A 124169-nucleotide genomic window follows, 5' to 3' on the forward strand; every position below is an offset into this window, starting at 1 on the left:
TGGAAATCTCTAAGTCCTGCAATTCACCAATGCAATACAAAAAGCTGTATGTTACTTTTAAGATAATTCTCCAGAGGAATTAATAAATTGAGAACTGATGTTCCTTTGTCATGACAAGGTGGAGTCAATATTCTGGCCAAAATGCAAGCATATGACAAAGTGCTTCCCCTTTGCAACTGCACTGCCAGCAGCACACTTTCTCCTGTACACAAAAGTGCAAGGGATTTATACCTGATTGAAAACATTTAATCACCTGGCTACAACTCAGCTAGCAACTGTTCTGCCAGCGAGCAAATACAGCACTAGCATAACCAGCTAACTGCATTTTCTGCAGACCTAGAGTCTGCTGCTGTGCTCCTGAGTGTGAGTCAGATTGCTGTATTTCTGTGTGATAGTCAGATTGCACTAAAACACGTCTCAAGCTGTGCTCATGCACATGCCCCAGCTGACACTTGTCCCCACGGCAGCCAACCTGCACTTCTGTTGGGCTCCAACCAGCCCAGGGGCAGGGCTCAGTGCTTGCCCAGGCTGGAGGAGGTTCTCCAGCCCCTGAGCTTGTGATGAAGATCAGCCCTGACCTCTGCACCCCTGGCCTAGTGCCATCTCCAGCTGCGCTCTGTCCCAGTGAGGGAGGCTGTGGCAGTATACCACTCACTGGTGGCTGCACTAGCTGAAACCACAGGCCAGGACTGGGGCCCAGCAGAGCCTGGGGTGAGATCCCCAGTGGCAAGGTTGTGCTGTGGTGGCATCTAAAGGTCACTGGAGAGCCACAGAGGGGAAGGACATGGGGAGGATGCTGAGCAAGAGCCATAAGGTTTTGCATGTTAGCCCTCCATGTGACAAGTGACAATCCATGTGCAGCTGAAGGAGAGGGCCAGACTTTGGGAGACAGAAAAAGACCCTGGCCCAGGGGGGGAGAGAGACATGGCTCTGATCCTCAGCAGGCTCCATGGCTACAGGCAGGAAAGCTTATTCTTGTATACAAGCAGGTGGCATAAGAATATTACGTGGTAAATCAGATAAGCTGCAATCTCGTTATGCCAACAGATGAGTGGGTCAGAAAGGTTTGAGTATAGCTGTCAATACAGCATCCTGTAAGGATAATGTCTAATCAAATTGGATTAAACACTTGCAGCTCCTGTCCCCACAGCTTCTTGGTTAGGGAGAAAAACAGTGTTCCCATGAAGGAGGAGCACAAAGCATCTTAGCAGCCGGAACACCCCCAGCATGTCCCATCCCTCTTTCTGCTTTCCAGGCAGTGTCTGCATCCAATGCTTTGGATACAGGCCCTAAAATTACTGCTTTTCCTGGGCAGCATGTTTTGCACCACATCAGCCAGATGATTTTATTCCACAAATTTTCAGTCGTTTTCATGCTAGGACCAGGGAAAGACTGTCACATGAATTGTTGGGAGAAGAGGAATTTCAGTCCCAGAAATTCCACATTGTTTTCCCAGTTACCAGACAAGCTGGAGGGACAGTTTAAATATTTGAGGTTTCTAATTGGAACACTGTTTCAATGACATCTACCAACATGCAACAAAGCAGGGTTCTTATGCCAATTCTGCAATTTGGGTTTAAAGCTATTGGAAACAACTTTGTGCTCCCACACGTGTTTTTATGCTGTGTGACAGTCTAGTGCAGGTTTCCTAAAATAGCAGCCTTATCCTCCTCCAAAATCCTCCATTGTCTGCCTAAGGCCATTCAAAGAACATTATCCTATTGCAAGCTTAGACTGTATCCACCTCAGTTACCATTGTTATGCCAGCAATTGCTGTCATGGTGCCACTTGAAAATCCCCAAAGGCCTAGGAAAATTCATGCCTTTTTGCATCATGCTTCTAATTCTGAGTACACCAGCCCACCAAAGGGGTTGCTCTGGCCCTGGTGGCTCCATTTACAAAGATAATTTAGATTTCCATCTGCCATTCCTACATGGTTTCAATTGCACTAATTTCACAGCCATGGCTTGCCTCAAGAAATACTGCCTCAGTTTCTCCACTTCTGCAGAGATAAATATCAGTACATTAGGGCCTTCTTTTGTCCTCCTTATTAAGAGGAAATTTTCTTGCTCAATTTCAAACCCTGAGTGCAGAATCAGGAACTGAGCTCGGATCTTTCATATTTGGAGCCTGGAGTATCACTGCTGGCCATTTATTTTGAACTGAACATAACCTTTCATACCAAATGAAGTATGAATATTTGGAAGGTTTGGATCCAAAAGAGTGCCAATTTTGATTCAGTATGAATAGTACATGCTTTTGCTATTTTTCAGCAAATCACAGCTGAAAAGCACATACAACAATTTTCATAACCCTTTGTGCATCCACAAAGCCTTTTTTTTTGTCGGGAAAACACCACATGGCAGCAAGCCCAAAGGACCTTCTGTTCCGATGTAGGGCATCCTGAATGCATCCTTTAACCGCATAGCTCTGTCCTGTGACATCCACTTCATATCAGTCCTGGACATTTGATCATTCATATGATTCCTGGACTTCTAAACATTTCTGGTAAGTGGCTATGAGCTCCTAGGAGACTTTCTCTCCTTCCACAAATTTGACCTGGCACACAGAGGATCCAATGGATCATAAAAACTGCCAAGTATGCTGGACTGTAAGAGGAGCTAAACTTCACTTCAGACTTTCTTCAAAGACCTGGTGTGAGGAAACTTCATTCCTTTGGGATAACAGAATCCAAAACGTGTTAGTCCTCTTGAAAGACATTTAATTGGTTTTTTGTTACTCTTCTTCCCTGTCACTGTCGCATGAAATAAGGCTTGTATTTTACCATGCACTGGAATGGCTCAGATTGCTACTGGAGTAGAATTGAAAGGCAGAAGGCATCCTCCAGCTTTCCTTGTGTCAATCATAAATAAAATTACTCCCATCTGGGAGGTTTACACAGCTGCAAAGGAAGTTTTTACTGGTGTACAGGCCATGGTTTCCTTACACATAACTGGCCTGACAGGCTGTGGGCCGGAAGGCTGGACCCACAGAAAAATATGTTTCCCTCCAGCTCTAAGAAGCTGTTTGTCTGTGTCAGTTCCAGCTGGCTGGTGTCATCACATGTGCATCTCTTCTGACTAGAAACGCTCCCCAGGAAAAAGGATGACACCCCTGTTTCTAGTGGTATCTAAGATAAGGGGGGAACAATATCTTCCCACTGTTTTGGAAGACTTTGATCTGCAGGTCTAAAATCTACTGTCCTATACAATTATGGAGAGTAGACTGTTCCTTTTTTCTTAACCATAGCCTTTTATATAATTGGGGACTGTTTTGTTAGAAAAGAGATGACTCAAAAAGAGACATGAGAAACCTCAATCTTTCCTCAAAGGTCACATTTTCCCACTGTTTCCCAGGTGAGACATCTGTTTAGAACAATGTGGCATAATTTATTATGCAAGAGAAGGTTCACCTTAATGGATGTACACCTCTTTCTGCTTGGAAGTCTTGACACTTTGTGCAGCCTTTGTTAAGCTGAGGTAGTGGCTCATCCCCAGAAATTCCCCATGTGACTCTTCTCCACATAAGTAGGACTTTCCATGCCCCCTTGGTAAATTCCAGTCCTCTGATCCTGAACACACCTGCCTGCAATTCAGTTTTAAGATGGTGCTCAAACACATTTACAGACACCTGATCATGGCTTACTCACTGGCTTAATATTTTTCCACCTATCAGTGGAAATACTGAGGTGTGCTACATCTGCTATAACCTCCACAGAGAATCCTACTCAAGAAATTCTACATTTCATTAGTGAGCTACTAAAACAAACCCTTCATCTTTGAAATACATTTGCCCCCACCTTCTAACTAGCTTGTCTAAGCCCGCACTGTAAGACAAAAGTATCTATTGTGTTATTTCCCCATCTATGGGGAAAGAGTTGTGACAGCCATTGCTTTCCTTCTGTCCAGAGACTTCTAGAGGAAATTATGCTGTATGGCACAGTTTGCTCCTGACAAAATCACGAGGGCTGTTACTTGTCTCCTCTAGTTATGTACATAAACAGGTTTGTATCTATATTTTATTAGAAGCCAAAATTAAAAGATGATCTGTTGTAGAATTCTCCAGTTCTTTCTTTTTCCTATTTTGCTGAAAGGATCATTACATCTACTTTTTTCCCTAGACTGTCAAAACCTCAGAAATCTTCCATTAGTTGTCAGAAAAAGTCATTAAGAGTTTAAAGGATACTTTACACAACTCTCTAAAAACTTCATTTTTTCAGTACTTTTCTTGATATTCTTGCTCTTACCTATATGATTACCAGAAAATGTTCATTGCTTTTCATGTTCCTAATTTAACCTCATGTTTAATCTTGAGTTCTCTGAACTTCCATTTTTACTTGCTCACGGTATTTTTAGACACATCTTCAAGAACTTCACCACAGTTACACATTTTCTGCCTGTTTTTCTCTTTTTTAAGATTATCAGGAACACATAATTTACAAAATGGCCTGGTTTTTCCAGTATGAAAATTTTATTTTATGGTCTCACTCACCTGAACTGTGTTCCACCCTCATTTCTCAGCTAGTTCTTGCTGTTGTCTCCAGTCAAAATCATGTCAAAACAAAAATGCTTCTTGGTCTTTCTGACACCATTTGTACCCAGAAAACTGTTGCAACATGTGAAACCGTGCGGAACAGCCTGCAACCTGAAGTGCTGCCGTTCCTACTAAAACTCCCTGTTGCCAGCAAGCCCTGTGCTTGGGACAGTCCTGCTTGTTGCTCACAAAAAGGCTTCATGCACCCCATTCTGGAGGCCTGGAGCAGCCCCTCACCATGCCAGATCTGAGTAGGCCCTTGTTCCTCTGCTAGAACATCATTGTGGAAGGCAGTGTGGCACACATCACCTCCTACAAGTCTTCTTGAGCAATAATTCTATTTTAATATCTTGATTGAGAATTACCACAAGAAGCCACCTTCCTCCCAGGCATCCACATTTGGATCAAACCACTCCTGGCAGAAGTGACAATACTCATAGACACAGGCAGCCTGGACCCTTAGACCCTTACTCCTTGAGGAGGTGAGCTTTGCTTATTTTCCAGCAATGTAGTAGGCGGGATTCATCCTTGTTCTCCAGTAATGGAATCTCCTGTGCATTTGTTCAATTCTTCTGAATTATATGGCCTCTGTAGCACTTTGTCTCCCAGCATCACAGTGACCCAAGCCTGCTGTTTGCAGTGTTGTGGCTTCATTGAGGTGAAACTACTCCTGTTCCTCACAGCCATAATTCTCCCCCTTTCTCCACTGGTAGTGAGGAGGGAAATATTTCTATTTTCCCAGTTTGCTTGGTGTGCGTTATTGATTTCGTCTGCAGGGCTTATCCCACGTTTCCTCAGAGCGCTTCCATTCAGCAATCCCAAACAGAAGCTCTCCAGATTCCTTCCTATATGGATGCCACAAAGAGTCATGTTTTCCTGTCATGGCTTTTACTAGCAAGAAACAAAGACCATAGACCTTGCCAATTCAGTTCAAACCCTGGACTAAAATATTCAGGATTGGTGCTTCCCTTAGAGAACAGCCCTTACAGGAGCTGCTATAGAGCCATGCAATAGTAAAGAGAGTCCTGAAAGAGCAGCATTACCTCAACATTTTTGTTTTGGCCACTGAGTTCTTTCGTGAAGAATGCATTTCCTGCTACTGCTGGGAGCTGGGAGAGCAGAAATAATAAGATGGTCACCTTGTTAGCCAAGGATTAGGCCCAAGCAGTATATATTTAATTAGACTTTAAAGAGCTTATTTCAATGTTAGGAGATGCACTCCTTCCCTGTTGCTGCTCCCTCAACAGAATTGTTTCAGTTAGTGTTCTGTTTATCCAGAGAAAGGGGAGTGTTTTCAGACATTGTGAGTACTCAGTTTTTGTTTGCAGTTAGATTAAGAAGAGTAAAGTTGACCCAAAGCTCTTGTAGAGGTCATCTAATCTCTTTGGTTGAGAAGATCCGTCCTCCCACAGACTCACCTTCAGCATTATAAAGGAATACATCTTCCTGATGACAAGCTCTCTTGGCAGGGATACCTCAAACTTGGTTAATCCAGAAGCAGCATCTTCTATTACAAAAATTTAAGAGACACATGAGAAGTTAGAGTGCTGCTTGCATATCTTTGGACTACTACTTACTCACAAGATCCAGGGCATTCACAATGAGCATTAGTGAAGATGACGTGGAGAAGTTTCTTGATGGCAACCCTGCTTTTGCCAAGCAGTATTTTGAGAAGAAACTAAAAACAGAGTCCTGGGATAACAATGAGAGTGAAATACTGTTTGAGTTGATCCAAGACATGCAAGAAAGCATCAACATGGAGAAAGTTGTTTTCAAGACCCTGAGAAGAATCAGGTCTCTTATTCATGCTGACCGCTGTAGTCTCTTCATGTATAGGCAGAGAAATGGCACTCCTGAACTGGCAACAAGGCTTTTCAACATCCAAGAGGGAAGTACTCTGGAGGAATGCCTGGTCTCTCCAGACTGCGAGATTGTCTATCCATTGGACATAGGCATTGTGGGCCATGTTGCTCAGACCAAGAAAACCATGAATATCAAGGATGTCCGTGAGGTATGTTTGCCATTTATTTATTATCTGGGTGGAGGAGAGGCTCACAGGGGTCAAGAGGCAGCAGCACACCACAGTTCTTGGTCAAAGCTCTTGTGATGTACTGGCTGTGTACTGGGAACAAGTAGCAAGTCTGAAAGTTCCTTCAGATTTCATTTATTGGGTGATGTGAAACTGAGCACATTGATTACACGAGGTCTCAGTGCCTGAAAACAGTGCACTGCTACACCTTGCCTGTCAAACTAAAAAAGAAAAATCACATCTAGTCCAGCAGAGTGAAGTAGGAGATTTGCACTGAATGCACATGGAATTTCCCGCACCATTTTGTATTGTCTGAGTAAGTGGCAAAGACATAGAAATTCTTTATAGTGAGTACAAAGAGGGTTTTCCACCACAAAAGACCTTTGAAAAAAATGTTTGCTGTGATGAAGATTTAGCTAAGGGCATTTAGAGGCATTATTATCAAATGGAGCAGGTACGTTAACTGCAACCTGTGTATGGGTGATCTTCATCAGAAGCAGCAAGAGACAATCTTAGACTAAAAAACTCTTTCAGCAAAAATTGCAACTGCAGTATCCAGAGGGATCTGAGGCATTTTAATGTTTTATGTTTATGCCTTCATGACAGTATTCACTCCCCATACTTCTGGTTCAGTCATGTAAACCTGGATGGCAGGAATAACCATCTGCTTTGTTTTAATCACAGGTATAAAACTAAAATCCATGTGACCCAAATATGGCATTTGGGATTACTCCATCTATTGTTTGCTAGTTACAAAGAGACCATCTGTTTATTCATTCATTTGTTGCTCAGTGCAGGCATATCCCTTCAGCAAAACCTTTCTTGTCTTCCACAGAACAGACTGAGACGTTGTTTTGGTTCTGCAACATGGTTTGTTTGTTTGGTTGGTTGGTTGTGTTTGTTAGTTTGTTTTTCTGGGGGTGTTGTTGGTGTTGGGGGAAACATCAGAATGTGACCTAAATTTTAAAGTTTTTTGGTTTCTGGTATTTCTCCAAATTAAGAGGAGGATTTCATTACTGTGAGCAAAGTGCTGCGCTGCAACTCTAGTGTTTTTAGACATTGCCATGATACAATTCCTTTGAAAAAGACCTAGATACCAAATGCTTGGTCTACCCCATTTGGCAGAAAAGGCCAACAATGGGGAAGGTATGGGGGGAAGATTCATTAGGGAGTGATCATTCCTTCTTGTGCAACCTGGATATGATCAGAGTTGTGTGGCTTTTTCTAACCTGGATAGAATGGCTTAGAGATGACAATTTATTCACCTGAGCAGGGAGAATATCTTTGGTCAGCAAGACCATCCCTGCACTCCCCCGTAGCAGGTGATGATGGTAACAATATGGCCCTGTGCAGGTGAGGTGATTGGCCATCTGCTTTCCCTGGACTATCCTTTCTCCGCTTTTCAAGAGGAACTAAGGGTAGATGCTGCAAGCTGACAACAAGATTCCTGGTAAAAGCAGAAGGAAAATGAGGGTGAGTGAACTTGCCATTGACTGCACTGGTTTATACCCTGTGGCTATGCAGTGCTACCTGGCTCTGCTCGCTCTGCAGTGCTAACAAGAAGTCAGAGGAAAAGATGGAGGAGGTACCATGAAGAATGTCATTGATCTGAGAATAACCAGTGGAGAGCCCCCTTGTTCTGAAAGAGTCTGACCTGTTAAAGCTTATGATTGGCAAGATCTTCACAGAAAGTTAAAAGTGCACGTGTTGCAGTCAAAAGTCACACCTTCTGCTCTTGATATTAACTTTATCATCCATACATGGTCCAATTTTCTGCTAACTCATTTCTTTTCCTCGGTAATTTTTTAACCAAAACTTTCTTTAGGCAGCTTACTTTAAGGGTCTGTGCTTTGACTTGGTTTCAAGCCATGTTGTGAAACATGTTTATTTGTAAATTCTCTATTAAACAGTGTGCCCAGTTCAGCCCATTTGTGGATGAGCTCACCGACTACACCACAAAAAACATCCTTGCGACGCCCATCTTGAATGGCAAAGATCTGGTTGCTGTCATTGTGGCGATAAATAAGCTGAACGGCCCACACTTCACCAGCTCCGATGAAACAGTAAGTGGTCAGTAGCTGAATTCCCACCAAAGAGCTGTTACTTTTGCCATGTAACAGAGATCCTTTTATGCTGGTGATGCCTGCTTCGGTGAAGATCCACTGGTGTGAGTTTCCCTAAAGAGCATTCACACTCGCATAGAAGAGGCTTATAATGAGCATGCTTATCTCAGATCTTTCAGGAAAGATACAGTGGGATAAGCCTCATGTCATGGCAGTGCAAAGCAAAGCGTTTATCCTGGGAAATTACCTTGACGTTTTTCAAGCAGTGTTATGAACTACAGTAATGAAATTGCTAATGTATTCAATTGAATCTCACAATTTGCCTTTTCAGCTTTTTCTGAAGTATCTGAATTTTGCATCCTTGAACTTGAAAATTTATCACTTGAGTTATCTTCACAACTGTGAGACTCGAAGAGGCCAGGTAAGAGTGAAAATGCAGATTGGCTGTCTCAAAATCAAATTAATACATTCTTCTGATTTAAAGGGTGAATCTGATCTTCTTCAGAGATTTGTACCTGAAGAGCAGAAAGAAAGATGCCTGCAACTGCTTTCAGATACTCCTTCTTTCCCAGAGTCCTTCATTACTCTCTCTTTCTTCTGCTGTTGGCAAAACTGCAGGACCTGATGCAGTGGCACCAGTTTCTACAGGACTGACCTCTTGATGTTTTGTTGTCTTTAGGCTGTGAAGCACTCTTGGATCATTTCATCTTTTCAGACAGCAGCATCAATAGATTTTCTGAAACATCTAAAAATGCTCATTAAAAAGTGCTAGTGAATTTCCTCTTAGAGCCAGTAAAATTGTTGTCATATGCACATTGTGTTGGCCTCCACTAGTAGAAAGGAACATATATTAGGAGTTTAGGATATTCTGGATTGAAATTCAGGCACCTTTTTTTTCCCTTAGTTGGGTTATAGTAGGACTCTCAGATTTATTGGGATGGATGTGAATCCCTGCAATCACTTTGTGCAGCAGGCAATAGCTGTCACTCAAGAGGACATGGAATTGCATCTGTGCTTCATGGCAGCCACTCTCTATTGTCCAATGGGATTGCCATGGAGAACAAATGCCTATCTTAGTGACAGATGCAGAATGAATGTTTATTTTGAAGCTCTGGGACAGCACTTATACCTTCTAATTAATTTATTATGCTTTGCCTAATTGTTTTCATTTCTCAAAAACATGAGTGATGGTCCAGTGATACAGACACCAGCAATGATGAATAGTTAACTAAAGTAGAACCAGCAAAGGTTTATTCCTATTGAGAGCTTAATGGTAGGACTAGTCAGGGTAAAAAAGGGGGCTAGAAGACAAAGTGGAGACCCATAAGGTAGAGGGCCTAATGCTTCTGCTCTGGGGCTAAACCCAGGAGTTCTGTGTTCATACATTACTGCTGTCTGAGCAGGCCCCACACAAAAGAAGGAAAGCAAGAACAAGATGCAGGACACACTCCTCTAGTTCTGCCAATAGCTCAGCTGTCAAACCTCTGACTGATATACGTCTTAAGGGCTGTGTGAAAGGTACCACTGTTCATTGTGTTAGAATTTAAAGTACTGAAGTACAGAGTGAGCAAACAACATTCTCAAAAGTGGTCTAGGATTTTAACATTGCAAATCCCAACAACAAAGACTGGGTGATACTGTGGGTAAATTGGCTTGTGCAAAGACAAGTCAGTCTGCTTGTGCTCAGGTATTGTGTAAAAGTCCTATTAGAAGATCATATAATACATTTTTACCAACTTCTTTGCATAATTCCTTGACTTAAATATTTTTCAGCTATTTTTCTCAGTCCTTCTCACCGGGCTTGTGGCTTTCAGTACTTATTGCATGCTGTAAAGTGTCAAAAAGCTAAACTGCTGCTCATTTTCATCTAATGGTTTGTATGACAACACCACATTGCTGTTGGAGGGATGCTGACACTGAATGACTCAGACTTAATATAGGTGGCAGAGTTGTCCCAGTTTATGGATTAGAAACAGACCAGTACAGCTCAGAATTCCTCAAAAACATCTACTAGTGCCCAGTGAAGAGGTGAGACACGCTTTTTCTGGTTGTGGCCATGTAACAGTATTTCTTGTTCAAAGCAGAGGTCCACTCTGCTTCAGGTTGCAGCTCTCAGTGCTTCAGAAGCACAGCTCCTCATATCTCCCGGGTTTAGAAAGCCAGACACATACCTTGGATACAGGCACACATGCACTAACTAAGCTAAGCAAGAGTGTAGATGCAGAGCAGTATTTGTGAGACCATTTCAGAGCAGTATCTGTGTAACCTCTGCTTTTACAAATGAAAGAGCCTAATAGCTTTCTTAAAGGTGCATCTGTAGAATGTACCAGAAGATTGGGAAAGGGATCATAGGCTGATGCACACACAAAACAGCTGCTCAACCACTTTGGGGAAGGTTTCAAACACCAACCTTTGGAATTTGCAATGCTTTTGGTGTTAACTGGTTTGGGTGCAATATTTTATTATTATTATATACCCATTTTATTAATGGGTATAAAATTTAGGTGGGGACAGCTCATTGCCCGACATTACTGCTTTCTTTTTGTGCTGAATTGGTAACATTTGACTCCCACACAATGCTATGATGACCTGACTCTTTCTCCCTAGTAATTCCCAGTGTGAAGAAGCGGTGTAGGTCTCCTGCACTTTTCAGGAGCTGTAACCCAACATTTGGGAAGCCCAAATCTCTCCAAGAAAGGCTGTGCTTACATTTTGATTTTATCCTGCAGGTGCTGCTGTGGTCGGCTAACAAGGTTTTCGAGGAACTGACGGACATTGAGAGGCAGTTCCACAAGGCTTTTTATACGGTGAGGGCATACCTGAACTGTGACCGGTACTCGGTCGGTCTCCTGGACATGACAAAGCAGAAGGTGAGTGCTCACACATGTGCTGTGCATCTTTTTGGTTGCTGTCATCCACTGAGAGGTGATGCACGCAGTAAGATTTACTGAGGGAGTAATAGTGCGTGGTAACTGAGGCACTGTTCCTACTGTGGTTGGCATCTTTTTAAGGTTAAGATAATATGTTAATGAAATCAGGGGAAAGGGGAAGAGCTTATCACTGGAGTGGGATTGTTGGAGGCTGGGAAGACAGAGGAGGGGAAGATGAGTCTGACTTTGGCAGTCCTGGTCAAAGTCTGCAGCACAAACAAAACCTCATAAATTCTGTGAGTATCTGAAGTACACTGAGACATCTGTGGAACCATCAGCAAGCCAGCCACCTTCCTCAAGGACTCATTCAAGCTCATGATATCCACGTTTTTAGATGACATCTGGCTTCATGAAAACAAGCTGACAGAACTGAAGTTACCTCTGATTTGGTCTGATGGTTTGCACCTTTGGCAAACTTTATGTGGTGGTTTGTGGTGGTTACACAGCATCCTTACCAGTGGAGCCCTTTATGTCCCATAGTCCCAAGGCTGACTGCCTTGTTGACAGACCTCTTGTGGCATATTGTCTTGTGAAAAGGTGTCTTAAAAGATCATTAGTGTAAGCTAAATGCACTTTGATTAACATTATAATATAACATAAGAAAAAAAACAAAAGAAGTATTTCGCTTCTTCAATCTGGCAAGTAGTAGATCAGGCAATAGTCACACTTTGGAAAATGAAGAACACAAAACATCGTCATAGTTGTTTGCTCTCAGTACAGCCAATGCTCACTGTTCACTGAATGAATCAGCACTCTGTGTATAGTCACTATATGGTAATATGCAGCCATATAAATGCACCTGACACTTACAGATTTGGATATTCGGCTGTCTAGTATTGAATTAGTTTTATTATTTCATCCCTTGTTTACACAACACCAAACCAAGCATGGTAGAGCAATGGTTGCTTTGAGGCTTGAGATAGAATGCTCTTTTCTACTTTAAAAATACTTTTTAAAATTTTAAATCCAGGAATTTTTTGACCTGTGGCCAGTCCTGTTGGGAGAAGTACCTCCCTACTCAGGACCTCGAACCCCAGATGGCAGGGTATGTGAAAAGATTTCTTTAACTCTCTCCTCTCTGGGTGGATTGCCTTGCCGCCCATTTTAACACCACTCTTTTTTTTTACTTGTAGGAAATAGTCTTTTACAAGGTCATTGATTATATATTACATGGAAAAGAAGACATTAAAGTCATCCCGTAAGTGCCCAGTCCCTTTATGCTAGGGACTGACACAGGGTGTAGCTAAAAACAAGGTTCCTCACATTTTAAAGACACCCATGGGGGGAAATGTAAAGGACTGATAGAGAATCAAGAGTCAGAATGTTAGTGGATGCTTCAACTCCCATTTTCATGGGATAAAGATTTCCTCAAGGGCATTGGGATCCTGACTTGGAAGTCAGGCTCCAAAATCCACTGCAACAAGTGGTTCCTTTTAGATGCAGAAATGAGCTGTCTTGATTGCCTGCAATTTTCCACTCTCCTTGCCAGGCAGAGGCATCACTCTCTGCCTTGCCTTCCCTGTGTCAGTGTCTGAGCTTCATCCAGGATGCCCTTGTGCTGAGGTTTCCTTGCTTCTCTCCAATCCTTCTATCACTGTCCCCATCTTAAGACTACCTCTGGCCTGCTCTCCCATCCTGACACATTGGGACTCCCTCTTTCTAAGAACTGTCCTCTCTTCTTGCCACTGCATTTTCCAGAGGTGCCTTGGGCAGCTTAGACAAATCTGACACAAGAGAGGTTTCCCTCAGTTCTGGTAACACTGCTTTAAATTAGTGTATGTGCTGAAAAAGAGGCCCCCATTTCTTGGGAACAGCAGTGTTCACAGTTTAGGCTGGCAGACATCCTTAGCCAGGAACCTCCTTTTACCTTTCTCTGTGTTGAAGGTCTGAAACATGGCCTTCACTCCCAGGAAATACTTTCTATAAAGTCTCTGAAAACTGTTATTTTATTGTTTCTTTAGTTTTGAATCCTTGAAGGGAAAATATGTACTTATTACTTATGGATAATTTTTGCTTGTGCATATGGATCCTTTAAAAGTAACAGAATCATTTAGGGACAGGGTGTTCCAGGTCTAAACCTGGATGATACAATCAGCTGAACACATTTCAGCACCATGATCTTTTTTCAGTAAACACATACCTTTCATTTCCCTTATACATTTTTCTTTCATTAGAAATCCTACCCCGGATCACTGGGCACTAGTTACTGGACTACCAGCCTATGTGGCTGAAAGTGGATTTGTAAGTACTTCACCTAGGATTCCTCAAGTCTTTCGGAGATGGATCATACCCATTACAGTTGCTTTCTCAGCAATTCAGTCCTTTGTTTTGGCAGTTAAACTTCTCATTGCCCATATTGTAATACTTTTTCTTCTGTGTGATCCCCTAGATTTGCAATATTATGAATGCTGCTGCAGATGAGATGTTTAACTTTCAGGTATTGTGCAAACTTCCAATTCTATCAAGGATTCAACTTTTGTTTTTGCAGAAAAGTAATGTAGAGTCAGTATCAGCCATATAAATACTCCTTTTGCCTGTAGTCTGAATGTAAAACTGGAGTGCTCATGTATTTAGTAAACATATTACGTACATGATGTCTTTCTGCTTGCTGTTGCTTCAAGGAAGGTCCTCTAGATGAATCAGGATGGACTATCAAAAACGTTCTCTCCATGCCAATAGTGAATAAAAGGGAAGAAATTGTTGGTGTTGTCACATTTTATAACAGAAAAGATGGGAAACCATTTGATGAACAGGATGAAACCCTCATGGAGGTATAGTTTCTTGCTGGAAGAAATTCATATTGTTGAAGAGGTCACTATTGTTCCTTGTACACCTGCAAAGCATCCCAAGTGTTTTGCAGCTAAGTGGGTATCTTTGTTGCTTAGAAAGGCGATATACAACAGCTTGAAAATTTTGAAAGCAACTGTCTGAAATACTGGGGGAGTTTGGTATGTGAAACCCAACCATGTTCTTGTGCTTTTTTTCAGCATTCTTGGATTGCACATCTAGTCATGAGCAGCTACTGTGTCCCAAAACAACCATTCTGACCTGTGTTCACACACCTGACAGCTAGCTGTCACTGGCTGGGCAAGTCCCTCGAAAAATTACACAGAAATTATTTATGTAGCTATGATAAAAAGGGAGACCAGCTATTAAATCTACCAACAGTGGCTGTGATTAAAGACCTTGCTCCTTAGAAATGCTCCTATGCTAGTTTCAATGAAATACAAGTATTTAGCTCTTGGCACCTGTTATCAATCAGGACATTTCCTGAAATAGACTTTTCTTATCAAACAAAAAGATCATGGGAAAAAATCAGTTTGAATTGGCCACTGGACAGCAAACAACTTGAAAGTAAACACAGGATGTGAGTAAATACATGTGAAAAGTGATGAGACCACCTTGCCATCCTTTGAGTGAGAGCTCCTGACCTGCTGCCACCATTGTGACAGAAATGTTTCCACAGGTGTGGAGACATCTGCAGCAACACAGAAATAGTTTTCTATACCCTGAACTGGACAGAAAGTCCTTCAACCTCCACAGCATGGATGCTCTCAAGTCCTGGGCAGATTCAACAGCAGGAGAGCTGCTTTGCTGAGGAGCAAATCACAGCTGGGAGCAAAGATGTGGTTGCTCATTGCTAGAATTTTGGCCAAAGTTGAGCTTGTGTTTCTTTAAAAATGTATCATACATATTTTAAAAAAAATTAAATTTCTGTGTCTTTGAGGAACAGATGTTATGGCTACTTCACTGTTTCCTTCTCTTCCCCTTACCAAGTCCTTGACACAGTTCCTGGGCTGGTCTGTACTCAACACAGACACATATGACAAGATGAACAAGTTGGAGAACCGTAAGGACATTGCTCAGGACATGGTGCTCTACCACGTGAAATGTGACAAGGATGAAATCCAGGAAATTCTGGTAATGCCTCGTGACGTGAAACTCACACACAAGTGTACTGGCCTGGCCCACGACTTGTGGCACAGACACAGGTCTCCCACTTCACAGAGATGCTTCCAGCCACCATGACGTGGCGGCAGCACCTGGGCCCTACTAACTGCACAGAGGCAGAGTGAGTCTTTCTTTTGGTTCTGTGGTCTGCCCTCCACCTTGGCACACTGTGCCCCTGTGTTCTTTCTAACTTCCTCAGCAAAGTGAGCTGACTTAGAGGTTCTACTCTGGGCTGGGCTGTAGGAGTGGAACAGGAACTGATTTATTCCTCAAAACCTCCTTAGTGCTGAGGATGTGAAGTTAGAGGACCCAGTTGCAACATTGGCTCTAGGGGGACATTTGCAAGTGAGGGAAACACAAAACAAAATCAAAGAGAGCGAGAATGCTATCAGGAAATGTGTGTTGAAAGATAAGAAATTGAAGTAAGGTCCAAAAAAGAAGCACAATATGCATACGAGAGCTGCCCTAGATTGCCCCAAAGCTGCCCAGTGCAAAGTCCAGTGGAGTTCAGTTGTCTCCTTAACACACCCATGCCTTTTGCAGCCAACACGAGAAAAGCTGGGGAAGGAGCCAAGTGAGTGTGACGAAGAGGAGCTGGCGAGCATTCTGGTAAGAACAATGCACTGCTGGAAAGAACAGCCCTGGCAAGGAAATATTCCCTGCACAGATGTAGGGAAGAGTTCCCGGTGCTGGCATGCTGTTACCTGGTGAAGGGTGAAGGCAAAGCATACCCTGCCCTCCTTTGCTGCCTGAGTTTGAGATTATCATTAGTATGTGTCAGCAAGTGCCTTCTGCAGCTCCTGGGGAGTCTCTGCTCTCTGCCTCTTTATCTCAAGGGGTTCAAAGTCCATCTGGAAACACATCAGCTACCTTGGCTTGTCAAGCATTTTGTTTTTCAGAGTAATTAAGGAGGGCTGTAAGTCTTCCCCCATTTTGAGTCTTCAAACTATATCAAATCAAATGCTTAACAGGAAACAAATTGTATTTCCTGCACAAAACTGCCCTCCCTCTTCCTCGACTAATGAGGTTATCATAAAAAACTTCATTTCAGTCTATTTGTGTTCTATATTCTAAAAGAAAAGCAGCATTAAACAGATACATTTTTATTTAGCAAAGCTTAGGAATGACATAAGCAGCACAGCAATAAACCGGCCCACCTCTCTTACAGAAAGAAGAACTCCCGGGACCCAGTAAGTTCGAAATCTATGAGTTCAGGTTCTCTGATTTCGACTGCACTGAGCTAGAGCTGGTGAAGTGTGGCATTCAGATGTACTACGAGCTTGGCGTGGTGAAGAAGTTCCAGATCCCACAGGAGGTATGAGCTGGCAAAAGCTAGGATCTCCTGCCTTGGACGTACAGCAGACTTGCCCTTGCTGTGGCATGCACTGGGGTCCCTGTGCATGCCCAGCACAGCTCACAGAGCAGCCACAGGACTGGGTTCACGGGGGCTTGCAGGGAGGGGGTCGTGTGTCCTGAGCCCCCTTACCCTGCTGAGGGCAGGGAACAGTCTCTCCTGTGGGACTGGAGCGTAAAGTTGGCCTCCTCTGCTCTCTTCTGCTCCTCACCGCCTGCCACAGATGTGGGTCTGCTGTGAGGTCTATATGGGTGTGTGGGTGGTAGGCTCAGGAAAACGCTGCTTGCACATTCTGTATCCACTGCCACTCCCAGCCACAGTGTGGAAACACGGTTCCCAGGAGCGAAGTGGGGAGTGCCTACCTGTGTGCCTGCTTCCTTTACTGGAGTATGTACCCTGCAGCTTTCAGCCAAAGTTTGCTGAAACCCAAAACCCACTCTGGCAAGTTTTAGTGGGGTTTTTTTTTGTGTGGGTGTGGTGTTTTGTTTTTTTTTTTTCTCGTTTTTTTTTTTTTTTCTCGTTTTTTTTTCTTTTTTTTTTTTTTTTTTTGTTTTGTTTTGTTTTGTTTTGTTTTTTTGGTTTTGTTTTGGTTTGGTTTTTTTATTTTTTTGTTTTTCATCCCCATGCAAACATGGATGTGCCTTCATTTGGCGCAGTTGGCACCAACCTGTCGACAGGAATGGTGTGACCCTGTAGGAACAAGGAGTCCATGAGCCCTGACTTGCGAACTCACGACTTGAGCAATTCAAACCCGTTCAGGACTCGTGAAACTGGCATTTCAGCAGCTCTGCCGCTCCCAGAGGGATTTCTCCGCATATCGTGTGAAGTCGATTCCCATCTAGTGGGATCTGGGGGTAATTGCAGGAAAAGTTTTCACCCTGGAAAGTCAAGATGGCGATGGGGAGGGAAGGGGATTTACCTCTGCGCTTCTTGCACGCAGAATGTCAGTGTCAAAACTATTCAAAATATCTATTCTGGAACAACTAACCCCTGGAAGAGGTGCGAAAAGCAGTGATTCTTAATAGCTGAGATTTAAGGAAATGAATACTCATTCATAAATAATTTTCTCTTTAATGAGAAAACCTGCATAGCTACAGGAGGGAGTACACACGGAGAAGTAGACTGCAGAGGGAAAAAAGCAGTTTTCTATCTAATGCCCTATATTGTAATTGTTTAGGTGATATAAATATCATTCATCTCTACATGTATGGATCCGTATCTCTTGAAGAGTGAGATAGATCAGTATAAATCACAAGACAAGGGGACAAATCTTTCAAGTGACAACCTAGAGAAACACAAAAATTCAATTAATTCACAAACAGTAAGATGAAATCGCCTTTCCTCTAGGCAGTGCTCTGCAGGGATGCAGAGGCATCCCTGTGATTTTATTTTTCCTACAAAAAAGAATTTTAAAAGAGAGAGTGATATTAGAAAACAGCTATATTTTAGTGTCCAGTCTTGCTCCCTACTAAGCTTGACTCTTATCACCATTGTCAGGGTAGCCTGATGATATTGCAGTTTCTGATCCCTTTCTGGGCCCACCTCTGTAGAGCTGCTTTGAACCGCATCCATGATTTCTGGACATGACCCTTACTGCAAGATGAACAGGCAGCATCTTCATCCCCCACACTAACATCCTCTTCCCCACTGGCAGGTTCTGGTGAGGTTTGTGTACTCTGTCAGCAAAGGCTACCGGAAGATAACTTACCACAACTGGCGCCATGGCTTCAATGTTGCACAGACCATGTTCACGCTCCTGATGGTAAGGAAACGCCACCCCGGGCAATTCTGTGGTACAGCTTTAGGTACAGCAGGTCTTCTGTCCCTCCTGAGAAATGCACAGGGGCTCCCCGTGAACCCTGGTGTTGGAAAAAGGTTTGTCACTCCTAGCACAGGTCCTGCTAAACGAGGTCTCCCTTTGCCTGAAGCGACAGTCATGTGAAGAAAGCTTTGGTCAGTGTTGGCCAATGAGTGGGGAGCTTTAATTCTCATAGATACAGATGTGTATGGTATTGAATAGATTCCAGATTAAATCCTTCTGCAGAGTAGAGGAGAGAGACTACAGGACTTCCACCCTTCCAGTAGATTCTGACAGTAAGAGCCAGACTGAAGTCAAGCTGGGTTCGACACAAACTCATACTTTCCATTTCCATCTAGAACAGACACAGGTTTAAGCCTATTGCTACTGTGAACCTGGCACATGTAATTTCTCACAGGTCCTCAGGGCAACAGGAACCTCAACAAGAAAAGCAGGTGTCAGACTGCTGCTCCACAGCAGGAATTGACCAGCCAGGAACCAATGAAGATGGTTCCACACATCTGTCACACATCTGCCCACACACCTGGCAGCAGACTTATGTCTACCACCCCTGGATAATCCTTTGGGTGATTCAGCTGGACACCACATTGCTCAGAAAGATGTAGAGCCTTTTCACAGAGTACTTTCTGTGCAGTGACTGGGAGGGTTGCTTATGACAGCCTGGGTGAATCCTAGGGCCAAGGCTTCTGTAGCAGTGGGTAGCCAACCCTGCACATGTGCATCAAACACATAACCACTACAGATGTGCCTGCCTGGGTCTGAAATGTTTTGTTTAAAGCTGATTTCCCATTTTAGCCTAAGTCAACCATGTACTATGTTTCAGTTCACAAATATTTTCTGTTCTTCTGGACTGTCCCAGGGCATCCCCAGCACAGAGCAGTCACTGCTCAGTACCTTTTCCTGTCAGAGATGTTAACACGTGGCATATAAATTCTCATCCCTCCAGACTGGCAAACTGAAGCGTTACTACACTGACCTCGAAGCCCTTGCAATGGTAACTGCTGCTCTGTGCCATGATATTGACCACAGGGGAACCAACAACCTCTACCAAATGAAGTAAGCATCTCCTTACCAATTCAAACCATTTTCTGTTGCTCTTGCTTGGAGTGGAATCAGGCTATGATAACACAAAACTCCAGTACAGCTCTGTTCAACACACAAGGGTAACAACCTTCTTTTACAAGTTACCTTGCTTTTCAGCTTGCTGCAGTGTTTGGGCTTATGCTTTGGCCAGTGGGAAAAATTTGTGCTCCCTGGAACTTTCTTTACCTTCCAGCAAACCTCTCTAGGTTAAAGCATAACTCTACATAACCATTACAGTGTGGAAGGGGTGCAGAGCAGGCACTCAGTATCCTGAGCATTACAGGAGACTTAGGATGCCAACAGAACCATACTGGACATAAGATGACCAATTTTTGCTGTATCTGTGGAGAAAGCACCATTCTTGGCATTGCGCTCACTACCTTCAGAAACAAAGCACCTATGAGAATGTTGCTCTCAGTAGGTACTCATTAGCTACAGCTAAACAATTGCATAGTTTCATTACCTAATCAAGGCTCTGCTGCTCACTTAAACTGGTCAGATCACGGCTCTTCTGCAATGCTTGCTGGCTACATTGTCTTATATTTCCCGGAGCTTTGGAAAAATTAAGTGTTAAAATTAAGTTAAGTGAAGTTGGTTTGTGTTTTTGTTACAAAAGGGCCTTGCTTTTCAGAAGGTGTCCAAGGATTGCAGGTTTTTCTGTTCCTATTGCCACATATCAACATGTAGTTATTCAGGAATTGAACAAACTTACTAAGCTGAGTAATTACACTGCAGTCATGAACAATATTTGGAGTGAAATTTGTAGTTGGAAGACTGTTTTACATAGTGTCCAAAGAGTTATAAGCAATGTCACAAGAGTCTTTTATTAGGCTGAAGTCATTACCTGTTAAAAAGTTCTACTCATAAACCTTTTAAAAAGAATTGAACTTACGTGAGACAGAAATGAAATACAAAATTAGACACTTCTTTTCATTTTTAAGTGCTGCACTAACTTGCACTAATAATGTCTTCAATTTTTCCTTTATACAAACAGATCTCAAAATCCTTTAGCTAAACTTCATGGATCCTCTATTTTAGAGAGACATCACTTGGAGTTTGGAAAATTCTTGCTCTCTGAGGAGGTCAGTAATGAACTATAGTATAAGGACATGAATAATTTCCTTTTAGGGAAGTTTCTCATTAACAACAGAGTTGTCAGCACAAGACCTTTCTCTGGTTTGGATGCCAAGAAACTGAAGCTGCCTCATTTCCAAAGGACTCTATTAACATCCAGGACCAAAGACATGGGCTGCCTAAATGCATGTCTTGGTTCCTTCAGAAGCCACATAATTTTCCTCATAGGAATATGTTAAATACAGGGTTGTTCTCCTGTAGCCCCTCTGACAGTGTCAAGGCTGACACGTTTCCACAACTTTTAATTTCAGGCAAATTTACACTGTAGTCAGGGGATGGAGTTTGTGTAGACACTGTGTAACAACCTTCCCCCATTTAATTCAGTGAATCAAAGAGGAAATGGCACCACATGCAGTGGACAGGCTCCCACCCCTTGCACCTGAGAGGAGCAAGCTGAACTATTGAAAGAAAAAAAAGTGAACATATTTGGGAAAGTAAGGTGGCCAGGAACTCATGATAACATAGAGCTTGGATTTTTCAATGCCCTTTGCTTTGCTTTTCAGTCACTGAATATATGTCAGAACCTCAACCGCAGACAGCATGAGCATGTGATTCACCTGATGGAAATTGCCATTATAGCAACAGACCTGGCACTCTACTTCAAGTAAGTCGGTCACATACACTGTGTGTGTAAGGCAGAAAGCAGCTGGCACTTCAGAAAGACCAAATGTGATGCTTTGCTCTGAAAGCCATGCAGCAGTTCTCTTCACAGATACTCACTCTGGGAGCCTGCCTTTAAGACTGACCTCAGACCTGGTGGGAGAACTCAAATAAGTCAAAAGAATTTTGAACTTCTACTCAATTAAATCATATACATGACTTTTTAACCACCTATTGCCAACAAGGCACGGCTATGTTGTCCTCTGTGGGAAGAAATGCCAGGATTTGTTTTGTTTTGTTTTGTTTTTTACCTAGCAGTTCAGCTCTGAAAATATGCATAAATGGCAAATGGGCTGGCCAGGACTATACTAACTTCTCTGTGAGAGTGGCCTGACACAAGTAACAAGTAGTTCATTATAGGTAAATGTCCAGCTCATAGTCTGTTTCACACCCAAGGGCCATAAAAGCCAAAATCTCAGAGCAGCAGCTGTTAACTTTTTGGGACATGAGGCTGAAACTCAGTGACATAAAACTTCCTAATTAGCAAGGAACTTTCAAAATGTGCTTTCAAAATACTGTGTCAAGACCAGATACTGCTTCTGTAGTTTTTACACTACAGTAAAATTACACAAAATTTAAACAGTCCAAAAAAGAGGAATTTGTGGGAGGCTGGAATATGCAGAACACTTACTCTGGAGATACAGTATCTGTATGGCAAAATCTATCTATATACCCCCACTTCCTCACCAGTTGGGAACAAACTGGTCCTTGCCTTCCTTGGTCCATGAACTCCAAGCAAAGACTTGGCTGAGCTAAGACACAGGATTATTGATGACAGAACACATACACAAATCACTTTCTGATATGGCCGAGCTCTTTTCTCTGCTAATATTGAAACCTCAGATTTCTCCAGATGTTGTGCCACTCCAAACAAAGGTGTGTAGTGTAAAACCATTCATCAGAATTCCCTATATATATTTAGATTATATAAACAAGGTTAACAATGCCTGACTAAGTATATAAAGCCCAGTAGCTTTAAAAAACCCTCCTGCTAGCTCTAGGTTTCTGCAGTTTGACCTTGACGTTTTGTTTGGATTAACATTTAAGGACAAAGACTTCTTGTACTGCCAACAAAGGTGGGAGCATTTCCCAGCTGACATAACTTGCAGTACTTTGAAGGACCTGCTCATATCTCAGCACTGTATTTATTTTTAAGGCATTTACAATAGTTGAGGGAGCAGATGATGGTGCTTGCTTTTGTTGGGGCATAAGTGTCAGGACAGCAACTACTGGAAACCATTCTGGCAGAGTTACCAATACCAGGATCAGCCACCTGTTTTTGACATATTTGTTTCCTTGTTTCATAGATTTTTCCTTTTTTTCACTTTTTTTTTTTTTTTTTAAACCTTCCTCCCCACCCCCCCAAAGAAAGAGAACAATGTTTCAAAAGATCGTTGATGAGTCTAAGACATATGACAGCGCAACAGCCTGGACTGAGTATCTGTCTCTGGAGACCACAAAGAAAGAGGTTGTCATGTGAGTAATTGGCTCTGGGGAAAGGTCAGTGATGTGACACTCGGTGAGAGCTCCAGGATAAGCTCTGTGCTGCACTTAGTGCAAAGTCAGCAAGCGATCCATTACTGGACACTCAGATTTGGTGGGCTGGCAAAGCAGGGAAGACAACCCAGGGGAAAAAAAACTTAAAGGGGTTCTTCACCCACATAAGTGTGTCCTGTTGGTCATATATTCCTAAGGAGATGCAGGATCCCTTCTGGTTATGAACTCTTACCGGATCACCCTGTAGGCCACAAACAGGGACATCCTATCCATTAGCTGTTCCTCCCAGTGGCAGCTAATCCCAGTTGCTCAAAGCTGCTGTTGTGACCAGACAGATTCTTCTGGTGATGAAGTGCTCTCACCACCTCACTGCACTGCTATACACCCGTGGGGGAGCCAGAGGTGTTAATCCAAGGTCAAGGAGTTCAGCCCAGCAATGACTGAAGCAGCAAACATCTTGGTGCTAGAAGCAAGTAGTTCCCCATCATAATTCCATTCCAATCAAGAGAGCAGCCTTTGACGAGTGTCCTAGTCAGAACCAAGGCTGTTACAGCAACACATCTATCAATTCAGAAGGTGCCAGGGGATACCTGATATGGTACTGGGGTATGAGGGTTCTGAGCCTGAAAAGATAGGGAATAAATTAATTTCTTTCCTGTTTTTAGGGCCATGATGATGACTGCTTGTGACTTGTCAGCTATCACAAAGCCTTGGGAAGTCCAGAGTAAGGTCAGGTATCCTGATGGATGATCCTTGATATCCTGATGGATTTCTGTAGCTTATACTTCAAGTAATGCAGTCTCAAAGCTGCCTAGAAGCTAAATCAAAGTCTCCTGCCAAAATTACCAAAATGAATAGCTGTGGTTTTGATGTATTAACCAATTTTTTGGATTGTAGTTGTGAGTTCTGTACAAAATTCATGTTTACAAAAAACCCCCCAAAAACCCAAACAAACCAACAAAATATAACACAAGACAAACCTCCCAGTTACATAGATTTTTGAGTCACAGTGAGATTTTTTACATGTAACATATTCATTGGCTTTATTACAGCAATATCTATTTGCTCAGTTGTTTGATTTCCTTTAGGAGTTCATTCTTGAACAGTTCCTTGAGCAATTGCTAAACAATAAACCTTAAAATTTAAAGGAGGGTAAAAGAAATAAAACCTACCTTCCTGTTCAGCATGAAGAACGGTCAACAGAACAAAAAAAATAAATTAGACACCCACAAGGTGACCAGTAGGCAAATCCTTGAGGGGAATAAATTGGAAATGTTTCTCAGTAGATGAGCAGTGGCCTAATGAGATCCAGTGCAATACAACTGTTGAGCTGTCACTAGGCAGGTGCAATCCTATTGCCACAGCTGCCCTTCCCTGGAGAAAGAGTGAGGCTATGGCTGGCCAAGGAGAAACAGAAGGATAAGTGAGATTTGCTTCAGAATGGAGGTGTGAAGTGCATCAAGTTATGGGGGTGACGTTGGTGCTAACTTTTCCCCTCTGTGACAATGTAGGTAGCTCTGCTGGTAGCTGCTGAGTTCTGGGAGCAAGGAGATCTGGAAATAAGCGTTCTTCAGCAACAGCCCATTGTAAGTACTGTGCAAGAACTAGGCAGTTCAGTTCAGACAGCAAGTCTCAGCAGAGACTTACTGTAAGCAGTGCTGCTCTGAGTGCTCTGTATCTGCCTGAAATCACAGGAGCTTGCCAAAATCCTTTAGAAAAGTGTGTTCTGAGATAGTGAAGAGCATCCCTGAGAGTGACCAATGCCTCTTGTCCAGCTGTCCATATAGTTAGGTGGGTTCAGTGGCTGTGAACCACCAAGGGCTGATTCCCCCTGGAGATTTTGTGCAGGTCCCTTACAGAAAAAATGAAAAACTAAATAGACAAGTCACAGAAGAAAGAAGAGTTTCTAATAAAAAGAAAAACTGCAAGCACAGACTTCACTGAGTCAAGGAATTATTGGTAAATGGAAGGACATTTCTAACTTTTTAAAATAGTTAAATTTGACATTGAAAGAGGCAGGAGTCATTCCTTAAGTGGCCTTCATCTGTGTAGTTTGGGGATTTTTAAAGTAGACTTTTGTGCATCCCCACTACCCACAGTGGTGTCACAAGTAATATAGTAATCAACAAGACCTTGCAAGAATATGATTTCTTGTTCAGTCATGTTTTAGACAATTTAAAACCTCTTCAACACTTTACAACATGAACCTTTCCTGGTATCTGTTTGAGGGGCAAAACTTTTTCTCCTCCCCATCCATAGACACTTGAAATACTGCCTAAAATTTCTGCTAAAATGGCAATGGAAATGAACCCACTTCACTCCTCTGCAGCTGAGGAAGAGGACTGAAATGGACAGTCTTTAGGACAGCATGACAGAACTGCCAGGCTGACACAACAAGGCAGTTTTGGGGAGAAAATAGAGGTGTATGTTTCAATTAAGTGTTCTCATAAATCATGGTGAATTTGTGTCCTCCCACAGCCCATGATGGACCGAAGGAAAGCTGCTGAGCTTCCAAAGCTTCAAGTGGGTTTCATTGACTTTGTGTGCACATTTGTCTATAAGGTAAGCAAAGTGCACCCTTACATACCCCACCCTTCTCAACATGAATTCAAATCCCAGCTGACTGAATCCTGGTGCAGCAGTACCACTCCTGAGGAGAGGGATGGGTAGACAAGTGAAAATCTGCCCTTTTCTGGGGCATTGCAACCTGGTGCCTCTTTCTGCCATTGATCAGAAGCATCAGCTTTGGATGTGAGGTGTCAGAATCTATCCTGGGGTATGATGGACAAGCATTCCCTCTGCACTGCATTGTACTGAGAGGTCTGTTTTGATTAGGAATTTTCCCGTTTCCATGAGGAAATTCAGCCTATGCTTGATGGGCTGCTGAACAACAGAAATGAGTGGAAGACCCGTGCTGATGAGTATGATGCAAAAATTAAAGCTCTGGAGGAAGAGAAGAAAAAAGAGGAAGAGAGAATGGCTGCAAAGAGAGGTCAGCAAAAGTAATTAGCTTTCTTTCCTAACTCAAAAACATATTTATGAATACTCTCACAGATTACAGCAATCTTTGCTGACACAGATACTCTGGTAAGATGTCCAGAAAAAGTTGCACAAATTTGGCTCCACTGGTGAGGCTGATCACCTTGCCTTCAAACCTGACACCAAGACAGGCTGTCAAAAAGGCCACCAGCTTAAAACTCCAACCACTATTAACTGAGAAACTAGTGAGAATACATTGAGCATGAATTCCCATGCAGGTGGAGAGAGCAGAATGTCATGTGCTGTCCCTGGAAAACAGCAGGTAAACATCCCTTTGGCTGATCTGCTGTCCCACAGTCATGAAGCAGAAGCTAAGAAAAGTTACAACAAAGTCCTAAAGGGAAAGCCCTAGGAGAAAGTTTAAGAAATAATGGTTCATCCCATTTCTAGCCCAGATTAGGTACTACCTAGAAGCAAGCAGTAATGGCAGTACCCAGTAGCAATTTATTTTGGTTGAACATAGTTTTTTTTTTCTTCTATGAACCCAGAAGAAGTGTATAGTAGTGAAAATCATCAGTGGTAGTGAGCACTGGTTGAAAGCTTTTTTGGTAGCCTGAGGATTTGTTTGACTCTCAAAAAGGCAGAAACAGAAGTTTCTCCTGGCCTCTCCCAAATGTCTGATCAAACATCTGCGACCAATGCATGCCTTCATTCCACAGAGACTTTTGTTACAAATTGGACCAAAATTCTGACATTCTAATGGTGTGGACATTGCTCAAATGATACAGTTTAGAAATTATTAGAGCTGTCTAGATGTTTTATCTCAGTTTAATTCACAGTAGTTAACTTAAAATATCAAAAGTAAGTGTTTTAACTATGATCTAGAAAATCTCTGAAGAATTATTTCCTGAATAAGTAATTAATATTCAAGCAAAGAAAATTTCCACTGTCTACAATACTCTTTCCAAGGCTTACATGCACAATTACTTTGCACAGCAGACAGCCCTAGATATAGTGCTACAGGTGTGACCTATGACGATCATTGGATAACATAAAAGTTCTTAAAAACTCCTGCAGTGACTGAGAAGATTTATGACTGTGCCTCTAATTCTGTGTTTCTTTTTTATATGGCAGGTGAAATAACCTGTAATGGAGGAACAGCTCCAGCTTCCAAAACATGTAGCATACTTTAGACCTATTCTCACTGCAATGTATGTGACCCAAAATTAGAATGTCCATAATTAAAAAAAAAAAAAAAATAAAAATCATGGCATACACATACATTCCTGGTTGGACTATTCTGATAATCTTTTAGGCTTGTGACCAACCAGGGAAGGGCTAGATCTTGTTTGCCTTAACTGCATCTCTTCCAGATAGTAGGGAGCCAGTTCTGTCCTGTCTCCTGTCCTCCATTTAATGCACCTGATGTCAGATGGCATGTGAAAAGTCAGAACAACATTTGGCCCCATAAATCAGGTTACAAGATTATGGAAGAGCATTGTTCCTGCACTGAAACTCTTCTTACACTAAAGCTGATGGGGATAGTCCTGCTCCATACAACCTCATGAGACTGACAGTGAATGCAACCATAGCCTGCAGAGTGGGAAAAATGAAGAAGAGACAAAGTTATCGTATCTAAGTCTGTATTTGTCAGGATATCAGAAAGAAACCTGAGGGTAAGGATAAAGCACAAAAAATGATGATAGTAAACCTTTGAACTGCTTTAGAATGTTATGATTCCTTGTAAATCCAAGAAACACTCTGACAGATCTGCATTCACTTCAAGAATCTGGGTAGGTTGCTAAAGCATGGGATCATTCATGCAATACAGAGTAGCTGCCTTCTCCGGGAGTAAGATCCACACAGTGTGCTAATTGAAGCTTCATTCTTTCATGTGTCATTTTAAGAAGACAGTGTTTTCATTAGCCATTACAGTTCCTCTTACAATTAACCAAGCAACCTGAGTTGTGACATCTCATAAATTTGTTCTGTTTTGCCTCATAATGCCAGTTATTTAACACAATTAATCAGAACCAATGTCCTTTCTTTCCTCCTCCTGTTCTGAGATGTCTGGTTTTTAGATTATACTCTAGACTTGTGACCCTTATTTCAGGTGAAAGTTTCTTTTCGTGTTTATTCATGCAAAGATAGAACATTCAATTACACTCTTGTAGTAGTAGAGACACTCTCATGTCCTGCTTACTCCCTCCCCCCCTTCTTTTTAAAAATTCTTTGGAGATCTGTTTTGCTGGGGATTTTCTTCTTCTATTACTCCTGCTACCTTCAAGGTCTTTACGCTTCATTGTATTGTTTTGCATTATAAAAATACTGCAAGTAAAAGGAAAGTTAGAGCTGTGGTGGTACCTGGTGATCATTTACCTGTCTCGGTGTAGTAAGCAAGATGTAATCCTCAATGACTATGTAGCAGTTCTGTGAGAGGCAATTTGTCTTTCAGGAAAATACAGAAACTTGTCCACTTGCATGAAAGTTAATACACAATAGGTAGTGACTCCATGTTGTACGTCTCAGTTTCATTGAATCTTAGCATGTTAAGGGTTGGAAGGGACCTTCCCAGACCATCTAGTCCCAACATCCCCCTGCCCTGGGTAGAGACACCTCTCACTAGATCAGCTTGCTCAAGACCTTGTCCAGCCTGGCTTTGAACAGTGCCAGGGTTGGGGCATCCACAGCCTCCCTGGGCAACCTGTGCCAGTGTCTCACCAGCTGCACTGTAAAGAATTTCTTCCCAATATTAAAGGTTAATTTCCCTTCTTTCAGTGTGTACCCATTACTTCCTGTCCTGTCACTACAGTTGCTGATGCAGAATCCCTCTCAGATACTGCAGGGTTGCTAGGAGGTCTCCACACAGCCTTCTCTTCTCCAGCCTGGACAGCCCAGCTCTCTCAGCCCATCTGGGAGAGGTGCTCTAGTCCTCCTATCAATGTGTGGCCTCCTCTGCACTTGCTTCTGCAGTTCCATGTCCTTCTTTGCTGGAGGCACTGGAACTGTTCTCACTACTCAAAGTGGGGTCTCACAAGAGGAGAGGATCACGTGGGAAGCTTTTATCATACAGCAGAAGAAGTCAAATAAGTTTTGTTGTTCTCTTTTAAGTGGAAAAAGTACCACAAGGTTATTGTATGGTACAGTGGTGAGCAGTGGGCTTTTAATGATCACCACAAGACACCAAACACTTAAATGCTGAGAAAAGCTCCTTATGTTCTCAAATGATTTCTGGGAAATAAAACCTGGAGACTAATCTTCCTGCTCTGCGTAACCAGTGTGAAGCACTCAGAGCACTGCAGAGTGCTCCAGCAGGACTGCTCACACAAGGAGCATGAGGTGCCTGCCCATCACAGCCTGTGAGTTGTGAGTGGATGTGCCCTGTCTGCCCACATGCACTTGGGAGCACAGCTCGTCCTCACAGCACCAGGGTGGGCATCCTGCCAGGTATTTCCAAAGGGGACTATGCATGCAGGGGGTGTCCATGGACACTCGGAGTGGGGTGCTAGTGGAGGAGGCCCTTTCTCAGATGTGGACCCTTTCCATGGGAGCAGGGATTGTTTCTCACTGGAGGTATTGGCCAGTCAGATGCAGGTGGAATTTGGCATAGTTCCTCCTGCAGTGGTCTCTCTTTGCAGCTGGGAGCTGGCTGCCTGGATATATTAAACATGGAGAAAGATAAAGGCTAAGAACCAGATTTGTCCACTGTTTTCCCAAGTGTGATGGATTGAACTTTTCTTGGGTGGGCTGGTTGAGTCAGTTTCCATGATAACCTGGGATTGATGTCTTAAACAAGGTGTTTTCACATCAGATAGGGGAAAAGGCTCTTAAGAAACAGATCCTGCAAAGCTAGGGTAATGCTTTTTATCATGCCAGTCTCCTTCCTCCTGATAAGGAACAACTGCATCTAACAATGCAAAACTATCCCTCCAGGAAGGTGTTCACACATAGGTCTGAGAGTATTCCTCCTTTCTGGTAAGACACAACTGGCAAAACTATGCAGCTGCCAGAAGCAGGGCCAAACAGCAGTTGTGCCATTAGAAGGCAATATAAACTGTCAAAGGTCCCTGAAGAACAACTCCACTCATTTGCACAGTGTTGCATCAGACAGTATAAAAGCCCCCTCCAGGGGTGGTGTCAGGTGTCTTTGTTGCATGGACCTCCACCCCAAACAGATCAAGACTGAGACTATCAGAGTGATGACCATGGAATCAAAATTGAAATGATCAAGTCTTGTCACTGGATCTTTCCTCTCCACTATCCACTCTTGTCTTTTCCCTCTGTTTCTTTCTTTTCCTTATGTATTTTCCTTGTGATTTGTTTACATTTTTAATAGAAAAGAACCAAAACAGCTACATACTTCCTTACCACTGCAATCAAATTATTTAAAATAAACCTGCCTCATGTATACATACTAGTCATTCGGTATTGTTTCACTCTCATCCACCCAAGGAATCTATTAACAAGAACTCAGTTACCCTGCTTCAAGGGCAGGTCAGAACACCAGGCCTGAAAAAATATGTATGTTATTGCAACACAGTTTCAGGAGAGGTCTGTAGAGAATTAAAATCTGCTCATGGCATATTTGTCTACAATCCAGTTAAGTGTTTTCACCTTTGGCTTGATGCCACTATCAAGTGTGGTGGGAGACCAGGGGGACCTGTTTTTTAAGTGCCTCACTGAAGCAGGTAATGCACACAGACTTCCATTCTTGATTACAAATGTGGTGGTTGAGGGGATAGGACAATGAATATCCCTGTGAGACTGGCAGAAGAGGTTTTTGAGAGAGATGCTCTGGGCTGGAATGTAAGTCTTCTGTCCATGCAGGAGAAGAGACTTGCCTGAGTGAGAAGCTCTCAAGGGAATTTTAATCCTGCATCTTGGCCATTTTCTGCTGTCCCTGATGGAAGGGGTAGGGCAAGCTGACACAAGACAGGCCCTCTGCTTCTGAAAAGAGCATGTGTATGCCCTTCTGTTGGAATGCTGGGAACTTGGATTTTAGGATTTTAGTATGTAGTGATGTGTGTGAGTTAAGATGGAGGATTTGGGTTGTTGCCTTTGTCCTTCTTCTTCTTCTTCTTCTTCTTCTTCTTCTTCTTGTTCTTGTTCTTGTTCTTGTTCTTGTTCTTGTTCTTCTTCTTCTTCTTCTTCTTCTTCTTCTTCTTCTTCTTCTTCTTCTTCTCCTTCTCCTTCTTCTCCTTCTTCTCCTTCTCCTTCTCCTTCTCCTTCTCCTTCTCCTTCTCCTTCTCCTTCTCCTTCTCCTTCTCCTTCTCCTTCTCCTTCTCCTTCTCCTTCTCCTTCTCCTTCTCCTTCTCCTTCTCCTTCTCCTTCTCCTTCTCCTTCTCCTTCTCCTTCTTCCTCCTCCTCCTCTTCCTCCTCCTCCTCCTCCTCCTCTTCCTCTTCCTCTTCCTCTTCCTCTTCCTCTTCCTCTTCCTTCTTTGTGGCCTTAGTTATTTTCTGTTATTGGGTGAAAAATATCCACACTGCAGGCCTTGGATGGTCTTTATTGGGTCAAAAACATAACTAATATAGGTGTCATCTTGGTATTGGGTATTTATCGCTTAAGTAACCCTGGAATGAGTTAGAAGCACGCCATTTTACCTCGTTTCTCTAACTTGGTAGTTGGACCTCATGCCTTGTGAGCCTGTAAATACTGTAAATAGATAATAAACAACCAAAACTGAACTCGAATTCGGGTTTCCCATGTCTTTCATCCTGACTTTGTGTCTTAGTTTGGAAAGACAGGTATCTGTCAGGGAAAACTGGAGTTTCCCTTGGAATGGAGAATGTAAAACCCCCTCCCTCTAAATTATTACAATTTTGCAATTAGGAGTTTCCAGGCAAAAATATGAGAATAGGAGTAACAGTTCTTTAGTAGGAATATTAAAAATGCAAATGCAGTAATACAAAAAACAAAACAAACCAAATAAAAAAAACACCACCACCAAAAACAAAACCAAAAACAACCCAAGTAAGCAAACAAAAGTGCTAGAAAACCCTGACAGAGTCATGAATATGACCTGACACCCTGTTGGCCAGGGTGTTGGAAGCACTCCAAATAAGTCCTCCTGGAGTGACAGATGGGGTTCTGTTGGAGTAGAGATGATCCTGTAGTGGCAGTGAGATGAGTCTAGTCTTCCTCTGAGAATCCAGTGGAAGATTCTTGGTGTTCTTACATCTCAGTTTTTATCTTGGTAAAAATGGTTGGCTCCCCCCCCCCCCACTGGGTAGAGCATCTCACAGTGGGATGGTGTCATGTGTCATGTCACTGGTGAGCCTTAATGGCCCATTAACAGAAGATATCCCCACTGGGGATGGACAGTGGTGGAAGAGATAAGAAACACTGCCCCACCTGGTTTTAACAGCTGGCCTATTATCAGAGGGCACCTACCCCCTCTGACCTTGAGTTACAAGAGATAAAGGGAAAAAAAACCCAAACATCTCCCCAGCTGGTTTCAACAGATGAAACAGAATACACATTTTTTTTGGTTACATAACCCAAGACACTTTGGCAGAGGAAAAAAGAAACCAGAACTGTAACACCCTTTAGCCATTTGTTCTGCTGGTGCCTAGACTGCTGCTGGGTTGTGAGTGGAGAGGCCTGACCTGGCACAATCAGAGATGTGGGAGCATGTACGAGGCCTCTGCTGCTGGCAGAGCTGTGAGAGTGGCAGTTCTGGCGGTAGGGGAGGGAAAAAAATGTCAGGGAGATGTGGAGAATGTAGACTTCAGCCATCTCTTGTAGATTTGAGGGAAATGCTTACTGTCCTTTCTCAGCTTGACCTAAAGAAGCCTGGGAAGTGCTCCTCTCCTTCCTGGCATGTGGGACAGGAACAACTCAGCTTTCAATCAGTTCTTCAAAGATATGGTATTGAACATTACAGGGAGCATATGGATTCCAGCTCCACCTTTCAGGCAGATGGGTTGCATGTCTTGGTGCCCAGTAAAGGGGCTTTGTCCTACCAGTGTCTCCAGATCTTATATAAGTAAATCTCTATGACAGTACAGATCTAGATCCAAGATTTTAGATCCACTCAGTCTAGGCTGAGTGTGGTTTGCATCATAAAGCTTGCAAGAGGAAGATATTTTTTCTCTGTACCTCTTCCTCTACTCCTTCCACAAAACTGTAGGATTAGAAAAAAAATTCAGTAGGTTTAGTAGAAAACCATTCAACTCCCTCTCAAGAAGTAGCAGAGCACTCAGGAGTCACACAAATGTAGTTCCAGCAGAAGAACGGGGATGTAGTGTTTTGCAGAATACAGAACAAACATGAGCGGTTTTCCCTCTCATACCTTTTGAGAAGAAAGACTTTTTTCATTGCTTCCTTCTTTTTTTTTTTTTTTTTTTAACCTGATAATCATCTATTGTCTGGCCAGAATGGGGTGGAAGAGAACTAATTTGGTCCCTGTGGGATGGCTGTAAAGAGATACATGGTACCTTTCCCACCTCACATAGGAATTCTTCCCAATCTAAGAGGTACTGCAAGGACAGCTTTCTTGCCTGAAGCCAGTTTTTGAAGACTGTATGGAAAGAAAGCATGGCAGACCTCTGCTGCATAATCAGAATGCATAGCAGGTCACTCCTTATGAAAGAGACACCTACAATTTGGCTGTAACTTAGTTTTGAGGAAAAACTATCCATCTGTAGTGTTTAGAACATCTCACTATATGAGTCAACAGCAATATCTCAGATCACAGCTTAACTTGACAAGCCAGAATCAAATCTTACTGCTGTGCCACATGCAAGAATTGAGCAATAATCCACTGTGATAACAAAGCTGTAAAAAGAGATGACACAAATGCAGGATTGTGATGAACATGTCCATGCAGACCAGTGACAGGTGGTATCCCTCCAGGATGAGTACTGGAGGTGACACTGCTCAACAGTTTTATGAGTGACAAGTACAGTGGGATCACAGGCACTCTCAGCAAGTTTGCCACCAACACCAAGCTCTGTGGAGCAGTTAGCTTGCTGGGGGGAAGGGATGCCATCCAGAGGGGCCTGGACAGGCTGGAGAGGTGGGGCTGTGCAAACCCCATGAAGGTCAATAAGGCCAAGTGCAAGATCCTGCACCTGGGTTGTGACAACCCCAGACACAGCTACAGGTTCAGAGGAGAACTGAGAGCAGCCCTCAGGAGGACTTGAGGGTGATGGTTGATGGAAAGTTTAACATGACCTGGCAATGTGTCCCCACAGCCCTGAAAGGCAATGGGATCCTGGGCTGCATCCAAAGCAGCATGGCCAGCAGGGAGAGAGGGGATTCCGCCCCTCTGCTCTTGTAAGATCCCACTTTGAGTAGTGAGAACAGTTCCAGTGCCTCCAGCAAAGAAGGACATGGAACTGCAGAAGCAAGTGCAGAGGAGGCCACACATTGATAGGAGGACTAGAGCACCTCTCCCAGATGGGCTGAGAGAGCTGGGCTGTCCAGGCTGGAGAAGAGAAGGCTGTGTGGAGACCTCCTAGCAACCCTGCAGTATCTGAGAGGGATTCTGCATCAGCAACTGTAGTGACAGGACAGGAAGTAATGGGTACACACTGAAAGAAGGGAAATTAACCTTTAATATTGGGAAGAAATTCTTTACAGTGCAGCTGGTGAGACACTGGCACAGGTTGCCCAGGGAGGCTGTGGATGCCCCAACCCTGGCACTGTTCAAAGCCAGGCTGGACAAGGTCTTGAGCAAGCTGATCTAGTGAGAGGTGTCTCTACCCAGGGCAGGGGGATGTTGGGACTAGACGGTCTGGGAAGGTCCCTTCCAACCCTTAACATGCTAAGATTCAATGAAACTCCCCAGTCAAGCCATTTAAGTAACAGATTCAGGCAGTCAGTGTCTTGCCAGTCTCCCCCACTTGCCCATATACATAAAATTGTATGTTTTTTCTGATCATTACCTGTGGATAATGGGGATAGCGACTGGCTTTTGCTGGGGGAATACAATGGGGCGTTTCAACTGCAACAACAGCTAGATTGTGATGTTGATTCCTGTCACATTCTGTCCCTATTTCTGCTGCTGCTCTGTGCAATTCACTCAAAAAATACCAACTGAAGCGCAGTAAGTACTTTATTGATAGAATATCACACAGAGTTCAAACACCACTGGATAGCTGAAAGCCTAGCCATGTATTTCCATGTGCGAAATTCAGATGAAATCTGTTATTTATTTCAGTATGGAATCTTCACTTGCTAAAAGGGAAGAAAACACAAACATGGTTACGAATATTAGCCACTCCCATGCAGAACTAAAACATGCAAAGCATTAGTGGAATCAAAGACTATCTTTATGTAATTTCTTTCTCGCTAGTATTTATGATTCCCACTTCTGTTTACTCAACAGAATTGTAATTCACAACTCTGGGGTAAAAGCAAACTTTTAAGTTTGCTCAGTAGGAAAAGACAGTTTTCTGAACTGACAAGTCAAATAAGCCCAGAAAAAGCTACCACTACGGGTATGTCCATCTTTAAGGAACAACCTTCAGCAACTGTACTGCACATTATGAGAGTTTAACAATTGCTTTTCTGAAAAACAACAGACCAAACGCATTGTTGGGAACATCAGACCTGTCACCTTTTGCCACTTTTAAACAGATTGATCATTTTAAAGCAATAATCAAGAACATTTCCTTACTAGGTGGCCTGGCAACATTATTAGCACAGCTTTTACCTCCAAAAATACAGAGTTTCATGTAACTAGAGAACATCTAAAAGACCCATTTATTTCTTCCATGACCAAAGGAGACAATGTATTCAAGAAGGTAAAAAGAGCTCTATCTCTACTAAGTGATATACAAATAATATTTGAATTTCTGTCTGCGTAATTAATTTAGTTTTAGTGCTTTGTTCAACACTAGTTTTGTTTACAACAATACAAATGTCACTCTTTTGCATGAAAGAATTACTGAGTGTGTATCTGCACCAAAACCAGCCTGAGCCATTAATGAATTTTTAAAAAATTCTTCTTACTTTTAAGTCTACCTAAAAACCTTAGGTGCAACAAGGCTAGAGTGCACATTCCTCTGTATGGCAGCAGGGAAGGAATCCCCTGTTAGAACCATACAGGGAACACAAAAAATAATCCTAAGGACAAGGGAAACAATGCTGCAGCAGCAATACTACAGGTGGAAGGGAGTGAGAACAAATGCAGCAGTATTAGTTGCAAGTGATACCCTACAGCACACCCTCTTCATGTGAGAGATACACCAAATGAAGCTGACCTCTAACACTGCAAGATTCAAAAAAAATCAAACTGACCTCTAACAATATACGTGTGATGCATGTGATGCCACTTAAAAGTCTCAAGTTGCAAATACATACCGTTGCCTATGCCCTATACTCAGTCATATTTGTGAGGTTTCTATATCGCATGGAGAAAAGGGCTTGCACCAGATGAATAAGGGACTTGCTGCCAAAGTTGATACATGGATTCAGTTATTCCTCACAGAACAACCAGCAGCTTTTAGCGGTTTGTTTTCTCAGCGGAAATTCAGCCATTTAACAAGTCTTGACTGTTGCAAAAGTGTTAACTCTTGCTCTGACGAGCTTTTCAAAATGCAGGCATAATTAAACAGCAGCACTATTTACTTCTCACACGGCCCTAACCACTGCCTCCAGGGATTAGCTGCAGGCCTCAATTTCTCCTAAGAGCACTGCGGTGCAACACCAGTCCTGCAGCCTAGTGCCTGCAAGACAGCGTGGGATTAATGCACTAAACAGAGGAACTACCTTCTGCAATCTCTTTTGCAATCCGCTCCAGTTCTTCACGTTTCTTTTTCTCCTCTGCCTCTATTCTTCTCTCTTCTTCAGCGATGGGCTTCAGATAGTCTGCCATCAACACAATACCTTTAAAACACAACCTCCCGAACCGCCAGCAGAAAGCTCCGCTCCTGAGGGCACGCTCAAAGAGGACGCAAAGCCAGTTTTACTGGCAGAAAGGCACATTTCATAGGGATCTGTGGTTTCACACCAGCCTTCATAGGGCCGTGGCCAGGCCGGGGGAGGGAAATGGCGGCCGCGGCATTTCAAGGTGCCCTTGCGGGGCGGGCGCGGGGGAGCGGGGAGCGGCCGCCCGGGACGCCGCACTCACCGTATCGCTTCTTGCCGTAGATCATCCCCACGAGCAGCGCCGAGTACCGGGTGAACTGCGGGAGGCAGAGACAAGGACGCGCCCTTCGCTCAGCTCACAGGCACAGCCGGCCCCCGCCGCCCGCCGCCCCGGCCCGCCGGCCCGGGCGGGCCTCCCGCGCCCCCGGGACAGCCCGGGTGATCCCCACACCGCCCTCACCTTGATGAGCGGGGACACCTGCACCGGCGGGATCATCCTGGCGGCGGCGGCGGCGGCCGGAACTGAGCGCGGCGGACGGAAGGGGCGGGGAGCAGCCGTGACCGGGAAGCCAAACTCGGGGCTGTGCTCTGCTTCCCGGCCAGTCCGTCACTCAAAGAGCTCCGGCGGCCGGGCGTCTCCGCCTCAGGGAGGGGCTGAGGGAGCTGCGAGTGTGCAGCCTGGGACCAGGATCGAGGGGGATCTCATCGATGTTTTTTAATGATAAATGGACATCAGAGTGAAATGCGGAAGAAAATTCCTGTTGTATGGAACAAAAATTATCACTTTTTTTTTTTTTTTTTTTTTTTTTTTTTTAACTGGTAAGGGTAATTGGACATTAAAACAGATACTGGCAATATTTTTTCCCTGTCAGGGTGGTCAGGTATCGGCATAGGTTGGTGGTGCAGTCACCATCCCTGGTGATGTGGTTTAGTGGCCTGGGGGTTACGGGGGCACTGCTGGGTGGATGGCTGCAGTGGATGATCTCAAAGGTCTCTTCCGACCTTAATGATTCCATCATGCGATAAGCTGCTGAGTGGTTACGGTGTCTCTGTGCAGATGCTCAGTCTGACTGGACACACGCCTCTGCAGCCAACCAGTCTAGCCAACCCTTCTTTAAACTGGAGGGCTGGACTGGATGGCCTTGAGAGGCCCCTTCCAATGGCATCCATTCCGTGATAGTAACAATTACTGTATTTAATTTTCATAGATACAAAACCCTGTGGTCATTAGTAATTCTATAAAGAACAACTAGTTACAGTTATATTTGGGAATGATCCTTCTGCTTGAGAATGACACAATTCAAATTAATACGGTTTCTCAAAAACTTAAAATGATGCTAAATGAGCTCAGTTTATACAAAGTCTCATATCATGTTTGTCTTCAGGTTTAGATTCTGAGATACTACCAAATTTGGGCTGAATAATGCTATCTTGACCACAAGCAAAAATAAAATTGATCTTTCTGCAGAACAAATTACTTATTTGTAAGTGGGATAAGCAAAAAACCCCAAACCAACCAACCCAAAAAACCAAACTAACCAACCAACCAAAACCACACACACACAAACAGACAAAAAAACCCCAAACAAAAACCACAAACAAACAACAAAAAAAACCACCACAAAAACCCCCACATTATTGAGCCAATACAGTGCCTTATAATATTTATACATTGCTTTATACAAAGCATCCTTATAAACACTGAAATGAAAAATGGAACTCCTTGGTCAGATTCAGTTTTTGGATTTCATTTTCTTCAGGTACTATGAGAAGTAGAATCAACATTTCTTTACATCACATTAAAAACATTTTGGTGTTTTATAAAAAAAATTACAGAACTGCTGAGGTTGGAAAGAACCTTTTGATCTTGTAGGAAAAAGCCAATTTAACATAATTTTAATTATAGACATTGGCCTTGAAGTTCACCTACAGAGAAGAAATAAATGGCTTGAAGTTTTGTTTTTTCACTGCAATTTAGCAATTTATTACAAATAAACATTCACTACTTCCTATATGTCTGCTGTACATTAAAAACAAAACAATACAGAACCAAAAGTGCTTTTATTAAGTATCAGAAAAACTTATACACAACACAATGCAAATCATTTAACCACAACTAGGTATAAATCCCCTTGAATAGCTGAACATACTCTTCACAAGAAGTATGTAATATTCACAATTATGAATTCGGTATCAAGGTGCTTCAAAACAAAAGCACAAGTGCTTTCAGGGCTAATCTCAACTGAAACGAGATATTTGAATTTGTTTTCACCCATAATTTCTTCAGGCATATTTTGCCAATTTTTTTTAATGATGAACAACAAAATTCCCCAAATGCCTTTAATTATGGCATTAAAGTTGTCAGGCATTAAGACAATTCGAGATACAAATTATTCACTCTGCCAAAGGGAGTGTAATGGCTTCTAGGGCAGCCAGAAGTCAGATGATTTGAAAAGCACAAAACTTATCCAGCTGCATGTAAGTGTAAAAAAAAAATTAAAAAAAAAAAAAATCAGCGTATCATGGACAGGAACTTCTAGGAGTTGGTTTCTTCTGCTGTCTTCCTGAGACTCAGAAATCTATGGGATTGCTTAGTTGTCCACAACTTAGGAGAAAGTTCAACTCCCTTACCTGAGGTGGAACTTGCACACATTGCAGTCTCCTACTCTCCTTGAGTATGACACCATGCCTTCCGAATAACAGAAAGATGTGCCATTGACAGACAAAAAAAGAGACACAAAAAGCCTGAGAAATTCAAACATTTCAGATGAGCAGCTTCTGCAGAACAGAAAAAAATGTACGTCTAATCACAGAGCTCTTTTCCCTCAGAAAGTATCAAAGCTAGTAGAAACTTGGATGCAAAACCACATGAATCCTCATTTGTTACATCCTTTTTTAAAAAAAGAATAGATATGCCCAAAGAAGTTGTGTTCAGATGGCTTGGAAGACTGCTATCACAACTGTAGCTCCCATCTAAACTCACACACAGAGCCACTCAAACACCGTTAGATTTCCAACTGCTATGCCCTGTTTGTGACTATGCAGAACAGACAATGTAACCATTGGAAAAAAATCAAACAAAATAAAAAAAAAAAAAAAGAAAAACAGTAATTTGTATGCACATGTGTTCTACTACGATGTGCCATCCAGAAATCCAGAGGTCTCTGTGTTTTCCATGCCTCACATTCTCTTACATAGAAGCTCAACCAACATCTATGCCTGTGTTTGGCTGCCATTTTGCTGAGTATCTGCACACTTCTTAATCTATGATTGCTGCAGTTACATGTCAAGCAGCATTTTTTCCTGTAGGGAAACCCTAGAAGAAGGGGAACATGCTTTTCTTTGCATCCCCTGTTTACCCAATATTTTCAATAGCAGATTTTGGAGAAAGGATCTCGAGCATGACCAGCTTAAACATAAATACGCCTCAGTTATGGTCAATACAGGCTTTGGTTTACATCAATATAATCCATACATGAATATAATGCGAGTCAGAGGAACTGAAGTTGATCTCGTAAGTTCACATGCACTGTGCAGAAGTTTAGGACAGTGTTTCATTTGGAGACAAACATGCCTCCTCCTCTTCTAACAATACAACCTTCCGTCTGGAGAGAGACATCACAGACTTTATGGCAGTTAAAGAAATTCTAACAAGAATGCGCAAGGCAAGAAAAGCAAACGGGATTACAATCTGCATCAGATGGAAAATTGCTGTGCTAAATTCACTTAACAAGCAAGTTAAAAAGAAGGCCCCAAGGCTTACACAAGGGTAGAGAGCCAGCTTGGCAAACATGAAGGCATGCTCCTTACCACCATATCTAGCAAAGGCATGCAAGGTTTCCTCTTCATTAAGAAGGGCTGTAGTCCATATTGCAAACTGAAATATGCTGGCAAAGAAAGTGATAACGCAGCTGACCTGAATGGCTTCTATTTCGTTATGAGACTTTTCTGCAAATTCACTGGTCAGCTGGTAAGCTAGTGGAAGCCCACCAATGAAAGCCAATGAAAGTATGTTGAGCAGTCCCATTAATCGGGTAGCTTTTGTTACATAAAGGAAAAGAGAGTGATGGACAAACCACAGGAGACCGATTGTAACAAATGAGCCAAAGTAAGCAAGATAGTTTGGCCCATATTCACTTAAAGCTTCAAGAAGACTGCCATGGAAGTTCTCCTCAACTTCTCTGGGATCAGGAACATTGTCTTCACTGTGGAGAGAAAAATTACTTTACTTTGCATATTATTGTTATGAAAACACAGCTTGAGCAAGACTAAGCTATGCTGCTTTACTCTGAGCAAGTAGTGAATAAAACTAATCCACTCTGTACTTCCCTAATTTATAATTTAGAAACAGTGTTTCAAATAACAGCTCTGCAAAGAAATTATATAAAAAGGAAATCTGAATGCAGGTTGGCATTCCTTTGGGTTAATAAAGTTGCTACAGTGACTAAACAGCTTTTACTGATAAAAGGCTTTCATCTGAAAACATAACTAAGCAAAAAAGGAATTTTTGTTCTTCAAGACTCCAACACGTATTACACACACTGATGATCATTACTGCTGGAATGTGGATGTTAAGAAGTATCTTTGGTTTGTGCTGTGTCCTTCCAGAATATCATACTTTTAAAGTAACTACTGCAGATTTTGGAAGTCAACTACAATGTTTGATTAATTTTATTTCCTCAAATATTACATACAGACAAAAGCTAACATATTTAACAAGAAAAAGTGTAAGAACCAGCACAAAGCCTTACCATATATCCAAAATGAGCAGGGTTGCTACAATGGCATAGACTCCATCACTGAATGCTTCTACTCGTTCCTTACTCAGAGGCTCACTGAGGTAAAAAGTGAAGGTTTCTAAGCTGTGATGTTCTTCCTCTTCACCTCTCTGACCTGGAAACAAATCCAGAGGCTTAGTAATGAAAAGAAGTATAAAATAAAGTAGTTCAACAACCTACTGTGATCTCCCTTTTACCCCATCTGCCAAAATTTTTGTTTAGACAAAAGGATGTCAGTCATCCACACATGCCAATCACTCCACTTTTTTTGGGCATGTGCCTCCTCTTCTCTGAAATTTATGTTTCTTTCAAGACAAGTGCTTCAGGAACAACAACAAAAAAAAGCTCTGTCTTTTAAACTGTATAGCAAATCTTTTCCACCAAGTGAATAATGACTCAAAGCTGTAATTGGACAAAACAAATCAGATGCTATGCCTCAGGAAGCCCCAGTAGCTGTAGGGCTTCTAAGACTGCTGTGAGAACTTATGCACATGGCAGAAAAAATCTGTCTTGAGCATGGAGGCTGAACTGGGATACCGAATGACCTCTTTTAAAATAATCAAGCCTTTCGTCAAAAGGTGTAGCTTTTATAGGAAATGTCGAACACATCTCTGAACTCAGACTGAACTCAGAACTGCCTAGCTAGCTAAAATACACTGCTTCAGGTGTATAGACTGAACAAAAAAAAGGGTTAGGGTTCCACAGGAATGCAAAGCAGGGGTAATCACAAGAAATTCAATAAAGCAGTATTTCAGCCGTCTGACAGGGTGAGAGGTAGAGATGTGACCTGACCACAAACCACAGTGGCCCCATCACAATAAGCACAGACAATATTTGTATGTGTTTATTCTCAGGCTTTCAGAGAGTCTGAGACTCTCAGAGTCTGGCTTTGTTCTTTCAGAGCATTTCTGCCTCCCTGTTATTGCTGCCACATGGGGGAGTGAAGAGTATCCTCCCATTTGGACTCTAAACAGACAGACTGGTACTAGTCTGAACAGCAGACGTAAAAGTACAAAGGTGTTATTCTTCTGACCCAGCTTGGGAGTGACAGTTCCAAAGACATTATCTGTTCAGCGGTTTTGTGGTCCCTCTCAGAGGGACACTGCACCTTTTGGCCAAGTAGGTTGCATGATATCCCCTTCTCCTTTTATTTTGGCAACGGTAACCTCTTTCTTGGCAGCATTTAAGAGCAGCTCAGATTGTTGCTATGGTTGTGTAATTGTCAGTCCTGAGACTAGGAGGGCAGAAAGCACATGAGGGAAGGAAGCATGGATTTAGGCTAAGATAACTTAAGATATGTGTAAAGGCACCTCTTTAGATCACAGCAGTTAATGAGATGTAATACCCTGAATAGTTAACTATTGTGAGAAAATTTGATTTACAGGTGCAGTGCTTGTCTGCTTGAAAATGTGTGACTATTCAGCATTGCAGGGAAGAAAGTGATAAAGGCATAGAGCTTACTTCCTTATGTTCTTCCATCTCCATGCTCCCTCCTGAGGAGGGAAAAGGGATAGATGGCCTGTAGTCATCATTCATATACCTACATGTGTCTGAGTGCACTTGCATTATCAGGACAAACCAGAAAGGTTTTGCACTGGGAAATGATCTTTAAAGGTGTTGCGCCTTACACAAATCTCGATGCAATTATGGGAAACCAGGGAGCAAGAGAGACACTGTTTAGAAGCACATCAATAAACCCTAAAATCACTATGTTCTGAGACCAAAAATGAAAGCAGGACTGAAATTACTTTGTTCTGGGCTGTCTGCATAAACATGTTGACAACCTAATCTGAATATATGCCTAGGAATTTTTTTACTCACCAAGAATTTTGGTTTTACACCATGTAATTAATCGACTGAGATGTGGAAAAACAATTACGAGTCCAAGAAGTACATAAGACTGTGGGAGAAGAAGATTAACAGTTTAAATATAGTTATCAAAATATAAATTACCTTCGAGACTTAATATGAAACTGTAACTCTCAATCTTAGAACCAATCACATTGAGAAAAAGAAATCTTCACTTTCAAAAAGAAAAAGGCCCAGATGAAATGCTTATGCACCTTGTGAATATTGCATGGAGAACCAAATACTGCTTTTTCCTAGCTAATTTAGTAATGAAGCCAACTAAAAAAAAAAGGGAAATAATTCTGCTAAATTTAAAAGTGCAGGAATAACTGCTTTTTAACTGGAAGAATTATCCCAATAATCCTTATAGGTCCTTCCAATTCATGGTATCCTAAGATTCTACTATTTGTGTCTCAAAAACACATTGGTGGGTCCAAAGTGATTCACAGGCTTTGCACAGGAGCAACTTGGAGACAATTTCACCATTGTTAATATTAAAAACAAACAAACAAGCTACAGTGAATGGAGTGAGGAAGAAGAGGAAAACATTTTCAGATAAAACTAGGCCTTCTCATGTTTGGACTCATAACAGCTCCTTTCATCAAGAGCAACCTGATTTCTCACAGACTTGGGGGGTTATTTAAATACTGCTAATTCCTGTGGAATCTTTCTCAAAATTCAGTTAAAGCTATCTTTTCCTAAAGAACAAGAGGAATGGAAGCTCTGGATACATTAAAAAATTAGATTTCGGTTCTGAGTAGGGGTTCCAGAAAAGAGTTAAGGCTATTAATAACTAGTGGCAACTCACTGACATCAAATAAAGATGGAAGAGAAAAAGGCTATGTAAAAGCAGTCCTTAGACAGAACTATTTGTTTTGAGGTGTGGGTGGGCTAATTGGTCTGCCTACTCTGTTTGCTCTTACACCCTAAATTAGTGCAGCAATTGCTTTCACTCTTCTTCAGTTTGTGGTGTTCATTTCATGTAAGCTTCCATATTACCTCAACTACTTCTGATCCAGAAGATACTAAGGTAGAGTTTAGAAGACTTGCTTAAAAAACAAGCAGGCATAGCAAATAATATTGTAGCAGAATATTTTTTAAACTCTACAAACTCATGTATCAAGTTACAGTTTTGATACATATGATTGAATACATTCAATACAAAACAGCAGTCATGATTACAACACCCTAAAACTGGCAATTGAGAAAGTCTGCATAATTAACATGGACATCATTATTTTCATACACAGTCCTAAAGACAGCTAATAGAAACTGCTGCATCAAAGTTTTCCATTAACTGGGAGAACTTACCAAAGGAATGAAGAAAAAAGAAAATATGGCTGCTAGAAAGCATAAAACTGGTCCTCTTAAGATAATCTTTAAGATATGACGTTTATAGAAATTCTGATTTTCAGACTCCTGTATCTGTTGATTCAGTAAGTGTGGGTGATAGAATCCATATGCTACTATCACAGCCTGCAAGGAAAAGAGCATTAGTGAACTTATTACATATAAGTATATGCAGAATCTCAAATATAAGACATAGAACTATGAATCAACACATTCCAAAACACTTTCACTTTTATTCTTCACTCCCACATGGAAGGTTGGTCCTAGAAACTCTGAGATTTGACAACACACTGCATGTGAAGATTATAGTCTCCTCTGCAGAGCCTGCCATGACCTTTGATCCTTGATGAAGGGGAATGAAGATCTCTGTAATAAAGAACTGAAAGCAGCAAAGCACTGCACCAGGAGGAAGAGTGCTGCCGGACTTGAGGCTGAAAGCCTGTGTTCCCTCACCCACTGCTGCACGGCTCAGAAAGTCTAATCAGCATGAAAAGTCAATTATTCTTTCCCCAAAGCATTTTTGCAAAGAGTGGGAAAGGAATTCTGTGAACATTGAGATCAGCTGATTTAGTTGCATAAAACAGCTTCATGGGACAATGAACTTTTGTCTTTCGTACAAGTACTGTATTATCATGATGGGCACAACTTTGAAAAAGAATAAATACAAATAACATATTTAGCAATTTATGCCCCTCACTAAGAACCTTCATTTCAGTTCTACACAAGGAAGTCTATTTAAAAGTGAAAATGGATAGGTCCAATACCTGTATAAGACCAATGACAACAGCACAGACACTGAACAGGAAGATGCCGAAAGGTACCCCAGGAAAGGAGGCCATTAAGGAAAACTGGGAAAAAAATCAACCAGATTATATATTTAATTAAGAAGCAATGTAGGAATAACAGTAGAGAAATAAAAGCACTCTTCATTCAATATTGAAACTCATAAATCTAAATAATAATTTGCACTTCAGCATAATTCCATTACATGGAATTACTAGCCACAAATACATGCAGGCATCCCAACCAAATGCATCTGGAGAGATGGTTTTGCTCTGATGTTGACAGTGCTAAACCTCAGCCACTCTGGCACTGTGCCTCCATAATAATTACAGAGTGGCTTGTACCTGAGCACAAAGTTTAACTGGTTTTGGTTGACATAATGTCATAGCTGTTAAAATTCTTCATATTAGGATACCTTTTTGAATCTTTTATTTTGTCTACCTCTGTGGCTCCCTGTTGTGTTAATTTCTTTAGGGGAGATGAAGCTTTAGGGGAGGATGAAAAATAAAAAGAAAAGAAAAGAAAAGCAGGGTGTAGTATTAAGGTAACATTGACAGCTTACCAAAAATAATTTCAGCTTCAAGGCAAAATGAAAAGTATGCTTTCTTGCTGATAAAGATCATCTTAGTGACCACAGCCTTATTTTTTGCAGACAAAATGTAAGACATATATATATCCAAAGAGAAACAGGTGCGTGTCTTACACATACAACAGTCAAGATGCATTTGAACAACTTTTTTGTTCTGTTAATACGATATTCATTTGCAAATATTCCTTTGAGATCATATGACCAAAATTGTGCAGATTTTAAACATGAACCATCAGCTGCCAGAATCAACCTTGCAGAGCACATCAGAAGTGATACCACAAACTCGGTCTAAATTACAAAAGAAAGATGTCTTGGAGGAATTTGAAACACAGTTTTATCCATCTTACCAAAATTCTTATCAGATAACCTGGACCGTTTTCAATAGAGGTGCTTTTTTGAAAGAAATCATGGGAGATTTTTTACCATGAGGGTAGTGAAACATTGGCACAATTGCCCAGTCCTTGCAGACATACAAGGTGAAGGGATTTGAGCAACTTCATCAGTTGTAGATGTTCCTGATCTTTGCAGGGGTTGGACTATAGGGCATTTAATGGCCTCTTCCAACCCAAATTATTCTATGATACTATGACTTTCCATAACTGTAATTTTTGTTTCTAGAATACTCATTTTCTGCCAGGTCTAAAACAGGCAACATTTGAAGGTTATAAAATAGTTTCATGAATTTTCAAGAAACAACACTTAACTACAATAATGGATTCAGGGTTTATACTACAACAACACTTTCCTGGGTTTCTCAATACTTTGGTAAAGTCTTTCCAAATGAAGAAAACAGTGCAATTTAAACATACGTCAAATTTCAGAAAATTACTTACGGTATATGGCAAGAAGGTTATGATCATCATACAAGCCTAAAACAGAAAAAAGCATATTGAAACACTGTGTATCTTCTGGACACATCTTCAATGAGGGCATTGATTGCTTTATATTTCACAAGGAGATCAAATGCTTGAGATGCATAATGAAAAATACCCACATTTCTGAAGTTGCTGAGTTTTGACTACAACAAATGGCTGGTTTTGTACACATCTTCCATGTTCTCTATCCAAATTGTACAATCTTATTTTAGAAAACACTACTGTTTTGTTACCAATACCCAGTAAAAGTTTTGCTATAGTTTTTAAGAGATTTCTTTCTAAAATAGCAATGCTAAATATACCACATCTTCTAAAGAGGTGTTTCTGATTTGTCAAGAACATTAATATCAGATTGTAAATATTTAGTATCTAAAAAAGCAAAATTAAAAAAACCCAACTGAACAAACAAAAACAAAGAAATGCATTGCTTTGATAGCTACATTAGGTAAGAATTAGATGTCTTAGGCTATTTTTATAAAATAATTTCCTCTAGTTATATCTCATGGAGCTCCGACAGTGCTTTTATTAACAAAATTAGAATAACTGTGTGGTTGCATATTTTTAGAGAACAGAGTTTAAATCAACATTGCAAAATACTCAGTTCCCTCAGATGAACTTCAGACTAACCTGCTGTAGAGCTTCTTTTGGTTTATAGTAAAACATTTGCAAGTTAAAAGCAAGTTATTTATCAATCAGTCACATTGAAATTAAAGATCTTTGTATTTTCCTGACTTGGAAATATGTCAGAGTTATGTTATTTAACATATAAACGTTTGGATATTCACAGACAGACTTAAGTGACCTGCATACCCTAGTTAACCATCCAGCTTGTCTGACAAGACTCACCAGATTTAGAAGAGCCAGGACATCATCTATATGCTCTATCACCTGAAACAACCTGTCAAGGCAAGGCAAAGTAAGGTTATCATGAACAAGCCAACTCACAAAATACATTTATGATAGTATGGGGGAAACAAATTTCCTTTGTCCCAGAATTAGTACAAGTATTCTAGGTGCTACCAAAACTCACGTGGCTCAAATATGAAAGTAATTTGTTAGAAAAATCTTAAAAGTGAAATACAATCAAGTTCATCATGGAGCAGTTGTTAAGAACATGGTTTCTATTTGAATGGCCGAATATTTTCAAAATTTTACGCCTTAGAATCATTTTACCTGATGAAACAGCACACAAAGAAAAAGCTTTCCTTGCAAACATCCCCAGATTTTGTTAATGACACTCCTTATTCACAAAACTGTCACTTAGAATCAACAGCACCCATCACCCCCTACAAGACCCTGAGACTGTACCTCAGCATTTGCTTATACAAGCGAAGACAAGCACTGTGATAAAGGAATGGATGTGAGGTATCAGCTGCAAATATTGGATTACAGTTTGCATGCCTTTATTGGAATGCAGTCCACTTGCATAGTGACATTTTTGAATTTCAAAATTCAAACAAAAACTGCCCTGGTCCCACTATGACACCTGCATGCCAGTTTCTTTTTAACCACCAAGACATGGTGGTTAAAAGGATTCAATTCATGGTAGGGGTGTCCACAGCTCTATAAAGTGCAGATTTGCAACACTTCAGTTGATTTTGTAACAACTACTGATGAGGAGAGAGAGATGAGTTTTAGGCCAGCTGTACTATATCACTTCCTTTGCTGTGGAGCATGCAAGTTAGAAATTCATGTTTTTTCAGCATAATTAGAAGTCTAATTCCATCTAGTCTTCAAGATAAAATGTAAAGTAACTCTAAAAGATACATAATGCTTGTTTTTCTCTGTATCACTATGGCAGTGGTGTAAGAGTAGCTATTCACTTCTGAGGGTAGCATTTCTTTACAACGATTTTCTAATATTATTCAACAACACACAATTCAGAAATCTGGCAGTAAGACACAAATACATCAGAGACATGGTTATCTCCTGCGCTTTCAAGCTTTTAACTTTAGATTGAAACACCATGTTCCTACCTTACATGAGCTGCCCATGCCACTGTGACTATTAAAAAGGTCATCAAGTAGACTGCAATTTTTGCTAGGAGAAGCTGCTGAATACTTTCACCTAATTTCTGAAAAGGAAAGTGACAGCCAAGGAAACAAAATTTAAATCTTATGTTACAAAATTATTACCAACATCTGAAAAAGGAGATGTACAGTAACATAATGTATTTTTGGAAAATGCCTCCCAAGCCTGCAGTTCCCATTCAACAATCTCTTTAGTACATTGCAGAGAAACCAGTTTATTAGGAACTTGTTAAGTAGGCTGAAATTTACCATTTTATGTACCAAAACACCTCATCAATCTGTAAAAGGGCTTCCCAATGTTTTATTCACCCTGTTATTCATTTATGTAGTCTCTTATCACTGTTACTATAACAATGCATTTCAGAGGACTGGACACAGTGTGCCTCTTTTTCCACAGCACTGACTTCTGTAGTAGGAGTTGCACAGAGATTTCATGTGGTGATTGTTTACCAAGGAGAAAGGAGAGGGCTTAATCTCACCAAATTTTGCAAACACCACTACAATAGCTTAAACAGACTCATATAGTGTATTTGCTGTGTTGCAGAGCTCATCTGAGCTTCTTAAACTACAATTTAGGTCTGTTTAAGAGTAGAAAAATAAATAAATAATGATAAAAGAAAAAACCTTTAAACTTTCTCTAATTTCTCTAACTTTCCCTAATTTATTCCTCTAAAATTCCTGGGTATTCTCAGAATTAACTTATTTTCTGTAGTCTTCTTTTCCACCTTTGTTTATTCAAATTATATTTATTATTAACCTGACTTCAAAACTAGCATTCAGGCTGTGCTATACAAGTGGCTTCTCTCAGTAATGGTTTATTACCAAGAAGACCAGATACTTTCCGAAAGATGTTTTGGTCATATGGCAATTCATTTTTCATTGGTAAGTAACTAGTAACTAAAAGTAATCTATGGCCTACAACATATAGCTCATTCAGGCTTTATGTCTCAACATCTTTATCTAGAAGTTTTACACCCGCAGTTCACCAGCTTCTCGCCCTATGTGAAATTTCTGTTAGGTTTAATGTCGTTTAATGGCTTCTGCTTTGGAAAGCCTCTAACTCGAAATGAAGCAGGCGTACTAAACGAGGATGTTACATCTACTTGTCAGGACACACGAAACAACAAACGGCACGTGATACCTGGTCAGGATGTATTTTCGTGTGAGCAACCGGCAAAATCTGAAATGACAAAATGTTTATTAGCACATGACGTTCTTTTCCTTGTTGAGCACTCCACTAAAACCACACAACCTTCAGGTGCCCGCGGATGGCGTAGCCAGGAGCAGCTCTGGAAGTCACAGCCGCTCTCGGGCCGTGGCCCGGCCCGCCACAGCCGGCACTGCCGACACCGCTCCGGGACGGCCGCCGACATGTCGCGACCGCGGGGCGGGCGCACGACCGGGTGGCAGCCGCGGTGGCGGCCCCGCGGGGCGCCGGGCGGCCGGACAGGCACGGGCGCGACCCGGAACCCGGGACCGGCCGCGGCTGCCTCAGGCTTCTCCCTCCCTCCCTGCCGACGCCGGGCGCTCACCATCACGGTGGCGATGATGGACAGCAGCGCGTCGCTGTAGGCCAGCAGCCGGTGCGATGTCTGCGTGCTGCTGCCCGGCTCCGGCCCCAGCCCCGGGGCCCGCGGAGCCGCCATGGCCCCGCTGCGCTCGGCGGCGGCGGAGGCGGCGCTTCCCCGGGCCCTCAGAGCGGCGGGAGCCGCACGCTGCCCCTGGGGGCGGGGGAACGCTGCTCTCGGAGACAATGGGAGATGTGTCAGTGAGTGGTCGTGACGCTGGGCGTCCACGGCTGAAGCAGTAATCCCGCCTTTGAAAGGCCTTCCAGTTCACCTCTCCGTTTTCCGTAATAGCATCCTGAATCGAGTGACACTGACCGTGCTTTCTACACTGGCCAGGTAACATCAACAGAGGAGGCAAAGGAAAGCATGACTCTTAGGGAAGCAATTAATTTTCCTCAGGCAAATTCCCTTTTTAAAAGGGAAGAGCATATCAGCAGCTGAGGGAGGTGACCCTGTCCCTCTGCTCCGCCCTGGTGAGTGCTGTATCCAAATCTGAGCTCATTACAAGGCAGACACGGAGCTCCCGGAGCAGGCACAGTAGAGTGCGACAAAGATGATCAAGGGACTATAGCATCTCTGTTACCAGGAAAAACTGAATGAGGTGGGCCTGTTCAGCCTTGAGAAGAGGCGACTGAGACGGGAACCTCAGGAGCATCTCAAAAGATCTCATGGGTTGGTGCCAAGAAGATGGACATAGGCTCCTCTTTGTGTTGCCAAGCAATAAGATGAGAGCTGCACCTGAGTATGAGGAAGAACTTCTGTACTGTGTGGGTGATCACAGACAGGAACAGTTTGCCCAGAAAGGTTGTTGGGTCTCCCTCAGTAAAGATACTCAAAAGCCGTCTGTATGCAGTCCTGTGCCATGGGGTCTAGAATAATGCTGCTTGAGCAGGGAGGTTGGATCAAATGACTTGCTATGATTCCTTCGAACCTTAGCCACTTTGTGACTCTGATCTTGTGAAATAAAGACCTGTGGAACTACAGGCCAGTCACACAGTCTCACCTCTGTGCCTGGTGAAATCCCCAGGGAAACTATGGTGAAGCATATGGAAAATAAGAAGTTGCTTAGGTTGTCACACTGTTGACAGCCAATGTGGCTTCACTAAGGGCAAACCACGCCTGATGAATGTGGAGGCATTCTGCAATGAGGTTATAGAAGTGATGGGTCAAGGGGGAGGTGACATCATTTACTTGGACTTGTGCAAAACATTAGCACCCAATGGTTTGGGTTGGAAGGGATATTAAAGATTTACTGTTCCAACCCCCCTGCAGTGGGCAGGAACACATTTCACTAGACCAGTTGCTCAAAGCCCCATCCAATCTGGCCTTGAACACTTAAGGGATCAGGCACCCACAGCTTCTCTGGGCAATCTGTTCCAGTGCCTCACCACCTTTATAGTAAAGAATTTCTTCCTACTATCTAACCTGAACCTACCCCTCCTTCAGCTTAGAGCCATTCATTCTTGACCTGTCACTGCATGGTCTTGCCCAAAGTCTCCATCTTTCTTGTAGTCCCTTCAGGTACCATAAGCCCAGCTTCTCTTTTCCAGCCTGAACCACCCCAATTTTCTCAGCCTTTCCTCAGAGGAGACGTGCCCCATCCCTTCGATCTTCTTGGTCATCCTTCTCTAGACTCACTCCAGCAGCTCCATGTCCTTCCTGTGCTGGGACCCCAGAGCTGGATGCAGGGTTCCAGGTGGGGTCTCACCAGAGCAGAGCAGAGGGGAAGAATCCCCTCCCTCCCCTGCTGCCCACGCTGCTTTGGATGCAGCCAGGACACCTTTGGCTTTCTGGGCTGGGAGTGCCCAAGGGTGGGTCATGTCAAGCCTCTCATTCACCACAGTTGTCCTGATCCAGGTGCAGCACCTTGCACTTGGTCTTGTTAAGCCTCATGAGATTCCCATGGGCCCACTTCTCCAGCCTGTCCAGGTCCCTCTGGAAGAATTCCAGTCCTTCAGGTGTGTCAACCACATCACTCAGCTCTATGTGATCTGCAAATTTGCTGAGAGTGCACACAATCCCTTCATCTATTCACTAACAAAGATACCGAATACCACTGGTGCCAGTATAGACCCCTGGGAGACACCACTTGTTACTGATGTCCATCAGGACTCTGAGCCATTGACCGCTGTCTTCTGGATGGTCAATGGCTCAGAATCCTGATGGGCATCTATGACAGCTTCTGATACTACATTTGGACATATTGGAAAAGGATGTATTTCTATGTGAACGCTTTATGATCATGTATGTGTAAATAATATTACTGGAGATAAAAGTAATCACTTGAATATTTGTGCTTATATTTTTGTTAGAACTGTGTCTTTAATTATCCAGGTCCTGTCACATGTTACAGTTGTTGTAACTGTAACATGTATGATTTACAACAACTGTTAAGACCCATGAGAAGGGATAAAAGGCTCTGATCACTGTCCATCCTAATACAGATAAAGTGTCTTGGAATGGGTGAAGAAGGATGGAGAGCATCAGTGGTGGGACACCCTTTTCAGATGGTCACCCACTTGGGGTGGGGAAATTTTTAGTAGACTGTTTCACCCTGCTCTTTTCTGTTTCACCTTGCTCTTTTAATATTGACTGTTTTACTTTAATAATAGCTAGGTATGTAAAAACATGTATAATGATCCATCAGCTACACATAATGTCGGGATGGATGAAAATGAAAGATGTTCAGGAGAGGGATGCCCTACAGGGAACTGCCCTATTGGGATACCACAAAAAATTGATTATGTGCAGGTGTGATGGAGGCACCAAGTTGAAGGTGTGACTATAGCCATGGCACAAATAATGTAGGAATGAGACCTAAACCCATGAGATATGCTGGGAGATACTGAGTAGAGGGATTATGTAGGTGTGATAGCCACCTGATGGAAGCAATAGGTCACCAGGTAGAGGCTGGATGATCCTTATTGCTGGATGACCATTGTCACTGCAATCAACAGTGGAAGAGGGAGTGACACTATTGGTTCTGTTCCATTTTGCTCAAACCCCATGTTTTTTCTCTTTGTAGTTCTTAATTTACATATAAAGTGTCTGCCCTCCCCCAGTGTTTAAGACTAAAGTAACAGGATGCTTAACTACAGTCTCACCCCCTCTTCTCCCAAAAGTGGAAATGGGCATTTGAAATCCCCTACCTCACAGACTAGTCTATGGTCTGGGTCTTCTCCCCAAGAAGGACACCTCTTTAGTAAGATTTCTGCCTCCAGCTGCATTGGAGCATACTTCCAGGAGCACCTGGAACACTTGTACATAACACTATACACTTACATTTTCTAGGTCTACTGCCTTTATCACCAGCAATCTAACAGGAATCTACAACCTGTTTGTTGTAGTCTGGAAATGATACTACCCAATTCAGTTCCCCCATCCAGACTCTTCCAAACCACATGCAGTTGGCTTGCCTTCCCCTCCCTTTTCCCCCTCTGGGAATGGAGTTGGGAATTGAAGACACAGAAGGTGAAAATTGTGTCAAGACAAGACTAATTTGCTGGAAACAGCGATGGGATGAGGTATGATAACGAACGGTCACAGCTACAATAGTAAAAATAAAAGTATAAATAAAAATTTAAAGAAAAGTATAAAGAAAAGAGGGTAACTCGCATGCAAAAATGCTCACCACATGAACAATGAATAATGTGTGACAGGTTCCCCACACCACCACACTTTTTGTTCTACCAGAAACAGATGCCTTTCTTCTGAAATCTGTGAGAAAGTCCCTTTTCCCCACTGCTGGCAGAGACATGAGGAAGGTGGTACCAAGTAATACGATTCTTGGCTATGCCCCCTCCTATTCACCTGGGCTGGAACCAGGACACTGTTGTTTCAAATAAACCACACTATTGCGTCATCTGTGTTTGTGAAAGTTCTTACTGAGCTGAGCAAACTTCCAGCATTGAGTGCATGACCCACACTATTGGTGAATCTGGGGTCGCTAATGTGGCCGGATTTCTGGTGTGACCCACACTATCTCTGCACCTGGGATCTCACTGAACATGACCAGACCTACTGTGCCTGGTTGTTTACAATCAGAAATGAAGCCCAGATGCACCTGGACCCTCTGATCCCCCAGGACCAGATGGAATGCTAGAGGGTTCATCTTCTGCCATATTCCTATAATCTTGACACAGCTCTCAGAAAATTTGACTTTTCTTTGTATGTATTTTTTTTCCACTTACATTCAAGGTTGGAATTGAAGTATACCCTACTAAGGAGTATTTGTTGAATGAGAATATTTTGTAAGATACAATCATAGAATAGGTAAGGTTGGAATGGATTGCTGGAGGATACCTAGTCCAACTTCTCTGCTTCAGCAGAGTCCCCTAGAATACATTACTTAGAATTGTGTCCAAATGGCTTATGAATATCTCCAGAAATGGAGACTCCACAACCCCTCTGGACAACCTGTTCTAGTGCACAGTTACCTGCACAGTAGAAAAGTTCTTGCTCATGAACAAGTGGAACTTCCTGTGCATCTGTTTCTGCCCATTGCATCTTATCCTATTGCTCAAGACCAAGAAGAGCCTGGATCTCTGACACCCTCCCTTCAGATACTTCTGTGCAATGGTAAAATCCCTTCTGAGTCTTCACTTCTCCAGGCTGAACAGGCTCAGCTCCCTCAACCTATCTTTTTAAGAGAGTGCTCCAGTCCTCTCATCATCTCTGTTACCCACCACTCAACCTGATCCAGGACCACCATGTCTCTCTTGTCCTGGGGAGCCCAGAGCTGGACACAACACTCCAGATGTGCCTCACCAGTGCTGAGCAGAGGGACAGGATCACCTCCCTTGACCTGCAGGCAATGCTCTTCCTAATGCACCCAAGATCCCATTGGCCTTCTTGGCCCCAGGACACACTGCTGGCTCATGGACAGCTTCTTGTCCACCATGACCCCCAAGTTCTTCTCCACAGAGCTGCTTTCCAGCAGGTCACCCCCAGCCTGTGCTGGTGCCTGGGGTTGTTCCTCCCCAGGTGCAGGACCCTGCACCTGCTTTTGTTAAACTTCTGACAGTTCCTTTCTGCTGACTCCTCCAGCTTTTCAAGGTCTTTCTGAAGGGCTGCACAGGCCTATGAGGTATTCCTCTGAACTTTGTGTCATCAGTGAACTTGCTGAGGAAGCATCTGCTCTTTTATCCAAGTGAACAAATTAAATAACACTGGCCCCAGCATAGAAACTTGGGGGACACCACCTTTGACAGGCTTCCAACCAGACCCTGTGCCACTGACTAAAAACCCTCTGGGATCTGCCATTCAGCCAGATCTCCACCGACTTTACCCTCCATTCATCTAGCTTCCATTTCTTGAGCTTACTTATGAGCACATCATGAGAGGGAGTGTTGAAATTCTTGCTGAAGTCATGGTAGACAATATCTACGGCTCTCATCCATCCCGGTAGTTGTCATATTGTATGAGGCAATTAGGTTGGTCAAGCATGATTTTTCTTTAGTGAATCTATGCTGACTACTCCTGATCATTGTCTTGTCATCCATTTGGATAGAGGTATCCTTCAGGATGAGCCGTTCCATCACCTGTTCACATGGAACAACATAAAGCGCAAGTATTTTAGAATGCAGCATAACATGAATTCCTGGTGGAGGAGACTGAAATTATTCATTTTGTATGAAGTGATTTATGCTTTGTATGAAGTGTTTTATGTCAAGATGTAACTTGAGCTCAATGTATATTTATTACACAGAATTGAAATATTTCCAGGCACACAAATCTTTGTATATCTATTATATTTTCTACTGTATCATAATAAATTTTGGAACTAAAGAGAGCAAATGAAATAGCTAATGGATTTCACAGGGCATGTGTGATAATTATTAACTTGATTTAAAGTCTTCCTCTTTATTGCTCTTCTCCACAAACACTTAAGCAATCATTCTCTGGAGAACAGGTGTTTCTCAGTGTTATGTGCTGAAAACTTTTGTTTCTGGGATTTAAAGAAAAATAAAAAGGCAAGACAAAACCAAAAAGGTGCAGTTGGTCTTTTTCCTTCAACTACGTCCTGTTCACTTATCACTTTCCAGAGGGGTGGTTTTCACTGTTAGTGACTGGAGTATTACAGCACACTAGCTGTCACTTGCGTTGCCATGGTTGGGCTGTACCTTCTCCGGTCATTGCAGCTGAGATATAATTTTTGAAGATTGGCTTTGTCTCATTTGTTTAAGTGCTCTGCCTTCATTATTGATTTTATTACCTTATGTAATACTGGGAAATCTCCTGAAGTGAAGTCGTGGTTCTTCCTAGCATTGAACGCTTCAGAATCAACACACATCCCTTGTGAGATGTTTGCTGGTGGCCTGGTAAGGACTGTAGTTTAATTGAATTTACAACTCGATGGACAGTTGTAAATCATTCTGTTGTCAATGAAGTTGTATCTTCAGTACCACTTGCTGCTGTTTAACATGCTTAGGTTTTGGAGTTACACTTTCAGAAGTGACAAATGATTTAGAGAAGCTGAGCTCACCATGATGTGTGGCAGCAGTGTAGAGCTGCTCAGAAGGACAAGGGTTTTTAAGACCAGACACAAGTCTTGTGATTCCTAGGCACTGCTGTATTCAAGTGCTCTGGTGTGTTGTTGCCCTGTGTTCTGAAACAAGCCAAAGGGAAACAGTGCTTCCAAATGGGCAGCACTTCCTTGCTTAGTTTGGATACTTGAGTCTACCTGCTTCCTACTAGTGTCTGTCCATTGAGACAAAATGTATGAGTCTTTAAAATGAATTGTGAGAGCCTGACCATTAACAAATCAAAAATTTATTGAGCTAGGCTATAGCTTTCGATTTCAGAATTCAAGGTAATGAACTTGTAATGAACCCACTGTCTTCATCCCTGTTTCTACAGAGCGTGCTGTTTTATTGTTCTACAGCTCCTGACTTAGCCACTGTGGAAGGAGAGCAGTTCTTCCACCTGGAGTTGTTATGAACATTTGTTCTCACATAAAGAGAGATACATCTCTGCACAGTTCACTACCGCAGCCGAGTAATATGTATGGATATTATGCCTAGTTGAAAACATAATTTACCCCTACAAATTCAAATAAAATCTGTGTTCTGTGTTAATATCTAAAAATGCTCTTTAGTTAGCATTCAGAATAAAGAGTAAGAATGGAAGCTCAGGAAATTCTGCAAGAGCACTGAACTTTGGATTAGCTATTTCTTTCACAGTGATGCACTTTTGCACAGTTTAGGAGGTTAAGTCTTAGGAAAGACACTGAAGCTGTAGGAAAGACGTCTCTGTAGCAGTGCATTGTAAAAGTCACACAGTCTTACCTATTGAACCTTTGGAGAACAAACAGGGAGGAGCAATGACATCATCTGTTTGCAGTAAGGCATTAGTTTTTCACTTCACCTTCTGCCTGTGTTATTTTCTGTAGTCCAGTTGCTTTGGTTCTTTCTCACTTGCAGATCTGCTAAAGATGCCGAAACATGTCAATAAAAGAAAAACTATGGTTTTTTCTTTGCCTCAGAATCTGTTGCTGAAGGACATTCTAGTAAGTAAAAATGCTGATTGTATCTTTGCTTTTATTGATGCTCACACAGAAGAATGCTATCCGATGAAAGTTCAGTGATATCTCCCCCTATGGAGAAAAGAAAAAAATATTAATTAATTAATTAAATAATTAAATAATTACATAATCATTAATTAATATTAATTAATTATTTTGAATAGATTTTGGATTAGTGTCTTTGCTTCACTAATATTTGTCTTACTTGTTTAGTATGCAATGTAATCTGACTTAGGTAACTTTAAACTTTTGCTTGAGAAAAGCATGGATCAGCCTACAGGTAGAAATGGAGCTGCCATGTGTACTAGTGTTGCAATTTCATTTTTTTCATTCTGCTATGAAGTAAAGTAGTATTTTATGCATATGTATATTATAGGTGATCTTTGAACTTTGATTCTCTGAAATGCTTGGAATATTAAGCATTCCTTTGCACCAGAGCTGCATTCCAGATAATGCTGTAATACTGCATATGTCTATTTGTCACACTGTTTTTGGTAACACAAGTTGACAACAAGTTTAGGATGTATAAAACCATTGTATTTTCCAGGTCTTGAACTGCAAGACAATGCCTCAGCTCTAATAGCTCACTAAATTCAGCTATCTGCCATACAGCTTTGTTTGCAATAATATTTATCTAGAAGCTGTGGTAACCGAGTCGCTGGAAGAAGTTTGGACAAGGGTAATGACTCAAATTTACAATAAAGGTAGGACTTTCAAATGGAGCATTTTAATATTAAGAGTAAAACTAGCATTAGTTATTACTTTTTCCATAGTAGTGGTTGCACCATAGGGTAGTGTCAAACACTAAAGTTCTGAGGTGGCTTTCTCTTGTGTCTCCATATTCTTACTCATTAGATGGGAATGGTACAGTGTAAGACCAGTTATACTAGCTGGTCTGCCCTTCCCCCAATGAAGAGCCTAACAGCTCTGAGAGCTCTGCAGCATATGCCACCACATCTTGAACTACCCCTTGTTCACTGTGAAACAGCGCACTGCATGTTGTAATGGCACACATAGGCAATAAAACCTACCAGTGGTTAAAGGTTATGCCATCCCTGCTTGAGCCTTTGGTGCGAATGAGTTTCTGAGTCTTCAGAACTCAGTTTACCTCAGAATATCAAACTGCCCTGGTGATGTAGCATTCCTGATTTTATGCTTGCTTGCACAAATGAACTTCCTGGTCTGAAATTATGACCACATGTTTCTGCCTTTCGTTTGTGTCCTCATGTCTTCAATCAGTGGTCAATCTTTATCAGTGAAGGTGAAATATAACTTATGGAACTGATCAGAATTCTTAACTGTTATAAACACCAGGACAATTTATTTCCAAATTCAATAATTTGGTTTATTAAAAACTCAAATCACAAAATTTGGATAGGAATCAAATCACAGAATTTTAGGCAACAAAACCCCCACAAACAGTGATACCTACTTGACAGAGTTTTTCCCGAGAAAATAGCCAAGGGTGACCTCTGAGACAGAGATTCTGGCAGTCTGCTGTCTCTAGCTGGGTACATGAATTTGCCATTTTCGAGGCTTGGTTTTTATACTCTTTATTCTGCCTCTGGCAATATTTCCCCATATTTCCCTTTGTTTCTTGGTTAGCTATTCAAACCCAAATTCGTCCCCGGTCGGATTGAAAAAGAGCTCCCCTCCCAAGTCCATGTGCTAATATTCAGTTTTTATGGATCCTTATAGTTGATGAATGTTCGAGATATGGGTGATATTGCTTGATGGTCTGTGAAGGTGGCTCCCGAGGTGTGAGTTGCTGATACCGGCTCATCTCAACAGGTCCCCTCCCAATACTTGAGAAGGCTGCAAAGTCTTTTGTTCCCTTCTGAATGGAGACGCCTGATTTTCAGGGTGCTCAGTTTCACCATCTGCTGCAGAAACCTCCTGAAACATAGACTTTTCCCTGATATAAATTTATACAGCTTTATAATTTTCCAATTTACCATAAGAACATGAAATAATCATCTCACGTTTTTCACATTAACCTTCTAGCAATAAATTTCAGGAAGATAATGCTTAAGGTGGGAAATAATGCAGCACAAAGAGCCAGAGACAGGATTTTACAGTTATCAAGATGGTGGGGTTTTTGTTTTGCTTTTTTCCAAGCCTCTAAATTGTTGGACTTACTTTGCAAATTAATAAGAAATGCAGTTAGATGTTTAATTTTAGCTTGTTTGGAGAAAATCCTAGAAATAAAATGTAAGTAGTACAGAAATTGCTGATTCATATTGGGAAAACTATGTCAGTGAAGAAGTAACCTGTTCTCTTCCATAAGGAAATCACATTAAGGCACCAAGACCACTGTAGCCTGTGTGAATAAAAGGGTCTCATATATTTTTAGCGCTCCTGCTTTGCTTGTGGTTATAATTTGTAGTTGAGTGTGGTGGTATTGATGGCGCAGTGGTTCATCAAAACTACCTGCTAGCATTTCTCCCTTTTCCTTACTTTTAGATTGTGATGAAGATAATTACAGTTCTCATACTAAAATTCTATTTATACTTAAACCCTGCATTGAATTACAGCTCTTTTGGAGTACAGAATAACTGCACTCTTGACTTATAATTTCATCCTGATGTTTGTGTGCTTCCAGACCAGATTACATGTAGAAGTAAATAAGGAGTTTAAGGTGCTTCTTTCACTTGCTTTATGCTTCTTCATTAATTTTCTCTGTGGGCGCTCAAGAGATGCTATTTTCAATTGGCAATTATGTGTATAATTATGTAGACTATTACAAACTATGTGGGCACCTAACTCACTAATACAGATGATCTTGTAGATCCAGCTGTGTATCTGTGTGGCTAAACATATTTTGGATGGCTTTTTTTTGTAATGATGGTGGGTGAAAATTAATTTCTATTCCTTATGTTGGTTTTGCAGATATACTACGTCTCTCAGCTTGTAGTTTTGAAGTAATAACATGGATTGCTTGCACCGGTTCAGTTATCCTGATGAGACAACCCAAATTTGTCCTCTAAATTGTTCATTAACTATCACCAAACCAAATGCATTTGACATACTCAGGTCTCATGTGGGAAATAGGTCTTAGGTGCTAAAGACAGTATAGGTAAAACCTTGTTTCTTCAGTGCTTTTTTTCCTGAAACAGAGCAACCAGCACTTTGGGAATGTAACTGTAAAAACTGGTGAGGAGCCAATGCTTGACTCTGCAAGAATGTTTGCAGGAGCTTTTCTGAACCTGAATGAGCCAGATAACAGTGCATGATTGTAGGAGCAGACTTCAATATAATGCATCCCTTTTGTAGGGATAGCAATTCCTCTTGTCATTCAAGAAAATTCACACATGATATTTCAGAGGTCCACACTGCAGGTACAGAAGGGATAAAGACTTGTAGAAGTGCAGACCTCTGACAAAGATGTGGATCAAAGCAGGTAATACACACAGAAAATGCAACACAAAGTTTAAAATAAAAGAGAAGAGTGCAAAACTGCTAAAGAAAGGTTTTAGCTTGAATGTTTCTTCCAAAATTACTGCAAGAGTATTTTATTACCCTGAAATTATCCTGATCATTTCAGACACCTGGGCAGACATTTTTTCATTGTCCCCTCACCAAGGAAGCTGCTGGCTTGTACAGGTGATTGTAAAATGTCAGAACTGACTTGAGGAGAGGAGTTAAAACAGGGTAAGATGTACCTTTCAGGATGCAAGTTGATAAAATTGCTTCTTGGCAGATGCCCCAGAATTTTCTAGACCACTGGAAATTACATTCTGTTAAGAAATTCAAATTTTTTAAAAATCACACACACACAAAAAGGTGATATCTGTCTTATTTTTATCTTTTAGATAAGCTATGTGATCAGATAAGGGATGCTGTTCTAGATGCTCATCTCAGAACTGATCCAGATGCTAAGGTTGCCTGTGGTAAGTACAATACAGATAGAAAAACAGATTAATGAAGTACAACATGTAATCAATGTTGATATAATGTCTTCTGTTCCAAAATTCCTCCAGTAGCTGGCTGCCAGTCAAGACTTGCACAGTCAGTAAAGAGCTCAGCTGTGGCACTCTGATTCAGAAGAGAAGGAAAAGCAGGAAAAAAAGCTGCAAAAAATGAACAGAATAAAGAAAAGACATAGCACTCCAGTGCAAATTAAAAATTATGAAATGTAAGAAGTACACCAGATGGTATCATGGAAAAGTAGAGTTGTCAGGGTGGATATTACTGAGAAATCTACAAAAATCAGGAAAAAAGTGAAGTGTGGAAAGATACAGGTCAATGTAATGACATGTAATTCATGACATGACCTCACAGAGTAATTAGAGTGATGCCCTTTGTTCACAGGAACATAAGATCATTTGAACGTGATTCTGATCAAAGTGGCTTGCTATTTTGTGTAACTTTCCATTAGGACCATGCACAGCTGTTGTCACTACCAATAGAGGCTATGAACATGCTACCAAATTGGAATGAGCTGGATTGCCATGGAAAAATGGACCCAGAAAGGGAACATACCTAAAGAGCTTTCCAAATGCAGTGATTTTATTTCTAGAACAATCCATGAAGACCATAGTAACAGCACAGAGAACTAGCTGCATCTCATAAACACGATATAATATTTTTCATCTGAAATATCTCATGCGATCCTTGGTGCACAGATGTGAGCAGTGAGATGTGAGGAGAAGATTTAGCATATGTGTTAGACTTGATGAAGTTTGTATTTCGATACTTCAGGCAGTTATGCTTCTAATTCTGCTGAAAAGTTGAAGATGGTAACAGAGGAATGCTGCAAAAATGTCAAGGAAAACTGTGTGTAAGAGACATGAGAAACAGGTGTGACATGATTACACAGACCTAGTAGATCATATTGTTGTATATGTTTTTATATAAAACAGAAAAGTTTGCAGACCAGATGGACTCTTGAAACAAACAACAAAATAAAATATTTAATGATTCGGCACAAAATCTCTAATGAAGTTGCATAGCTTCTTGCTCCAGGATCTTGTAGAAGCTAAAAGTTTTTGTGGTTGCCAAGGACAACTGAGTAAATTACTGTAATAAAAATATATCGAAGACTGGTAATATCATCTGTTAATAAATTATGTTCCTTTGGCTTCAGGAGAACACTAAACTGAAATTCTTGTATTTGGACAAACAGCCCTACATACTTGATCTGCTCTTATAGACATTTGCTTCTAGCCAATGTGAAGATAGGATAATTGGCTAAGATAGGCCCCAAATGCATGCAGGCTTTTAAATGTTCATATTAGCTGAAGAGAAGAGTCGTTGCACAAAGACCCATAAGTGCCCTAAGACTTTACACTGTGTTTCCCCTGTGATTAATCCTTTGTTCACAGAATCATCTTCAGGATCTCTCTGTTTAACTGTAAAATAGTGTAAGTAAGTTTCTGACATTTTACTGACATATTTTCTCCAGAGTGTGTAGCAAAAACTGGAATAATTTTGCTCGGTGGAGAGATCACATGCCAGGCTATAGTAGATTATCAACACATTGTAAGAGGGACTCTTAAGAGGGTAGGATATGATGACTTTTCCAAAGGTGAGTGAGATGCTTGGTGCTGGTAATATTGATTGTGGGTTCAAATGATGTATGGGCCATTTAGTCAAGAATTGCACTTGATGATCCTTGTGGGTCACTTCCAACTCAGAATATTCTGTGATTCTCTGTGATTCTCTAATGAGATCCTCCATGTGTTCATTCATGGGTCTGTTCTGCATGTCGCCAAAGTCATGTTTTTGTGGTCTTCTGAAGAATAAAATGAAGTGTGTAACCAGGCCTGGGAGAAGGCTCAAACCTATTGTCGATATGTATTTCTCACTGATGTTATTGAAGGAGCTATTTTAAGGTGGCATACTTGTAGAAGACTTATTCCTGAAAGTGTCAGGTATCTCTTGCTTTTCTGATGCCGAAGAACTGGTATTCGGACAAATGTCAGAAGGTGATTACATCTGTAGGTTTGCTATGAAATGAAATGAAAGCTTTAACACTGATGTTCCATGTCCTTGGGGTGCACAAGCCTGTGACACTGGAAGTTCACACCAAAGGAAATTTTTTTGTATTCTTTATATGTACCCGAAGAAGTTTCCTTTCAGCAGTTGATCTGCTTACATCACTACTTCCCTTCAGTCTTCCCCTTTCATGTATGATGTATACTTTTTTCCTCTAATTCAACTGAATCCTAGAACATATTACAAGAAAAAACTGAATACCAGTTTCCGGTAACATTTTCCATACTCCTCTTCCAGGTTTAATACCCAAATGGTTTGAACCTGAGCCAAAATAAGCAATGTCATAATAAGCAACATCGTAATAAAGCATAACAAGCTTTGGCAGGGAAGTTTGTAAGATTGCATGTATCCTATCAATCCCAAGAATTCAAGTCTGACCTAATAGCACTAACCTACACACATCCTGAAATTGTTAAATAAATGTGCTGATTGTCTGCTTCTGTTAGCAATAAAAAATGTAGTACAGGAAGCTTACATACATAGATTTTTAAAAGTTCTAGCCAAGATAACTAGATAATTTTATAAATTCTTAGAAATGTCTGAGCTAACTTTATAAAACTCCTTTCACTAAGACTGGACTATAAGACTTGCACAGTTTTAGTGGCCCTCAAACAACAATGAAATCAAGAAAGTTGTCTCCCATGGCAAGACTGACATTGGAGCAGGAGATGAGGTAATTCCAAGCACTTACTCAAATCTAGTTTAAGCACAAGCAGTTACAATTATAATGGACTGGAGCCTTTTCTTAAAAACTATTGTGCAAATTGCAAGAATCAGCAGTTGAGCACTGTGCACTCTCTTAATCACCAGCACTGTGAAAACGTATCACAGACGTCACCAGTTTCAAGGAAAGTGGCTTTCCCCATATGCAGTGGCCTTAACAAGATAGAGCTACAATTAAGATTTTTGTCTGTAAGTTTCTGATCTTTCAAGTCCTTTGGCCTGGCAACAATTTCTGTGTCATGTATGGAGAGAAGACTGAGCAGTCTTGATGAGCTTTATGTTAATGAAGCCTTTGCAGTGTGTTCTTAGGGATGTGTAAGGCAGAGCCATTCCTGGGAACCAGCCCCTGCTATAAACCAGCCCCTTTTGCACATAAATGTTATTTCGGGCTGGTTGTACATGAGGGGTATTCACTCTCCATGTTACTGCTGTCTCTTGCTAAGCTTGAGTGATTCTGAAGACCTATGAGGCGAAGACAGGTGCAGCATGGAAAGAGAACATGGAAGTGGGTGGCTTATTTCCCCATTTTCCAATGCAGTTCCCTGATATTTAATGTAGGGTTTGATGTTTGGCTACGCCACTGATCAAACTGAGGAATATATGCCCTTAACAGTGCTCCTGGCACACAAGCTCACTGCAAGCATAAGGGCTCTGGAATGGAATGGAACATGGCTCTGGGTCAGACGAGGTGGGAAAACACAGGTTGGTAAGAGATGCACCAACTGTAAGGGTAAGAAACAACAGAAATAATTTACCCTGTCTGCTACTATATTAGAATTTATGTTTGTCAGAAATGGTGCTGTTATTCTCATGTTCCAAGGTGCTGTGAGTTTCATAAGGTATGTTTGTATATAGCACATGTGTTTGTTTAAACTGTTCTATCAGTGTCTCAGCAGGTCTCTTCAAAGCAATGCTTGTATTTTCCTTGTTTTCCCCTGGAGATAAGGAACATTAACAAATTACCAACAATTAATTTGTGTTTTTTTCTGAATAATTACCAGCTGCTGACAGCTGTGTTGCTGTGGATCAGTGGATTAGCCACTGTAAGAGCCTACTGTATGAGCGATACACTTTGGTTGTTTCAAAGACAGTAAGTTCTCTGTTTTCTGGGCTGTGAAACCTGCAGGACAGGAAAGGCAAAACATACATGTGGCATTTGTAGTACAGCCAAGAGTTTTAGTCTTAATTTCCGTTATTTGTTGTGGATCAAGTGCCCTGAGTTATATTGCTGCTGTTGTTGCAATACAACATGGATTGTGTCTCTGCCTCTTGTTAGGAGTGTACAGAACATGTCCACAGGCTGATTTATGATGTATCTATTCAAGCATGTTTGAAGAGTAGGAAAGAAGAGAGATGCTGTAGTCTGTAAGAAACCAGGTACTAAGGATGGAGCAATCCATGTGCATAAAAGCCGTGTAGAAGGGAGTAAAGGATACAGCCTACCATATGATCTACAGTTGTTCATTTTAGCAGGGCTCTCCAAAATTTATTTTGGCTTTACTTTGCTGATCCACAATTTGAAGTTATGTTAACCTAGCAAACCAGATTGATTAGCATCACCTGCTAAAATCATGGGATTTTGTAGCTTTCTTTTTGTTATTTTACTTCTCTGTGGCAATACCTGTACTATCCCATAGTTGGTAGTGTTTTTACTTTCCTACAGTGAGTTTAAGCATTGACAACAATCCATCATTTTTCATCCCATTTCCTCTCATCTCTTTATATTTAGCTGCAGAAAGTAACTGTGAGGTTCATTTCCAGATTTTAGACACGTGCTTTTGGCTCTGAGTGTTCACTGTCCATTTTTTTCCCCTCACTAGGTCACAATGGAATACAAGGAATGTAATGGTACACTAGAGCCCATCCGAGTGCACACACTTGTGGTTTCAGTAAATCATGCACGTGACACACTGCTACAACAAATACAGAATGAGCTGATGGAGAAAGTTGTTTAAAAAGTCATTCCAGAGAAGTACCTTGATGAGGGCACCATTTATGATCTCCTTCCAAGTGAAAAGTTTGTAGAAGGTGGTCCTAGAGTATGATACTTTGATAAATAACAGCCTATGCAGACCTGGATTCCACCACATGCTTGTAAATGTTCTCTTGAACAGTAGTGCAATGGAATGGTATACCTTTAACCTTTAACCTTTAAAAGTCTTTGCATTTTTAAGGAAGCTTCAGTTATTTCTACTGGAGCTTTCCTACTGGACACCTGTCACTTAAACTGAACCTATACCTGCTCAGAGAGCCACATTACACATTCCTGTCTTGCTTCCAGGAAGTAGTTTGAATAAGGAAAACCCAATTCTTAAGTTACGTATTAAAATGGCTGGAAGTATATCTTCACTTCCACAGTAAAAATCAAAACCAGAAATAAAACTCGATCTGATATCTACTCTGAAATTATTCACAAAGCTGAACAAATGTCAAGAGAGACTTAACATAATAAGTATCAATAGTCATTAGAATTTGACATATGTTCTGCTTTCCAGATGGCACTAGATAAGAAAGCCACTGCTATGAAATTGTAAAAATTGTCTAGTTTGTGTAAAGAGCTCAAGAGGATTAAAACTATGAGGTATGCTTTTAATCACACTGAGATAAATTTCTCACTTTAATTGAGAAATAAATATTGGCTTTGCGCCCATGTTACTTATTCAGAGATTTAAAAATAGTGGATTAATGCCATTTATCCTCTTTCAGGATGGAATTTCTCAGCATTCTGGAGTTCATTTATCAACATATAGTTGCCAGCTTTACTAATCTGACAACAGAGAGGCAGTATATCTCTCTTGATTAAGTTGGATCAACTCATACAGTTGTAGGAGGCAGACAAAATCTATGTAAGATTTTGGGACCATTATCAGAGGCACAGGAAGGAAGAAGAAAGGAGAGTAGTATCACTTCTGTTGATGCTGAACCATTAATGTGAACTGAGCTGGAATTTCTCAGTACTCTGGTGGTGACAACATTGAGCTGCAGTTCTGTGAAGCCCCTTCTTCCCATTTAGTATGTGTATCTGGGTGAAGCTTGTTAAACTTTTAGATCGTATGTGGTCTGTTTTTGTCTCTCTAAGTTTCTTGGCCTTCTTTTAAGTGTTGCTGAGTGAAGACTTTGACAAGTAACCCAGAGAAAGTATTTAATAATTGCTGATTTGAAGGGAGCATTCTTTTTATCATGTTTGCAGTTGTTAAAAGCTGCATTGTTAAAGGTTTTCAAAAGTGACCGCAGGACAGATGGCGTAGTGCATTTCTGAAGAGTACTCCAGACACCTAGTGAACTCTTTCATTAAGAAGTTGCATGAAAGTGTGAACACTGTGAACAGAGTTATATACATGACAAATACAAAAGAAAGCACTACTCAATAACCTAATATGAGATTGGATGAGCTGTTGTGTCTTGTCAATAAATTTAGTTATTTGTCCTTGAGGCTGATGCTGGACCAACTGGCTGGAAGATCATTGTTGATAAATACAAAGGCTGGGGAGCCCATGGTGAAGGTGCATTCTCTGGAAAAGATCCCTCCAAAGTTGAGTGTTCTGCAGCATATGCAGGTCGCTGGATTGCAAATCTCTTGTGAAAGCTGGTTTCTGTAGAAGAGTATTATCCTGTAAGTACAATTGTAAAAGTAACATACCAAATTCTGGAACACAAATTCTGTCTCAGAGTACGTATGATCATCACAGTCTGTCTCCAGTTTCAGAAAATCTTTTCTCATAGTAGAATGAGGCTCCAGGAATTTTTTAGGAGCTTTATGAGGGAAGCCAAAGACAACAGGCCAGGATGGTCCTGAAACAAAGACTGCATTCTCAGTAATGTTCTTCCTCCAATTCCTTTGCCATCCCAGGTCTAGGTACTTTTTTGTGTCATCCCTGCATTTTAGGTGTTCTGCACACACTTCCACGCCCAGCACCCCAGCCTGGGGTTACAGTTATGGGAGCATTTCCTAGATGTAGCTGTTCAACTTGCAACTTGCAATATGGCCATAGTGGTTGTAACTAATCTGTTTTAAACTGCACTTGAAATTACCTTAATTTCTTCCTAGTATTCTCCTCTGGTATAGGGTGTGATTAAAAGCAAAATTCTACTCTTTTAGAGTTTGAGACAAGAACAACTTTCATTAATCTTATATGCTTACACAGAAAAACAGTGCACTTCCTTGTGCATGAATTTTTCTGATAACTAAGTCAAAGAAGGGGAGAGAGGTATTTTACTGATACCTTGACACTTTCACATGAACAGAATGTGACTATTAAACAGTAATATTTGCCTAGGCAATTTGCAATACTAGTTTATACAAATACTTTTTCTGAGTAGCTGCTATGTCCTAAGTAATAATATAATATTTCCTAAGAAAGTAAAATGTAGCAGCAATCTGGCCAATGTTTTGCTGCAGAGGTGTGTTTAAAACTTTTTTCTTTCTCTATGGAGCAGAGGAGAAGCCCACTAGGTGTGATTATGATCAACAACACAGTATCCAGACATCCCAATCAGCAACAAGACTTCTTGTTTCAAATGTTGTACATGTGTTTGACACCTGATAGTTTGCAGTTAGTCAAGAAGGGGGTAGATTAGGAATAAACCAAGCAAAATGAGTTTTGGTTAGCAAATTGTTGAGGTGTTTGGTATTTTTTTTTCCCTGAGGGAAAGAAGACAAACTTCTGGTCTCTTCATATGAGCATTTTGAGAGTAATTTTTGAACATCTACATCACTTATTTTTGAGTTAGGTTGGAATGTTGTTATTCCAGTAATTCTCAAAGTCCCTCCTTGAATACCTGAACCCATCTCTAGACAAGGAAAGAGTGATCTTTTTAACAGAAAACTATGGAGATCTCCAATACTAGCAATGAAGATAAGATGGGAAGATAGGAGATGAAAAAAGCCAATGTCCTTTGAAGCCTTTGAAGGCTGGATTAAAGATTAACAAAAGGAAAAATGTATCAAGTGGAAATAGAAAAGTGATTTCAGCCCATTACTGCTTGTGTGCTACACTGAGACCTTGCCAGCCTTCATTGAGGCTGACAACTGAGCTGGCTCTCCTATGGATATTGTTTTCATGCTAACCATCTCTCACAACAAAAGGAAAAAAAATGGATAATAGAGGTAACTGCGGTCTAATTAGACGTATGTTAACACCATATTATTTAGTGTTATAAAGAATTGTCATCTTATTGGTTAAGGGCAAATGGGCATCATAATTAGCTAAGTGGAAGATAGTCATGATTAAAATAGTTTCTAAAAACCCAAAAGATGTAGAAGAATTTTTAGAAGAGTGAGGTCATGAATTATTGATAGGGGGTTTGAACAATCCCTGCTACCAGGAAACAGTATGAGAGTCTGTACTGTTCCTGTGCTGGTCTTGTAAACCTTGAATTAGTAAGAAAGTAGCAATTGTAATAATTTAGTGTGCCTTTGCACGGATGCTTCCTCACGGATGCTGAATATGTGTAACAACTTGCTAGGCCTTCTCATGGATGTAGAAAACAGAATGCTATTCATAAGGTAGAACAAAAGGTAAACTAGATGCCAAAAAACATGGACCAATGAACAATCATTTAATGTATATGTATATGTACTTTTAGCCAATCACCAACTGTTTAGCTGTGCTTGCTTTCCTCTCTGTAACCTGATAAAAGGAGTATACCAGGAATAAACAGCAGAGATCAAAGCTAATCATATTGATGCCTGTTTGATGATCTGCTCCTTTCTCGCACCAAATCGGTGACCTCGATGTGATGGACTGGCAGTGAGCTCCGGTGATTTTCAGCTCCGCATTCTGGAATACGAGAACGGGAGCTGAGCTCCAAACTTAGGATTACTAAGACGGGAGCTGCTGAGTGCTTCAAACTCTGGATCAGAGAGGGAAGCTGCGAGACAAGAGAGCAGAAGGACCTCATCCATTGGACATGGGAGCTGGATTCTGAGCAGGTGCACCCTCAGACTTCTGCACGGTAAAGAACTGCAAACTGTGGAAGTAGACGCTGCAGTTCAGCTGCTGCAATCTATTCTCTCTAAGAGAGGGAAAGCAGCAGAAGTGAAAGGCCTTCACAATTTCGTGAAGTGGGCATGGAAACAAGGGAGTTTCCAAGAAATTCCTTTGTTGTTTAACAGTGTCGCTTGGCAAAAATTTGAGGAATGTCTGTGGCAGATGGTGATTGAAGGAGGAAAGGTGGGGAAGCACAAAGAAAGAAGCACAAAGTTATGGGACAATTTGGAAGTTAGTGACTGAAACCTTGAAAGAATTGAAAGCAGAACAGTGTGTTGCAATGATAGCTGCCCAGACATTGAATGTTGAGAATGTGAGTGATGAAAAGAAAAGAGGTGGACGTTTTGCAAATCTTTTTAATACTAGTGTTAAGCCTGTCAGAGGTGCTGTGCCTGAGAGTTCTGAATTACAACGTCGCGTGCAAGAACAGGGCAAGATAGACTCTGAGACTATATGCCCTGAGCAGAATTTAGAACAGAAAGCTGAACAAAATGTAGCTGGAGGAAAAATGTGTTGTGATTCTCAGCAAAGTTTTCCACAGTTGCCGTCTAGTGGATCGAGTGGTCAGTCTCCCGATGAGGTACAGCAGCAAGAGAAAGAACAAACAGATAGCATGATGAAAGAGGTTTTAAGAAAATTAAATGATCTTACGGTGGAGCAACCAAAACAAGACAACTATCAGATAGAGCCAACTGCCCCACTGTTGCCAAATTGTAAACAACAAATAAGACCTTTAAAACAAATAGATGTTCCTGAATTAAATTCTAATCAAGGACAGAGAAATTTATTGACTCAGTGGTCAGGGGTCATTCGTGATGCTATACTTGAGGGAGAATGGCAAGCGGCAACAGCCGTCACCTGTCCAGTTATAATAGACCATGTCAATCAATTAGCTGAATGGAGACCACACGATTGGAAAATTTTACAGCAAGCTAAGCAGACTGTGACTCAGCATGGTTTAAGAGCCGAAGCTTCAAAATCTATTATAACTGTTGCTATGGTTTTTGGACGGCACAGAAATAACAACATGACTCTCCATGATGGTAAAGATGAGAGCAAACTTTATTCTTCTAAATTCTAGTTTTATAGAGTAGTTCGGTACAAAGAACATGATTGGTTATTCAGCATCTACACCCTTTAGTAAACATTTCTTTCCAGTAAACACGTTGGAAAAACACCACCTGCGGATGGTTTCTCACTTCCCAAGGTTTGTTTGAATTCCTCCTTTAGATTTCTCAGGCTAACATGAGAAAGTTGCTCGCCTGCCTTTCACACAGACACTGGCAGAGCCTGAAGCCTAAGTTCAGACCAATGTCAGGCCCACATCTCCCCCTTTTAGTTTTTGCTGAGGGCGGCGTCTGTGTCTGTGTCCTCTCCTGCAGGGCCCTTGCAAGAGAAAAAAGACAAACATGACACCAGAAGTCCCATTAGTAATCAACCAATCACTAAATAGAACTTCCATTGGGCACCGACTTAAATGGTCAGGGAAGTTCTGTGGCATTTGGTGTTGACCCTTCATAACCATGTCCATGCACCAGCGTCAAGCTTAGCTATTTACTAATTCTAATACAGAAAAAAACAAAACATCATTAGCCTGCTCAAAAATGGCAGTCTAATTTGTCAAGATTCATCACTCTAGGAATCATCCTTTCAAATAACAAGGGCTTTTTCTGCCTTTTAGCAAAGGACAGTGGTCCTTGCATTACACCTGCAACCGCAAACTGATTTAATTTTCCAATTATTTGGACAACCTGAGTTGACCCTTTTTTTTTTTTTTTTTTTTTTTTTTTAATGCAAAAATGCATGTGATGTTTGAAAGGGCAAAGACCCATTGCAGGATGTGCAGGACTGGACCACTGGTCACTCAATTGGCCCATGATACCTGTAGGATGTCACCTAGAAAGAAAGAATAGGAATAATAAAATTAATAAAAATATCAATAAAAAGATATCTGACTTCAAAAAATCTACATGATCCCAATGACCAGAAAGGCAAAAACCACAAAGTGAAATAACAGCCCTTAATAACTACAAAACATACACCGAAGGCACGTGAAATATTACCTAAAATACAACTACATCTATGTAGGAAACTTAAATGAAACAATATCTACTATAAAATTAAAACACATGAAAAGAAAATGTCCATTGAGACAAGATGTTGATCCTTAGCATCACTGGATGTCTTCTTGAAGTCTGAAGCAGAGAGTGACTCGAGGATGATCGATGAAAACAGGACCATGCTGCTGACACAGGACTTCTGTTGTCTCCATAACTTCCAACCACATGGTCATCTTTGCAGTCTATATGACAGCCACTAAGGCTATGCAATGTCCCTTTTCACTCCTCAAAGGTGATGGGTAAAACGACTGCTGAACCTGCTAATGATAAAACACAGGCACATCTCCTTGAATTAACAAACTTGTCAGGCTCCACTGCCCTAAACTGATAACTTGTCAGACTCCATTGTCTAAATTCAACATCCAGGTTTCAGAATTACTTTTTCTTCAGGTTCATAACATAAATGTTACATTGTTGCATGTTATCTTTTTGATAATAATTTTGATCAGCCCAGGAACTGCAAAAGCTGAAGTGCTTCTTTTCCAGTGACAACCTGTTCATCCTTCCCGGGCAGGAATTCCAGGTTCACCTCAAAGATCAATTCAGCTATTATATTTAAAGGTCAAATTGTTGAGTCAAATAACTCATATGTAATTTTTTGTTAAAAATCTGGGCAAACAGGCAATTCCCATCCAGAGAGAGCCAAGGCATGGCCAGTGCCCAGCTCTAACTGCAGAGGAATCCCTTACACCAATTTTAAAAACAAGCTTCTTAAAAATCTTATAATAAGAAACTAATATGGTAATTGACACCTCCTAAATTTGTCAGGGTAGAGATGCTCTGAGCTCAGCAGGCTCCTGAGACGTTCTGTGACCAGGATTGGAACTGCATCCCAAACCGTCAGGACAGAGGAGGCATTCTTACAAACTCAGATAACCTTGTCTGGAAATCTGAAAATATTTAGAAAATCATGAATGCAAAACTAGCATAGACAGCTAGAAAACAAGGAAAAATTCTTGGGTGACACGTGTCTTACAGGCAATTATAGACAAATAGCAAAGTACATGAGAAGAAGAAGAAGCAGAAGCAGCAGCAGTAGCAGCCGGCTGTAGAACTGTGATAACTTTATCATATCTGTGAATTCACATCAAATATCTTAAAAACTGAGATAACACTTAAAACATAACTGATGGTTATACTTTAGAATTATTAATAATACTTGCGTTATCTGCGAAAGGCAACAAAGGTTGCTTATTTGTTTTTTGTATTTCTTGCCATTTTTCTTCTATTATGAACAGGCATCTGTTCACAGAGACGCCTTGAGAAGAAATGTTTTGAGGGAGGGGGGGAGGGAAAAAACCCAAACAAAATTCAACTGTCCCTCTAAAAGGAAAAGCTTCTGCTCACCTCAAAGGCAACGAAGCTATTTGGCCCTCCCTGAGTGGGGCTTTGGGGGCTCAAGGGCCCAGGGCCACCCCGCGGAGCTGAGGGAAATCCAAACAAACGTGGCCCCCATTTTTCTGTAAAGGAAAAAGCTTCTGCCTGCCTTAAAGGCGGTGAAGCTATTTGGCCCTGCCCTAAGTGGGGCTTTGGGGGCTCAATGGCCCCAGGGCCGCTCCGCAGAGCTGGGGGAAATCCAAACAAACGTGGCCCCCATTTCTATGTAAAAAAAAAAAAATTCAAGCGAAGCAACTCCTACAGCATTATCCGCTGTCTAGAGGCAAGACTGCTGACTGGGTGCAGTCAGCCAGGCTGGAGGCAGGCTCAGCTGGTGTTACAAAGCAATCCTGTCCAAAAGAAAGAAAAAAGACAAAGGCCAAAGCAGAAAGGAAGTATTAGTTCCCAGGCTGAGTTCCTCACAGGTGGAGGCAGGATTCCTCTGGTTCCCAGAAGGATGCAGAAACAGGACACAGGGACACTATGTGCCCCTTCACCTGCATCTCCAGGACCTTGCTATTGCAGGCCAAAGTAGCACAAATTGTCTTCAGCCTTTTATCCAGGTGTCTTCGGCTTGTTGGGATTTTTCCTGTGACAACAGCCAGGGAATGCTGCTTGCTGTCAAAGGGCTTTGTTCCTTCCAGGAAGCTCCGAAGACTCACTTGGGTTCCTCCTTTCTAAAACATGGCCTGGTTAATTGCCAAAAAAATGAGCAGTGTAAGCCATTCCTCGGCACATGCCAATCCCTCCAAGACATTCTGATTCCAGTGGGGTTCAGGCCCAAGGGTTGTTCTCAAGAGCACAAAAGTTCTCGGTTTCAGCAGCAAGACAAGAGCAGGCAGCTTGGCAGGCCTCTGCCATCTCAAGCACTCACTTGCCTTCCAAATTCCTCTGCTTCCTCTAGCCATGGGCGTAAGTCCTGTTCTTGACCTGCTGTCTTCTCCTGTTCCCCGTGAGACTGGCACCTGTCTGCTCCTTCCCGTGGCACGTTGTGGGGAGGTATGGAATGAAATGACAGAGGAGAATTTCACAGAACCTGCACTTGGTATCGTTTGCCCCGTTTGGTGCTTGCAACTATCCGCAGCAGACATGGACTTTGCAGTTGTGTGAGCTATGTGCTCCAGAAAAGACAAGACTAAGTTAGCTCAGGAAAACCAGGATCAATTCACTCAGCTCCTGCAAGCCAGAAATGAGAGTGCAGCAAATGACTGAAAAATGCAGTGCTATGCAGCACGTCGTATCCACCATGGGCAGGATAGAGATTTCCAACCCACATGCATGGAGGAATCTGACTTTGCAGGTTTCCCCCAAGCCAAAGGCAGTGGGTTTTGGCAAAGGCACTGGGACCTTAGTGTTGGACAGAGAACATTTTCAAGAGAAGGGCTGACTTGGGAGCTGAGGGAAGCAGAGAGAATGGGCAAATGTGCCCATGGATGCATCCACACTGTGAAGGTCTCTCCAAGGGCAGTCCCTACCATGGACAGAACATGGGCACTGCTCCCTGCAGAGGACATGTCCCTGCCATATTGACCACACAAACGCTGTTCAGTGTCATACAAACACATATGGGTGGTTTGTTGCTCAGCTTTTTTTCCCCACTAAGGTATCCTTCTTCCTTCAGCACGCCTTACAGTGTGCTAGTTGGTGTTAGCCATGCAGTGAATGGATAGGAATGACAGGCATTCCAATTTAGGGAACTTTCCAGGATATTATTAAAGCACAGTTTCCCTTTGAGAATTTAAGCAAGTGTTCTTGAATTTAGTCAGAAGCAGTGGTGGCCAAAGGGCACGTTTTCTTGGGTTTCCTCACATCCCGGTTCTTTTTCAGTGTTCAGCTTGGTATACAGGGGGTATGGGCTCGGTGTCTGTTTTGTGTTACTTTTGATCCTCTGTCACCGCGAGCCTAGCTAGATAAGGACACTCAGGAGACAGAGGTCTGGGTTCAAACAGAGCAGCAGGCAGGAGAGCCCACCCTTAGTTTATTCTTCCTATTACATACCTCTCACAAGGTGACCATGGATTGGAGGGTGGTTATTCCACCTCTCACCCACATTGGTCAAGGAGGCTGTCATTCAGCCTCCCCTTCTCTTGGAGAAGGAATCCATAACAAGGGCAGTATTTACAAAACACGATCTTGTGTTTACATTTACGAGTGTGAGAAGCTGCACACTTCCACTTTAATATGTACGCTCAGCAAATTAGGAAATCTCAGGGCAACAATCCTCTGAGCTATGGGTGACGGACTGCAAGGGGGTTTTGTGCTCCTTTGGGACAGAGGAGAACTTTCTGGGCTTTCTTTTGCATCAGAGGAGGTTGGGTTGCTATGCATAAGTTCACAGAGCAACCCATAGAAGCTGCTATTGTGATGTCAGTGGAGGGCTGCCACATCACAGTGCTGTCAAGACGAGGTTGCCCTGGTGCATGCAAGGCATCAGCGCCCAGAGCAGCTCTTGGCGTGCTCGTTGCAGGAGGATTGCCTTGACGGAGCTGTTCTCAGGCAACAGTTTGTGCCCTGACAAGGGAGTCTGTTTCTTTTGCCTGCTGTTGCACAAGTCTGTGGACTTGTGTAGGCATTGTTTTTTTTTTTCCCCTGCGGTTGTAGGGTGTACGGACACGTGCCGGTGTCCTTTTTTATTTTCGTTGTTTTTTGAACAGTCTGGGGACTTGGGAAGGTGTCTTTTGTTTTCACCTCTTTCTTGGACAGTCCGTGGATTACAACGGGTGTCCTTTTGTGTCCCTTTTTCCTTGCGCAGTCTGGGGACTTGTGCAAGTGGGTTTTTTTTTCCGTTTTTGTTTTCTGACCCACGGACTGGAGCAGCCCTGCTGAAACGATGGAGCGAGTCCGTAGAGCAGTCAGCAGGGCTTTTTCATCAGTGTCATCCCGCAGATTTTTGAATGGTCTGAGACGTAAGTCGAAGTTTATCCCTTGGGGCAGCACATTGAGAGCAAAGTGCCATAAAGGTGCCATTGTGTTGGTAGAGCTTCTGCCAACAGCTTCGGCTAAAAAGAGGGTGTCTCTTGCCCAGCAGGCTGTGGACAACTTCCAAAATTCAGGCTAGGAGAGCTTTGCAGGTGTCCTTCTAAAAACTGTGCGGTTCTCTCCAGAACTGAGGGAAAGCAGCTTTTTTCTGTGCTCCATCCTTAAAGGATGCGCCTGTTGAACTGGACCCTCTCTGTGTGCTACAAGAGCCATTGGCTTTGGGCTGAAGGGCCGAGTGCCAAGCCGTCTTGTGTGTGCGCCTGAAACCCACAGCTGGGCTTGTGCTGTGTCTGAACAGAACTGCAAGCACTAAGAGGCATTTGGAGAAAGCTTTTGTGGGGAATTGTTCACAGCAACCACAAGGGACATGCTGCATGCATTTTACAAAAAGAAAATTAAAGCCCAGGAAAGAGAGGAGAAACAAGCCACTTTAGCTGTAGCGTGGACAATGAGCTACAATGTAGGCCCTGAGTGCTGAGGAACAATTTGCATTTTCCCGGCCAAATTTCTTAACAGAAACTTGGCCGGCAAGAGGTTGACACAGCCTAGGGTATTGGCCTGCAGTCTTGCTTGCTGTGCTAAAGAAGTGTTGCTCTGGGAGGGATGCTGTGAAAGGAAAATGCCCTCTGCTTGGGTGATCTTATTCTGTGGGCTTCCTCAGCACAGACAGTTTTGTAACATCACCTGGTTCATTTTCCCTTCCACCTGCAGGTCGCCTCAGAGGTGGAAGGAGTCAAGGCCGTGGTTCGGTGAGTGGGATGGGCACCCTTGACATTCCTGGTGTCTGAGGATTGTGGAGCAAGCTGTGGGCTTGGTCTGTTGTAGTTGAGTGCCAGCCTGGCAGGTTGAAAGGAAGCACGCGTCAATGTCTGCATGAGCACTACCAAAAGCATTCCATCAGTTTCCTGCTTTTCCGCTGAAGAGCTTTTAACTAATGAAAGTCAAGTTTTGCAGACAGGAGGCTGTACGTTGATTGTAGCCAGGCTGAAATATCTCCTTCGGAAGCATATGCAGTCCCATCCAAACATTAGTGTCATCAGCCCCCTTGAATTCAGTTTTAATGACTGAGGACCCCACTTGTATCCAAATCCATGACTTGTCCTTACCACAGCTGGGGATAGAGCTCAGGACAAAGAAGGTTCTAAACGCCAGGTTATTCTCTGTCCCTCACGCTGCTGTCTGTCTGCAGAGCACCACAGCACCAGCAGAAGAACCTCCTCTGGCTCGCTCTCTTCCTCCAGAGGCTAAAGAGGAGGCAAAGGACAACTTACCTGCACGTGCTGTCAGTCCAGGGCCGGAGCATCTGGAACCAGTAAGTGGCAGCTTTGGTTGGTACAGTGCCAAGCTTTGGTGCAGCGCAGAGCTGCAGGTCTGTGATCAGGCAGCACTTGCCCTTTGTGGCTGAAGATGCTGAGGGCTGGAGTGCTGCCATGACCTGGCTCTTCAGCCCGTCCACTGACAGGTGGGAAACGGGATCTGAACTTCCACACGCAGGCATCATTTTCCTGGCATTGTGACAGGCACTGTGAACTTCCCTTGGTGTCAGATAAGCGGCAGCAGGATGTCCTTTAGTGCTACTGGTGTGAAAGTGAGCCCCTTTGTGCACAGTGTCTGTGCAGGCTCCTGTTGTCAGCGCACAGAGTGGTCCCAAGGCGCAGTTCACAGCCTTGTGGGGTAGGGAGGAGGCACCGTTGCCTGCAGGGACCTGCCCCTCTCCCTGCCCTAGCTAGGCAGCCACAGTCACTGCTTCCAGGACAGCCTTAACCTTGACATGACCCAAGTTTGCTGAGAAGAATCCTGAGCAGCTGTGCATGGCAGAGACAAGGTCTGTCTCTGAAGGTCTGCAATGCAGTTCCTCTTGGCTGCTCTGTAAGGCCTGAAATCCTGAGGGGAAGCCAGTTGACCACAGGCAAGCAGGGAAATGTTCCTTGCTTCTCTTCAGACGCTTACAGAACAAGCCAAGGCTTAGTCGCTTACCCACATCAACACCCCCACACACCAGCTTTTGTCTTCACGTGAGCTGTGTCTCTGCTTCTCAAAGCTCTCAGGAGCCAACATCCCTACTCCCTACTGTTTGTTTGTGCTTTTTCCCTGCCCATTCCTTGCAGGCCCCAGCAGGAGAGATTCTTGCCAGTCAGGACTGCTGGGCCCAGGCAGGAGAGGCGGAGCAGCAGGAGAGCATGGATAGAGTGTGCGAAGCCCGGGATTTCAGGTGTGTGCTAAGCTTTCTCACTATCTCTGGGCAGGGGTGGGCATTGCTGGGCTTTAGGAGTCCCCGTGTCAAAGAACAAATTGGCTTCTCATCATTTGACTTGCTCAGCACAGTCGGGGTAGGGCAGCCCGTGGGCAGGTCCGGCTGCTGAGCCACCTAGAGCATTGCTGCCTCCTGGGACTGGCTCCTGGAACCTTGACAAAAAGCACTGAGAACTGGACCAGAGTAAAAGCAGGGGAGGTCCAGGCTGGGCTTGAGGGCAGCAAAGGCAATTGAACTGCAAAGGCAATCGTGCAGCAGAAGAAGCACCTCAGAGAGCTTGTGCAGATCCCAGCCCTGGAAATTTGGAAGCCCCAGCTGGATAGAGCCTTGAGCAGCCTGTCCAGATGCCATAGCTGACACCAAGTGCTTGGAGCTGAAGACTGGGCTAGAGGCTTCCTGGGGTCCCTGCCGGCCTAAACCATCTTGGGATCTCTTCATTATTGGATTGCAAATGTGTACCCATCTCCTCCTCAAGCTGTAGCTTGCAGGCTCTTTCCTTGTTCCCCTAGTGAAAGCAAGAGTAGTTGTGAGAGCACTCATCTGGACTTGCCAAGCGTGTCTTAGCCAAAGACAACTTTTACAAGTCCAGTATCAGTCCACTGTATCAGAGAGCAGCATAAGACCTAGCAGGCAGGAAGCTGTTAAGCTTTCTGGAAGTACCTGGCTTTTGGCTTCTGGAAGCTGGTTTTACTTTCTCATTGCTACAGACTCTTTCACCTGCACAAATGACAAAGAGACATGCTGGTCTAGGGAGGGCATTGCAGCATTCTCTTGAGGTGGAACTAGAGGGCTGTTGGAAGCCCCTGAGCCTGCCCTATGTGGGACATGGTATGAAGCTGTGGTTTTTGCAAGGAGACTGTGTTGCTATTAAAGGCTTATTTGTCTGTCCCTTGGCGTAGATGGGAGCAGTTGTCTGCCCTTGAGAGAAAGCACCACTCCTCGCTAGCCCGGGCCTTTGAAACGTCAGCAGAGACAGCGGAGGAATTGCAGCCTCACAGGGATCTGCTGAAGGAAGAGGTTCCTCTGGCGGTGCCAAAGGTACGCTCACCTTATTCCTAGGCAGCACTTGTGGGAGAGGGGACTGCCGCCCTAGCAAGACCACCCCAAATGCTGCTGCTGGCAGCAAGCTAAGACCGAGACTGTGTTGTTGTTGTTGTTGTTCCTCTTGGAAAATGGTGCCCCCCTTGCTTCCAGGTTTGCCGCCCACAGGGGCCATCCCCCAGGGTTCTGGAGAGGCTGCTCCAGGAGTCCTCTCGCCAAGGGGACACGCTGTCCCAGGTGTGCAGAGAGGAAACGGTGCTGGCACAAGAGAAGGCTGCCCTGGAAGCCCAGCTGCCAGGCACGGAGCGGAAGCTACGAGGCCTTTCCAAGCAGCTGGTAGAGACCAGGTAAAGGCAGGGAGGAGAATCTGGATGAGGCATTATTGAAGGTCTGTAATTACAAAGGTGGTAAGCGTTCTATCAGGATTGATTGCCTCCTGTGTGCTCTCCGGATGTTTCTCTGACAGAGACGTGGAGAGACATGAGAAAAATGAAATAATGAGAAAAATACCTGAATGTTATTTTTCTGACAGCTCAAGCTCTCAAAGCTCTTCTTGGGAGCCTGCTTGGGACCCTTTGCACATTCCTATGGCAAATGCAACTTGGCACTGAATTGAATACCAGGGAAACCATGCAGATGTTTGCTGAAATGGAAGTTTCTATCTGGTTTTGGTTTCTCCTTCAGTGCACGTGAACATCAATCTTTCCTTGCCAAGTAGTTTACATGGTATTTTCAGAATTCAATGCTCTTATATGTGATTGCTGTGAGTAGGGTGCTGACCCTTTGGTGAAGCTGGAGGGTCATGCTGAAAATCTTGAGAGTCTTCTGAGCTAACTCTGGTGAAGTATGGTGCAGGACCTAGAGCTGCTTACTAGCAGCAGCAGCAGGGAAAGGTCTTGTGAATCTTGACAGTGTCTGGGGATTCTTGCTGAGCACTGATGCTTGCGCCCTTGTCCACCCATCGCTGTAACCCGTCAAGGTGCCTTTGTCTGGTCCCACTTCCTTTTTAAAAAGTGCGCAGACATTTGTGCACTGCTGGCTTAGTTAGCCCTAAATCAAGGTAGCAAGTGCTCTTGTTCATGAACTTCCAGTAACTGAAATGGCAAGATATCTGTCCCTCCTCCCAAGCAGTTCTTGTTCAGATGAAAGCCTTGTTCTGGTTTCCTACTCATGCTGCCAGAAGCCGGAGTTTTCATGCATAGTTCAGTGCATTCCTTTAGTCCCTTTTACTTAGACAGCGTCTGGAAAACAAAGAACCTCTAGGTAGACAATGAATAGCTTTAAACTTTGACAAGTCACCAAGGAACTCACTGTGTTCTGTTGCCCTGCTAAGTGACTTGGAAGTTCTTGATGAACTCAGGGCTGTGAGCAGAGGCTGGGCTTTTGCTCATTGGCCGAGACTTTGTGGGCACAGCCACCCATGTGGTGGATACGTCCCATGTGGGATACGTCAGGCAACAGCAATTTGAGCTTTGGCTGCTGAGATCAAACTCAGCTGGGCTTTCTGTCCTGGGCAAGGTCATGAGGAAAGGCTACCCAATCACCTGGTGGCGCCTGCTTTGCTATTTTGAGTGGCAGAAATAGTCTTGCTGTATCTGAGTTTCCATGTAAGCCATTTTCCATCATCAGGTATAGGGATCTGAAGGTACATCTTACTGGAAAAAGTGCCCCTGGGCGTCAGGAACAATTTCTCTTCATCTTCACAACTTGTAGGTCAGTGAAGGAGAGCCTGCAAAGCAGCCTGCAGGCGGCTCAGCGGCGCATCTCGGAGCTGGAGACGGCCAGGAGCTGTCTGGAAGGCCAAGTTCGCACAGCCACGCAGGCCAAGGAGGTGATACTTGGTGAGAGCCTCGTGCGCTTTGTTTCTGGTGATTGCCCTGCCTAGAGCAATTGCTTTGTAGCCAGCTCTGTCTGCAGCGCTTCTGAGGAGTGAAGGAGCTGGGCGCAGGTCCCTCCTTGCCTGAAACTGAAAGGGCTTAAGGTCAGTAGAGTGCTCTGCTTGGGGAGTCTCTGACTTGCCCTTTGCCATCTTTGCAGAGGATGTGAGGGGCCTTGGTCGTGAGCTGCAAGCTGTAAGATCTCTCAGCAAGCAGCAATGTGAAGAAATGGCCCAACAGCTCCGCAGGATGGAAGAGCAGTACATCAAGGCTCTCAGACTCTGGCAATCTGCTCAGGAAGAAGAAAAAAGGAAGCTCCAGGAAAACTTGGTAAGAAACAATACGCACCTGAAGTTTTCAGGCTAGCTGGGTGGGCAGGCTTAGCAGAAGAGCAGCCTGAGGATGGGACATGGCTGCAAGCATGTGCTGTAGGCTACATGTTGCTGGGCCAGGCAGCAGAGGGCTTCAAGGAATCATACCTGAAGGCCTGTGAAGACGTAGAGGATGGTGCTGGGACAGTAAATGCAGCTACAGCTTCAGGATGGGCAAAAGTCAAGTTCCCCAGGAGGCTGGGTGGTCACCACCCAAGGCATGGCAGCAAAGGAGCAGGATCTTCCCCACAGCCTCGTGCCATGCAGCCAACTGCTGCTGACCTCGCTGCCAACTGCGGTCCCAGCAGCGGGGTTCCCTGCTTTCTGTCCTTCCACAGTGGACGCACATCTTCCCTTTGGGCTTGAAACATATGCCACAGGTCCCTGTTGCTGGCCTGTCTTGTGACTAGGGCGTTGGGGTGCTGGCCCCCTCCTTGTCCTGCAGTCCACCTGCAGCTTTTCCTTGATCAAAAGGCAGAGGAACTTTGAGAAGAGAGGCTCAGAAAATAGGCCGAAATGCTGAGGAGAGAGGGGCCAGGAAACAGGCAGCCATCAGAACAGGGAAGGAAGGTGGCATCTCCTTTCCTTTCACTTGCTGACCCTCCTGCTAAGTTTCTGGTTAAGACAGGAGTGCTGGAGGGCACAAAGACAGTACTGTGAACTCTTCAGGTCGGGGGTTGTGGAAGGGATGAGGCTTCCATTTTTTTCTTTGGAGAGCATAGCTGGGACTTCATCTGGATATGTCTCTTCCCCTCGGCAGGAGAGACAGCTGGAACAACAGCGTTTGGAGGCGCAGCAGCAGCTGGAGGAACAGGCAAACCTCGTGGCAGAGGTACAGGGGGAGCAGGAGAAAAGGCTGCTTGACATGAAGCAGGAAGCTGTCATCATAGAAGCAGAATAAGCAATCATACGAAACAGAGCCAGTCAAAAGGCAAAGAGTGTGAAAAGAGAGTTTGTGTGTTGTATTGGACTCCTGTGAGCTCCTTAATGGCTCTGCTTCTCTGCACAATGTCTGTCTGGGTGGGATTGTGTCTTAGCTAGGCCTTGGTAAACTCAAGAATGAGAACAGAATACTCTTGGAGAGCACGAGCACATCAATGTTGCTTGCCACACAAGTGGTGTGTGGGAAGTTTAACGCGGTCTTCTCTTCCTTTCTGTGCAGCTCCAGCATCAGAAGGCTGCTGTCTTAACCAGAATGCACCAGATGGAGAGCAAGCTAATCCAAAGCCAGCAGCAAGTCAAGCAGCTGAGGCTGGAGCTGAGTAAGGAGCGGGAGAATGGGCAGGTGAGCCTGACCAGCCAGGTAGCAGAGGGAAGGGCAGGAATGGCGCCATGGACTATAGATCTCAGGCGAGGGAAGGCAAGGACTACTGCAGGCACTGGATGCACAGAGGCAGGTGCTAGTAAGATTTTTCCTGACACAATATCAAGGACAAGCTACAGCAAGCTCAGAGGGAGATGAAGGCAATGGAGAAGAGACACAAAGAAGAAATGGAAAGGATGCGCAGGATCCAGCTGCAGTACAGGCTGTGTGAACAAAAGCAGGTGAGTGGAAGAGCAGTAGGCACTGCACTCATGCAACAAGGGGTCTCTCCTCTTCTCACCTTTCCCCTGCACAGCAGCAGGTAGATGGAGGCAATACTCTGTGTTCTCCACGGCAGCTGGTCACAAGGACTCTTACTGGGCCACTGAATCTCAGCGGCTGCCGTGGGCAGCAGGGCTAATGCTTTGGCCAGTGGGCCGGCAATGCTGTGAATGTATTTCTGCTGTCCACAAAGTGCTGGCTTTGTATTTTGAGAGGTCTGTTCAGGTGAACGTGGTGACCCACACAGATTCCGAACAAGTTGTCCCTGTCCATGGTGAATGCAGTGCTGAGAAGAGGGTGAAATTTCAAGTTGCTTTTTCCCTTTCACAGTCTCTACTATGGCTGGCTGTGCCAAGCTGTAGTCTCTGACTGCTTGTTTGGGTTGGATTTGAGGTGGAAGAGTTGACAGCTCAGCTTGCAGCCTTACACCAGTGTTGTTCCAAAGGGCTTCCCTTTGAAATGGGCTGTCTGGGGAATCTCTGCCAGCCACCTTTCTGACACAAATTAATTTCTTGTCCCAGATGGACACAGGCTCTGCAGCAGCGTCCTCCAAAGAAGGAGTCTCCCCTCTGCAGCCTGAAAACTCGAGCATGGACAGTTCATGCTGGTCAAGCCAGGAGAGAGAGAAGCAATGCCTGAAGATGCTGAGTACGTCCTGTGGATTTCCTGTGCAATGGAGCAGTGTGTTGTGTGTGTGCCTCAGCATCAGCTGTACCACATCTTCCTCCTCACCCCAGTGTCACATCGACATTCTGGACTCCCTACAGAAGCCATTGTTGTGCTTGGATGCAGCCGGGGAGCTCGTGGGGCATTCCTTTTGCCTCTGAGGGCAGCTGGGAGTGGGTGGGCTTTGCCTGAGCTTCCCTGTGCGGGAAAGGCAAAAGCAGGGATTGTTTCCCAAACCACAGAAGGCTGTGACCTAGCAAATGACCCAGTGAACACAGTGTGTGTGCTAGTGTGGCCAAAGTGATCAGCACAGTTGGCTTCCTGGATTCCCTTTAGACTCCTGACTTGTCACTGGTCCTTGGAGACCAAATCCTTCTGAGAAGTTGATTGGCTGTGGGGCTGGTTTCATACTGGGGTTGTTTTTAGGACTGGTATTACTTCTACGATTCCTTCTTGGTTGTGATGAGAATTCTACAGTTTGGTTAACCCAACCTCCTTGAAAAGAACATCAGGTACATCTTGAAAAGTCACATCAATGTGGCACGGTCAGACAAAACTGCCCTGCAGGCAATTCTCAGGAGGAAGCCTGCAGCCCCTCTGCAGCACATTCCTCCAGTACGGGGCACTTTGTCACGGTTAATGCCCAGCCAGTGAATACTCTTGGAATACTAAGCATCGGCCTCAATACTCTAGGAAAGCACACCAAGGCCTTGGCGACTCTGCAGTAAAACTCAGCTGGTTCTTTTAACTGGCAAGGGCTGGCAGTGCAGGGCTGTCAGAGAATAACCGGTGAGGTAAAGAGAGCCTGCTTTACTCAGTGTCTGCCATCAACTCTTGGGACAGAGGGTGGATTGATCTACTCCTCCGTGGGTCTGAACTCTGAGACAACCATCTTCTGTCTCGAGTGGTGTCAACAAGCTTGTGATGGAGCTCGGTCTGGCTGTGGCTTCTTCACAGTGGTTGTCAGTGGCCATTCATGGGCTTTGCCAAGCTTTTAGTCATACCTGCCCTGCCGCTGACGGCTGATGTGTCTGCAGAGGCTGGAGCCTTCCTTAGCTGGGAGGTTTCAGCTGCCGCCACGGTGCTGCAGCTTTGCCTGGACTCGTGAAAGGATCAGCACCTCCTTTGGGCAGCTGTGTGTGTCACGGCAGCGCCTGAGGAGCGGCGCTGTCCTTGTGACCCGTCTCGGCCGTGCCCGTTTGGGAAGATGGGGCACGTGGGCCGTGTTCAGGAGGCCGAGCCCAGTGCTGGTGCCTGCTGCCCCCCAGGCTGAAGACAAGGAGTTGTAGTTCTTCACTAAATGGGAATGGGCAAAGTCATCTTTGGAACTTAGGCTGCTCATAAAGGAAGAGAGTCCTAATTCTTACAGCCATTGTTCTTGGTGATGGCATGAGCTGCTGTTCTCTAAAACTGGCAAGGCATTCTTTAGGCAAACTGCTGGGAGGTAGAGAAGTGCCCTCCTCTCCTGGAATTCACTTTGCAATATTCTTTCTGCTCTGCAAAAAGCAGCTGTTGATAAAAATTCACCCCAGATCCCAGGGGGCATTTAAACTCTGAAAGTATGAAACCTTTTGTGGAATCTCACAAGAGAGTGTTTCTCCCCAAGAAAAGGAAGGGTCATGATTTTTCAGCCCTCCTTCCCTTTGTAGATTGCAATCACTTGCCTTGGTGCCTGTTCCTTTCTGATCTCTGTGTGCTCTGAAGGTTTCTCCCTGGGCTTAGTTTGCTCTCAAGGTAAACCTGCAAAGGAGTATGGAGAATCAGACTGTGTGCAGGCCGTGTGTGTTTCAGAGCTGCCTGGCTTGCTGGGGCTGCTGCTGTTGTTGTTCTTGTTGATGTCACTGTAAGGCAACCGACCATGAATTGCTCAGAGCCTCACAGAGTGGAGCTGAGTTTCAGAGCTCCTAGAAGTCAGTCTCTCTCTTTTGAAGTTTGCTTCTTGCATTTTGTTTCTTTCAGGGAGCATTGTGAGCATGGCAGATCCAGCAGAGAAATACACTGGCTGGCAACATATTGGCAGTGGGTGAGTGCAGCCACACTTCCTTCTACACAACTATGGGCCAGGTATTTTGGTGGTGCAGTATCAAGTGGGAAGTCAGGCAAGCTGCAAGCATCTTCAGAGCCCGGCTTTAGATTGTCCCTGTCTCAGTACTGATCACATGGCATCATCAAAGATAACTGGATGGTGCCAAAGTCTTGCCTGCTTTAGGGAGCAGCACCTGGAAGCCCTCCTGTCCCTCAAGCGTGTGGCACCAGTTTGCTTGTTTTCCTAGGAAACTTGGTTTTGTATGAGTCAAAGTAAGATGGCCACACTAAGGAAGGAAGCAAAACCTGAGAGAGAGCTTCCCTCCTGATAGCTGTCAGATAACAGCTGTTTTCTTTCCAAAATCTTGCTGAAAACAATATTCAGGGGTCAGGACACTAAGAAGGGCTGTGTGGTGTTGCCTGAGTTTAACGGATAGAATCAAGAGAGAGGTGAGAAGGCCCAACAGGCCTACGTGTTTCATTGCCTGGAAAGGCACGCCACACGCACAGACACAGAAAGGAAAAGGCAAAGAAAACCCCCACATCCATATTCTAGTGTGTACTTTGGAGATTTGTAGCAGCCCTTTTTTTTCCTGTTGGACGCCTCTTTTCTCTTGCACACGCTGCACGGCAGAGGGCTGCTGGGCTGCTGTGCCATTGGCTGAAGAGTAGATGACCTCTGGTGTTTTAGAGATGCTTCAGGCAGCAGAGAGCTCCCTCCTGGGCTGCCTTTTGCTTCTCAGCACTGAACAGCTTCTCTGTTCTCACCGCTGTCTTTTTTGTAGGGCTTTTGGCACCGTTTCTAAGGCCTTGAATGCTGCCAGGGGACAACAGGTAAGTGCCAACAGCCCATGCAGATTTTGCATCTCATTTCCCCTGGGATGGGATCTGTGGCCAGAGCTTTGGGCCGCCTGTCTTTGCTACAAAGGCTGTCCCGCAGAAGCAGGCTGCAAAATGCATCTTGGACAGGCTTTGTCCTTCTTACCTAGCTGAATGGATGCAAGGACAGCAGTGGTGTTTTTCTGAGGACACACTGGCTTGGATTTACTGGCTAAATATGCATAGATTAGCTGATGGCAACAGCCCTCATTTTTGGACCAATTCCTCTTAAGCCCAGGTTCAGACACAGATAGGATTTCCCATTGTTTTCCATCACGTGGTGCAGTTTGAAAATATAATGCAAGACCTAAAGAAGGAAAGATCTCGTCTGGAGTGCAGTTTGGCATTTCAGTCCTAGGTAACCTGGTACACACCCCCACACATATACATACACACACACACAGACAAAGACATCAGTGTGAAGAAGTTGATGAAGAGCTTTGAATAATACAACCTTGTGTTGGTCCTGTGTCAGTGACATGCCATTACAGAGCTGCTGCTTGTACTGAACAGACACGATGGTGTGTCTTGGAGAGTCCCACTGTTCTTTGGGGCTAAAAGTTCAGAGTCCTGAATTCTCATTGGTGGCTCTCAGCAAATACTACTCCATTGTCCTGGAGTAGTTCCTGATCCACCTGCAGTGCTGCGCTCAAGAACTGCACTTGGAGGCACTGCACTACAAGGCATTCTGTAAGCCCTAAAGCCCATTTCAACCTGGTGTGTATCCATAATGTACCACAGAAAGGATTCTTCGTTTTTAAACCCACTACATAATTACAAGTCTAGAGCGTGGTGAAGAACGTTCTTCAGAGATGCAAAATCCAAACTGAAGAAGTTGGGATGTGCTAGAATTGCAACTTTGCTTTGAGTCGCCTTGGAGTTCTTTTCTGGACAGCATTTTCTCCCTAATGTCTGTCTGTATTTACTTTGGCGCACAGTCAAGAATGGCAGCAGTTTCTGAAGTGCTGGTCAAAGCCCCTAGAAATGCTAACGTGTTATCTGCGGTTTCAATTTCTTTTCACAGCAGCAACATTGCTTTTGGCTAGCAAAAGGTGTGTAAGCGATAAACAAAGTCTATTTGAGAAGTCTGTGGGTGCAGAGAGTGTTGTTAGCATTTTGTGGTTGATGGTTTGGATTCCCTTTTTACCCAGGTGACAAGGCATCCAGGCTCATGAGCGCACGGGAGAAAGAGGCTCATGTAATGTGTGCTCCTAACAGCTTTCAACATCATTGTAGGTGGCCATAAAAGAACTTAATCTCCAGCACCAGGGTGTCGAGGAAGTGTTAAAAGAAATCCTGGTCTTGAAAGAAAAAAGACACCCCAATATTGTCACCTACCTACAAAGGTAAATAGTTCTGGTGTTGTTCTGGGAATGTTCGTTTGCATACATGCAAGGCACAGATTGCAAAGCTCTTTCCTCACTGGCTGAAAAGCGATCTTTCTATTGCAGCAATCCACTCCTGTAAGAGACGTGGGAGGAGATTGCATTTTGTCCCCAGGAATGGTTCCTGGCATAAAGAGCTTGGAGACTGTTCTTAGAAATCTGGCTCTCTTACTAAGCCAGCAGCCTGTATGTTCACTGGCTGCATGTTCTTTTGCTGTTTTGGGGCATGAATTTTTCCAAGTGTCAGAGGAGAAGTGCTGGCAAAGCATCACAGCAATGATTTGCCTTGCCATGTTCCCACTCTTTTCCATTGCTATGCATGCCAAAAGACTAGACTAGGAGACACAGAATTTGCCAGGTTTGAAATTGGTTTTCCTGTTTTTGACTGTTCTTTATTCAAGAATTCCCAAAGGGTGTCCGCAGTGCTGCACACCCACTTGCCCAAGGCAAAAGCTCTGAACACTTGTGTCTCCTTGTTGCTGGAATTAAGGGTGCAATTTGTGTATGAAGATGATGAAGCAGCTGCTGGGATGTGTCTGCTTCCAGATTTATCTTTGCCTCCCAAAACAGCCTTTTTTGCCTGCTTGCCACCTGAACCATCTCCTTTTTTGTGGACGTGTCTTCCCCATTTAGACAGCACAGATTGCAAGCACTGGATAGCCTAGGTGGAGCGTGTCTTCATTTCATTCCATCTTCATTTAGCAGTGACCTGGAAGCAAAACTCAACTGTAGGCTTTTCTTCCGTACGGCAATTTAGCTTTGCACATTCAGCTCCACGCTGTTGTTTTCCTCTTCCAGCTACCTTGTCAATGGGGCTGTCCTGCTGGTGCTGGAGTACATGGACGGAGGCTCTTTAGCTGAGGTTGTCAGAAAGAAAAGGATGGATGTAGGACACATAGCAACAGTCTGTCGCGAGGTAAGGAATCCTGCTTGTGCTTGGGATGGCTTGGATGGGCTTGTCCTTTGAAAGCTTTGCTGAGTGATTCCATGTTCAGAGCTTTTTTTCTGTCTTGCTCTTATGCTTCAGAGAAGCAAGAGCATCTGGACGGAACTGTCTGCCAGTGTCCCTGCCCTTACTATAGTCTGTTCTTTACGCTTCTCTACCATTGTTGAACTCTCTGTCTCCTTTTCCTTTGTATTTTCTCTTCTGTGCTTTGCCTCTCCAAGCCTTTGCCCACAATCTTTCTGCACTGACTTCTTTGCCTGTAAATGCAAAGGTGTCCGAGTTTGAGACCAACGGCAAAGCCAAAGGGAGACTCATCTCTCACAGGTCTCAGCTTCAAGGGATGGCATGGCACCCCCATGGTGCTTGCTGCTGAAAACTGACTCATCAGCTACTTCCAAATCTGCTGTGGAGGCAGCCATCGGACGCTTGTCCTCCAGTCTCCCGCCTGACAGTGATCCCCTTGGTACCTAAGGCAGGGACTTTTCCTCTTTTGGAAAACCCTCCTTTGTCCTTGGGATGGGGAGAACATATCCACCGGAGCAGCAGTATTGTGACTGGCTTTGCAGGGGACAGACTCCTGCAACGACTGATGTTTGCCCCTCAGAAACAAAGATGCCTTCCCTTGGAAAGATCCTGCTCTCCTGGGGTTGCAGCAGCAAGCTCTTCCTCTTGCCAGCACTCAGTGTTCCTGTGGGATCCGTGAATCTTCATGAGCAGTTTCCTTTTGTGTGTGATGAATTCAGATCAGGCTAACTTTTGGCCTCCTGTTTCTTTTTTCTCTCTCAGTGCCTGCAAGGCCTGGCTTTCCTTCATGCCAACCAGGTGATCCACAGGGACATCAAAAGTGCCAACATCCTTCTGAGCCGGGATGGCGCCGTCAAGTTGGGTGAGTGTTCTTGGTCAGGCGCAGCACTCTGGGGAGGAGCTGGGCTGGGGCTGCTTTTGTTTGGCTGCCAGGTGCCAGCAGTGGAGCTGCTGAGAGTGCACGGAGCACTGCTGCGAGCTCAGGGTGCGGCTGGAAGGTGCTGAGTGGGGCTGAGAGGCACAAGGTGTCAAGAGTAACTTTGGTTTGTGTGTGCTCCTTCCAAAGGGAGAGAGTTACAGTGTAAACCTTCATGTGAATGAGGAAAAGCCAAGGTGGGAATCGTGGCAGGTTTGTTAAGGGGACAACTCTCAATTTTCTTGGCTGCAGTCCTGAGGAAAGAGAGCACAGCTGCTTTTCCAGCAAGATTGAGCACTGCATTGTGAGACTTGGAGTGAGAAACCCTTTTCCTTGGTTTCCTCTTTGAAGCAGTGTTTGTTTTTCTCCTCAGCTGATTTTGGCCTCTGTACTTGGCTCACCCCTGAGCACAGTAAACGGAAGTCCGTGGTCGGCACCCCTCGCTGGATGGCACCCGAGGTGGTGAGAGGAGAGCCATACGGCCCCAAAGTGGACATCTGGTCCCTTGGCATCGTGGGAATACACATGGCCAAAAGAGAGACTCCTTACATTCGTCTAAACAGTGCCAGGGTAAGGTGCAAGTACGCTCAGGTACCGGTGTCCTTCTGGTCTGTCTCCATTAGACAAAATCCCATGCCCACAGCTTCAACTGGTTCCACCAAGGCCCACTTTGAAAAAAGGTCCCTGGGGCTCTCATGAGCTGTCAAGGCAAGGCCTCTTGCAGGTTGCAATAACTGGGGCTGCACCAGAGCCTTTTGTCTTTTGGGAGAGCAGGCTCATCTCTAATGGTCTGCTAGGCAAAAAATTGCCACTGCAGACTGGAGCTTGAAATACGGCGTCTAGGTGAGCACTTAAGGATATGGAAGAAACAGGAAGGCTCTCATGTTTCCTTTCCTTCAGGCTATGTATCTGATAAGCACGCAGGGGGCACCAGATGTGCACACGCTCAGGCTGCCCGCTGCCTTGCGTGACTTTCTGGGCTGCTGCCTGCAGATGGATGTGGACAGGCGAGGCTCTGCCAAGGAACTTCTGCAGGTACGATGCAAAGCGGCTGCAGGCCCACCAGCTCTTCCCTCGCACAAACTCCAGGACATCAGATGGGCCCCCTGTAGTGATCTCTGCTCTGGGTGCTTTTCAAATGGAAACCAAGTGGGATCCAAGACTGACTGAGGTTAGATGGGACCAGTGAAGGTCATCTAGTCCAAACTGCCTGCCACTGGCAAGGACATGCTCAAGGAGATCAGGTTGCTCAGAGCCCCATCCAACCTGACCTTGAATGTTGCCAGGGGTGGAGCACCTGCCAGCTCTCTGGGCAGCCTGTGCCCCTGTTTCAGCACTCCCCTGGAAAACAGTTTCCACCTTCAGAGCCAATCTGAATCCACTCTCTTTGAGCTTAAAAGCAGTCCCCTTTGTCCTCTTGCAATTGGCCCTGCTAACAGATGTGTCCCTATCTTTCTTCTAAGCCCCTTCCAAGATTGAAAGGTCTCCTTGGGGCTTGCCCTTCTGCAGGCTAAACAAGCCCAAGTGTCTTAGGTAATCCTCAGAGGAGAGCTCGCAACTTGTGGTCATTTCTGAGGCCCCCTTTTGCTCTTGGCTGCTGTGTTCAGGTTTAGCTGCTAGCCAAGGCAGTGAACTATTGCAGTGCTGGGGGTGGAGGCCTGCAGTGGGGCTTGAAGAACTCAAGGAAAGCAGTCCCTGCCAAGCGGTTCTACACTGGTCTGTGGCAAGGCAAGGGCTGTGTGGAGCTGCCTGTGAGCCTCAGAGCGCACCCAGCTTGTCCCTCCTGGCCCACTCTTAGAGGTTCCTGCCAGCCAAACAGGGACAGCTGAGCAGGATTTGTGCCAGCCCCATGTGCTGCCTGGCCCGGTCAAGTAGATGAGAACCTCTGCGGCTTTGCTGCCAGGTTTTGTGGCAGACAGGGAGCTGGTGAGTGGGCCACTTCCTTGGCTGTCCCAGCTGTGAAGGAAGATGCCAGCCAGCACAGGAGGGGAAGGGCATGCCAAGGAAGACATTGCTCTGCCTGCAAGCCAGAGCTGAGTCCATCTGCGCTCTGCCGTTTGTGTCTGTCTGTGTTTCTGGGTGCTAGAGGAATCCAGCTTGACCCTGATAGAAGCTCAGTTTGGAAAAGGATGCTTTCCTTTCTCCTTTGGCTCTTTACTTTCAATTTCTTTTGTTTTTTCCCTTTGGACAGCATCCATTTCTCAAATTAGCGGAGCCTCTCTTCAGCCTCTTCTGGCAGCCTGATTGCTGTCATCCCTGCAGCAAAGTAGTGCAGGCAGCACAAGGACACCTCATGAGTTGGAGAAAAGAGCCTCTGAGGACAGGAAGAAATCTTGAGGAGAGAGGGGCCAGGAAACAGGCAGCCATCAGAGCGGGAAAGGAAAGGTGGCATCTCCTTTTCTCCCACTTGCTCATCCTCCTTCTAAATTTCTGCTTAGGACAGCATTGCTGGGGGTCACAAAGTCACTATTAATGTCACTACTGTGGTCTCACACAGACATTTTGGACTCCTTACAGAAGCCGTTGTTGTGCAGCCAGGGAGCTCCTGGGGCATTCCTTTTGCCTCTGAGGGCAGCTGGGAGTGGGTGAGCTTTGCCTGAGCTTCCCTGTGCAGGAAAGGCAAAAGCAGGGATGATTTCCCAAACCACAGAAGGCTGTGACCTAGCAAATGACCCGGTGAACACAGTGTGTGTGCTAGTGTGGCCAAAGTGATCAGCACAGTTGGCTTCCTGGATTCCCTTTCAAATTCTCCAGCCATTGGAGACAAAATCCTTCAGAGAAATTGGCTGTGGGGCTGCTTTCATACTGGTGTTGTTTTTATGATTGGTAGTACTTGTACTATTCCTTCTACAGATCACATGGGCCCCTGCCATGTAAGTCTCCACTCCAGGTGCTTTTCAAATTAAAACAAAGGAAAGCTGCAGTGAAGCAATTGAGGAAGAGGAGATGACCAGGAGCAGTTCGGGATTTCCTTCTCCAATGCCAGCTTGGAGATGGACTCAGAATAAAAATCCTAGAAACCCCCAAGCTCTGTTGGAGGGGTTTGGATTGCCCCCTTGGTCACCTTATCTGTTGCGGTGTGCGTTTCCCAGGATGCGCACGCCAGCATTGGGGTGCGTCACATTTCCCCCCGGGGAGACTCTTTCTCCCCGCTCAGGAACTCCAATGGTCTCAGCGGTTGCTTTTGGGGTGCAGAGATGAAGCAGAGGCGAGACGGGTCTTGGGGTAAACTGAGGAGATTTATTAAAGGTACAACTGAAGAATAAAAACTAAAAGCTGAACCCCAAGGACCGGGAGCACATGTCTTGCCGTGGATTTTATAGACAGGGCAATACAAAGCAAACAACCAATGAGAATGCACTCAGGGAGGAGTCCAAGGCAGAGATACAGAACTAAATCCAATGGGAATAGCAAAAGCAGTGTAACGATACAAAACAGCAAATGATATATTGAGCGAGGGAAGATTGGCAAGGAAAATTCTAACAACAGAGGCAGGGATACAGAGAATTGACACACAATGGCATGTATAATTTAAATCATAACACACAAATGAAATAGAAAGCTAGCCTGAAAACTCAAAGCAAAAACCCACACCACAACACATCATTGCAGCATGTTTTGCCTAACAAACTAGAACAAGCTAAACTGAGTCACTCCTTTTTCACCAAAATGCTGGGGCCTTGGTAAGACTTTTCAGATTAACTCCAGCACAAGCCTCTAATATCATTTCTATATGCCCTGACTGCCAGTATTGCTCCCTTCCTAATGTGAACACAGGGGTCATTCCAAGAGGTCTACAAAGCCTACAGATTTGGCAAACAGATGTGACACACATTCCTGAATCTGGCCGCTTGAAATTTGTGCATGCTTCTACTGATGCCTTTTCAGGTGCTCTGTTTGCCTCAGCTCCCACGGGAGAGACAGGGAGAGACACTTGATGTCATTTTGCTGCTGCCTTTGCCTCCTTAGGAATTCCACAACAGATTAAGACAGATAATGGCCCACATACATTTCCTGTAGAACTGCAAACTTCTTCTCCTTATGGGCTATCACTCACCAAAGGGGCATACCTCACTCACCCACAGGACAATCAATTATAGAACGGACCCGGCGCCCATGGCGTTCTCAAACGTCTTCTGGTACAACAAAAGGGGGGAGCTGGGGACACTCCTGCTGAAAGATTATGCAAAGACCTGTATGTTTTTAATGTCTTGAATTGTTCAGTGGCAGACTTAAATCCCCTCAAGTTATTGAACTTGCTACTGTTGTCAGAGCTTTTCAAAATTTTTCTGTTCTTTTTAATCTAGTAAGAGATTCAGTTTATGTTGCAAAATTGTGAGGCCTCAGCCCTGAAAAAAAGTGTAAAAAACCTGGAAACAGATGATAGATTTGAATTGCTGAATAAACGCCTAAGAAGCTAAAGACTCCATAAATAGATTAGAATTTTAGTTAAAACAAGCTTATATGTATTAAGCATTATATTATGTATTGTTATAATTATTCCTTATATTTTACTGTGTATTTAAACTAAAAGTAAAATTTGGATCTTGGCTAGATAACCTGTTTAGTGGCTAAGGTCTGACATCTTGGCTAAAAGACTTTCTTAGGATAGGAATGCATGTAATGATTGTAATAATAATTGTATTAGTTATGATACCTTGCTTGCTTCAATGTGTGCAGAGATTAATTAATAAAGCCATCAAGGGGGTGTTCTTGGTTGATACAGAAGGGGGAGATCTAGGAATACACAAGACAGAGAGTCAAACAGACTTGATTAGCATAGCTGGTTTGATAACCAAGGTGCCATGGCAGGAACCAACAGAACTGTGAAAATTACAGGAGATGGGATTACACCTGCTTACGGGAAGAGAGAAGATTTAATCAACTTCTGCAAGCAAAGGATTGTTGTAAAATGCGTGAGTTTTCTGTGTGTGATTTTAAATCTGATTATTGTAGTAAAAATTATTAACCTGTTTGAAATAGTATATAAGCTTTTGGGAAACCTGAGTAAAATCGAACTCTGATCACCAAATCAGTCTTCCTGTCTCTCAGTCATCCCCAATAATTAGCAGAGTAAAGTAACATTTCACTGAGCACAACTAGAGAAGTGAACTGAGAGAAGGGAACTGAGACACTTTTATGTATCAGGATTTTTATTCTGTAATACTCTGCATCACTTACATGTGTAAGAGAGAAGAACGGTACCGACCAGTAAAACTGGTCCTAGAGAAAAAGGTCCCTTTTAACTTTTTCTTTCAGATGAACTGCTTGTCCTCAGTTTTCCCAGGGAACATCCTACAGACTTTCTGCAGTGCATGATGCTGGCTTACAGTTTGCTTCCAGGGAATAAGGAAAACCACTCTGGCAATTCTTGACAGCAGGGACATATCTTTTTGTTTGGTGGGACCTATAGATATGTCGTCTCCAACCTTTTTGATTTGCTATCCCTTCCTTATGTTGCTAAAAAAAGCCCACAGAAGGGTTTACATTAGATCTTCCAGCAACTTTGGACAAAATAATATTATTTTGGATATGAGCAGTTATGAGAGCCCAGAGGACAGATTACATATTTCCTGCTGGTCTGGTGGGGCAAGAGCCTTCTGGTGTCTCAATCTATTTGTGTTAACCCCTTTCAACATGCTGACTGCCACCAGCAGCAAGCCCATTTGTGCTAAGGAACAGACAGAAAAGACTTGAAGGGGAACTGCCAATATTTTGTCAGCATGACCATCCATTTTGCCATCCTTTAAAGTCTTCAAAAGGCATATGCCAACTTTTCTCCTGTTGTGATTATTGCAATGCCAGAGACTATGACAGTGGCAACATCAGCTACCTGAAAGGCGGTTGTAGCCAGCTGGAGCTTGGCCTCTTCTCCGAGGCAGTGACAGGACAAGCGCACACAGCCTCAAGCTGCACCTGCAGACATTCAGGTTTGGATGGCAGGAAGAATTTCTTCCTCAGAAGGGTTGTCAAGCATTGCAATGGGCTTCCCAGGGCACTGGTGGAGTCACCATCCCTGGAAGTGTTCAAGAAACAACTGGATGTGGCTGTGGTTTAGTTGACAAGTTGGTGATCAGTCAAAGGTTGGACTCAACAATCTTGGAGATCTTTTCCAAACTTAATGATTCTCTGGTTTTCTAATTCTTTGATTCCAGAAGTAGGTTTCTCTGTGTCTGGACTATCAAAACCTAATCCACCGCACCAAGTGCAGTTATTTTCAGCTTGTACAATATCCCTGTGCATGTGGGGTGTGTGCTTAAAAAGAAAACATTCCTCTCTCACTCACTTTGAGCAAGGAATTTGTTTCCATTCCTTGTGCATTCCTACAGAGGCATGAAATCCAAAGTGCACCTGACCCTTTTTTGATTCCAACAATCCATTTTATATTCTGAACTTGCTAATTCATTTAGTCAGTACACTTTCCCTATCACATCCTTTTTGCTCTACTGCTATCAGTGCTGTTCTGTCAAGTGATGAATCTTTCTCTGCTGTCCAGGAAGTCAGAATGAATTCCAGAGACCCAAACAGGGTATTAGTTTGTCATGACTTCAGTAAGCCCTCTTAGCTGCCTGTGGCATTAGGTCTCTTCACCAGATCGAAGCTGTGGTGCTTCAGAATGCTTTCATGAAGGACTGAGGTGAAATGGTGAGAAATATTCTTTTTGCGATGCGCTGTGGCTGTGTCTTTCCACGTTTATGTTTGTATGTGTGCATGGGCAAAGGTGGCACAACAACCCTGGGAATTTTTTGGCATGTGGACATTCTGGTCCTGGACTATCAATTGCCTGCTCATTTTGTCCTGTCTGATTTGAGACTTGCACACAAAATGTCACTTTTTAATTTAAGTAGTAAGTTAGTGCAAGTATTTTCCTTTTGTTTCTTAAATTACCTTTTCAGTAGAATAAAAGTATTACAGACCAAGCAATACAGTCTGAGGAGCACAAAAATAATTTGCAAATGGAATCTCAGATGGGTTGAAGAAACCTGTTAGAAAAGTAGCTGCCTAACTGAATAAACAAAATTAAATCAGAAAAGATTTTGGCTTGCATGTTGGGTTGGGCCTTAATGACAGATTCTCCACACAGAGAGTTAAGTTGAACTCTGGTTGTTTTCATTTTGGCAGATATTGGCCTATTTCCGTTCTTTCCCAGCCACTTTTAAGCCACTGAATTCCTCCCGCACCTTGGCTTCCCACTCCAGCTGCTGGTGATGGGAGCAGTAGGGAGGGATAGCACAGCTGCATGAGCTGCAGGGCCACATGTGCCAGGAAAAGGCCAGACAGCAGTGCTGGGGAACTGCAGCCCTGCTCCGGGCTGCTGCATGTTTGTACACACATGGCAGACATAGGAGTGAGGTTTAGCTGGAACAATGAACCAAGAAGCAAATATTACTGTATGCCATCTCTCAAACCATTGATTGCTATCTCAGCTGGGTGCTCATACCAAGCTTTCCTTTTACCTTATCTCATAAAAAGCACCAAGCTTGCTTGGCACGTGGGATTTTGACATGGAAAATTTTACGTCTGTGGGAATAGAAATTCAGCATGCAAACCCCCTCATAGATCTGCTCTGCAGCAAGGAGCTGACACTGTTAATCCCACTGGAACACATGTGGTGTACTAAATTTTTACGGTTGATGTTGGTGTTTGGTGTGACAGCTAGCATTGATGAGTGAAAATAGAGCACTAGTGATGAAAAAAGTGGCTGGGGAAACCACGGTAACCTACTCCTCACACACAAAATCTGTCGTGACGGGACTGTCCGTGCGTGAGGCACAGCGCCGGGGCATGTAGAAGAATTTTTAGAAGAGCGAGGTCATGATTTATTGATAGGGGGTTTGAACAATCCCTGCTACCAGGGAACAGTATGAGAGTCTGTACTGTTCCTGTGCTGGTCTTGTAAACCTTGAATTAGTAAGAAAGTAGCAATTGTAATAATTTAGTGTGCCTTTGCACGGATGCTTCCTCACGGATGCTGAATACGTGTAACAACTTGCTAGGCCTTCTCATGGATGTAGAAAACAGAATGCTATTCATAAGGTAGAACAAAAGGTGAACTAGATGCCAAAAAACATGGACCAATGAACAATCATTTAATGTATATGTATATGTACTTTTAGCCAATCACCAACTGTTTAGCTGTGCTTGCTTTCCTCTCTGTAACCTGATAAAAGGAGTATACCAGGAATAAACAGCAGAGATCAAAGCTAATCATATTGATGCCTGTTTGAAAGGATGCTCTGCTCCTTTCTCGCAACAGGGGCACTGTTGCCATGAGGTTTTTTCCTGTATGTCAAGTGCTCATATTGAAAGAGCATGTGCAGCTTCTCTCACGCTTGTTAATGTAAACACTGGCTATGTTTAGCTAACTGTCTCCCATTGTTTACATATTACTAGATGGGAGGAGAAAGGTGATGGACAGTTTGACCAGTGGTGATTAGGAGGTGGGAAATGTCCTCCAATGGATGGACATTATAGAAGATGTATATAAGTTACTTTGTAAATAAACTGCAGGGGTTCCTGCCTCCTGCTCGGATCTGCTCACAACCCAGAAAATGTCTCCTGAGTCCCTCTCTTATCGTCAGGATCAGCTGCAGCAGGGGCACTGCACAGCTTCAGCGCGGGCTGACGAGGAAGGCAATCTTCCCATGGAGTGCAGGATTTCGGGGTTCTGATTGCCGCTCCTGCGCTGGGCTGCCAGCGCACAAAGCCTCCTCGAGCACCGGTGCCTCCTCCCCAGGCTTCCTGCAGTGCCTTTGCTGACTGGGTGCAGTCAGCCAGGCTGGAGGCAGGCTCAGCTGGTGTTACAAAGCAATCCTGTCCAAAAGAAAGAAAAAAGACAAAGGCCAAAGCAGAAAGGAAGTATTAGTTCCCAGGCTGAGTTCCTCACAGGTGGAGGCAGGATTCCTCTGGTTCCCAGAAGGATGCAGAAACAGGACACAGGGACACTATGTGCCCCTTCACCTGCATCTCCAGGACCTTGCTATTGCAGGCCAAAGTAGCACAAATTGTCTTCAGCCTTTTATCCAGGTGTCTTCGGCTTGTTGGGATTTTTCCTGTGACAACAGCCAGGGAATGCTGCTTGCTGTCAAAGGGCTTTGTTCCTTCCAGGAAGCTCCGAAGACTCACTTGGGTTCCTCCTTTCTAAAACATGGCCTGGTTAATTGCCAAAAAAATGAGCAGTGTAAGCCATTCCTCGGCACATGCCAATCCCTCCAAGACATTCTGATTCCAGTGGGGTTCAGGCCCAAGGGTTGTTCTCAAGAGCACAAAAGTTCTCGGTTTCAGCAGCAAGACAAGAGCAGGCAGCTTGGCAGGCCTCTGCCATCTCAAGCACTCACTTGCCTTCCAAATTCCTCTGCTTCCTCTAGCCATGGGCGTAAGTCCTGTTCTTGACCTGCTGTCTTCTCCTGTTCCCCGTGAGACTGGCACCTGTCTGCTCCTTCCCGTGGCACGTTGTGGGGAGGTATGGAATGAAATGACAGAGGAGAATTTCACAGAACCTGCACTTGGTATCGTTTGCCCCGTTTGGTGCTTGCAACTATCCGCAGCAGACATGGACTTTGCAGTTGTGTGAGCTATGTGCTCCAGAAAAGACAAGACTAAGTTAGCTCAGGAAAACCAGGATCAATTCACTCAGCTCCTGCAAGCCAGAAATGAGAGTGCAGCAAATGACTGAAAAATGCAGTGCTATGCAGCACGTCGTATCCACCATGGGCAGGATAGAGATTTCCAACCCACATGCATGGAGGAATCTGACTTTGCAGGTTTCCCCCAAGCCAAAGGCAGTGGGTTTTGGCAAAGGCACTGGGACCTTAGTGTTGGACAGAGAACATTTTCAAGAGAAGGGCTGACTTGGGAGCTGAGGGAAGCAGAGAGAATGGGCAAATGTGCCCATGGATGCATCCACACTGTGAAGGTCTCTCCAAGGGCAGTCCCTACCATGGACAGAACATGGGCACTGCTCCCTGCAGAGGACATGTCCCTGCCATATTGACCACACAAACGCTGTTCAGTGTCATACAAACACATATGGGTGGTTTGTTGCTCAGCTTTTTTTCCCCACTAAAGTATCCTTCTTCCTTCAGCACGCCTTACAGTGTGCTAGTTGGTGTTAGCCATGCAGTGAATGGATAGGAATGACAGGCATTCCAATTTAGGGAACTTTCCAGGATATTATTAAAGCACAGTTTCCCTTTGAGAATTTAAGCAAGTGTTCTTGAATTTAGTCAGAAGCAGTGGTGGCCAAAGGGCACGTTTTCTTGGGTTTCCTCACATCCCGGTTCTTTTTCAGTGTTCAGCTTGGTATACAGGGGGTATGGGCTCGGTGTCTGTTTTGTGTTACTTTTGATCCTCTGTCACCGCGAGCCTAGCTAGATAAGGACACTCAGGAGACAGAGGTCTGGGTTCAAACAGAGCAGCAGGCAGGAGAGCCCACCCTTAGTTTATTCTTCCTATTACATACCTCTCACAAGGTGACCATGGATTGGAGGGTGGTTATTCCACCTCTCACCCACATTGGTCAAGGAGGCTGTCATTCAGCCTCCCCTTCTCTTGGAGAAGGAATCCATAACAAGGGCAGTATTTACAAAACACGATCTTGTGTTTACATTTACGAGTGTGAGAAGCTGCACACTTCCACTTTAATATGTACGCTCAGCAAATTAGGAAATCTCAGGGCAACAATCCTCTGAGCTATGGGTGACGGACTGCAAGGGGGTTTTGTGCTCCTTTGGGACAGAGGAGAACTTTCTGGGCTTTCTTTTGCATCAGAGGAGGTTGGGTTGCTATGCATAAGTTCACAGAGCAACCCATAGAAGCTGCTATTGTGATGTCAGTGGAGGGCTGCCACATCACAGTGCTGTCAAGACGAGGTTGCCCTGGTGCATGCAAGGCATCAGCGCCCAGAGCAGCTCTTGGCGTGCTCGTTGCAGGAGGATTGCCTTGACGGAGCTGTTCTCAGGCAACAGTTTGTGCCCTGACAAGGGAGTCTGTTTCTTTTGCCTGCTGTTGCACAAGTCTGTGGACTTGTGTAGGCATTGTTTTTTTTTTTCCCCTGCGGTTGTAGGGTGTACGGACACGTGCCGGTGTCCTTTTTTATTTTCGTTGTTTTTTGAACAGTCTGGGGACTTGGGAAGGTGTCTTTTGTTTTCACCTCTTTCTTGGACAGTCCGTGGATTACAACGGGTGTCCTTTTGTGTCCCTTTTTCCTTGCGCAGTCTGGGGACTTGTGCAAGTGGGTTTTTTTTTCCGTTTTTGTTTTCTGACCCACGGACTGGAGCAGCCCTGCTGAAACGATGGAGCGAGTCCGTAGAGCAGTCAGCAGGGCTTTTTCATCAGTGTCATCCCGCAGATTTTTGAATGGTCTGAGACGTAAGTCGAAGTTTATCCCTTGGGGCAGCACATTGAGAGCAAAGTGCCATAAAGGTGCCATTGTGTTGGTAGAGCTTCTGCCAACAGCTTCGGCTAAAAAGAGGGTGTCTCTTGCCCAGCAGGCTGTGGACAACTTCCAAAATTCAGGCTAGGAGAGCTTTGCAGGTGTCCTTCTAAAAACTGTGCGGTTCTCTCCAGAACTGAGGGAAAGCAGCTTTTTTCTGTGCTCCATCCTTAAAGGATGCGCCTGTTGAACTGGACCCTCTCTGTGTGCTACAAGAGCCATTGGCTTTGGGCTGAAGGGCCGAGTGCCAAGCCGTCTTGTGTGTGCGCCTGAAACCCACAGCTGGGCTTGTGCTGTGTCTGAACAGAACTGCAAGCACTAAGAGGCATTTGGAGAAAGCTTTTGTGGGGAATTGTTCACAGCAACCACAAGGGACATGCTGCATGCATTTTACAAAAAGAAAATTAAAGCCCAGGAAAGAGAGGAGAAACAAGCCACTTTAGCTGTAGCGTGGACAATGAGCTACAATGTAGGCCCTGAGTGCTGAGGAACAATTTGCATTTTCCCGGCCAAATTTCTTAACAGAAACTTGGCCGGCAAGAGGTTGACACAGCCTAGGGTATTGGCCTGCAGTCTTGCTTGCTGTGCTAAAGAAGTGTTGCTCTGGGAGGGATGCTGTGAAAGGAAAATGCCCTCTGCTTGGGTGATCTTATTCTGTGGGCTTCCTCAGCACAGACAGTTTTGTAACATCACCTGGTTCATTTTCCCTTCCACCTGCAGGTCGCCTCAGAGGTGGAAGGAGTCAAGGCCGTGGTTCGGTGAGTGGGATGGGCACCCTTGACATTCCTGGTGTCTGAGGATTGTGGAGCAAGCTGTGGGCTTGGTCTGTTGTAGTTGAGTGCCAGCCTGGCAGGTTGAAAGGAAGCACGCGTCAATGTCTGCATGAGCACTACCAAAAGCATTCCATCAGTTTCCTGCTTTTCCGCTGAAGAGCTTTTAACTAATGAAAGTCAAGTTTTGCAGACAGGAGGCTGTACGTTGATTGTAGCCAGGCTGAAATATCTCCTTCGGAAGCATATGCAGTCCCATCCAAACATTAGTGTCATCAGCCCCCTTGAATTCAGTTTTAATGACTGAGGACCCCACTTGTATCCAAATCCATGACTTGTCCTTACCACAGCTGGGGATAGAGCTCAGGACAAAGAAGGTTCTAAACGCCAGGTTATTCTCTGTCCCTCACGCTGCTGTCTGTCTGCAGAGCACCACAGCACCAGCAGAAGAACCTCCTCTGGCTCGCTCTCTTCCTCCAGAGGCTAAAGAGGAGGCAAAGGACAACTTACCTGCACGTGCTGTCAGTCCAGGGCCGGAGCATCTGGAACCAGTAAGTGGCAGCTTTGGTTGGTACAGTGCCAAGCTTTGGTGCAGCGCAGAGCTGCAGGTCTGTGATCAGGCAGCACTTGCCCTTTGTGGCTGAAGATGCTGAGGGCTGGAGTGCTGCCATGACCTGGCTCTTCAGCCCGTCCACTGACAGGTGGGAAACGGGATCTGAACTTCCACACGCAGGCATCATTTTCCTGGCATTGTGACAGGCACTGTGAACTTCCCTTGGTGTCAGATAAGCGGCAGCAGGATGTCCTTTAGTGCTACTGGTGTGAAAGTGAGCCCCTTTGTGCACAGTGTCTGTGCAGGCTCCTGTTGTCAGCGCACAGAGTGGTCCCAAGGCGCAGTTCACAGCCTTGTGGGGTAGGGAGGAGGCACCGTTGCCTGCAGGGACCTGCCCCTCTCCCTGCCCTAGCTAGGCAGCCACAGTCACTGCTTCCAGGACAGCCTTAACCTTGACATGACCCAAGTTTGCTGAGAAGAATCCTGAGCAGCTGTGCATGGCAGAGACAAGGTCTGTCTCTGAAGGTCTGCAATGCAGTTCCTCTTGGCTGCTCTGTAAGGCCTGAAATCCTGAGGGGAAGCCAGTTGACCACAGGCAAGCAGGGAAATGTTCCTTGCTTCTCTTCAGACGCTTACAGAACAAGCCAAGGCTTAGTCGCTTACCCACATCAACACCCCCACACACCAGCTTTTGTCTTCACGTGAGCTGTGTCTCTGCTTCTCAAAGCTCTCAGGAGCCAACATCCCTACTCCCTACTGTTTGTTTGTGCTTTTTCCCTGCCCATTCCTTGCAGGCCCCAGCAGGAGAGATTCTTGCCAGTCAGGACTGCTGGGCCCAGGCAGGAGAGGCGGAGCAGCAGGAGAGCATGGATAGAGTGTGCGAAGCCCGGGATTTCAGGTGTGTGCTAAGCTTTCTCACTATCTCTGGGCAGGGGTGGGCATTGCTGGGCTTTAGGAGTCCCCGTGTCAAAGAACAAATTGGCTTCTCATCATTTGACTTGCTCAGCACAGTCGGGGTAGGGCAGCCCGTGGGCAGGTCCGGCTGCTGAGCCACCTAGAGCATTGCTGCCTCCTGGGACTGGCTCCTGGAACCTTGACAAAAAGCACTGAGAACTGGACCAGAGTAAAAGCAGGGGAGGTCCAGGCTGGGCTTGAGGGCAGCAAAGGCAATTGAACTGCAAAGGCAATCGTGCAGCAGAAGAAGCACCTCAGAGAGCTTGTGCAGATCCCAGCCCTGGAAATTTGGAAGCCCCAGCTGGATAGAGCCTTGAGCAGCCTGTCCAGATGCCATAGCTGACACCAAGTGCTTGGAGCTGAAGACTGGGCTAGAGGCTTCCTGGGGTCCCTGCCGGCCTAAACCATCTTGGGATCTCTTCATTATTGGATTGCAAATGTGTACCCATCTCCTCCTCAAGCTGTAGCTTGCAGGCTCTTTCCTTGTTCCCCTAGTGAAAGCAAGAGTAGTTGTGAGAGCACTCATCTGGACTTGCCAAGCGTGTCTTAGCCAAAGACAACTTTTACAAGTCCAGTATCAGTCCACTGTATCAGAGAGCAGCATAAGACCTAGCAGGCAGGAAGCTGTTAAGCTTTCTGGAAGTACCTGGCTTTTGGCTTCTGGAAGCTGGTTTTACTTTCTCATTGCTACAGACTCTTTCACCTGCACAAATGACAAAGAGACATGCTGGTCTAGGGAGGGCATTGCAGCATTCTCTTGAGGTGGAACTAGAGGGCTGTTGGAAGCCCCTGAGCCTGCCCTATGTGGGACATGGTATGAAGCTGTGGTTTTTGCAAGGAGACTGTGTTGCTATTAAAGGCTTATTTGTCTGTCCCTTGGCGTAGATGGGAGCAGTTGTCTGCCCTTGAGAGAAAGCACCACTCCTCGCTAGCCCGGGCCTTTGAAACGTCAGCAGAGACAGCGGAGGAATTGCAGCCTCACAGGGATCTGCTGAAGGAAGAGGTTCCTCTGGCGGTGCCAAAGGTACGCTCACCTTATTCCTAGGCAGCACTTGTGGGAGAGGGGACTGCCGCCCTAGCAAGACCACCCCAAATGCTGCTGCTGGCAGCAAGCTAAGACCGAGACTGTGTTGTTGTTGTTGTTGTTCCTCTTGGAAAATGGTGCCCCCCTTGCTTCCAGGTTTGCCGCCCACAGGGGCCATCCCCCAGGGTTCTGGAGAGGCTGCTCCAGGAGTCCTCTCGCCAAGGGGACACGCTGTCCCAGGTGTGCAGAGAGGAAACGGTGCTGGCACAAGAGAAGGCTGCCCTGGAAGCCCAGCTGCCAGGCACGGAGCGGAAGCTACGAGGCCTTTCCAAGCAGCTGGTAGAGACCAGGTAAAGGCAGGGAGGAGAATCTGGATGAGGCATTATTGAAGGTCTGTAATTACAAAGGTGGTAAGCGTTCTATCAGGATTGATTGCCTCCTGTGTGCTCTCCGGATGTTTCTCTGACAGAGACGTGGAGAGACATGAGAAAAATGAAATAATGAGAAAAATACCTGAATGTTATTTTTCTGACAGCTCAGGCTCTCAAAGCTCTTCTTGGGAGCCTGCTTGGGACCCTTTGCACATTCCTATGGCAAATGCAACTTGGCACTGAATTGAATACCAGGGAAACCATGCAGATGTTTGCTGAAATGGAAGTTTCTATCTGGTTTTGGTTTCTCCTTCAGTGCACGTGAACATCAATCTTTCCTTGCCAAGTAGTTTACATGGTATTTTCAGAATTCAATGCTCCTATATGTGATTGCTGTGAGTAGGGTGCTGACCCTTTGGTGAAGCTGGAGGGTCATGCTGAAAATCTTGAGAGTCTTCTGAGCTAACTCTGGTGAAGTATGGTGCAGGACCTAGAGCTGCTTACTAGCAGCAGCAGCAGGGAAAGGTCTTGTGAATCTTGACAGTGTCTGGGGATTCTTGCTGAGCACTGATGCTTGCGCCCTTGTCCACCCATCGCTGTAACCCGTCAAGGTGCCTTTGTCTGGTCCCACTTCCTTTTTAAAAAGTGCGCAGACATTTGTGCACTGCTGGCTTAGTTAGCCCTAAATCAAGGTAGCAAGTGCTCTTGTTCATGAACTTCCAGTAACTGAAATGGCAAGATATCTGTCCCTCCTCCCAAGCAGTTCTTGTTCAGATGAAAGCCTTGTTCTGGTTTCCTACTCATGCTGCCAGAAGCCGGAGTTTTCATGCATAGTTCAGTGCATTCCTTTAGTCCCTTTTACTTAGACAGCGTCTGGAAAACAAAGAACCTCTAGGTAGACAATGAATAGCTTTAAACTTTGACAAGTCACCAAGGAACTCACTGTGTTCTGTTGCCCTGCTAAGTGACTTGGAAGTTCTTGATGAACTCAGGGCTGTGAGCAGAGGCTGGGCTTTTGCTCATTGGCCGAGACTTTGTGGGCACAGCCACCCATGTGGTGGATACGTCCCATGTGGGATACGTCAGGCAACAGCAATTTGAGCTTTGGCTGCTGAGATCAAACTCAGCTGGGCTTTCTGTCCTGGGCAAGGTCATGAGGAAAGGCTACCCAATCACCTGGTGGCGCCTGCTTTGCTATTTTGAGTGGCAGAAATAGTCTTGCTGTATCTGAGTTTCCATGTAAGCCATTTTCCATCATCAGGTATAGGGATCTGAAGGTACATCTTACTGGAAAAAGTGCCCCTGGGCGTCAGGAACAATTTCTCTTCATCTTCACAACTTGTAGGTCAGTGAAGGAGAGCCTGCAAAGCAGCCTGCAGGCGGCTCAGCGGCGCATCTCGGAGCTGGAGATGGCCAGGAGCTGTCTGGAAGGCCAAGTTCGCACAGCCACGCAGGCCAAGGAGGTGATACTTGGTGAGAGCCTCGTGCGCTTTGTTTCTGGTGATTGCCCTGCCTAGAGCAATTGCTTTGTAGCCAGCTCTGTCTGCAGCGCTTCTGAGGAGTGAAGGAGCTGGGCGCAGGTCCCTCCTTGCCTGAAACTGAAAGGGCTTAAGGTCAGTAGAGTGCTCTGCTTGGGGAGTCTCTGACTTGCCCTTTGCCATCTTTGCAGAGGATGTGAGGGGCCTTGGTCGTGAGCTGCAAGCTGTAAGATCTCTCAGCAAGCAGCAATGTGAAGAAATGGCCCAACAGCTCCGCAGGATGGAAGAGCAGTACATCAAGGCTCTCAGACTCTGGCAATCTGCTCAGGAAGAAGAAAAAAGGAAGCTCCAGGAAAACTTGGTAAGAAACAATACGCACCTGAAGTTTTCAGGCTAGCTGGGTGGGCAGGCTTAGCAGAAGAGCAGCCTGAGGATGGGACATGGCTGCAAGCATGTGCTGTAGGCTACATGTTGCTGGGCCAGGCAGCAGAGGGCTTCAAGGAATCATACCTGAAGGCCTGTGAAGACGTAGAGGATGGTGCTGGGACAGTAAATGCAGCTACAGCTTCAGGATGGGCAAAAGTCAAGTTCCCCAGGAGGCTGGGTGGTCACCACCCAAGGCATGGCAGCAAAGGAGCAGGATCTTCCCCACAGCCTCGTGCCATGCAGCCAACTGCTGCTGACCTCGCTGCCAACTGCGGTCCCAGCAGCGGGGTTCCCTGCTTTCTGTCCTTCCACAGTGGACGCACATCTTCCCTTTGGGCTTGAAACATATGCCACAGGTCCCTGTTGCTGGCCTGTCTTGTGACTAGGGCGTTGGGGTGCTGGCCCCCTCCTTGTCCTGCAGTCCACCTGCAGCTTTTCCTTGATCAAAAGGCAGAGGAACTTTGAGAAGAGAGGCTCAGAAAATAGGCCGAAATGCTGAGGAGAGAGGGGCCAGGAAACAGGCAGCCATCAGAACAGGGAAGGAAGGTGGCATCTCCTTTCCTTTCACTTGCTGACCCTCCTGCTAAGTTTCTGGTTAAGACAGGAGTGCTGGAGGGCACAAAGACAGTACTGTGAACTCTTCAGGTCGGGGGTTGTGGAAGGGATGAGGCTTCCATTTTTTTCTTTGGAGAGCATAGCTGGGACTTCATCTGGATATGTCTCTTCCCCTCGGCAGGAGAGACAGCTGGAACAACAGCGTTTGGAGGCGCAGCAGCAGCTGGAGGAACAGGCAAACCTCGTGGCAGAGGTACAGGGGGAGCAGGAGAAAAGGCTGCTTGACATGAAGCAGGAAGCTGTCATCATAGAAGCAGAATAAGCAATCATACGAAACAGAGCCAGTCAAAAGGCAAAGAGTGTGAAAAGAGAGTTTGTGTGTTGTATTGGACTCCTGTGAGCTCCTTAATGGCTCTGCTTCTCTGCACAATGTCTGTCTGGGTGGGATTGTGTCTTAGCTAGGCCTTGGTAAACTCAAGAATGAGAACAGAATACTCTTGGAGAGCACGAGCACATCAATGTTGCTTGCCACACAAGTGGTGTGTGGGAAGTTTAACGCGGTCTTCTCTTCCTTTCTGTGCAGCTCCAGCATCAGAAGGCTGCTGTCTTAACCAGAATGCACCAGATGGAGAGCAAGCTAATCCAAAGCCAGCAGCAAGTCAAGCAGCTGAGGCTGGAGCTGAGTAAGGAGCGGGAGAATGGGCAGGTGAGCCTGACCAGCCAGGTAGCAGAGGGAAGGGCAGGAATGGCGCCATGGACTATAGATCTCAGGCGAGGGAAGGCAAGGACTACTGCAGGCACTGGATGCACAGAGGCAGGTGCTAGTAAGATTTTTCCTGACACAATATCAAGGACAAGCTACAGCAAGCTCAGAGGGAGATGAAGGCAATGGAGAAGAGACACAAAGAAGAAATGGAAAGGATGCGCAGGATCCAGCTGCAGTACAGGCTGTGTGAACAAAAGCAGGTGAGTGGAAGAGCAGTAGGCACTGCACTCATGCAACAAGGGGTCTCTCCTCTTCTCACCTTTCCCCTGCACAGCAGCAGGTAGATGGAGGCAATACTCTGTGTTCTCCACGGCAGCTGGTCACAAGGACTCTTACTGGGCCACTGAATCTCAGCGGCTGCCGTGGGCAGCAGGGCTAATGCTTTGGCCAGTGGGCCGGCAATGCTGTGAATGTATTTCTGCTGTCCACAAAGTGCTGGCTTTGTATTTTGAGAGGTCTGTTCAGGTGAACGTGGTGACCCACACAGATTCCGAACAAGTTGTCCCTGTCCATGGTGAATGCAGTGCTGAGAAGAGGGTGAAATTTCAAGTTGCTTTTTCCCTTTCACAGTCTCTACTATGGCTGGCTGTGCCAAGCTGTAGTCTCTGACTGCTTGTTTGGGTTGGATTTGAGGTGGAAGAGTTGACAGCTCAGCTTGCAGCCTTACACCAGTGTTGTTCCAAAGGGCTTCCCTTTGAAATGGGCTGTCTGGGGAATCTCTGCCAGCCACCTTTCTGACACAAATTAATTTCTTGTCCCAGATGGACACAGGCTCTGCAGCAGCGTCCTCCAAAGAAGGAGTCTCCCCTCTGCAGCCTGAAAACTCGAGCATGGACAGTTCATGCTGGTCAAGCCAGGAGAGAGAGAAGCAATGCCTGAAGATGCTGAGTACGTCCTGTGGATTTCCTGTGCAATGGAGCAGTGTGTTGTGTGTGTGCCTCAGCATCAGCTGTACCACATCTTCCTCCTCACCCCAGTGTCACATCGACATTCTGGACTCCCTACAGAAGCCATTGTTGTGCTTGGATGCAGCCGGGGAGCTCGTGGGGCATTCCTTTTGCCTCTGAGGGCAGCTGGGAGTGGGTGGGCTTTGCCTGAGCTTCCCTGTGCGGGAAAGGCAAAAGCAGGGATTGTTTCCCAAACCACAGAAGGCTGTGACCTAGCAAATGACCCAGTGAACACAGTGTGTGTGCTAGTGTGGCCAAAGTGATCAGCACAGTTGGCTTCCTGGATTCCCTTTAGACTCCTGACTTGTCACTGGTCCTTGGAGACCAAATCCTTCTGAGAAGTTGATTGGCTGTGGGGCTGGTTTCATACTGGGGTTGTTTTTAGGACTGGTATTACTTCTACGATTCCTTCTTGGTTGTGATGAGAATTCTACAGTTTGGTTAACCCAACCTCCTTGAAAAGAACATCAGGTACATCTTGAAAAGTCACATCAATGTGGCACGGTCAGACAAAACTGCCCTGCAGGCAATTCTCAGGAGGAAGCCTGCAGCCCCTCTGCAGCACATTCCTCCAGTACGGGGCACTTTGTCACGGTTAATGCCCAGCCAGTGAATACTCTTGGAATACTAAGCATCGGCCTCAATACTCTAGGAAAGCACACCAAGGCCTTGGCGACTCTGCAGTAAAACTCAGCTGGTTCTTTTAACTGGCAAGGGCTGGCAGTGCAGGGCTGTCAGAGAATAACCGGTGAGGTAAAGAGAGCCTGCTTTACTCAGTGTCTGCCATCAACTCTTGGGACAGAGGGTGGATTGATCTACTCCTCCGTGGGTCTGAACTCTGAGACAACCATCTTCTGTCTCGAGTGGTGTCAACAAGCTTGTGATGGAGCTCGGTCTGGCTGTGGCTTCTTCACAGTGGTTGTCAGTGGCCATTCATGGGCTTTGCCAAGCTTTTAGTCATACCTGCCCTGCCGCTGACGGCTGATGTGTCTGCAGAGGCTGGAGCCTTCCTTAGCTGGGAGGTTTCAGCTGCCGCCACGGTGCTGCAGCTTTGCCTGGACTCGTGAAAGGATCAGCACCTCCTTTGGGCAGCTGTGTGTGTCACGGCAGCGCCTGAGGAGCGGCGCTGTCCTTGTGACCCGTCTCGGCCGTGCCTGTTTGGGAAGATGGGGCACGTGGGCCGTGTTCAGGAGGCCGAGCCCAGTGCTGGTGCCTGCTGCCCCCCAGGCTGAAGACAAGGAGTTGTAGTTCTTCACTAAATGGGAATGGGCAAAGTCATCTTTGGAACTTAGGCTGCTCATAAAGGAAGAGAGTCCTAATTCTTACAGCCATTGTTCTTGGTGATGGCATGAGCTGCTGTTCTCTAAAACTGGCAAGGCATTCTTTAGGCAAACTGCTGGGAGGTAGAGAAGTGCCCTCCTCTCCTGGAATTCACTTTGCAATATTCTTTCTGCTCTGCAAAAAGCAGCTGTTGATAAAAATTCACCCCAGATCCCAGGGGGCATTTAAACTCTGAAAGTATGAAACCTTTTGTGGAATCTCACAAGAGAGTGTTTCTCCCCAAGAAAAGGAAGGGTCATGATTTTTCAGCCCTCCTTCCCTTTGTAGATTGCAATCACTTGCCTTGGTGCCTGTTCCTTTCTGATCTCTGTGTGCTCTGAAGGTTTCTCCCTGGGCTTAGTTTGCTCTCAAGGTAAACCTGCAAAGGAGTATGGAGAATCAGACTGTGTGCAGGCCGTGTGTGTTTCAGAGCTGCCTGGCTTGCTGGGGCTGCTGCTGTTGTTGTTCTTGTTGATGTCACTGTAAGGCAACCGACCATGAATTGCTCAGAGCCTCACAGAGTGGAGCTGAGTTTCAGAGCTCCTAGAAGTCAGTCTCTCTCTTTTGAAGTTTGCTTCTTGCATTTTGTTTCTTTCAGGGAGCATTGTGAGCATGGCAGATCCAGCAGAGAAATACACTGGCTGGCAACATATTGGCAGTGGGTGAGTGCAGCCACACTTCCTTCTACACAACTATGGGCCAGGTATTTTGGTGGTGCAGTATCAAGTGGGAAGTCAGGCAAGCTGCAAGCATCTTCAGAGCCCGGCTTTAGATTGTCCCTGTCTCAGTACTGATCACATGGCATCATCAAAGATAACTGGATGGTGCCAAAGTCTTGCCTGCTTTAGGGAGCAGCACCTGGAAGCCCTCCTGTCCCTCAAGCGTGTGGCACCAGTTTGCTTGTTTTCCTAGGAAACTTGGTTTTGTATGAGTCAAAGTAAGATGGCCACACTAAGGAAGGAAGCAAAACCTGAGAGAGAGCTTCCCTCCTGATAGCTGTCAGATAACAGCTGTTTTCTTTCCAAAATCTTGCTGAAAACAATATTCAGGGGTCAGGACACTAAGAAGGGCTGTGTGGTGTTGCCTGAGTTTAACGGATAGAATCAAGAGAGAGGTGAGAAGGCCCAACAGGCCTACGTGTTTCATTGCCTGGAAAGGCACGCCACACGCACAGACACAGAAAGGAAAAGGCAAAGAAAACCCCCACATCCATATTCTAGTGTGTACTTTGGAGATTTGTAGCAGCCCTTTTTTTTCCTGTTGGACGCCTCTTTTCTCTTGCACACGCTGCACGGCAGAGGGCTGCTGGGCTGCTGTGCCATTGGCTGAAGAGTAGATGACCTCTGGTGTTTTAGAGATGCTTCAGGCAGCAGAGAGCTCCCTCCTGGGCTGCCTTTTGCTTCTCAGCACTGAACAGCTTCTCTGTTCTCACCGCTGTCTTTTTTGTAGGGCTTTTGGCACCGTTTCTAAGGCCTTGAATGCTGCCAGGGGACAACAGGTAAGTGCCAACAGCCCATGCAGATTTTGCATCTCATTTCCCCTGGGATGGGATCTGTGGCCAGAGCTTTGGGCCGCCTGTCTTTGCTACAAAGGCTGTCCCGCAGAAGCAGGCTGCAAAATGCATCTTGGACAGGCTTTGTCCTTCTTACCTAGCTGAATGGATGCAAGGACAGCAGTGGTGTTTTTCTGAGGACACACTGGCTTGGATTTACTGGCTAAATATGCATAGATTAGCTGATGGCAACAGCCCTCATTTTTGGACCAATTCCTCTTAAGCCCAGGTTCAGACACAGATAGGATTTCCCATTGTTTTCCATCACGTGGTGCAGTTTGAAAATATAATGCAAGACCTAAAGAAGGAAAGATCTCGTCTGGAGTGCAGTTTGGCATTTCAGTCCTAGGTAACCTGGTACACACCCCCACACATATACATACACACACACACAGACAAAGACATCAGTGTGAAGAAGTTGATGAAGAGCTTTGAATAATACAACCTTGTGTTGGTCCTGTGTCAGTGACATGCCATTACAGAGCTGCTGCTTGTACTGAACAGACACGATGGTGTGTCTTGGAGAGTCCCACTGTTCTTTGGGGCTAAAAGTTCAGAGTCCTGAATTCTCATTGGTGGCTCTCAGCAAATACTACTCCATTGTCCTGGAGTAGTTCCTGATCCACCTGCAGTGCTGCGCTCAAGAACTGCACTTGGAGGCACTGCACTACAAGGCATTCTGTAAGCCCTAAAGCCCATTTCAACCTGGTGTGTATCCATAATGTACCACAGAAAGGATTCTTCGTTTTTAAACCCACTACATAATTACAAGTCTAGAGCGTGGTGAAGAACGTTCTTCAGAGATGCAAAATCCAAACTGAAGAAGTTGGGATGTGCTAGAATTGCAACTTTGCTTTGAGTCGCCTTGGAGTTCTTTTCTGGACAGCATTTTCTCCCTAATGTCTGTCTGTATTTACTTTGGCGCACAGTCAAGAATGGCAGCAGTTTCTGAAGTGCTGGTCAAAGCCCCTAGAAATGCTAACGTGTTATCTGCGGTTTCAATTTCTTTTCACAGCAGCAACATTGCTTTTGGCTAGCAAAAGGTGTGTAAGCGATAAACAAAGTCTATTTGAGAAGTCTGTGGGTGCAGAGAGTGTTGTTAGCATTTTGTGGTTGATGGTTTGGATTCCCTTTTTACCCAGGTGACAAGGCATCCAGGCTCATGAGCGCACGGGAGAAAGAGGCTCATGTAATGTGTGCTCCTAACAGCTTTCAACATCATTGTAGGTGGCCATAAAAGAACTTAATCTCCAGCACCAGGGTGTCGAGGAAGTGTTAAAAGAAATCCTGGTCTTGAAAGAAAAAAGACACCCCAATATTGTCACCTACCTACAAAGGTAAATAGTTCTGGTGTTGTTCTGGGAATGTTCGTTTGCATACATGCAAGGCACAGATTGCAAAGCTCTTTCCTCACTGGCTGAAAAGCGATCTTTCTATTGCAGCAATCCACTCCTGTAAGAGACGTGGGAGGAGATTGCATTTTGTCCCCAGGAATGGTTCCTGGCATAAAGAGCTTGGAGACTGTTCTTAGAAATCTGGCTCTCTTACTAAGCCAGCAGCCTGTATGTTCACTGGCTGCATGTTCTTTTGCTGTTTTGGGGCATGAATTTTTCCAAGTGTCAGAGGAGAAGTGCTGGCAAAGCATCACAGCAATGATTTGCCTTGCCATGTTCCCACTCTTTTCCATTGCTATGCATGCCAAAAGACTAGACTAGGAGACACAGAATTTGCCAGGTTTGAAATTGGTTTTCCTGTTTTTGACTGTTCTTTATTCAAGAATTCCCAAAGGGTGTCCGCAGTGCTGCACACCCACTTGCCCAAGGCAAAAGCTCTGAACACTTGTGTCTCCTTGTTGCTGGAATTAAGGGTGCAATTTGTGTATGAAGATGATGAAGCAGCTGCTGGGATGTGTCTGCTTCCAGATTTATCTTTGCCTCCCAAAACAGCCTTTTTTGCCTGCTTGCCACCTGAACCATCTCCTTTTTTGTGGACGTGTCTTCCCCATTTAGACAGCACAGATTGCAAGCACTGGATAGCCTAGGTGGAGCGTGTCTTCATTTCATTCCATCTTCATTTAGCAGTGACCTGGAAGCAAAACTCAACTGTAGGCTTTTCTTCCGTACGGCAATTTAGCTTTGCACATTCAGCTCCACGCTGTTGTTTTCCTCTTCCAGCTACCTTGTCAATGGGGCTGTCCTGCTGGTGCTGGAGTACATGGACGGAGGCTCTTTAGCTGAGGTTGTCAGAAAGAAAAGGATGGATGTAGGACACATAGCAACAGTCTGTCGCGAGGTAAGGAATCCTGCTTGTGCTTGGGATGGCTTGGATGGGCTTGTCCTTTGAAAGCTTTGCTGAGTGATTCCATGTTCAGAGCTTTTTTTCTGTCTTGCTCTTATGCTTCAGAGAAGCAAGAGCATCTGGACGGAACTGTCTGCCAGTGTCCCTGCCCTTACTATAGTCTGTTCTTTACGCTTCTCTACCATTGTTGAACTCTCTGTCTCCTTTTCCTTTGTATTTTCTCTTCTGTGCTTTGCCTCTCCAAGCCTTTGCCCACAATCTTTCTGCACTGACTTCTTTGCCTGTAAATGCAAAGGTGTCCGAGTTTGAGACCAACGGCAAAGCCAAAGGGAGACTCATCTCTCACAGGTCTCAGCTTCAAGGGATGGCATGGCACCCCCATGGTGCTTGCTGCTGAAAACTGACTCATCAGCTACTTCCAAATCTGCTGTGGAGGCAGCCATCGGACGCTTGTCCTCCAGTCTCCCGCCTGACAGTGATCCCCTTGGTACCTAAGGCAGGGACTTTTCCTCTTTTGGAAAACCCTCCTTTGTCCTTGGGATGGGGAGAACATATCCACCGGAGCAGCAGTATTGTGACTGGCTTTGCAGGGGACAGACTCCTGCAACGACTGATGTTTGCCCCTCAGAAACAAAGATGCCTTCCCTTGGAAAGATCCTGCTCTCCTGGGGTTGCAGCAGCAAGCTCTTCCTCTTGCCAGCACTCAGTGTTCCTGTGGGATCCGTGAATCTTCATGAGCAGTTTCCTTTTGTGTGTGATGAATTCAGATCAGGCTAACTTTTGGCCTCCTGTTTCTTTTTTCTCTCTCAGTGCCTGCAAGGCCTGGCTTTCCTTCATGCCAACCAGGTGATCCACAGGGACATCAAAAGTGCCAACATCCTTCTGAGCCGGGATGGCGCCGTCAAGTTGGGTGAGTGTTCTTGGTCAGGCGCAGCACTCCGGGGAGGAGCTGGGCTGGGGCTGCTTTTGTTTGGCTGCCAGGTGCCAGCTGCTGAGAGTGCACGGAGCACTGCTGCGAGCTCAGGGTGCGGCTGGAAGGTGCTGAGTGGGGCTGAGAGGCACAAGGTGTCAAGAGTAACTTTGGTTTGTGTGTGCTCCTTCCAAAGGGAGAGAGTTACAGTGTAAACCTTCATGTGAATGAGGAAAAGCCAAGGTGGGAATTGTGGCAGGTTTGTTAAGGGGACAACTCTCAATTTTCTTGGCTGCAGTCCTGAGGAAAGAGAGCACAGCTGCTTTTCCAGCAAGATTGAGCACTGCATTGTGAGACTTGGAGTGAGAAACCCTTTTCCTTGGTTTCCTCTTTGAAGCAGTGTTTGTTTTTCTCCTCAGCTGATTTTGGCCTCTGTACTTGGCTCACCCCTGAGCACAGTAAACGGAAGTCCGTGGTCGGCACCCCTCGCTGGATGGCACCCGAGGTGGTGAGAGGAGAGCCATACGGCCCCAAAGTGGACATCTGGTCCCTTGGCATCGTGGGAATACACATGGCCAAAAGAGAGACTCCTTACATTCGTCTAAACAGTGCCAGGGTAAGGTGCAAGTACGCTCAGGTACCGGTGTCCTTCTGGTCTGTCTCCATTAGACAAAATCCCATGCCCACAGCTTCAACTGGTTCCACCAAGGCCCACTTTGAAAAAAGGTCCCTGGGGCTCTCATGAGCTGTCAAGGCAAGGCCTCTTGCAGGTTGCAATAACTGGGGCTGCACCAGAGCCTTTTGTCTTTTGGGAGAGCAGGCTCATCTCTAATGGTCTGCTAGGCAAAAAATTGCCACTGCAGACTGGAGCTTGAAATACGGCGTCTAGGTGAGCACTTAAGGATATGGAAGAAACAGGAAGGCTCTCATGTTTCCTTTCCTTCAGGCTATGTATCTGATAAGCACGCAGGGGGCACCAGATGTGCACACGCTCAGGCTGCCCGCTGCCTTGCGTGACTTTCTGGGCTGCTGCCTGCAGATGGATGTGGACAGGCGAGGCTCTGCCAAGGAACTTCTGCAGGTACGATGCAAAGCGGCTGCAGGCCCACCAGCTCTTCCCTCGCACAAACTCCAGGACATCAGATGGGCCCCCTGTAGTGATCTCTGCTCTGGGTGCTTTTCAAATGGAAACCAAGTGGGATCCAAGACTGACTGAGGTTAGATGGGACCAGTGAAGGTCATCTAGTCCAAACTGCCTGCCACTGGCAAGGACATGCTCAAGGAGATCAGGTTGCTCAGAGCCCCATCCAACCTGACCTTGAATGTTGCCAGGGGTGGAGCACCTGCCAGCTCTCTGGGCAGCCTGTGCCCCTGTTTCAGCACTCCCCTGGAAAACAGTTTCCACCTTCAGAGCCAATCTGAATCCACTCTCTTTGAGCTTAAAAGCAGTCCCCTTTGTCCTCTTGCAATTGGCCCTGCTAACAGATGTGTCCCTATCTTTCTTCTAAGCCCCTTCCAAGATTGAAAGGTCTCCTTGGGGCTTGCCCTTCTGCAGGCTAAACAAGCCCAAGTGTCTTAGGTAATCCTCAGAGGAGAGCTCGCAACTTGTGGTCATTTCTGAGGCCCCCTTTTGCTCTTGGCTGCTGTGTTCAGGTTTAGCTGCTAGCCAAGGCAGTGAACTATTGCAGTGCTGGGGGTGGAGGCCTGCAGTGGGGCTTGAAGAACTCAAGGAAAGCAGTCCCTGCCAAGCGGTTCTACACTGGTCTGTGGCAAGGCAAGGGCTGTGTGGAGCTGCCTGTGAGCCTCAGAGCGCACCCAGCTTGTCCCTCCTGGCCCACTCTTAGAGGTTCCTGCCAGCCAAACAGGGACAGCTGAGCAGGATTTGTGCCAGCCCCATGTGCTGCCTGGCCCGGTCAAGTAGATGAGAACCTCTGCGGCTTTGCTGCCAGGTTTTGTGGCAGACAGGGAGCTGGTGAGTGGGCCACTTCCTTGGCTGTCCCAGCTGTGAAGGAAGATGCCAGCCAGCACAGGAGGGGAAGGGCATGCCAAGGAAGACATTGCTCTGCCTGCAAGCCAGAGCTGAGTCCATCTGCGCTCTGCCGTTTGTGTCTGTCTGTGTTTCTGGGTGCTAGAGGAATCCAGCTTGACCCTGATAGAAGCTCAGTTTGGAAAAGGATGCTTTCCTTTCTCCTTTGGCTCTTTACTTTCAATTTCTTTTGTTTTTTCCCTTTGGACAGCATCCATTTCTCAAATTAGCGGAGCCTCTCTTCAGCCTCTTCTGGCAGCCTGATTGCTGTCATCCCTGCAGCAAAGTAGTGCAGGCAGCACAAGGACACCTCATGAGTTGGAGAAAAGAGCCTCTGAGGACAGGAAGAAATCTTGAGGAGAGAGGGGCCAGGAAACAGGCAGCCATCAGAGCGGGAAAGGAAAGGTGGCATCTCCTTTTCTCCCACTTGCTCATCCTCCTTCTAAATTTCTGCTTAGGACAGCATTGCTGGGGGTCACAAAGTCACTATTAATGTCACTACTGTGGTCTCACACAGACATTTTGGACTCCTTACAGAAGCCGTTGTTGTGCAGCCAGGGAGCTCCTGGGGCATTCCTTTTGCCTCTGAGGGCAGCTGGGAGTGGGTGAGCTTTGCCTGAGCTTCCCTGTGCAGGAAAGGCAAAAGCAGGGATGATTTCCCAAACCACAGAAGGCTGTGACCTAGCAAATGACCCAGTGAACACAGTGTGTGTGCTAGTGTGGCCAAAGTGATCAGCACAGTTGGCTTCCTGGATTCCCTTTCAAATTCTCCAGCCATTGGAGACAAAATCCTTCAGAGAAATTGGCTGTGGGGCTGCTTTCATACTGGTGTTGTTTTTATGATTGGTAGTACTTGTACTATTCCTTCTACAGATCACATGGGCCCCTGCCATGTAAGTCTCCACTCCAGGTGCTTTTCAAATTAAAACAAAGGAAAGCTGCAGTGAAGCAATTGAGGAAGAGGAGATGACCAGGAGCAGTTCGGGATTTCCTTCTCCAATGCCAGCTTGGAGATGGACTCAGAATAAAAATCCTAGAAACCCCCAAGCTCTGTTGGAGGGGTTTGGATTGCCCCCTTGGTCACCTTATCTGTTGCGGTGTGCGTTTCCCAGGATGCGCACGCCAGCATTGGGGTGCGTCACATTTCCCCCCGGGGAGACTCTTTCTCCCCGCTCAGGAACTCCAATGGTCTCAGCGGTTGCTTTTGGGGTGCAGAGATGAAGCAGAGGCGAGACGGGTCTTGGGGTAAACTGAGGAGATTTATTAAAGGTACAACTGAAGAATAAAAACTAAAAGCTGAACCCCAAGGACCGGGAGCACATGTCTTGCCGTGGATTTTATAGACAGGGCAATACAAAGCAAACAACCAATGAGAATGCACTCAGGGAGGAGTCCAAGGCAGAGATACAGAACTAAATCCAATGGGAATAGCAAAAGCAGTGTAACGATACAAAACAGCAAATGATATATTGAGCGAGGGAAGATTGGCAAGGAAAATTCTAACAACAGAGGCAGGGATACAGAGAATTGACACACAATGGCATGTATAATTTAAATCATAACACACAAATGAAATAGAAAGCTAGCCTGAAAACTCAAAGCAAAAACCCACACCACAACACATCATTGCAGCATGTTTTGCCTAACAAACTAGAACAAGCTAAACTGAGTCACTCCTTTTTCACCAAAATGCTGGGGCCTTGGTAAGACTTTTCAGATTAACTCCAGCACAAGCCTCTAATATCATTTCTATATGCCCTGACTGCCAGTATTGCTCCCTTCCTAATGTGAACACAGGGGTCATTCCAAGAGGTCTACAAAGCCTACAGATTTGGCAAACAGATGTGACACACATTCCTGAATCTGGCCGCTTGAAATTTGTGCATGCTTCTACTGATGCCTTTTCAGGTGCTCTGTTTGCCTCAGCTCCCACGGGAGAGACAGGGAGAGACACTTGATGTCATTTTGCTGCTGCCTTTGCCTCCTTAGGAATTCCACAACAGATTAAGACAGATAATGGCCCACATACATTTCCTGTAGAACTGCAAACTTCTTCTCCTTATGGGCTATCACTCACCAAAGGGGCATACCTCACTCACCCACAGGACAATCAATTATAGAACGGACCCGGCGCCCATGGCGTTCTCAAACGTCTTCTGGTACAACAAAAGGGGGGAGCTGGGGACACTCCTGCTGAAAGATTATGCAAAGACCTGTATGTTTTTAATGTCTTGAATTGTTCAGTGGCAGACTTAAATCCCCTCAAGTTATTGAACTTGCTACTGTTGTCAGAGCTTTTCAAAATTTTTCTGTTCTTTTTAATCTAGTAAGAGATTCAGTTTATGTTGCAAAATTGTGAGGCCTCAGCCCTGAAAAAAAGTGTAAAAAACCTGGAAACAGATGATAGATTTGAATTGCTGAATAAACGCCTAAGAAGCTAAAGACTCCATAAATAGATTAGAATTTTAGTTAAAACAAGCTTATATGTATTAAGCATTATGTTATGTATTGTTATAATTATTCCTTATATTTTACTGTGTATTTAAACTAAAAGTAAAATTTGGATCTTGGCTAGATAACCTGTTTAGTGGCTAAGGTCTGACATCTTGGCTAAAAGACTTTCTTAGGATAGGAATGCATGTAATGATTGTAATAATAATTGTATTAGTTATGATACCTTGCTTGCTTCAATGTGTGCAGAGATTAATTAATAAAGCCATCAAGGGGGTGTTCTTGGTTGATACAGAAGGGGGAGATCTAGGAATACACAAGACAGAGAGTCAAACAGACTTGATTAGCATAGCTGGTTTGATAACCAAGGTGCCATGGCAGGAACCAACAGAACTGTGAAAATTACAGGAGATGGGATTACACCTGCTTACGGGAAGAGAGAAGATTTAATCAACTTCTGCAAGCAAAGGATTGTTGTAAAATGCGTGAGTTTTCTGTGTGTGATTTTAAATCTGATTATTGTAGTAAAAATTATTAACCTGTTTGAAATAGTATATAAGCTTTTGGGAAACCTGAGTAAAATCGAACTCTGATCACCAAATCAGTCTTCCTGTCTCTCAGTCATCCCCAATAATTAGCAGAGTAAAGTAACATTTCACTGAGCACAACTAGAGAAGTGAACTGAGAGAAGGGAACTGAGACACTTTTATGTATCAGGATTTTTATTCTGTAATACTCTGCATCACTTACATGTGTAAGAGAGAAGAACGGTACCGACCAGTAAAACTGGTCCTAGAGAAAAAGGTCCCTTTTAACTTTTTCTTTCAGATGAACTGCTTGTCCTCAGTTTTCCCAGGGAACATCCTACAGACTTTCTGCAGTGCATGATGCTGGCTTACAGTTTGCTTCCAGGGAATAAGGAAAACCACTCTGGCAATTCTTGACAGCAGGGACATATCTTTTTGTTTGGTGGGACCTATAGATATGTCGTCTCCAACCTTTTTGATTTGCTATCCCTTCCTTATGTTGCTAAAAAAAGCCCACAGAAGGGTTTACATTAGATCTTCCAGCAACTTTGGACAAAATAATATTATTTTGGATATGAGCAGTTATGAGAGCCCAGAGGACAGATTACATATTTCCTGCTGGTCTGGTGGGGCAAGAGCCTTCTGGTGTCTCAATCTATTTGTGTTAACCCCTTTCAACATGCTGACTGCCACCAGCAGCAAGCCCATTTGTGCTAAGGAACAGACAGAAAAGACTTGAAGGGGAACTGCCAATATTTTGTCAGCATGACCATCCATTTTGCCATCCTTTAAAGTCTTCAAAAGGCATATGCCAACTTTTCTCCTGTTGTGATTATTGCAATGCCAGAGACTATGACAGTGGCAACATCAGCTACCTGAAAGGCGGTTGTAGCCAGCTGGAGCTTGGCCTCTTCTCCGAGGCAGTGACAGGACAAGCGCACACAGCCTCAAGCTGCACCTGCAGACATTCAGGTTTGGATGGCAGGAAGAATTTCTTCCTCAGAAGGGTTGTCAAGCATTGCAATGGGCTTCCCAGGGCACTGGTGGAGTCACCATCCCTGGAAGTGTTCAAGAAACAACTGGATGTGGCTGTGGTTTAGTTGACAAGTTGGTGATCAGTCAAAGGTTGGACTCAACAATCTTGGAGATCTTTTCCAAACTTAATGATTCTCTGGTTTTCTAATTCTTTGATTCCAGAAGTAGGTTTCTCTGTGTCTGGACTATCAAAACCTAATCCACCGCACCAAGTGCAGTTATTTTCAGCTTGTACAATATCCCTGTGCATGTGGGGTGTGTGCTTAAAAAGAAAACATTCCTCTCTCACTCACTTTGAGCAAGGAATTTGTTTCCATTCCTTGTGCATTCCTACAGAGGCATGAAATCCAAAGTGCACCTGACCCTTTTTTGATTCCAACAATCCATTTTATATTCTGAACTTGCTAATTCATTTAGTCAGTACACTTTCCCTATCACATCCTTTTTGCTCTACTGCTATCAGTGCTGTTCTGTCAAGTGATGAATCTTTCTCTGCTGTCCAGGAAGTCAGAATGAATTCCAGAGACCCAAACAGGGTATTAGTTTGTCATGACTTCAGTAAGCCCTCTTAGCTGCCTGTGGCATTAGGTCTCTTCACCAGATCGAAGCTGTGGTGCTTCAGAATGCTTTCATGAAGGACTGAGGTGAAATGGTGAGAAATATTCTTTTTGCGATGCGCTGTGGCTGTGTCTTTCCACGTTTATGTTTGTATGTGTGCATGGGCAAAGGTGGCACAACAACCCTGGGAATTTTTTGGCATGTGGACATTCTGGTCCTGGACTATCAATTGCCTGCTCATTTTGTCCTGTCTGATTTGAGACTTGCACACAAAATGTCACTTTTTAATTTAAGTAGTAAGTTAGTGCAAGTATTTTCCTTTTGTTTCTTAAATTACCTTTTCAGTAGAATAAAAGTATTACAGACCAAGCAATACAGTCTGAGGAGCACAAAAATAATTTGCAAATGGAATCTCAGATGGGTTGAAGAAACCTGTTAGAAAAGTAGCTGCCTAACTGAATAAACAAAATTAAATCAGAAAAGATTTTGGCTTGCATGTTGGGTTGGGCCTTAATGACAGATTCTCCACACAGAGAGTTAAGTTGAACTCTGGTTGTTTTCATTTTGGCAGATATTGGCCTATTTCCGTTCTTTCCCAGCCACTTTTAAGCCACTGAATTCCTCCCGCACCTTGGCTTCCCACTCCAGCTGCTGGTGATGGGAGCAGTAGGGAGGGATAGCACAGCTGCATGAGCTGCAGGGCCACATGTGCCAGGAAAAGGCCAGACAGCAGTGCTGGGGAACTGCAGCCCTGCTCCGGGCTGCTGCATGTTTGTACACACATGGCAGACATAGGAGTGAGGTTTAGCTGGAACAATGAACCAAGAAGCAAATATTACTGTATGCCATCTCTCAAACCATTGATTGC

General features: G+C 44.5%; 9 protein-coding genes across 9 annotated transcripts; 7 read left to right on the forward strand and 2 right to left on the reverse strand.

Moving 5' to 3' along the window:
* The first annotated feature begins 6133 nt into the window (after positions 1–6133).
* PDE6B (phosphodiesterase 6B) lies at positions 6134–29038 on the forward strand. Its single transcript, XM_063423227.1, has 22 exons — positions 6134–6544; positions 8473–8625; positions 8957–9046; positions 11355–11495; positions 12526–12600; positions 12689–12753; positions 13730–13796; positions 13945–13992; positions 14177–14326; positions 15333–15476; positions 16050–16115; positions 16675–16821; positions 18515–18622; positions 19626–19735; positions 20757–20844; positions 21400–21500; positions 22925–23032; positions 23719–23782; positions 24565–24639; positions 25532–25615; positions 25889–26045; positions 27167–29038. Exons 1-22 carry the CDS (start codon positions 6134–6136, stop codon positions 27223–27225), a joined length of 2511 nt encoding a protein of 836 aa, XP_063279297.1. The 3' UTR covers positions 27226–29038.
* A 6035-nt stretch (positions 29039–35073) lies between these two features.
* ATP5ME (ATP synthase membrane subunit e) lies at positions 35074–37459 on the reverse strand. The gene is made up of 4 exons (XM_063421862.1): positions 37309–37459; positions 37111–37165; positions 36750–36848; positions 35074–35213 (listed from the first exon to the last, which is right to left on the reverse strand). Exons 1-4 carry the CDS (start codon positions 37342–37344, stop codon positions 35188–35190), a joined length of 216 nt encoding a protein of 71 aa, XP_063277932.1. The 5' UTR covers positions 37345–37459; the 3' UTR covers positions 35074–35187.
* Positions 37460–38890: 1431 nt separating this feature from the next.
* TMEM175 (transmembrane protein 175) lies at positions 38891–51034 on the reverse strand. The gene is made up of 10 exons (XM_063422985.1): positions 50634–51034; positions 50243–50281; positions 49048–49145; positions 47918–47969; positions 47030–47065; positions 45589–45672; positions 44786–44950; positions 43448–43526; positions 41600–41741; positions 38891–41053 (listed from the first exon to the last, which is right to left on the reverse strand). The coding sequence occupies exons 1-10, from the start codon at positions 50745–50747 to the stop codon at positions 40390–40392; spliced, it is 1473 nt and encodes a 490-aa protein (XP_063279055.1). The 5' UTR covers positions 50748–51034; the 3' UTR covers positions 38891–40389.
* A 7027-nt stretch (positions 51035–58061) lies between these two features.
* LOC134564593 (uncharacterized) lies at positions 58062–81065 on the forward strand. Its single transcript, XM_063423501.1, has 8 exons — positions 58062–58176; positions 58739–58895; positions 62004–62081; positions 78089–78126; positions 78567–78689; positions 79486–79589; positions 80531–80669; positions 80826–81065. The coding sequence occupies exons 2-8, from the start codon at positions 58874–58876 to the stop codon at positions 81021–81023; spliced, it is 702 nt and encodes a 233-aa protein (XP_063279571.1). The 5' UTR covers positions 58062–58176; positions 58739–58873; the 3' UTR covers positions 81024–81065.
* A 3118-nt stretch (positions 81066–84183) lies between these two features.
* LOC134564604 (serine/threonine-protein kinase PAK 3-like) lies at positions 84184–87246 on the forward strand. Its single transcript, XM_063423526.1, has 3 exons — positions 84184–84465; positions 85027–85153; positions 87131–87246. The coding sequence occupies exons 1-3, from the start codon at positions 84379–84381 to the stop codon at positions 87196–87198; spliced, it is 282 nt and encodes a 93-aa protein (XP_063279596.1). The 5' UTR covers positions 84184–84378; the 3' UTR covers positions 87199–87246.
* Positions 87227–96366, forward strand: LOC134564528 (serine/threonine-protein kinase PAK 3-like). Its single transcript, XM_063423423.1, has 9 exons — positions 87227–87270; positions 87982–88030; positions 89312–89421; positions 90259–90376; positions 91193–91292; positions 91720–91916; positions 92247–92381; positions 93538–93731; positions 94200–96366. The coding sequence occupies exons 1-9, from the start codon at positions 87227–87229 to the stop codon at positions 94294–94296; spliced, it is 1044 nt and encodes a 347-aa protein (XP_063279493.1). The 3' UTR covers positions 94297–96366.
* Positions 96367–103662: 7296 nt separating this feature from the next.
* LOC134564529 (ciliary rootlet coiled-coil protein 2-like) lies at positions 103663–109233 on the forward strand. Its single transcript, XM_063423424.1, has 7 exons — positions 103663–104101; positions 104898–105001; positions 105943–106081; positions 106238–106431; positions 107798–107925; positions 108122–108291; positions 109093–109233. Exons 1-7 carry the CDS (start codon positions 103850–103852, stop codon positions 109231–109233), a joined length of 1128 nt encoding a protein of 375 aa, XP_063279494.1. The 5' UTR covers positions 103663–103849.
* Positions 109234–109585: 352 nt separating this feature from the next.
* LOC134564611 (serine/threonine-protein kinase PAK 3-like) lies at positions 109586–112658 on the forward strand. Its single transcript, XM_063423536.1, has 3 exons — positions 109586–109877; positions 110439–110565; positions 112543–112658. The coding sequence occupies exons 1-3, from the start codon at positions 109791–109793 to the stop codon at positions 112608–112610; spliced, it is 282 nt and encodes a 93-aa protein (XP_063279606.1). The 5' UTR covers positions 109586–109790; the 3' UTR covers positions 112611–112658.
* Positions 112639–121216, forward strand: LOC134564530 (serine/threonine-protein kinase PAK 3-like). The gene is made up of 9 exons (XM_063423425.1): positions 112639–112682; positions 113394–113442; positions 114724–114833; positions 115671–115788; positions 116605–116704; positions 117124–117320; positions 117651–117785; positions 118942–119135; positions 119604–121216. Exons 1-9 carry the CDS (start codon positions 112639–112641, stop codon positions 119698–119700), a joined length of 1044 nt encoding a protein of 347 aa, XP_063279495.1. The 3' UTR covers positions 119701–121216.
* The last annotated feature ends 2953 nt before the right edge of the window (positions 121217–124169 follow it).

This window comes from Prinia subflava, chromosome Z (assembly GCF_021018805.1).
Source record: "Prinia subflava isolate CZ2003 ecotype Zambia chromosome Z, Cam_Psub_1.2, whole genome shotgun sequence".
Lineage (NCBI taxonomy): Eukaryota > Metazoa > Chordata > Aves > Passeriformes > Cisticolidae > Prinia > Prinia subflava.

What these genes read in the sequence shown, in the direction of transcription:
- LOC134564530 (XM_063423425.1), top strand. Translation starts at nt 112,639, where the DNA reads ATGGGCCAGGTATTTTGGTGGTGCAGTATCAAGTGGGAAGTCAG. An exon ending in AGTATCAAGTGGGAAGTCAG is followed by an intron (nt 112,683 to 113,393) that starts GCAAGCTGCAAG and finishes TCTTTTTTGTAG; the next exon opens with GGCTTTTGGCACCGTTTCTA. An exon ending in CTGCCAAGGAACTTCTGCAG is followed by an intron (nt 117,786 to 118,941) that starts GTACGATGCAAA and finishes CCCTTTGGACAG; the next exon opens with CATCCATTTCTCAAATTAGC.
- LOC134564611 (XM_063423536.1), top strand. Translation starts at nt 109,791, where the DNA reads ATGAAGGCAATGGAGAAGAGACACAAAGAAGAAATGGAAAGGATGCGC. An exon ending in GGCTGTGTGAACAAAAGCAG is followed by an intron (nt 109,878 to 110,438) that starts GTGAGTGGAAGA and finishes TTCTTGTCCCAG; the next exon opens with ATGGACACAGGCTCTGCAGC. An exon ending in GCAATGCCTGAAGATGCTGA is followed by an intron (nt 110,566 to 112,542) that starts GTACGTCCTGTG and finishes TGTTTCTTTCAG; the next exon opens with GGAGCATTGTGAGCATGGCA.
- PDE6B (XM_063423227.1), top strand. Translation starts at nt 6,134, where the DNA reads ATGAGCATTAGTGAAGATGACGTGGAGAAGTTTCTTGATGGCAACCCT. An exon ending in TCACCAGCTCCGATGAAACA is followed by an intron (nt 8,626 to 8,956) that starts GTAAGTGGTCAG and finishes TTGCCTTTTCAG; the next exon opens with CTTTTTCTGAAGTATCTGAA. An exon ending in GTGAGACTCGAAGAGGCCAG is followed by an intron (nt 9,047 to 11,354) that starts GTAAGAGTGAAA and finishes TTTATCCTGCAG; the next exon opens with GTGCTGCTGTGGTCGGCTAA.
- LOC134564529 (XM_063423424.1), top strand. Translation starts at nt 103,850, where the DNA reads ATGACTGAGGACCCCACTTGTATCCAAATCCATGACTTGTCCTTACCA. An exon ending in TTCCTCTGGCGGTGCCAAAG is followed by an intron (nt 106,082 to 106,237) that starts GTACGCTCACCT and finishes CCTTGCTTCCAG; the next exon opens with GTTTGCCGCCCACAGGGGCC. An exon ending in GGCCAAGGAGGTGATACTTG is followed by an intron (nt 107,926 to 108,121) that starts GTGAGAGCCTCG and finishes CCATCTTTGCAG; the next exon opens with AGGATGTGAGGGGCCTTGGT.
- LOC134564604 (XM_063423526.1), top strand. Translation starts at nt 84,379, where the DNA reads ATGAAGGCAATGGAGAAGAGACACAAAGAAGAAATGGAAAGGATGCGC. An exon ending in GGCTGTGTGAACAAAAGCAG is followed by an intron (nt 84,466 to 85,026) that starts GTGAGTGGAAGA and finishes TTCTTGTCCCAG; the next exon opens with ATGGACACAGGCTCTGCAGC. An exon ending in GCAATGCCTGAAGATGCTGA is followed by an intron (nt 85,154 to 87,130) that starts GTACGTCCTGTG and finishes TGTTTCTTTCAG; the next exon opens with GGAGCATTGTGAGCATGGCA.
- ATP5ME (XM_063421862.1), bottom strand. Translation starts at nt 37,344, where the DNA reads ATGATCCCGCCGGTGCAGGTGTCCCCGCTCATCAAG. An exon ending in AGGTGTCCCCGCTCATCAAG is followed by an intron (nt 37,166 to 37,308) that starts GTGAGGGCGGTG and finishes TGCCTCCCGCAG; the next exon opens with TTCACCCGGTACTCGGCGCT. An exon ending in CTACGGCAAGAAGCGATACG is followed by an intron (nt 36,849 to 37,110) that starts GTGAGTGCGGCG and finishes TGTTGATGGCAG; the next exon opens with ACTATCTGAAGCCCATCGCT.
- LOC134564593 (XM_063423501.1), top strand. Translation starts at nt 58,874, where the DNA reads ATGACTCAAATTTACAATAAAG. An exon ending in GGCCGGAGCATCTGGAACCA is followed by an intron (nt 78,690 to 79,485) that starts GTAAGTGGCAGC and finishes CATTCCTTGCAG; the next exon opens with GCCCCAGCAGGAGAGATTCT. An exon ending in TTCCTCTGGCGGTGCCAAAG is followed by an intron (nt 80,670 to 80,825) that starts GTACGCTCACCT and finishes CCTTGCTTCCAG; the next exon opens with GTTTGCCGCCCACAGGGGCC.
- TMEM175 (XM_063422985.1), bottom strand. Translation starts at nt 50,747, where the DNA reads ATGGCGGCTCCGCGGGCCCCGGGGCTGGGGCCGGAGCCGGGCAGCAGC. An exon ending in GCATGGGCAGCTCATGTAAG is followed by an intron (nt 47,970 to 49,047) that starts GTAGGAACATGG and finishes TTGCCTTGACAG; the next exon opens with GTTGTTTCAGGTGATAGAGC. An exon ending in TTGTCATTGGTCTTATACAG is followed by an intron (nt 44,951 to 45,588) that starts GTATTGGACCTA and finishes TTTTCCTTGCAG; the next exon opens with GCTGTGATAGTAGCATATGG.
- LOC134564528 (XM_063423423.1), top strand. Translation starts at nt 87,227, where the DNA reads ATGGGCCAGGTATTTTGGTGGTGCAGTATCAAGTGGGAAGTCAG. An exon ending in ATGCTGCCAGGGGACAACAG is followed by an intron (nt 88,031 to 89,311) that starts GTAAGTGCCAAC and finishes ACATCATTGTAG; the next exon opens with GTGGCCATAAAAGAACTTAA. An exon ending in TAGCAACAGTCTGTCGCGAG is followed by an intron (nt 90,377 to 91,192) that starts GTAAGGAATCCT and finishes TTTCTCTCTCAG; the next exon opens with TGCCTGCAAGGCCTGGCTTT.